This window comes from Chionomys nivalis, chromosome X (assembly GCF_950005125.1).
Source record: "Chionomys nivalis chromosome X, mChiNiv1.1, whole genome shotgun sequence".
Lineage (NCBI taxonomy): Eukaryota > Metazoa > Chordata > Mammalia > Rodentia > Cricetidae > Chionomys > Chionomys nivalis.
In genome coordinates this window covers 35,324,808-35,468,986 of record NC_080112.1, presented here as the reverse complement: position 1 = coordinate 35,468,986, position 144,179 = coordinate 35,324,808, and the positions used below count along the sequence as shown (strand labels likewise).

The 144,179-nt window shown below is 40.0% G+C and overlaps 1 protein-coding gene and 2 pseudogenes across 1 annotated transcript; 2 read left to right on the top strand and 1 right to left on the bottom strand.

Moving 5' to 3' along the window:
* The first annotated feature begins 4,192 nt into the window (after nucleotides 1-4,192).
* LOC130868329 (phosphoglycerate kinase 1-like) lies at nucleotides 4,193-5,490 on the top strand (annotated as a pseudogene).
* Nucleotides 5,491-68,730: 63,240 nt separating this feature from the next.
* Nucleotides 68,731-69,255, top strand: LOC130867896 (mortality factor 4-like protein 2). Its single transcript, XM_057760120.1, has one exon. The coding sequence runs from the start codon at nucleotides 68,743-68,745 to the stop codon at nucleotides 69,253-69,255; it is 513 nt and encodes a 170-aa protein (XP_057616103.1). The 5' UTR covers nucleotides 68,731-68,742.
* Nucleotides 69,256-78,514: 9,259 nt separating this feature from the next.
* On the bottom strand, nucleotides 78,515-138,145 carry LOC130868328 (protein SET-like; annotated as a pseudogene).
* Nucleotides 138,146-144,179: the final 6,034 nt, after the last annotated feature.

The following is a 144,179-nucleotide window of genomic DNA, read 5'->3' as shown; positions in this document are numbered from 1 at the left end:
CAGGAATATTTACATGAAATAAACACACAAGCAGTGGGAAAATGTCAACAGCAGTTCTTATGGAAGAAATGCAGTGATACATGAAAGAAATTACAGCCAGTAACTAACTCCATGGCCTTTTCTGGTGGGGCTCTCCATCAGAGAGCTATTCGTCTGGTGGTATGACCTGCTGAACACTAGTTGTCACCTGATGTATACTCCTATTTCACTCTCAGCAGCTATTAGGAGGAGAGAGATGGATAGGAAAAAGAGAAGTAGTCGAGTCTTATAAATTGGGGTCTGAAAGAGCAGAAAGGTTCAGTCATAAAGGTCAACAAGCAGCTAGAATAAGGGGTAATATAGGTCCTCAGAGAAATGTGAGATTTTCTAGAGTGTTAATACAAGCATGCTTAGGATTTTGGCTAGTATCTGAAGAAAAGGTAGAAACGGAAAAGAAGGATAGGTACTCTTTTTACTTATAATGCAGAAAAACGGACAAGCTTAAAAGTGAAGAGCTATAAGAAACTTCTCTAAACATTTTTTTTTTTTTTTGGTTTTTCGAGACAGGGTTTCTCTGTGGTTTTGGAGCCTGTCCTGGAACTAGCTCTTGTAGACCAGGCTGGTCTCGAACTCACAGAGATCCGCCTGCCTCTGCCTCCCAAGTGCTGGGATTATCTAAACATATTTTTAAAAGAAGGTTAGAAACTCTTTACCCAACTAGACCCTGCCCATCACTCTTCTGGATCTAACTGGATACAGAGCTAACAAAACAAGCCCACATGCCTAGCTAAATGACATTGAAAAACTACAAATATGAATGATTAAGACATTATCACCACATAAAAATATCACCAGTTTTATAAAAAATGTGTCAATGACAATTTTTTGCATGAAACACAGAACACAAAATTTAAAAGAATAATGATGAACCTCATCAAAGAACTTAAGGAGGTTAAAGAATATATGCGTGAGTGCATGCGCACGCACACACATGCACACACACACATGCTGTGGGACGATGGTTTGCACCCTGTCAATTGTATTTTAATAAAATGCTGATTGGTCAGTAGACAGGCAAGAAATATAGGCAAGATGACCAGGCAGGAAGTAGAGGCGGGGCAATGAGAATGTTGGGAAGAGGGAAGCACAATCAGTAGTTGTTATCCAGCCACAGAAGAAGCAAGATGTGACTGCCTCATCGAATAAGGTACTGAGCCATGTGTCTAACATGGACAAGAATAATGGGCTAATATAAGTTATCAGAGTTAACAAGAAGTCTGAGCTACTAGGTCAATAAGTTTATAACTAATGTAGACCTCTGTGTGATTCTTTGGGACTTAACAGCTGCAGGACCAGACAGAACAGAAAACCTCAGTCAACACACACACACATACACACACAGCAACAGTAGCTCAGTGAACACAGAAGGAATGAACTCAAAGAGGATAAATGCCAAATTGATGCTCAAGAAAACACAAACATAAGACTGATAAAAATTACTAAGACAACGAGAATTTCAAAATGGAATTTAATAAAGAAATAAAAACATTGAAGAGGACTCAAACTTAAATGAAGATGGAATTGAAAAATCCAATTACTCAACTAGACAAAATGAGAAAAACAATCTCCACTAAGTATACAGAACAAAGATAGCATGTAGAAAGCTACAAGAAAATAAACACAAATAACATATAAAGGAAAACCTATTAGAATAACAGCTGATTTCTCCCTGGAAACTTTGAAAGCCAGAAGATCCTGGAGCAATACTTCCCAAGACATAAAATACTACTATGAACAACCTAGACTAATCAACTCAGAAAAACTCTTCACCAGAAACTAAACTTAAAGAAAATACAGGAAGCGATATTTTGTGTTTGAGAGTGAAAGGAGTATAGTCACGAGACTGTGAAAATATATAAGCCATGATTACTGGAACACAAAATGCAACTGAGAACACATAATAAAAAGACCAAAACTCAACAACACAATGGCTGAAATGAGCACACACTTTTCAATAATAAATTTAACTATCAGTGCTCTCAATACCCCAATCAAAAGACACGAGCTGGCTGAATGGATCAAGAGACAAAATTCATCTATCTATTGTCTACAAGAAATACATTTTGGCTTTAAAGGTAACTCTATGTATCCTATATTAACATAACTCAATACAATTTAAAGTTAATGCAAGCAAATCTTTAGTAAGTAAACAAACTCATAGAGAATAAACAATTTAATGCTGAAAGATAAATGGTCAAAAAAGAAAGGAATAAAATTTATTAGAATTAAATGAAAATGAATACACAATACCAAAAAAACCTCTGGAATAGATTAAGGCAGTCCTGTAAGAGGAATTTATAGCTCTTAGTGTCTCCATTTTAGAAAATCAGAAGGAATACAAATAAATGATACTGATGGAATACTTATGGGTACTAATGAAATATTGATGGATACTGATGCATACTGATGGATACTGATTGAATACTGATGGATACTGATGAAATGATACCCAAATAAGGAGACTGAAGTAGTAATAAAAGACTCCCAACTAAACAAAAGTCCAGGGCTAAATGGATTCTCAGCTGAATTCTTCCAGGCTTTCAAAGAAGAAGATCTACAGCCAACTGTTATTAAAATACTATATATAATGGATGCCAATGATCTCCTTCTATTTAAAGACAAAAATCACATAATCCTCTCAATAGATGAAGAAAAAAGAACCTTTGACAAATCCAATACGTCTTCATGATAAAAGTCCTGGAGAAGGTAGGACTAGAGGGAACATAACTCTAAATAAGAATAATAAATAAACTACATCTAAGAAAACCACAGCCAACATCATCCTAAGGGGAGAAAAGTAAAAGTAATTTCACTTGAGAATAGACAGGATTATCCACTATCCCACTTCTTTTCTATATGGTGCACAAAGCACTAGCTGAAACAAAGCAAGAGAAGGAAATTAAAGTAATACAAATAGAAAATGAACAAGTCAAGCTAATGCTATTTGCAGACAACATGATTTTATATATAGGAGGTCCCAAAAATTCTGCTTGAAAACTTCTAATAAGGACAAATAATTTCAGTAATGGGTTAGGAACAGAATCAACTTGCAAAAAATCAGTAACTTTTCTATACACCAACAACAAATACACAGAAACCAAGGGAGTAAAAAAGGAACCAACACAGGGAAAAACCAGAGAGGAGAATAACAAGATATAAGTAATCTAAAGGGAATATGGGAAATATAAGGGGCACTTTAGGGAGAAGTAAAGGAGATAAATACAGGAGGAGAAATGAGGGTCCAATAACAGTAAGGATGTCTAAAAAAGTTATAAGGAATCATATTTTTTATCTATTTACTATCTAAAAATATCTGTCATGCATGTAAACTCTGTATAGGTAAGGATATAGAGTTTAAATGAAATTTCCCCATCTGGGATGACAAGCCCCCATCCTCCAAGAGCCATAAACAATCTAACAAAACACTAAACACCAGGCATGAGAAGTCCTCTTTTGACCCGTTGGTCAAAGTTGTCCAAGAGACTTCTGAAACATTGTGGACTGTTACTGTTGCTCTTTGTTTCCTTACAGAGAAAGAAAATAAATCCCTATTGCTGAAGATAACATAAACTTGGACACACGGACCCAGAGAACCAGAGCTGGAACTTTATTTAAAAGCCACCTCCATGAGGACCAGCTTTTATGGTATTGAAATATGCTATGCAAGCTTCCAAAGGAGGAAAGTAACCAATAATCCTACTCAGATATAAAGCCTATGAACCACAACAATGACCCGCATGGCAAGGAAGCATACCTTGGTGGTAACTAACAGCTCTCTAATTAGACTTAAGACCACCACAAGTGGGAAAAAAAAAAATCACACCTGATACTGGAATCTTTTTTTCCTATTTTTTTCTTTTCTTTTTTATTGATTTTTTTCTGAGCACTACATTTTTTTCTGCTCCCCTCCCTGTTTTTCCTTTCCCCTTCAACCCTCTCCCAAGGTCACCATGCTCCCAATTTACTTAGGAGATCTTGTCTTTTTCTATTTCCCATGTAGATTAGATCCATGTATGTCTCTATTAGGGTCCTCCTTGTTGTCTAGGTTCTCTGGGATTGTGATTTGTGGGCTGGTTTTCTTTGCTTTATGTTTAAAAACCACTTATGACCTCTTCCTCAGGACCGAGCCTCTTGATCCTACCACGTTGCCAAAATGTCGTTTTCTAACAAGCTGACTTTGGACAAGCTGGACGTGAAGGGGAAGTGGGTCGTGATGAGGGTGGACTTCAATGTTCCTATGAAGAGCAACCAGATAACAAATAACCGAAGGATCAAGGCTGCTGTCCCAAGCATCAAATTCTGCTTGGACAATGGAGCCAAGTCAGTTGTCCTTATGAGCCACTTGGGCCAACCTGATGGTGTTCCCATGCCTGACAAGTACTCCTTAGAGCCAGTTGCCGTGGAACTCAAGTCTCTGCTGGGCAAGGATGTTCTCTTCTTATAAAGGATTGTGTGGGCCCAGAAGTCGAGAATGCCTGTGCCAACCCAGCAGCTGGCACTGTCATCCTGCTGGAGAACCTCCGCTTTCATGTGGGGGAAGAAGGGAAGGGAAAGGATGCTTCTGGGAGCAAGATTAAAGCTGAACCAGCCAAAATTGATGCTTTCTGAGCCTCACTGTCCAAACTTGGGGATGTCTATGTTAATGATGCTTTTGGTACTGCACACGGAGCCCACAGCTCCATGGTGGGTGTGAATCTGCCACAGAAAGCTGGTGGATTTTTGATGAAGAAGGAGCTGAACTACTTTGCCAGAGCTTTGGAGAGTCCTGAACGACCCTTCCTGGAAATATTGGGAGGAGCTAAAGTTGCGGACAAGATCCAGCTGATCAATAATACGTTGGACAAAGTCAATGAGACGATCATCGGTGGTGGAATGGCTTTTACCTTCCTTAAGGTGCTCAACAACATGGAGATTGGAACTTCTCTATATGATGAAGAAGGAGCCAAGATTGTCAGAGATCTCATGGCTAAAGCTGAGAAAAATGGTGTGAAGATTACCTTGCCTGTTGACTTTGTCACTGCAGACAAATTTGATGAGAAAGCCAAGACTGGCCAAGCTACTGTGGCCTCTGGTATACCTGCTGGCTGAATGGGCCTGGACTGTGGTCCTAAGAGCAGCAAGAAATATGCTGAGGCTGTGGCTCGAGCCAAGCAGATTGTTTGGAATGGACGTGTCTTTGAATGGGAAGCTTCTGCCAGGGGAACCAAGTCCCTCATGGATGAGGTGGTAAAAGCCACTTCTAGGACTTGCATCACTATCATAGGCGGTGGAGACACTGCCACTTGCTGTGCCAAATGGAATACAAAGGATAAAGTAAGCCATATGAGCACTGGGGGTGGTGCCAGTCTAGAGCTCCTGGAAGGTAAAGTCCTTCCTGGGGTGGATGCTCTCAGCAATGTTCAGTATTTTCCTGCCTTTTGGTTCCTGTGCACAACTCCTAAGTCAACTTAGTGTGTTTTCCGCATCTCCATTTGGTGTTAGTGCAAGATTCAGCTAGTGATCGAGATGCAGCACCAGGAACCCTTAAACTGTTACACAGCATCTCAGCTCGTCCTTCCTTCATTGGGATTTGTTCACATTCTTCAAGATTCCATTTAAATTCCATAGTGACTAAAGCCATTGTGCATTCTAGAGTGCATCTATTTATATTCTGCCTGTAAAAGAAAGTGAGCTATAAAAGCTTAGTCCTCTTTGAGTAGCCTCTGGTTGGCTTTGTCACTGTTCATGACTCGGCATGGAAATAAGTTGAAATTCCAACTGTAGATTTGGAGAAGTTGATGATCTATTAATAAAGATGTCCTCTGGGGGGAAAAAAACACTTATGAGTGAGTACAAGTGATAATTGTCTTTCTGTTTCTGGGTTACCTCACTTAAAATGATGTTTTCTATCTCCATCTATTTGCCTGCAAATTTCAAGATGTTATTTTTCTCTGCTGTGTAGTACTCCATTGTGTAAATGTACCACATTTTCCTTATCCATTCTTCCGTAAAAGGGCATTTAGATTTCTTCCAGGTTCTGGCTATGACAAACAATGCTGCTATGAACATAGTTGAACACATGTCCTTGTGGCACGATTGAGCATTCTTTGTATATATACCCAAAAGTGGTATTACTGGGTCTTAAGGAAGGTTGTTTTCTAATTTTCTGAGAAATCACCACACTGACATCCAAAGTGGCTGTACCAGCTTTCATTCCCACCAGCAATGCAGGAGTATTCCCTTTACTCATAACCTCTCTAGCATAAGTTATAATCAAGTGTTTTTGATCTTGGCCATTCTTACAGGTGTAAGATGGAATCTCAGAATTGTTTTGATTTGCATTTCTCTGATGACTAAGGACCTAATACTGGAATCTTAGCCAACTACAGGGCTAAAGAAGCCGTGGACCTTGGGAGAGATCCTACAACTGCCACTTTGATAAATAATTGCAATCCCTAACTACATTCCAAACGTTTGTCCTTATATTCAAAGAGAAGTGTAGTTCTCACCCTTTATGAAGAAAACTTTTCTTTGCAACAGAGGGAGGTCATTGCAGAATACCACATTCAATCAAAATGCAGAGTTGTGGAAGCCAGTCCCAACTGACATGTCTGCAACACAACTCTTGTACCTAAGGCTCAGGGATCATTGTGGGAAAGGAAGCTGAAAGATTGTAAGAGACAGAGGAACAAGAAACTTGTAAAATTCTTCCCTAGAAATATCAGAGAAGTTACACCCATGAAGTTACAACAGTAAGTCTTCCTAAACAAGTCTGAACAAGGAAAATACAGTAGACATACTAACATGGACAGGGGAAAACTAAGGCACCATCAACCCTAGACAAACAACTATAAGGCAACCAAGAAGTGCAGAAAGCAGGAGAAATAGTGTCCTCTAGGGAAGAGCATACCAATTGCTTATCCTGTACCAAATTGTCATCCTTTAAAACTTATATATAAGTAATATTATATAAGCTAAGCATATTGTAGTTAAATATTCAAGTGTGTGTGTGTGTGTGTGTATGTGTGTGTGTGTACAAAAAGCAATTAAAGAAACTGGGGTCATGAATGTAAGATAGAACAAGTTGATGATGATACAATTTTTATTACCTCAAAAATCAAAAATATAAGAAATAAAAATACGTCAAAAATAAAAATAAATACAAATAAGTATAATATGCAGCAGAATAATACATGTGTGGATTTGACAGTCTTTATGACATGGAAAGATGTAGCACAAATAATAAAAACCCAGAGACAGATACCAGGGTTCAACCTGAAGATCAGAATAGCAAAGCAGTCAATCACTAGAGATACATTTTACCTCTACCAAATCTTCAGACCAAAGGGGCAAAATCTTGTCTCCACAAATCCTCAAACTCCACACTCCACTGAGTTCTTGTCTCTTCCCCTTTCTATTCATCTCTCTGCCTAGCCATATGACTCTTACCTCCACCTCCTTAGTGCTAGGAGGTGAGTCCTGGCATCAACTTTGTGTAAGCTCAGTTTCTTTTTGACAGATTCAAACTTGTGTAGCTCAGGGTGAACTTGAACTCAAAGACATCCATATGTTTTTGTCTCCCAAGTCCTGGGACTAAAGATACATACTGCCATTCCCTGGCCTGTATGGCTGACAAGTGTGACTGCTTTACACTGATTTCAGGAAAACTTTATAAGTTCTTTTGTCTATGTTTTTCTTTTATTGGTTAATGAATAAAGTTGTTTTGGTCAGTGGCTTAGCATAATAGAACTAGGCAGAAAAACTAAACTGAATGCTGAGAGAAAATAGGTAGAGTCAGAGAGAAGCCACATAGCTGCTGCCGGGTACAGACACACCAAAATCTTGCAAGTAAGCCACAGCCACATGATGCTGCACAGATTATTAGAAATAGATTAAATTAAGATATAAGAGTAAGCCAGAAATATGCTTAAGCTATTGGACAAACAATGTTGCAAATAATATAGTTTCTGTGTGATTATTTCATGGTTTAGGCAACTGGAAATGCACAAGTAGCTTTCCACCAGCAGAAGGAAGGGGAGAGGGGGAGAGAGAAGGGAGAATGGGATGATTGGGGAGAGCTTGGGGGAGTAGGATGGATGAGATGGGAGGAGGGTAGATATGGGAGCAGGGAAGAAGATATCTTAATTAAGGGACCCATTTAAGGGTTGGCAAGAGACTTGGCTCTAGAAGGGTTTCCAGGTGTCGAAGGAGATGTCCCCAGCTAGGTTCTTGGGCAGTAGAGGAGCTGTTGCCTGAACTGGCCTTGTCCTATAGCTACAGTGATGAATATCTTGCATATCACCATAGAACTTTCATCTGGCGATGGATGGAGATAGAGACAGAGACCCACATTGGAGCATTGGACTGAGCTCCCAAGGTCCAGAAGAAGAGCAGAAGGAGGTAGAACATGAGCAAGGAAGTCAGGGCCACAAGGGGTTTGTCCATCCACTGAAACGTTGGGGCTGATCTAATGGGAGCTCACCAAGGCCAGCTAGACTAGGACTGAATCAGCATATGATCAAACCAGACTTTCTGAATGTGGCTGACAATGGGGGCTGACTGAGAAGCCAATGATAATGGCACTGGGATTTGATTCTACTGCATGTACTGGCTTTTTGGGATTCTAGTCTGTTTGGATGCACACCTTCCTAGGCCTGGATGGAGTGGGGAGGGCCTTGGACTTCCCACAGGGCAAGGTACCCCCTTCTCTTAGGACTGGAGGGGGAGGGGGAAGGGGAAGTGGGGGGAGTGGAAGGGGAATGAGAGGAGGGGAGGAGGAAGAAATTTTGAAGGGTATTATTTATAAAGCAAGAAAAAAAGAAAATATAAAGTATAATTAAGAAATATAGTCTAATAGAGAGTCAACTATAATAATCAAGTTTGTAGTCATTTTAGTTAGGTTTTCTAGATATATATAGGTATATTTTAGTTAGATGATCTTTAAATTTCTCAAAGATCTATGAAATATGGCATTTAAAATGTTTTTAAGAACTTAGGCTTTTCATGACAATGGGACACATCTGCTACTGGAAGCACCAATAATTTCAACAGGAAGATAGATTCTGAAGAGGTTCTTTATGGAGTTTGATAGCCATTTGGGCAACAAACTGCTCTTGTTTGGACTGCATGATATTATGCTGTATGAAATGGATATGCAGGACCCACAGAAAAATGACTGCTGAACTTGTCTAAACATGGGATGGTCCTTTAGTGTTCCTGCTTCAAAAAAAGACTGTCAGACATTCTGCACGACACAGAAGAAAGTGACTGACAAACTGTCAATATAGGCAGAACTGTCTTTGAAATTTCCTGCTTCATGAAAAAGTCTACCAGATACTATGGGCCTGTAGGCTGAAAATGGATGCTCCAATGTTACAGAAGAACTTTGGGTGACTGTCCGGGCAGTGAGATGTCTCTGTCAATTCTGGAGTTTTGGAAGTTGCTTGCAATGTACTTCCTGTTAACTTAGGTAATAGATAGATAGATAGATAGATAGATAGATAGATAGATAGATAGATGATAGATAGATAGATAGATAGATAGGTAGATATAGTATTAGGTAATAATTATTAGGTAATTTATATATAATATAAATAGATAGATAGATAGATAGATAGATAGATAGATAGATGATAGATAGATAGATCCTTCTGAGTTCTTCAATGCAGTTGAACAAAAGACAGTTATAATTGTTTTCCCTAGTTATGATAAAAGATAAAGTAGATTTAATTGTTAAAACTGTAATTCTTCCTTGATACCTCTTTTGTTATATTTAATTTTGTTATATTAAAGTTAATACCTTCCTTTGTATTTAAACAGAAAGGGGAAACGGTGTGGGAAATCCTTCTGTCTGTTTTGCTTTTATTGGTTAATGAATAAAGCTGTTTTGACCAGTGGCTTGCAAAATAGAACTAGGTGTGAAAACTAAACTGAATGCTGGGAGAAAGAAAGTGGAGTCAGAGAGAAGTCATGTAGCTTCCACCACGGACAGATGTGCCAGAACCTTGCAGGTAGGTCACAGTCACATGGTAATACACAGATTAATAGAAATATGTTAAGATACAAAAGTAAGCCAGAAATACGCTTAAGCTATTGGCAACAGTATTGCAAATAATATAGTTTCTTTGTGATTATTTCATGGTCTGGGCAGCCAAGAATGCACAAGTGGTCTTCTGTAAACACAAATAATATGCCACTATATTTCCCCTTCTTTGTCTAAAATAAAAAGGCTATAACTAATATAAGAAAAACTACATACAATAAGGACAATAACTATATATTATATATAGGAAAAATATATCAATAATGTCTGATTTATTTGCATTTGACAAATTCAGAGAAAATACTCCATTATCTCCTATGAGTCCAAAGTCTTGTACCTAATTTTCTTTTTACCATGACTTGCTTTCTGCATCTGGTAAATAAGAAAAACTCAATAACTATCTAGTCTTCAACTCCCTCAGATACCCAAGAATAAAGTATTATTAACTGAGTAAGCAGGAAGTGCAAGTAAGCAAACTCCAAAAACTTTGAGAAATGACAGAAATAGCTGTCTTCCTGGACAGCCACCCAACGTTCCTCTGCAACATTGGGGCTTCTATCTTTGGACTACAAGCCTAGCATATCCAACAGACTTTTGTGAGAAGCAGGATATTCTGAAGACCATGTCTTGACAATATTTGGCAGTCACTTTTTTGTGTGTCCTGCTTGTCCAATTAGGATAGCATACTGTCAGTATTTTCTTGTCCAGTAGCTTACTTTTGCCACAAATAAAATAAACTCCATGTGGAGTTTCTCTGATGCCCATATGCGCATTATCTTTTCTGAAGTACATCAGTGCTGCCAGGAGCAGAAACGTCTCATTGTCATATATAAAAAAAAAAGGCTAGGCACCAGGAGAGACAGCAGAGGGCCTGCCTGCACCAAGCAAGGTAAGGCCTTTGTTTACAAACTACCCAACCTGCACGGAGATCTGATCTAGGCACCAGGAGAGACAGCAGCGGGGTGAGTTTGTGACCTGACTGGTGGAAGCAGCCCTGGACGGGGAACTCTGAAGTTCCTCATCCCCCACCCTATACTCCCTGGGCTCCCTGCAGGGGCTCTACACCCTGCATACTGCCTCTCTCTTCTTGTCCCACCCAGTTTGCATCCAGAACCCTTCTTCCTTCTGCCCCCTTTCCTCTTTGGGAACAAAACACCATCCAGCTCAGTCTGTCTGGCAATGGGGGCAAATCCTCAGGGCAAGTAGGCAGGCGAGACTTCCTTTGTTTCTCCAGCCTGCCTGCACCAAGCAAGGTAAGGCCTTTGTTTACGAACTACCCAACCTGCACGGAGATCTGATCTAGGCACCAGGAGAGACAGCAGCGGGCCTGCATGCACCAAGCAAGGTAAGGCCTTTGTTTACAAACTACCCAACCTGCACGGAGATCTGATCTAGGCACCAGGAGAGACAGCAGCGTGGTGAGTTTGTGACCTGAAAAGCGGCGGCGGAAGCAGCCCTGGACAGGGAACTCTGAAGTTCCTCATCCCCCACCCTATACTCCCTGGGCTCCCTGCAGGGGCTCTACACCCTGCATACTGCCACTCTCTTCTTGTCCCACCCAGTTTGCATCCAGAACCCTTCTTCCTTCTGCCCCCTTTCCTCTTTCGGCACATAACACCATCCAGCTCAGTCTGTCTGGCGCTGGGGGCAAATCCTCAGGGCAAGTAGGCAGGCGAGACTTCCTTTGTTTCTCCAGCCTGCCTGCACCAAGCAAGGTAAGGCCTTTGTTTACAAATTACCCAACCTGCACGGAGATCTGATCTAGGCACCAGGAGAGACAGCAGCCAGGTGAGTTTGTGACCTGACTGGCAGAAGCAGCCCTGGACAGGGAACTCTGAAGTTCCTCATCCCCCACCCTATACTCCCTGGGCTCCCTGCAGGGGCTCTACACCCTGCATACTGCCTCTCTCTTCTTGTCCCACCCAGCTTGCATCCAGAACCCTTCTTCCTTCTGCCCCCTTTCCTCTTTGGGCACATAACACCATCCAGCTCCGTCTGTCTGGCGCTGGGGGCAAATCCTCAGGGCAAGTAGGCAGGCGAGACTTCCTTTGGTTCACTGGCCTGCCTGCACCAAGCAAGGTAAGGCCTTTGTTTACGAACTACCCAACCTGCACGGAGATCTGATCTTGGCACCAGGAGAGCCATCAGTGGGAGAGCTAATCTGGTTACCAGGAGAGCCATCTTTGGGCACGGAGATCTGATATTGGTACCAGGAGAGACATCACTGGAGCACCAGGAGAGCTATCACTGCAGGGTGCCATCACTGGGAAAGTACATCAGTAGGCAAGGAGACCTGATCTGGTAAAAGAAGATCCATACGGGAGCATTCGGAGAAAGAGATGGGCAGGCGCCAATGCAAGAATTCACCCAACAATCTCAAAAACTATATGAAACCACCAGAACCCAGCGACCTCACAACAGGAGGACATGAACACCTTAATCATGAAGAAGTAGATAAAATTGACTTTATGAAAGTGATTGACGCCCTTAAACAGCATGTAAAAAATGCCCTTATAGAAATGGATGAGAAGTATAATAGAAAGTTTGAAGAATTGAGTAAATCAGTGAATGATACCCTAGGAAACCAAGGAAAAACAGTCAAACAGATAATGGAAACAGTTCAAGACTTAAAAACTGAAATGGAGGCAAAGAAGAAAACACAAACAGAAGGCCAGCTGGACAGGGAAAATCTAGGTAAACGAATAGAGACTACAGAAGCAAGCATAACCAACAGAATAAAAGAGATAGAAGAAAGAATCTCAGATTCTGAAGATACCATAGAGAAAATAAACACGCTGATCAAAGAAAACAGCAAGGCCAACAAATTCTCATCACAGAACATTCAGGAAATATGGGACACAATAAAAAGACCAAACCTAAGAATAATAGGAATAGAAGAAGGAGAAGAAGCGCAGCTCAACGGTCCAGAAAATATATTTAATAAAATTATAGAAGAAAACTTTCCCAACCTAAAGAAAGATATACCTATGAAGGTTCAAGAAGCATACAGAACACCGAATAGGCTGGATCAAAAAAAAAACATCCTCTCGCCATATAATAATCAAAACACAAAGCATACAGAATAAAGAAAGAATACTAAGAGCAGCAAAGGAAAAAGGCCAAGTTACTTATAAAGGTAAACCTATCAGACTTACACCTGACTTCTCTATGGAAACCATGAAAGCCAGAAGGTCCTGGATAGATGTACTGCAGAAACTAAGAGACCATGGATGCAAGCCCAGACTACTATACCCAGCCAAGCTCTCGTTCACTATAAATGGAGAAAACAAAATTTTCCAGGATAAAAGCAAATTTAAACAATACGTAGCCACAAATCCAGCCTTACAGAAAGTAATAGAAGGAAAATCACTAATCAAGGAGTCCAACAATGACCACAGTAACTCAGACATCTAGAGACCCTTTACCAGCACATCTCAAAGAAGGGAAACACACAAAATCTACTACTAAAAAATGACCGGAGTTAACAACCACTGGTCATTAATATCACTTAATGTCAATGGACTCAACTCATCTATAAAAAGGCACAGACTAAGAGATTGGATACGAAAACAGGATCCAACATTCTGCTGTTTACAAGAAACACACCTCAACCACAAAGACAGGCACCTACTCAGAGTAAAGGGCTGGGATAAGGCTTATCAAGTAAATGGACCTAGGAAACAAGCAGGTGTGGCCATACTAATTTCTAACAAAGTTGACTTCAAACTTAAATCAATCAGAAGAGATGGAGAGGGACATTTTCTACTCATAACAGGAACAATTCATCAGGATGAAGTCTCAATCCTGAATATCTATGCCCCTAATATAAAAGCACCCACGTACGTAAAAGAAACATTGTTAAAACTCAAGGCAGCCATCAAACCGCACACATTAATAGTAGGAGACTTTAATACTCCTCTCTCACCAATGGACAGGTCAATTAGACAGAAACCTAACAGAGAAATAAGAGAATTAATGGAGGTAATGAATCAAATGGACTTAACAGACATCTATAGAATATTCCACCCAAATAGGAAAGAATATACCTTCTTCTCTGCAGCTCATGGAACCTTCTCAAAAATCGACCACATACTCGGTAACAAAGCAAACATTCACAGTTACAAAAAAATATTAATAACCACCTGTATCTTATCAGATCACCATGGATTAAAGCTAGAATTCAGCAACAATGCTACCCCCAGAAAGCCTACAAACTCATGGAAAATGAATAGTCAACTACTGAACCATACCTGGATTAAGGAAGAAATAAAGAAAGAAATTAAAGTCTTCCTTGAAGACAATGAAAATAAAGAAACAACATACTCAAACCTATGGGACACTATGAAAGCAGTCCTGAGAGGAAAGTTCATAGCACTAACTGCCCACTTAAAGAAAACAGAGAAAGCACACATTGGAGACTTAACAGCCCACCTGAAATCTGTAGAAAAAAAGAAGCAGACTCACCTAGAAGGGGTAGAAGACTGGAAATAATCAAACTGAGGGCTGAAATCAACAAAATAGAGACACAGAAAACAATTGAAAGAATCAATAAATCAAAAAGCTGGTTCCTGGAGAAAATCAACAAGATTGATAAACCCCTATCCAAACTAATCAAACGGCAGAGAGAGAATTTGCAAATTAATAAGATCAGAAATGAAAAGGGAGACATAACCACAGACACAGAGGAAATTCAGAGAATCATTAGATCTTACTACAAAAGCCTGTATGCCACAAAACTGGAAAATGTAAAAGAAATGGACACTTTTTTAGATAAATACCATATACCAAAGTTAAACCAGGACCAGGTGAACAACCTAAATAGACCTGTTAGTTGTGAAGAATTAGAAGCGGTTATCAAAAACCTCCCTTCCAAAAAAAGTCCAGGACCAGATGGTTTCAATGCGGAATTCTACCAGAACTTCCAAGAAGACCTAATACCTATACTCCTTAAGGTATTTCACAATATAGAAACAGAAGAGTCATTGCCAAATTCCTTTTATGAAGCTACAGTACCTCTGATACCAAAACCACACAAAGACCCAACCAAGAAAGAAAATTACAGGCCAATCTCACTCATGAACATCGACGCAAAAATCCTCAACAAAATTCTGGCAAACTGAATCCAAGAACACATTAGAAAAATTATCCATTATGATCAAGTAGGCTTCATACCAGAGATGCAGGGCTGGTTTAACATACGCAAATCTATCAATGTAATCCATCATATAAATAAACTGAAAGAAAAAAACCATATGATCGTTTCATTAGACGCTGAAAAAGCATTTGACAAAATTCAACATCCCTTTATGATAAAAATCTTGGAGAGATTAGGGATACAAGGGTCATACCTAAATTTAATTAAAGCTATATACAGCAAGCCAACAGCTAATATCAAATTAAATGGAGAGAAACTTAAAGCCATCCCACTAAAATCAGGAACACGCCAAGGCTGTCCACTCTCTCCATACCTCTTCAATATAGTTCTCGAAGTTTTAGCAATAGCAATAAGACAACATAAGGGGATAAAGGGGATTCAAATTGGAAAGGAAGAAGTTAAACTTGCATTATTTGCAGATGATATGATAGTGTACATGAGCGACCCCAAAAACTCCACCAACGAACTCCTACAGCTGATAAACGCCTTTAGTAATGTGGCAGGATACAAGATCAACTCCAAAAAATCAGTCGCCCTCTTATACACAAAGGATATGGAAGCAGAGAGGGAAATAAGAGAATCATCACCTTTCACGATAGCCACAAAAAGCATAAAATATCTTGGGGTAACTCTAACCAAGGAAGTGAAAGATCTATTTGACAGGAACTTTAAGGCATTGAAGAAAGAAATTGAAGAGGATACCAGAAAATGGAAGGATCTCCCTTGCTCCTGGATTGGGAGGATCAACATAGTAAAAATGGCAATTCTACCAAGGGCAATTTATAGATTCATTGCAATCCCCATTAAAATCCCATCAAAATTCTTCACAGATCTTGAAAGGACAATACTCAGCTTTATATGGAGAAACAAAAAACCCAGATAGCCAAAACAATCTTATATAATAAAGGAACTTCTGGAGGCATTACCATCCCTGACTTCAAACTCTATTACAGAGCTACAGTAATGAAAACAGCGTGGTACTGGCATAAAAACAGAGCAGTCGACCAATGGAATCGTATAGAAGACCCGGATTTTAACCCACAAACCTATGAACAACTGATTTTCGATAAAGGAGCTAAAAGTATACAATGGAAGAAAGAAAGCATCTTCAACAAATGGTGCTGGCACAATTGGATGTCAACCTGTAGAAGAATGAAAATAGACCCATATCTATCACCATGCACAAAACTCAAGTCCAAATGGATCAAAGACCTCAATATCAATCTGAACACACTGAACCTGATAGAAGAGAAAATGGGAAGTACCCTACAACATATGGGCACAGGAGATCGCTTCCTATGTATAACCCCAGCAGCACAGACATTAAGGGCAACATTGAATAAATGGGACCTCCTGAAACTGAGAAGCTTCTGTAAAGCAAAGGACACTGTCATTAAGACAAAAAGGCAGCCTACTGACTGGGAGAAGATCTTCACCAACCCCGCTACAGACAAAGGTCTGATCTCCAAAATATATAAAGAACTCAAGAAACTAGACTTTAAAAGGATAATTAACCCAATTAAAAAATGGGGCACTGAACTGAACAGAGAATTCTCATCAGAAGAAGTTAAAATGGCCAAAAGATACTTAAGGTCATGCTCAACCTCCTTAGCGATCAGAGAAATGCAAATCAAAACAACTTTGAGATATCATCTTACACCTGTCAGAATGGCTAAAATCAAAAACACCAAGGATAGCCTTTGCTGGAGAGGTTGTGGAGAAAGGGGTACCCTCATCCATTGCTGGTGGGACTGCAAACTTGTGCAACCACTTTGGAAATCAGTGTGGCGGTTTCTCAGAAAAATTGGGATCAACCTACCCCTGGACCCAGCAATAGCACTCTTGGGAATATACCCAAGAGATGCCCTAGCATATGACAAAAGCATTTGTATAACTATGTTCATAGCAGCATTATTTGTAATAGCCAGAACCTGGAAGCAACCTAGATGCCCTTCAATAGAAGAATGGATGAAGAAAGTGTGGAATATATATACATTAGAGTACTACTCTGCGGTAAAAAACAATGACTTCTCGAATTTTGCATGCAAATGGATGGAAATAGAAAATACGATCCTGAGTGAGGTAACCCAGACCCAAAAAGAAGATCATGGGATGTACTCACTCATAATTGGTTTCTAGCCATGGATAGGGGCCACTGAGTCTATAATTTGTGATCCTAAAGAAGCTAAACAAGAGGGTAAACCCAAGGAAAAACATATAGATATCCTCCCAGCTATGGGAAATAGACAAGATTGATGGACAAAAATTGGGATTCTTGGGGGGTGGGGTGGGATGGGGATGAGGGGAGATGGGGAGAGAAAAGTGTGAAGGAGAGGATGAGGGGAACTGGGGGAATCGGGGTGATTGGGGGTAAAGGAAGGTTGGATGGGGGAGCAGGGAAACTCATACCTTAGTTAAGGGAGCCACCTAAGGGTTGGCAAGAGACTTGAACCTGGAATGGCTACCAGAAGCCCAGGGCAATGTCCCCAGTTAGTTCATTGGGGCACCTGAGAATAGGGAACCTGAAATGAACCTATCCTATAATCATACTGATGAATATCTTGCATATCGCCATAGAACCTTCATCTAGCGATGGATGGAGATAGAGACAGAGACCCACACTGGAGCACCGGACTGAGCTCCCAAGGTTATAATGAGGAGCAGAAGGAGAGAGAACATGAACAAGGAAGTCAGGACAATGAGGGGTGCACCCAACCACTGAGACAGTGGGGCCGATCTATTGGGAGCTCACCAAGGCCAGCTGGACTGCTACTGAAAAAAACATGGGATAAATCCGGACTCTCTGAATGTGGTGGACAATGAGAGCTGACGAGAGGCCAAGGAGAATGGCACAGGAACTTTCATCTGGCGATGGATCGAGAGAGAGAGAGAGACCCAATTTGGATCAACCGTCTGAGCTCTTAAGGTCCAAATGAGGAGCAGAAGGAGGGAGAACATGAGCAAGGAAATCAGGACCACGAGGCGTGCACCCACCCACTGTGACAGTGGAACTGATCTATTGGGAGCTCTCCAAGGCCAGCTGGACTGGGACTGAATAAGCATGGGTTGAAACCGGACTCTCTGAACAAGGCGGACAATGAAGGCTGATGAGAAGCCAAGGACAATGGCACTAGGTTTCGATCCTAATACATGAACTGGCTTTGTGGGAGCTTAGCCTGTTTGGATGCTCACCTTCCTGGACCTAGATAGAAGTGGGAGGACCTTGGTCTTCCTGTAGAGCAGGGAATTTGGACTGCTCTTCAGTATCGAGAGGGAGGGGGAGTGGACTAGGGGGAGGAGAAGTGGAGTGGGGATAGGGGGAGGGGAGCGGGGGGAGGGGGCAATATGTGGGAGGAGGGGGAGGGAAATGGGAAACGGGGAGCAGTTGGAAATTTTAAGTAAAAAAGAATAAAAAATATATATATATAAAAAAAGGAACCTATAATACTAAAACATCACAGACCACAGTCCTTTGCATGAATAGGAAACAGGATTCAAATCTAGCAGCTGGGGGAGAGAGAGAGAGAGAGAGAGAGAGAGAGAGAGAGAGAGAGAGAGAGAGAGAATGCTTTATGTTGGCATTTATTGTATAAGAAACCATGCCCAAGTAGGCTGGTATCTTAAAGGCTACTGGCTAAAGGAATACCTACAGCACATACCCTCCCTTTTTTCTTTCCAAAACAAGAACCTTGAACTTAATTTCCTTTGTTTAGATTTTTCTCCTGATCATGACCAATAATAATTTTAACCAATCTCCCTAAACAATGGTTAATATACATAAACCAATAAAAGATAAAAACTACCCACCTCTTGGGAATGTGGGCATTGTTTTCTTATTAGCCACACCTGTTGTCAATAACCCTGAGTGAGCAGAACTCTCTGATATAAATCTAGGTGGGACCTTTGTATGAGGCAGAAATACAATAACTTTGAAGGAATAAAGATAAGTTCCAACTCTCTGACTTTTGTCAATGTGGAAACAGGCTCACATTTTTGGGCCTCCACAGCTTAGTTGATCCTATAAGTCATCTTCTTTTGGTGTTCTTGACCCCCTCAGGCTCCTACATTCCTTCCTTCCCTTCTGCTATTGTTTGGCTATGGGTCTCTGCATCTTCTCCCATCAGCTGCCAAAGGAAGCCACTCTTATGATGGTTATGCTAGAATTTGGTCCACCAGTATCATTAAGAAGTATTTCATTCATTTTTTTCTAGTCATCTTTGAGCCATTCAGCTTCTGGTTCCTTTTTATCCAGTGTCAAGCATGGTCTCCCTCTCATGGTGTGGACTTCAAGACAGACCAGTCACTGGTTAGACAGTCTCACAAACTCTGAGCCACCATTGTCCCAGTACATCTTCCAGGCCAGACAAATTGTAGATTGAAGGTTTTATAGCTGGATTGGTGTACCAGTCCCTCCACGGAAAGCCTTGCCTGGTTACAGAAGATGGCCAATTGAGGTTCCATATTCTCCATTACCAGAAGTCCTCCCTAGGGTCACCCTCATAGATTCCAGGAAGTTTTCACTGCACTAGGTTTCCACATCACCTCCCTCAAATGTCCCCCAATTCCAGTAATCTCTCCCTGTATTCTCTACCTCTGTACCTCTCTCCCCAAACCTCATCCCTCCTGTTCCCTTCCCCACCTGCCCCCAGTCCACAAGCAAAATATATTGAAATTTTAATTTACTTTGTAACCTACAGTTTCACTGCATATCTATTATGGCTTCCAGCTTAGTGTTTTGCAGGATTTCTCAGTGGCACATGGTTTTAAACATCAGAGCCTAATAATTTTTTTATTTCCTAGATAATAGAATTTCTTAATATAGGGATCTAGACATCCATGAATAATAAATGAGGTAAATGGGCTGCCATCCCATGAAATTATATATAAAATTGAGCATGTGTCTACCATAATTTCATAGAAATAAAGATTTAAAACTATTAGACTCACAATGAGGTCTCTAATCTTTTAAAAACAAACAACCATAATTTTATAGGATAAATATTTTTTTAAGATCAACTTAATTTTATTGTCAAACAAACATAATGCGGTAGAGCTGGAGAGATGGTCCAGAGGTCTTTAAGAGCACTGGCTGCTCTTCCAGAGAACCTAGGCTTGGTTTCTATCACCCACAACCGGTGACTCAAAACCATCTGTAACTGCAGTTCCAGAAAATTAAATGCCCTGCTCTGGTCTTCTTGGGGACCATGCCCACTAGTGGTACACAAACATGTATCCAAGCAATACACTCATAAACATGAAATAAAAATAAATTTAAATAATTTTAAATGAGGCATACAAATTTTAAAACTCTGATTAAAACTCTCACAGGGTTTATTTTTTAATTGTTCAAAATGTTGTTTAAATAAAATCTAACAAAATAAGCAGAGAAAAATTATTTTTAAAATATTAAAATCCCAACTGAAACCAAGAATGATAGTGACAAGGGTCTGTAAATTCAGCACTTAAGAGGCTGAAGCAAAGGGATTAAAAGCTTGAGGCCAGTTTTAGCTACATAGCTAAATCCTGCATCAAAAAATTAAATAAATAAAACTAAGTAAAAGCCACACAAAGGACCAGTGAGATGACTCAGTGGGTAAAGGTGCTTGCTAATAAACCTGGCTACTTAAGTTCTATCTCTGGAATAAACATGGTAAAAGGATAGTACCAACTAAGAAAAGGTGTTCTTTGAACTACGCACTTGAGCCATAATATATACATACATGAGATTGTACATAGACAGACAGACAGACAGACAGACAGACAGACAGATAGATAGATAGATAGATCAAGCAATTAAAATACAAACCATAAAAAGAATAATCTTGTATTCTTAGTTATACATCTAGATATTTAACTACATTACAAAACTACAATAATTAAAGCAGAGTGACACACATTTACTACTCCAAATATAAAAATAACTGCCAGAGGCCATGAGAGAATATAGCAGGTGACAACTAGTAGTTAACAAGTTAACCTACCAGATGAATACTTCTCTGATGGAGAGGCCCACTTGGAAAAGACTGTGGGGTCACTGACTGTTATTGACTGTCTACAATTTTTCTCATGTGCCATTAAAACCTCTTATGGGTATTTTTCTCACTGCTTGCATGTTTGTCTCATGAAAACATTCTACTTACTGGGCACAATATAGCTGTGAATAGTCAGGAAGCTAAAGTGTATAATTCCTGCTTAAGTGTATAATTCTGATGATTAGTAATAATATTATATTTTAGGTACTTTTGCTTCTTTTATTTGTTTTTAGTGAGCTATATAGTTTTTTCTGCTCCCCTCTCTTCCTCCCCACTTTCATACCCTCTCCCATGATCCTGATGCTCCCAATTTACTCAGGAGATCTTGTCTTTTTCTACTTCCCATGTAGATTAGATCCATGTATGTCTCTCTTAGGGTCCTCATTGTTGTCTAGGTTCTCTGGAATTATGAATTGTAGGTTGGTTTTCTTTGATTTATGTCTAAAAGCCACTTATGAGTGAGTACATATGATATTTGTCTTTCTGTGGCTGGGTTAACTCACTCAATGTGATGTTTTCTAAATTCATATATTTGTCCACAAATTTCAAGATATTATTTTTTCAGCTCCATTCTGTAAATGGACCACATTTTCCTTATCCATTCTTTGGTCGAGGGGCATTTAGGTTGTTTCAAGGTTCTGGCTATGGCAAATAATGCAGCTATGAACATAGTTGGGCATCCTTTGGGTAGATAACCAAAAGTGGTATTGCTGGGTATTGAGGTAGGTTGTTCCCTAATTTCTGAGAAGTCACCATACTGGTTTCCAAAGAGGTTGTACCAGCTTGTACTCCCAACAGCAATGGAGCAGTGTTCCATTTAACCCACATTCTCTCCAGCATAAGCTGTAACTTATGTTTCTGATTTTGGCCATGCTAGCAGATGTAAGATGAAATTTCAGAGTTGTTTTGGTTTACATTTCTCTGATAGCTATGGATGTTGAACATTTCTTTAAGTGTCTTTCAGCCATTTTAGATTTATCTGTTGAGAGTTCTCTGTTTAGGTCTATATCCCATTTTTATTGGATTATTTCTTTAATAAACAATTTCTTGAGTTCTTTTTATATTTTGTAGATCAGTCCTCTGTCTCATGTGGGGTTGGTGAAGATCTTTTCCCATTTTGTATGCTGCCATTTTGTCTTGGTGACCATCACCTTTGCTTTACAGAAGCATCTTAGTTTCCCACATATTAATTATTTCTCTCAGTATCTGTGCTATTGGAGTTATATTTAAGAATTGGTCTCCTGTGTCAATGCATTCAAGTATACTTTCTAATTTCTCTTCTATGAGGTTCAGTGTGGTTGGTTTTATGTTGAGGTCTTTGATTCATTTGTACTTGAGTATTGTACATGGCAATAGATATTGATCTATTTTATTCTTTTATATTAATATCCAGTTATGCCAGAAGCATTTGTTGAAGATGCTTTCTTTTTACTATTTTATATTTTTTGCTTCTTTGTCAAAAAATCAGGTGTTCCTAGGTGTGTAGGGTAATATCCAGATCTTTATTTCCTCCATGTCTGTTGTTCTGCCCCCTTTTTCAGTTCTGATTTTGTTAATTTGTATATTCTCTCTCTGCCTTTTGGTTAGTTTGGATATAGGTTTGTCTCTTCTGTTGATTTTCACAAAGAACCAACTCTTTGTCTCATTGAGTCTTTGTATTATTTTCTTTGTTTCTATTTTGTTGATTTCAGCTTTCAATTTGATTATTTCCTGCCATCTAGTTCTCCTGGGTGAGTTTACTTCTTTTTGTTCTAGAGTTTTCAAATGATCTGTTTTTTATTGATATTTATTGAGCTCTATATTTTTCTCTGCCCCCCTCCCTGCCTCTCCCCTCCCCCCTCCAATCCTACCCCAAGGTCCCAGTGCTCTCAATTTATTCAGGAGATCTTGTCTTTTTCTACTTTCTACTTCCCATGTAGATTAGGGATTGTGGTTTGTAGGATGGCTTTCTTTGCTTTATGTTGAAAAACCACCTATGAGTGAATACATGTGATAATTGTCTTTCTGGGTCTGGGTTAACGCACTCAAAATAATGTTTTCTAGCTCCATCCATTCTCCTGCAAAATTCAAGATTTCATTATTTTTTTCTGCTGTGTAGTACTCCATTGTGTAAATGTACCACATTTTCCTTATCCATTCTTTGGTCAAGGGGCAGTTAGGTTGTTTTCAGGTTCTGGCTATGACAAACAAAGCTGCTATGAACATAGTTGAGCACATGTCCTTGTGCATGATTGAGCATCCTTTGTATATATACCCAAAAGTGAACTATAGGCTTGATATTACTGGGTCTTAAAGAAAGTTGTTTCCTATTCTGAGAAATCGCCACACTGACATCCAAAGGGGTTGCACCAGCTTGCATTCCCACCAGCAATGCAGAAGTGTTCTTTTTTCTCCACAACCTCTCCAGCATAAGTTCAGTGTTTTTGATCTTGGCCATTCTTACAGATATAAAATGGAATCTCAGAGTTGTTTTGATTTACATTTCTCTGATGACTAAGGATGTTGAACATTTTCTTAAGTGTCTTCCAGCCATCAAATGATCTGTTAACTCACTAGTGTGAGATTTTTCCAGCTTCTTTCCATAGGCATTTAGTGCTACAAACTTTCCTCTTAACACTTCTTTAATTGTGTCACATACATTTGGGTATGCTGTGTGGTCATTTTTGTTGAGTTTTATGAAGTATTTAATTTCTTCCTCTGTTTCTTCCTTGACACATTAATGATTCAGGTGAGCTTTATCTAATTTCCATGTGTTTGTGGGCTTTCTGGAATTAGTGTTGCTGTTGAATTCTAATTTTAAGCCATAAAGATACAATAAGATATTAATGTTATTACAATTTTATTTTGAATCTGTTGAAATTTGCTTTGTTACCTAGTATGTGGTCAATTTTTGAGATGATTTCATGAGGTGCTGAGAAGAAGGTATATTCTTTTTGCTTGGATAAAATGTTCTATAAATGTCTGTTAAGTCCATTAGAGTCATAACATCTCTTAGTTCCCTATTTTCTCTGTTAAGTTTCTGTCTGACAAACCTGTTCAGTGGTAAGAGTGGGGTGTTAATGTCTCCCACTATTAGTGTGTAGGGTTAAATGTGTGATTTAAGCTTTAGAAGTGTTTCTTTTGCAGGGAGAGGAGCAGAGAAAAATGTAGAGCTCAATAAAAATCAATTTAAAAAAGAAAAGAAGTGGTTTTTTTTTTTTTCATATGAGGATGCCCTTGTATTTGGGGCAGAGATGTTCAGTATTGAGATTTCCTTTTGATGGATTTTTCCTGTGCCTAAGATAAAATATTCCTCTTTGTCTCTTTTGATTAATTTTAGTTTGAAGCCTATTTTGTTAGATATTAGGATAGCTACACCCACTTGTTTCTTAGGTCCATTTGATTGGAAAATTATTTCCCAACTCTTTACTGTGAGGCAATGTCTGTCTTCGAGGTTGAGGTGTGTTTCTTGTATGCAACAGAAGGATGGATTCTGTTTTCATATCCAATCTGTTAGCCTATGTCTTTTTATAGGTGATTTGAATCCATTTATATTAAGATATATTAATGACCAATAATTACCAGCTAATATTATTTTAGTTTTCATTGTTTGTGATGTCATTGTGTGTGTGTGTTTCTTTTCTTTGGGATTTGATGCTGTGAGATCATCTGTTTTCTGTGTTTTTGTGGATGTAGCCAACTTCCTTGGGTTGGAGTTTTTCCCTTCTAGTACTTTGTGTAGGGTGAGTTTGTGGATAGGTATTGATTGAATCTGTTTTTTGTGGAATATATTATTTTGCCCATCTATGATGATTGAAAGTTTGACTGATTATGGTAGTCTGGGCTGGAATCTGTGGCTTCTTAATGTCTGCATAATTCTTGACCAGGACCTTCTTACTTTCATTGTTTCCATTGAGAAGTCAGGTGTAATTCTGATAGGTCTGTCTTTATATGTTACTTGGCCTTTTTCCTTTGCAGTTTTTTAATATTCTTTCTTCATTCTGTTTGTTTATTGTTTTTATTATTATGTGGCAAAGGGACTTTTTTTTTGATCCAGTCTATTTGGTGTTCTGTAAGCTTCTTGTATCTTCATAGGCATATGTTTCTTTAGGTTGGGAAAGTTGTCTTCTATAATTGTGTTAAATATATTTTTCTGTGCTTCTGAGTTAGACTTCTCCTTCTTCTATCCCTATTATTGTTGTTTGGTCTTTTTATGGTGTCCCATATTTCCTGGATATTTTTTGTTAAGCTTTTGTTAGATTTAATGTTTTCTTTGACTTATAGGTCTATTTCCTCTATCATATCTCCAGTGTTTGAGATTCTCTCTCCCATCTCTCTTATTCTCCTCTTTATGCTTGCATTTGAGGTTTCTGATCATTTTCTCGTAATTTCTCTTTCTATAATCTCCTCAGATTTTATTTTCTTTATTGTTTCCATTTCAGTTTTCAAGTCTTGAATTGTTTCTTTCATCTGTTTACTTTTTCTTGGTTTTCTTTAAGGGATTTGTTGATTTCTTCCAATTTTTAATTTGTGTTTTCCTCCATTTCTTTGAGGAAATTATTCATTTCCTTTTTAAGGGCCCCAAACATTCTCCTAAAGTTAATTTTCAGGTCATTTTTTTCTGTTTTATCTATATTGGGTTGTTCAAGTATTGCTTTGGAGGGGCCACTAGTTTTTATTGGTACCGTGATGTTCTTTGTCATGTTCCATGTATTCTTACCTTATCTACCCATCATTTCTTCTGATTGGTATATTTGGGACTGTGTGTACTTCTGGTGATCAATCTTCGAGGTGCCAGTGGATCCAAGGCTCAGATTGTTACTCTTCATGGTGCAGTCAGGGCCAAGGTTTAGTCACCCTGTTGGTCACTCTGTATTCTTGGAGGTCACTCAGTGCTCCCAGTGGTTGCTCTGTGATACTGGGGGTCTTTTGGACTTGCACCCACAAATATTGGTTGGTTGGGGCTGTTTCTGTTGTGGTTGTTGCCTTGGGCCTGCTCTGGCAAGGGTTACTGCCTCAGGCCTGATATGGTGGAGGTCACTGATTCAGGCCTGTGTGCTTAAATGTTCCTGGCCTAGGTGCACTCCCACGGAGGTACCTGGCTTGGGCTGCTCTCACAGAGATCCCTGGCTTGGGCCCAATCCTGCAGAGGTCTCTGGTTCTTGTCTACTCCCTCAGAGGTTCCAGACTTGTGCCTGACCCACAGAGGTCTCAGGCTCTCGCCTACTCCCTCAGCAGTTGCTCCTTTGTACCTGCTCCTGTGGAGTTCACACCCTAAGGCCTGCTCTGGCAGAGGTCGCTGTTTCAGGCCTGTTTCTGTAGATGTTACTGGATGGGGTGACTCCCACAGAGGTTTCTGGCTTAGGCTTCATTAAGTCTTTACTTGACTGTATTTTTGTTAGGTTCCTCTAAACTCTCTTCCCTTGACTTCTGGACTTCGTTGATGCCTTTGCATTGCACAATTTTAACAAGAATCCCATAAGTTAGTGTGCTAGTTACTTTTGTATCACCATAACAAAAATGTTTGACGGCAACAACTTAAAGAGCAGGGAGGTTCTATTTTGGCTCAGAGTTTTAGAATATGTCAATCATTACTTGAAAATAATGGTAGGGGGTGAATTTGTGACCTGACCGGCGGCGGCGGAAGCAGCCCTGGACAGGGAACTCTGAAGTTCCTCATCCCCCACCCTATACTCCCTGGGCTCCCTGCAGGGGCTCTACACCCTGCATACGGCCTCTCTCTTCTTGTCCCACTCAGCTTGCATCCAGAACCCTTCTTCCTTCTGCCCCCTTTCCTCTTTGGGCACATAACACCATCCAGCTCAGTCTGTCTGGCGCTGGGAGCAAATCCTCAGGGCAAGTAGGCAGGCGAGACTTCCTTTGTTTCTCCAGCCTGCCTGCACCAAGCAAGGTAAGGCCTTTGTTTACAAACTACCCAACCTGCATGGAGATCTGATCTAGGCACCAGGAGAGACAGCAGCCAGGTGAGTTTGTGACCTGACTGGCGGAAGCAGCCCTGGACAGGGAACTCTGAAGTTCCTCATCCCCCACCCTATACTCCCTGGGCTCCCTGCAGGGGCTCTACACCCTGCATACTGCCTCTCTCTTCTTGTCCCACCCAGCTTGCATCCAGAACCCTTCGTCCTTCTGCCCCCTTTCCTCTTTGGGCACATAACACCATCCAGCTCAGTCTGTCTGGGGCTGGGGGCAAATCCTCAGGGCAAGTAGGCAGGCGAGACTTCCTTCATTTCTCCAGCCTGCCCGCACCAAGCAGGGTAAGGCCTTTCTTTACAAACTACCCAACCTGCACGGAGATCTGATCTAGGCACCAGGAGAGACAGCAGCGGGGTGAGTTTGTGACCTGACCGGCGGAAGCAGCCCTGGACAGGGAACTCTGAAGTTCCTCATCCCCCACCCTATACTCCCTGGGCTCCCTGCAGGGGCTCTACACCCTGCATACTGCCTCTCTCTTCTTGTCCCACCCAGCTTGCATCCAGAACCCTTCTTCCTTCTGCCCCCTTTCCTCTTTGGGCACATAACACCATCCAGCTCAGTCTGTCTGGCGCTGGGGGCAAATCATCAGGGCAAGTAGGCAGGCGAGACTTCCTTCATTTCTCCAGCCTGCCTGCACAAAGCAGGGTAAGGCCTTTGTTTACAAACTACCCAACCTGCACGGAGATCTGATCTAGGCACCAGGAGAGACAGCAGCCAGGTGAGTTTGTGACCTGACCGGCGGAAGCAGCCCTGGACAGGGAACTCTGAAGTTCCTCATCCCCCACCCTATACTCCCTGGGCTCCCTGCAGGGGCTCTACACCCTGCATACTGCCTCTCTCTTCTTGTCCCACCCAGCTTGCATCCAGAACCCTTCTTCCTTCTGCCCCCTTTCCTCTTTGGGCACATAACACCATCCAGCTCAGTCTGTCTGGCGCTGGGGGCAAATCCTCAGGGCAAGTAGGCAGGCGAGACTTCCTTCGTTTCTCCAGCCTGCCCGCACCAAGCAGGGTAAGGCCTTTGTTTACAAACTACCCAACCTGCAGGGAGATCTGATCTAGGGACCAGGAGAGACAGCAGCGGGGTGAGTTTGTGATCTGACCGGCGGAAGAAGCCCTGGACAGGGAACTCTGAAGTTCCTCATCCCCCACCCTATACTCCCTGGGCTCCTTGCAGGGGCTCTACACCCTGCATACTGCCTCTCTCTTCTTGTCCCACCCAGCTTGCATCCAGAAACCTTCTTACTTCTGCCCCTTTCCTCTTTGGGCACATAACACCATCCAGCTCAGTCTGTCTGGCGCTGGGGGCAAATCCTCAGGGCAAGTAGGCAGGCGAGACTTCCTTTGGTTCACTGGCCTGCCTGCACCAAGCAAGGTAAGGCCTTTGTTTACGAACTACCCAACCTGCACGGAGATCTGATCTTGGCACCAGGAGAGCCATCAGTGGGAGAGCTAATCTGGGTACCAGGAGAGCCATCTTTGGGCACGGAGATCTGATATTGGTACCAGGAGAGATATCACTGGAGCACCAGGAGAGCTATCACTGCAGGGTGCCATCACTGGGAAAGTATATCAGTAGGCAAGGAGACCTGATCCGGTAAAAGAAGATGCATAGGGGAGCATTCGGAGAAAGAGATGGGCAGGCGCCAATGCAAGAATTCACCCAACAATCTCAAAAACTATATGAAACCACCAGAACCCAGCGACCTCACAACAGGAGGACATGAACACCTTAATCATGAAGAAGTAGATAAAATCGACTTTATGAAAGTGATTGATGCCCTTAAACAGCATGTAAAAAATGCCCTTATAGAAATGGATGAGAAGTATAACAGAAAGTTTGAAGAATTGAGTAAATCAGTGAATGATTCCCTAGGAAAACAAGAAAAACAATCAAACACATAATGGAAACAGTTCAAGACTTAAAAACTGAAATGGAGGCAAAGAAGAAAACACAAACAGAAGGCCAGCTGGACAGGGAAAATCTAGGTAAACGAATAGAGACTACAGAAGCAAGCATAACCAACAGAATACAAGAGATAGAAGAAAGAATCTCAGATTCTGAAGATACCATAGAGAAAATAAACACGCTGATCAAAGAAAACAGCAAGGCCAACAAATTCTCATCACAAAACATTCAGGAAATATGGGACACAATAAAAAGACCAAACCTAAGAATAATAGGAATAGAAGAAGGAGAAGAAGCGCAGCTCAACGGTCCAGAAAATATATTTAATAAAATTATAGAAGAAAACTTTCCCAACCTAAAGAAAGATATACCTATGAAGGTTCAAGAAGCATACAGAACACCAAATAGGCTGGATCAAAAAAAAACATCCTCTCGCCATATAATAATCAAAACACAAAGCATACAGAATAAAGAAAGAATACTAAGAGCGGCAAAGGAAAAAGGCCAAGTTACTTATAAAGGTAAACCTATCAGAATTACACCTGACTTCTCTATGGAAACCATGAAAGCCAGAAGGTCCTGGATAGATGTACTGCAGAAACTACGAGACCATGGATGCAAGCCCAGACTACTATACCCAGCCAAGCTCTCGTTCACTATAAATGGAGAAAACAAAATTTTCCAGGATAAAAACAAATTTAAACAATACGTAGCCACAAATCCAGCCTTACAGAAAGTAATAGAAGGAGAATCATTAATCAAGGAGTCCAACAATGACCACAGTAACTCAGACATCTAGAGACCCTTTACCAGCACATCTCAAAGAAGGGAAACACACAAAATCTACTACTAAAAAAAATGACCGGAGTTAACAACCACTGGTCATTAATATCACTTAATGTCAATGGACTCAACTCACCTATAAAAAGGCACAGACTAAGAGATTGGATACGAAAACAGGATCCAACATTCTGCTGTTTACAAGAAACACACCTCAACCACAAAGACAGGCACCTACTCAGAGTAAAGGGCTGGGATAAGGCTTATCAAGTAAATGGACCTAGGAAACAAGCAGGTGTGGCCATACTAATTTCTAACAAAGTTGACTTCAAACTTAAATCAATCAGAAGAGATGGAGAGGGACATTTTCTACTCATAACAGGAACAATTCATCAGGATGAAATCTCAATCCTGAATATCTATGCCCCTAATATAAAAGCACCCACGTACGTAAAAGAAACATTGTTAAAACTCAAGACAGCCATCAAACCGCACACATTAATAGTAGGAGACTTTAATACTCCTCTCTCACCAATGGACAGGTCAATTAGACAGAAACCTAACAGAGAAATAAGAGAATTAATGGAGGTAATGAATCAAATGGACTTAACAGACATCTATAGAATATTCCACCCAAATAGGAAAGAATATACCTTCTTCTCTGCAGCTCATGGAACCTTCTCAAAAATCGACCACATACTCGGTAACAAAGCAAACATTCACAGTTACAAAAAAATATTAATAACCACCTGTATCTTATCAGATCACCATGGATTAAAGCTAGAATTCAGCAACAATGCTACCCCCAGAAAGCCTACAAACTCATGGAAAATGAATAGTCAACTACTGAACCATACCTGGATTAAGGAAGAAATAAAGAAAGAAATTAAAGTCTTCCTTGAAGACAATGAAAATAAAGAAACAACATACTCAAACCTATGGGACACTATGAAAGCAGTCCTGAGAGGAAAGTTCATAGCACTAACTGCCCACTTAAAGAAAACAGAGAAAGCACACATTGGAGACTTAACAGCCCACCTGAAATCTGTAGAAAAAAAGAAGCAGACTCACCTAGAAGGGGTAGAAGACTGGAAATAATCAAACTGAGGGCTGAAATCAACAAAATAGAGACACAGAAAACAATTGAAAGAATCAATAAATCAAAAAGCTGGTTCCTGGAGAAAATCAACAAGATTGATAAACCCCTATCCAAACTAATCAAACGGCAGAGAGAGAATTTGCAAATTAATAAGATCAGAAATGAAAAGGGAGACATAACCACAGACACAGAGGAAATTCAGAGAATCATTAGATCTTACTACAAAAGCCTGTATGCCACAAAACTGGAAAATGTAAAAGAAATGGACACTTTTTTAGATAAATACCATATACCAAAGTTAAACCAGGACCAGGTGAACAACCTAAATAGACCTGTTAGTCGTGAAGAATTAGAAGCGGTTATCAAAAACATCCCTTCCAAAAAAAGTCCAGGACCAGATGGTTTCAATGCGGAATTCTACCAGAACTTCCAAGAAGACCTAATACCTATACTCCTTAAGGTATTTCACAATATAGAAACAGAAGAGTCATTGCCAAATTCCTTTTATGAAGCTACAGTACCTCTGATACCAAAACCACACAAAGACCCAACCAAGAAAGAAAATTACAGGCCCATCTCACTCATGAATATCGATGCAAAAATCCTCAACAAAATTCTGGCAAACCGAATCCAAGAACACATTAGAAAAATGATCCATTATGATCAAGTAGGCTTCATACCAGAGATGCAGGGCTGGTTTAACATACGCAAATCTATCAATGTAATCCATCATATAAATAAACTGAAAGAAAAAAACCATATGATCATTTCATTAGACGCTGAAAAAGCATTTGACAAAATTCAACATCCCTTTATGATAAAAATCTTGGAGAGATTAGGGATACAAGGGTCATACCTAAATTTAATTAAAGCTATATACAGCAAGCCGACAGCTAATATCAAATTTAATGGAGAGAAACTTAAAGCCATCCCACTAAAATCAGGAACACGCCAAGGCTGTCCACTCTCTCCATACCTCTTCAATATAGTTCTCGAAGTTTTAGCAATAGCAATAAGACAACATAAGGGGATAAAGGGGATTCAAATTGGAAAGGAAGAAGTTAAACTTGCATTATTTGCAGATGATATGATAGTGTACATGAGCGACCCCAAAAACTCCACCAAAGAACTCCTACAGCTGATAAACGCCTTTAGTAATGTGGCAGGATACAAGATCAACTCCAAAAACTCAGTCGCCCTCTTATACACAAAGGATATGGAAGCAGAGGGGGAAATAAGAGAATCATCACCTTTCACGATAGCCACAAAAAGCATAAAATATCTTGGGGTAACTCTAACCAAGGAAGTGAAAGATCTATTTGACAAGAACTTTAAGGCATTGAAGAAAGAAATTGAAGAGGATACCAGAAAATGGAAGGATCTCCCTTGCTCCTGGATTGGGAGGATCAACATAGTAAAAATGGCAATTCTACCAAGGGCAATTTATAGATTCAATGCAATCCCCATTAAAATCCCATCAAAATTCTTCACAGATCTTGAAAGGACAATAATCAACTTTATATGGAGAAACAAAAAACCCAGGATAGCCAAAACAATCTTATATAATAAAGGAACTTCTGGAGGCATTACCATCCCTGACTTCAAACTCTATTACAGAGCTACAGTAATGAAAACAGCGTGGTACTGGCATAAAAACAGAGCAGTCGACCAATGGAATCGTATAGAAGACCCGGATTTTAACCCACAAACCTATGAACAACTAATTTTCGATAAAGGAGCTAAAAGTATACAATGGAAGAAAGAAAGCATCTTCAACAAATGGTGCTGGCACAATTGGATGTCAACCTGTAGAAGAATGAAAATAGACCCATATCTATCACCATGCACAAAACTCAAGTCCAAATGGATCAAAGACCTCAATATCAATCTGAACACACTGAACCTGATAGAAGAGAAAATGGGAAGTACCCTACAACATATGGGCACAGGAGATCACTTCCTATGTATAACCCCAGCAGCACAGACATTAAGGGCAACATTGAATAAATGGGACCTCCTGAAACTGAGAAGCTTCTGTAAAGCAAAGGACACTGTCATTAAGACAAAAAGGCAGCCTACTGACTGGGAGAAGATCTTCACCAACCCCGCTACAGACAAAGGTCTGATCTCCAAAATATATAAAGAACTCAAGAAACTAGACTTTAAAAGGATAATTAACCCAATTAAAAAATGGGGCACTGAACTGAACAGAGAATTCTCATCAGAAGAAGTTAAAATGGCCAAAAGATACTTAAGGTCATGCTCAACCTCCTTAGCGATCAGAGAAATGCAAATCAAAACAACTTTGAGATATCATCTTACACCTGTCAGAATGGCTAAAATCAAAAACACCAAGGATAGCCTTTGCTGGAGAGGTTGTGGAGAAAGGGGTACCCTCATCCATTGCTGGTGGGACTGCAAACTTGTGCAACCACTTTGGAAATCAGTGTGGCGGTTTCTCAGAAAAATTGGGATCAACCTACCCCTGGACCCAGCAATAGCACTCTTGGGAATATACCCAAGAGATGCCCTAGCATATGACAAAAGCATTTGTCCAACTATGTTCATAGCAGCATTATTTGTAATAGCCAGAACCTGGAAGCAACCTAGATGCCCTTCAATAGAAGAATGGATGAAGAAAGTGTGGAATATATATACATTAGAGTACTACTCTGCGGTAAAAAACAATGACTTCTCGAATTTTGCATGCAAATGGATGGAAATAGAAAATACGATCCTGAGTGAGGTAACCCAGACCCAAAAAGAAGATCATGGGATGTACTCACTCATAATTGGTTTCTAGCCATGGATAGGGGCCACTGAGTCTATAATTTGTGATCCTAAAGAAGCTAAACAAGAGGGTAAACCCAAGGAAAAACATATAGATATCCTCCCAGCTATGGGAAATAGTCAAGATTGATGGGCAAAAAATGGGAATCTTTGGGGGTGGGGTGGGATGGGGATGAGGGGAGATGGGGAGAGAAAAGTGTGAAGGAGAGAATGAGGGGAACTGGGGGAATCGGGGTGATTGGGGGTAAAGGAAGGTTGGATGGGGGAGCAGGGAAACTCATACCTTAGTTAAGGGAGCCACCTAAGGGTTGGCAAGAGATTTGAACCTGGAATGGCTACCAGAAGCCCAGGGCAATGTCCCCAGTTAATTCATTGGGGCACCTGAGGGTAGGGAACCTGAAATGAACCTATCCTATAATCATACTGATGAATATCTTGCATATCGCCATAGAACCTTCATCTAGCGATGGATGGAGATAGAGACAGAGACCCACACTGGAGCACCGGACTGAGCTCCCAAGGTTATAATGAGGAGCAGAAGGAGAGAGAACATGAACAAGGAAGTCAGGACCATGAGGGGTGCACCCAACCACTGAGACAGGGGGGCCGATCTATTGGGAGCTCACCAAGGCCAGCTGGACTGCTACTGAAAAAAACATAAGATAAAACCGGACTCTCTTAATGTGGTGGACAATGAGAGCTGACGAGAGGCCAAGGAGAATGGCACAGGAACTTTCATCTGGCGATGGATCGAGAGAGAGACAGAGACCCAATTTGGATCAACCGTCTGAGCTCTTAAGGTCCAAATGAGGAGCAGAAGGAGGGAGAACATGAGCAAGGAAATCAGGACCACGAGGGGTGCACCCACCCACTGTGACAGTGGAACTGATCTATTGGGAGCTCTCCAAGGCCAGCTGGACTGGGACTGAATAAGCATGGGTTGAAACTGGACTCTCTGAACAAGGCGGACAATGAAGGCTGATGAGAAGCCAAGGACAATGGCACTAGGTTTCGATCCTAATACATGAACTGGCTTTGTGGGAGCGTAGCCTGTTTGGATGCTCACCTTCCTGGACCTAGATAGAAGTGGGAGGACCTTGGTCTTCATGTAGAGCAGGGAATTTGGACTGCTCTTCAGTATCGAGAGGGAGGGGGAGTGGACTAGGGGGAGGAGAAGTGGAGTGGGGATAGGGGGAGGGGAGCGGGGGGAGGGGGCAATATGTGGGAAGAGGGGGAGGGAAATGGGAAACGGGGAGCAGTTGGAAATTTTAAGTAAATAAGAATAAAAAAAAAATCATGGTAAACTGTGCTTTAGAGATAGCGTGGCTGGTAAAAGCACTTGCTATACCAGTATGTGAACCTGAGTTCTCATCCTCAGAATCCATGTAAAAGCTGAATGTTTAGCACAAGTATTTATAATCCCAGCACGCCTATTTGAAGAACAGAGGCAGAGATAGAAAGATCCCTGAAAAATGGGGGGCTATCAAACCTGATGGATATAGAAAGACCAGCAACAAATAGAGCCTGTTTCAAACAAGGTAGAATATAGAAAGAACTCCCAAAATTGTCCCCTGATTGTCATATTCATGTTGTGACACACATGTGCTCACATTCACATACACATATCACACACACTACCAACACCACCACAAAAGAACATATATAGTAGAACAACTTAGTCCATGCATAAGGGGTTTTCAATTTGATATATTCTAGGTAGGCTTCTGGACATGACTATGAGGAATTAGCTTTATTTTGTTAATTGAGGTGTGTGAAGCCCCCACTGTGGGTGGCCTCATTTCCTACCTTGTATAAATGGAGAAAAGGAACTGGGCAGCAGCATGCATTCAACAATTTCTGTGTCTTTATTGTGGATACAATATACTTATCTGCTTCTGTCTAGCTCCCTGCTGCTATGATTTTCCCACCATGATGGACTATAAACTCAAACTGAGTCAAAATAAACCTCCTTTTCAATATATTGCTTTATATTTGGAATTCATTAGAATGACTTACAGGCTGTGGTTCAGCTAATTGAACAATGGCTATGTATGAAAGTAAAGTCCAAGAAACCATTAGTTGTTTAGTGCATGAGTCTGGATGTCTCAGCTGCTCTTCAGTGTCTGCTGGAATCCAGAAAAAGTAGGCTCTAATGCCAGTGAAGGAGTGGACTTGCCAGCGGGAGTGAGGGCAAACAGGCAAGGAGAGCAAGCTTCCTTCTTCCATGTCCTTAATTAGGCTTCCAACAGAAGGTGTGGCCCAGATTAGATCTAGATTAAAGATATGTATTAAAGCTGTGTCTTTCTACCCCAAAAATCCAAATTAGAAATAAATTTTCCTACTTCAAATTAAGTAGAAATCCCTTGTAGGTATGTGATGGAGAAAGATGGGCATCGAAGAGGATCCTTATGGAGTTTGATAGCCATTTGGGCAAGAAACTGTTCTTGCCTGGACTGTTGCATAAACTGGACACAAAGAACCCACAGAGAGAGGACTGCTGAACTTGCCTAAAGGTGAGATGATCTTTTGGGGTTCCTGATTCATGAAAGAGTCTGTGAGACATTCTGCAGGACACAGCAGAAAGTGACTGAAGTGCCTTTGAAATTTCCTGCTTCATGGAAATGTCTGCTGGAAACTATGGGCCTGTAGGCCGAAGATGGATGCCCCAACGGTACAGAGGAATTTTAGGTGACTTTCCAGGCAGCGAGATGTCTCTGTCATTTCTAGAGTTTGGAAGTTGCCTACTTTTCATTTACTTAGGTAATATTATATTCTTCTGGAGTCTTTTAATGGAGCTGAAGAATAGATAGATAGTTATAGTTTTCCTTAGTTATGATAAAGATAAAATAGATGTAAATATTGTAACTGTAATTCTTGCTTGATAACTGTTTTGTTATATGTAATTTTACTATGTTAAAGTTAAAGCCTTTCCTTTTTGTTTAAACAGAAAAAGGGGAAATGATGGAGGAAGGTCATTGGCTAATAAAGAAACTGCCTTGGACCATTTGATAGGCCAGCCTTTAGGTGGGTGGAGTAAACAGAACAGAATGCTGGGAGGAAGAGGAAGTGAGCTCATACGCCTTAGCTCTGCTCTCTGAGGCAGATGCGATGAAGCTCCGACCCAGGATGGACGTAGGCTAGAATCTTCCCGGTAAGCAAACCTCGGTGCTACACACATTAATAGAAAAGGGCCAGGCAGTGTTTAGTTGGATACAGTTTGTGTGTTGTTATTTCAGGGCATAAGCTAGCCAGGCGGCTGGGAGCAGGGCGACAGTAATGCAACCCACAGCTCCTTCAACAGGTATGCTCTTACATTCCTAGGTTTTAGTTAATTCCAGATATAGTCAAACTGACAACCAAGAATAGTCATCATGCCTATAACACCCAATTTTCTCTTTCTTTTTCTTTTATTTATTTATTTATTTATTATGTGTACAATATTCTGTCTGTGTGTATGCCTGCTGGCCAGAAGAGGGCACCAGACCTCATTACAGATGGTTGTAAGCCACCGTGTGGTTGCTGGGAATTGAACTCAGGACCTTTGGAAGAGCAGACAATGCTCTTAACCACTGAGCCATCTCTCCAGCCCTTTCTCTTTCTTTTAAGTCCCCTTTAAACTATTAACAATTTTTTACACAGTGCTTTTATTAACTGATATGAAACATTTTTAAATAATGTGTTCTCTGTATGACCCCTCCTACAGACTTCAGGGTTAGGAGATACTTTGAAATGACCAAAACCACATTTCTGTCATTTTGTATGATTTATTTATGTGAAATACCATCCTCAGCATTGCAAATTATAAAATATTGAACAACCCTGAAAACTAAAGGTACTATAAAATAGTCACCCCAAATTCCTCTATCTAAAAATGAAAAAGCACAGCCCTCTCATTAACATGAAAGCTTGCATTAATCTTTAACAAATTGTAAAATTATATGTGAATCAAATAATTGTTTTAAAACAAATTTCTTTATGACTATCAGTAAATGTTTCTTTGTGTATATATTTTATATATCTACATGCCTGTGGAGGTTGCAAAAATCACATACTCACAAAAAAGTATCCACCTTTTGGGGGAATAAAAATGCCTCTGGGTAGAGATGTTAGTGTTATAATGAGCAAAGTGTACTCCACGTTCCTAGAGGAATGGTTTGCTTGTAAGTGCCTTACCTAAAACAGCAGCAGCAATGACAGCAATACAAACAACTCTGAAGGGGCACAGCCAATTATTTAGTGGAGACAGCAGCCTTTTTATGGCCTACAAGCCTAGGTGATGGCTTATAAAAGCACACTGCCACTGAGATACATCAGCACCTCATATTCTTCAGTTTCTGGAAGACCCCAAGTGCATAAGCCTCAAAATTCCTATTACCAGGATCCCCAAAGCCACCCCAGTGTAATTTTAAATTGGGTTTTATCATTCTGTTTGTTAAATATGACTTCTCTGTCTTACTCGCCCTTGTATCTAGTAGTATCAGAGTTGCTTCAGGTAATATTCGGAACCCAGCTAAGAGAAAGCTAAATTGGGAATATAATTTATCTCTACTGACATATCTGTTTCCTGTCACTTTTGTCAAGAAAAGCAAATCTGGACTTACCAAGATGGAATTTTTGTAGGAAGGAATTATTGCTGCTATTTGGAGAAGGGTTATATTGCAGTAGGGAAAAATCTTAAGGGTTAAACAAAAAAAAGCACTCACATCCATGGGAAAGAGTAAATAAGGCTGAAAAAGAAATGTGCATTGGGAAATAGCATGAAGCATGCTTTGAATTGATCATAAATCAATGAGTATTTTACCCTGATGTGAGCTTATTCTTTTTTATTAGAATTTAAAAAAAAATACCAGTCCAAATTCCCACTCCCTCCACACACCCTCCCACCTAATTCCCCTTTAATCCTAAGAGAGGGTAAGGCACTTTGTTTTGTGGAAAGTCCAAGGCCCTCTCTACTACATCTAGGCTGAGCAAGGTATACATCCAAAGAGAATAGGATCTTAAAATGCCAGTCCATGCAGTAGAAATAAATCCCAGTGCCACTGCCAGTGGGCCCTCAGTCTGCCCCAGCCATACAGCTGTCAACCACATTCAGAAGTACTAGTTTGGTCCTATGCTTGTTCCTTCCCAGTCCAGCTGGAGTTGGTGAGCTCCCAATATCTCAGATAAACTGTTTCAATGGGTGAACCCATCATGATCTTTACCTCTTTGTTCATATTCTCATTCCTTCTACTCTTCAACTAGACCTTGGGGAGCTCAGCCCAGTGCTTCACTGTGGATCTCTGCAGTTGCTGGATGAAGGTTCTATGGTGACAATTAAAATAGTCATCAATCTGATTACAGGGGAAGGTCAGTTCAGGCACCCTCCCCACTATTGTTTTAGACCTTATCTAGGGTCAACCTTGTGGATTCCTGCAATTTTTTTTTCTAGAGCCAGGCTTCTTGCTAACCCCATAATGGCTCCCTCAATCAAGATATCTCTTTCCTTGCTCTCACATCTATCCTTCCTCCATCTCAACTATCCCATTCTTTCAAGTTCTCCTCAACTCTCCCCCTTTCCCCTTCCTTCTACTCCCACTCCCATGCTCCCAATTTTCATGAGGGACTATCTACTGTGAGCAAAAGTTCACAGGGCCCAAGGAAGAAGAGATGCTCAACTCAAAATTTAAAAACTTCACCCTCACAATTGATCACTGGGGTGAAGAAATTCAGCTAATCATCAAGGAATCAAATAATGAAATTTGGAATGGTCTATGTCTGTGTTGGTCTGAGTCCCATCCAAGTCACAGAAGGAAGGGTAGTCCTTTGTGGCAAATCATTTCCCCTGAAGGAAAAAGACCATAACATTTCTTAATTATAATTGTTCTATAAGATGTTCTATAAAATTTAACATTGCTATTTCCAAACATTCATACTCCTTTCAGTATCTACATTAGACTGATTTCAGGACCCTCTACAGATAGCAGAATCCAAAATCTGATGGTGCTCAAGTCCCTGCTATTATAACACATTCATGGATACAAATATGGGAGGGGGAACTTTAGTTATCTGTAGCTCTCTTGCACTAAAGAATAACCCAAGTACTAATTATTCTACCCATAGTACTGACCCATGAGATGTCAGAAAACAAATTTCAGGTCCACCATTTGTATGGTGGAGACAATTTATTAGATAAAAGCCATGAATAGATTCCCTGATTATGTAACCCAATCAGCAAAGAAGAGAAGCAGTTGAATGAGGATGTTTGAAGTGCTTTTGAAGGACTCTTCATAGAAGGCATAGAGAGATGGCTTAGTGGGTTGCATGACCACAAGTATTGGAATTTGAATGCTAAAACCCATATAACAATCCAGGACTCACACAAATACCTGTAACTTCAGCTCAGAGGGATTTGATGCCTTCTTCTGTACTCCATGCACATATAAGTCTGCACACCCATACACACATATATGCATACACGGACACAGATACACACACACATATAAATAAATAAATAAATAAATAAATAAATAAATAAATAAAATCTAAAAAATATATTTTTAAAATGAAATTTGATAGGAATTTTCTCAATATCTACGACTCTTAAAGTTTTCTGCATTACTTGAAATGGTAAATCTAAAAATACTTCTAAGTGGTCAATAGCAAAAGGTTTAATTTTGATGACTTGGACCAGAAGGTTAGTTATTTCTTATTGTTTATATTGGAACTATATCATAAGATCACCATGGTATGAAGAAACAACCAAAAAGCATTGCAGCAGATTTTTAGAACAATAATGGCCACAGCATCAGGCCTCCTTGTTTGCATCTATCTTAACAAGGTGATTTTGGTTCTGAAGAAAGTGGCTTCCATTTCCCCATATCGTCAATGACTTTGGGAGTTGTTTTCTTAAGAGAAATATGATGGATATGTTGCTGCTGTAGATCTTGATAGGATATTTCTCTCAAGGTATAGAACAAGTTAAGTGGTTTGAAGTAATTTGGAGAAAGACATTCAGCATACAAATTAGGACCAAGGCCTAATTGTACATGGATGAGGCTATTCAAGCTGCCATCCCACCTCAACTGAATAAGTCTGCTTAGGTGAGATTCTCAAGAAAGACTCCAAGCTGAGTTAGGATCATAAATATTCCTACAAGGGCCATGGATTGAAGATTTATTCACCAGGCTATGGTACTATTAGCAGATGAACACTTAGAGACATAACCACGTAAAAAGATGCTAGATCTGAGTTCCTTGCTCGTGCTCTCTCTCCTTCTGCTCCTCCTTTGGATCGTGAGACTTCAGTCCAGTGCTCCAATGTTGGTCTCTGTCTCTGTCTTCTTTCATCGCCTGATGAAGGTTAATATTCAGGAGGATGCTTATATGTTTTTCTTTGGGTTCACCTTCTTATTTAGCTTCTCTAGAATCACGAATTATAGTCTCAATGTCCTTTATTTATGGCTAGAAACCAAATATGAGTGAGTACATCCCATGTTCCTCTTTTTGGGTCTGGCTTAACTCACTCAGGATAGTGTTTTCAATTTCCATCCATTTGTATGCAAAATTCAAGAAGTCATTGTTTTTTACTGCTGAGTAGTACTCTAATATGTATATATTCCATACTTTCTTCATCCATTCTTCCATTGAAGGGCATCTAGGTTGTTTCCAGGTTCTGGCTATTACAAACAATGCTGCTATGAACATAGTTGAGCATATACTTCTGTTGTATGTTAGGGCATCTCTTGGGTATATTCCCAATAGTGGTATTGCTGGGTCGAGAGGTAGGTTGAACCCGACTTTCCTGAGAAACCGCCACACTGCTTTCCAAAGTGGTTGCACAAGTTTGCATTCCCACCAGCAATGGATGAGTGTACCCCTTTCTCCACAACCTCTCCAGCAGAGGCTATCATTGACCGCGAGGGGTGCACCCACACACTGAGGCAATGGGGATGTTCTATCGGGAACTCACCAAGGCCAGCTGGCCGGGGTCTGAAAAAGCATGGGACAAAACCGGTCTCGCTGAACATAATGGACAATGAGGACTACTGAGAACTGAAGAACAATGGCAATGGGTTCTTGATCCTATTGCACGTAATGGCTTTGTGGGAGCCTAGGTAGTTTGGATGCTCACCTTAATAGACCTGGATGGAGGTGGGTGGTCCTTGGACCTCCCACAGGGCAGGGAAACCTGCTTGCTCTTTGGGCTGAGGAGGGAGGAAGACTTGATTGGGGGAGGGGGGGAATGGGAGGTGGTGGCGGGGAAGAGGCAGAAATCTTTAATAATTAAATAAACTAATTAATTAATAAAAATATAAAAAAATAAAAATAAATTAAAAAAATAAAAAATAAATAAAAAAATAAAAAGAATTTATCAACCTGCAAAAAAAAAAAAAAAAAGATGCTAGATCTTTGGGGAGGGTGGTATTGAAGGGGATTTTTGAAACCCTAGCATTTCCCTTGTTCTCTCTTTAGGCTTCCCACGTCTCTTGGAGGTAAATGGCTTTAACTACACCATTCACTACCCACTACTATGTTCATTGTTCAGTTTATATGCTACTGAAATCTCTTTAACTGTCAGACAAAATAATTGTTCTTTTTTTAGGTCAATTATATTTTGAACATTTTTCATTTTGTCATAGTAAAAAAAATCTGGTGAACACATAATTCAATTATAGAATTCTGAGAGAAAACAAATCATTGTTTTAAGCCATGCATTCTTAGACTTGTTTACTTCCTAGAAATAGACACCTGATAGAAAGTCATGTAATTACTAACAGACCTTGACTTTCCCTACTCAGAACAACTCCTACGTTTCATGTCTTATTAAAACCTTTTATTAGTTGCCTTTTTCTTTTCTGTAACAAAATCAATGTGAGAACGAAGGATCTATTTTATCTCATAGTTTGAGGGTACAGTTTATAGTAGCAGAGATATGGTGGCAGGACCATGAGGTACCAGGTCACATTATCAAAAATGTGTAGTCCAGTATGAGTAAGATGTAGAAGGAATGCAACTATCATTTCTGATAAAGGAAGGCAAGCTTTTCTGTGATATTCATGACTTGATAAACACACAGTACTTTGGGGCATAAGCCATGCGGGCGGCCGGGTGCCGGGGACGCAGCCCCGCCGCTTGTATTACAACAAGAGAGGAGATGGAGAACAGACTGGAGCCAGGAGTGGTTATGTGTAATTGAAAACACAAGTGGGTTTGATGAATGCTGGCTTCATCAGGATGATGTCAAAAAGCCTGCAGTCTGGAAACATTCCTTGGTTTCTCTTTCCACAGTCCTTAGAGAGACAATGGAAGTCTTTATGATATATGATTACAGGGAACCCCTTTTAGTTTTCCTTAGTAGAGGAAGCATGGAGAAATGGTTATGCAAATTTCACAGTAATTATTAGGGATTTGTGAGAACTGATGAGGTATATTATGTGTAGACAGGGTTTGACTCATGTACTCCAGGCTCCTTAGGCAGGTCTAGTCTATAAACAAGGAAATCAAGGCCCATGGTAACACATTGCATTAGTGTTTTGAGGTTACAGTCTAACACAGCAGAGTAGATGTATCACTTGGGGTGGGGCAACCTGCACTTACTTATTTTTGGCCTTTTGACCAGTTGTATATATCTGTAGTAGTCATCATATGTGAAAAACTGAAGCTTCTTTGGTGGATGGATGAGAGTTACACTTTTCCTGAATATAAGAATAGGTATTTAAAACCCGTTTGTTTTTATTTTATGAGTGTGAGTATATTGCCTACAGGAATTTCTCTGCACCACTTTTGTTGCTGGTCCTCCTGGATGCCAGAAAAGGGAACTGGATTTTCTGAAGCTGGAGTTACAGATGGTTGTGAGCTGCCATGTGGATGCTGGGAATTGAACCCAGGTCCTCTTGAAGAGCAACCAGTGCTCTTAATCACTGAGCATCTTTCTATTCCCAAGGATGTGTATTAAGAATACAGTTAGAAGCTGTACTGATTTAGTAAAATGTCAGTAGTCGATTTTCATCTCAGGTCTCTGACACCTCCAACCTTGGGTAGTTGGTTAGGTTTATAATTCCAGACATTAGTTTTCAACTATCAAGTGGACCTTAGATCCAATTGAACAACTGTTAACGATCCCTAAGATACAAGTGCCACTATTGCAACATCGGGGAAATCTTGTCAGGCTTTTCATTATTGTTTTACAGGCTTTACAGCTAGATAGGTCATTAGATTTACTTTGTCCCTTGTCAGCTTGTATAGCATGTTCTGATACTATCCTGTGTCCAAAATGTAAGGTGTCTTCAGCAGTTAGGGAACATCCGAGAGGAAAGCAATAGCACATATTGTTTTGGAAGTCTCTCAGATTCCTCTGACCAACAATTTAGAGGAAGGTTGCCTATACCTGTCCCTGGGATATTTGTTAGACAGTTCCTGGGGATGGGGGGTATTATCACCCTGTGTGGTGGTATAATTTCAGGTAAGATATCTCTTTCTGTGTGTGTGTGTGTCTTACAGACATAAATATAGATTCAAATATAGTTCTAAACATAAATCCATGTACTTATGCACATATACACATATATAAATATGTAATTTTAAGTAAATCTAGAAGATAACATTTTCCTATGGTCTTTTAAAATATCCTTAATGTTTTATTTTTTTAATTTCCTTCCCCCCTCCCTTGACTTGTGTTACTTTCTCTTTGTCCTCCACAATTAAGTCTTCCTTTCCCTCTCTACTCCTGTTCATAGCACTGTGTCCTATTATCCCCGTCCCCTAGATTCCTCCTTCTCCCTCCCACAGTCTCTTCTTACTCTCCTGGCTTCTGCTGTTAGTATAGATTATGTACTCAAATCTAGAGTTTAGATCTACAATCTAAAATAAAAAAAAAGTGCTGTTTCTCTTTCTTGGTCTGAATACCTCATTCATTATAATTTCTAGTTCCATCCATTCACCTTAAATTTTTATGATTTCATTTTTCTTCATGGCTGAATAATGTTGCATTGTATATATGTTCCTCATTTCCATTTTCCATTCATCAGTTTATGGACATCTAGGCTGCTTCCATTTCTTGATTATTGTGAATACAGCAGAAATGAATACAGTTGAGCAAGTATATGTAGAGTAGGATACCAAATTCTTAGAACATTTGCCAAGTAGTGATAGCTGGGTCATATGGTAGCATTATTCTTAGCTTTTTGATAATTCTCCATACTGATCTCCATAGTTACTGCACCAGTCTGCAATGCCACCAACAGTGAATGAGGATTCCCTTTTCCCATAACTTTACTAGCATTTGTTGAAGATTGTTTTGTTGATCTTAGACATTCTGATTCTGATGAGATCTCAAAATTGTTTTAGTTTGCACTTCTCTGATTGCTAAGGATGACTGGCATTTTTAAAGATATATATTAGCCACTTTTCTTTCTCCTTTAAGAATTTTCTGGTCAGATCCCTGGCCTGCTTTTTAATTAGGCTACTTATTTTCTGAGTTCCACATATATTCTAGGATATTAATCCTCTGTCAGATGTCTAGCTGGCAAAGATCTTCTCCACACCTCTATGGCTTTCCTCTTCACTAGACTAATTGTTCCCTTAGCTGGACAGAAGCTTTTTGGTTTTACAAGGTCCTTCTTGTCAGTTGTTGGCCTTAATTCTTGGGCAAATGGAGTCCTCTTTAGAAAGTTCTTCCTTAGATCTACATCTTGTAGGGTACAGTCTGAGTTTTCTTCTAATCCTTTTAGCGTGTCAGGTTTTACACTGAGGTCTAAATATGAATCTAATTTCATTCTTCTCCATGTAGACATCCAGTTTTCCAAGCACCATTTGTTGAAGATGCTGCCTTTCCTCCAGCATGTATTTTTGGCATCTTTGTCCAATGAGATGGATGTGGTTATGTAGTCATGTTTAGGTCTTGAGTTTTGTTCCACTGACCTACATGATTGTTTTTGTGCCCATACCATGATGATTTGAATATGAAAGTTCTGTTATGTAGCTTGAAACTTCATATAGTAATCATATTCCATGCTTTAAAATATACACAGCCCTCTGTTCACAGGGTAGAAAACTTTTGTGTTGACCTACTAAAGGTCAACAAGCCCTGGAATGATAATGTTAAATTTCTAATTCAGTTTTCATTTTAAGGTTTACTTTTAGAGTTATTTCCCCTTCCTTTTACACAGCATTTCAAATGGGGCTGAGTTGGAGCAGAGGAAAACTCAGTGCAGGTCAGAGCAACAGATAAAATTTTAAACCAAATTCCATGAGTGGTGTGGAAGAATTGTCTGTATTCTGTCAATCATGTTTTAAATAAATGCTGAATGGCCAGGCAGGAAATATAGGCGGGAAAACCAGACAGGAAATAGAAATGATGCAATGAGAACAGGAGAATTCTGGGAAGGAGGAAGTTGATTCCTCCCACTCCTGCCCAGACCACTGAAATAGCAGGATGTGATCTCCCCCACTGAAAAAGGTACTGAGCCACATGACTAACATAGATCAGAAAAATGGGTTAATCAAGATGTGAGAGTTAACCAGTGAGAGGCTAGAGCTAATGGGCCAATCAGCTTATAATTTATGGAGATTTATGTGTGATTTTCTTTGGGGCTAAACAGTTGTGGGGTACTGGGCCGGACAAAAACCCCAACAACAAGCAGTCCCCTGCTCGTGTTACACATGAGCTTTTTTGATGCAGTTTTTCCAAGGCTATCTTAAGTGTATGGCTGGTATTCCATTCAGCCAGATCACCAGACTCCATGGTGAACCTAACTTCCATGTACCTGGGAAATCTCACTATCTTTGAAGTAAAGATGGATTTATAGTCACTTTAGATTGAGCCAGGCAACCCAAATTTTGGTGATTTCCACTTAAAATCTCCTGTTTTTGTCTGTTCTGCAAGGGAAAGCTTCTATCCACCCCAGTATAGAAGAATCCACAAAAATAAGTGATATTTAAACCCTCCTATGGTAGCTGTAAGACTGAAAAAAGCCACTTACCAGTCATATATATTGTCAGATGTTCTAACCTTTATTGCCCCTTCTGATGGAGGAGGGATATATTTAGTCTCCTTTGGACAATATTTTAGGACTCAGCTGTTATTTTCTGTAAACTGAAGTTTTATTAGTCTAAGAAGCTGGTGGTGTGGAATTTCTTTTCCATGATCACTGGAACTATGGGGTAACTTAAATAACTCTTCAGATCACCTTTTATGGCAGGCAGACTTTCCTTTGTCTGTCTGGAGTGGCATGGACTTCCTGGGAGAAGGGGCAGGGCTTTCTGCTGCAGGCCAGCAAAAGTTATGGTTGTAAGAAGTTATACATCAAAGATTCCTATGATAACAGGCAATAAAATGGTTGGCTCAAGGTTCTGGAAAGGCTTTAGAGTCAGAAGGGGCATCTCACAACTGAGCTTAGGACAATAACATTCAGATGCTTGTTAGCCAATGATATCCTTTTAAACTAAACCTGGTATGGGCTTCAGATTGTCAGTGGCTTCCTCATAGTGTTAGTAGACTCCTTTATAATAAGGGAATTAAATATAACACACATAAAAATGAAAGCTTTAAAACCGTTAAGGGACCAAACATGGCTCAAAAGGCAAAGTCTTCAGTCAGCAAGACTGATGACTTTAAATTCATTCCCTCAGACCCATTTGGTTGAAGGTCATATTTTCCTCTGACCTCAACAGCCAGGCCATAGAATGTGCCTTTTCGCATGATAAACAAATGTAATAAGAAAACATTGGAAACCATGTCATAGGTCAGATATTCAAGAAATTATTTTATTCCTTCATGTTCAGATACTTCTCTTATGTTATATTGCCTTTTGGACTAAGTGTCCTGTCTGTGAGTTAATGTAACAAATGTGGCTCTAATAGTGAGTAAACTCAATATTCTTTTTTAGTTTTATCTAAGGCAACTCAGGTCTCCTTAGTGGAAATCTGGATTGTACTACAGAGAGACAAAAGGGGAGCCACTTGACTCCTCGCTTTATGTAAGAAGTACTGTAAGAAATCAAGTTGGTCCCCTGCTTTCCTTTTGAAGATGGTTCAGGTATCCCCTCCTTTAAAGTCTCTCCTGTTTGCAGAATTCACATTGATTTGAGAAGTGACTAAGGTAACACCATTTTGTCCTGACTCCATTTTTGCATTTAGACAGTTGTCAGACAGCCACCTCTAGCAGTCACATCTGCCTTGCCAAGACATTTGATATTTCCATGGATTTCACCATGGTCTAGATATGATAACTAAGATAACTAATGTTTATGCAAACTTAATGTAAGCTGAAATAATTAAAGAAGATATAAAAAATACATAATTTTCATGCTGTACCTAAAATAATTACTATGTCCTTCCAGAAGCAAAAGTTGCAAAGTTACTCTAGCCTTTGTCTAACTTTGATGCAAACTGTGGTGTTTCCTTTAAAAAATCCTGTTCCCCATGAGCACCAAGTAATCTTGAGGCATTAACCTCCTGTTGGTTGCTGGCTAATAAAGGATTCATACACTTATAACTGGATTAATCAGTGTGGTTTTCTCTATCTTTTTCATATCATTTATTACATTTAGACACAGATTTAATAGTGGCTGATGGAGCCCATGTTGGAATATGGAGCACTTACTACTGATGGCTTCCTCCTTCCTTCTGGGTGACTTGGGTGGGACTGTAGATTAAGTTTTAATAGGGCAGTTTGAATTTGTAGTGATGAGGAGAGCAGGCCTGCTTTTTGTCCAGCCCGGCTCTCTCACAACACACAAATTGTACTCATTTAAACACTGCCTGGCCCATTAGTTTTAGCCTCTTATTGGCTAATTCTTACATACTGCTTATGGTGGCTTACCGGGAAAGATTCTAGCCTATGTCCGTCTTGGGTAGGAGAATCATGGCGACTGCCCCACTGCCTTCTTCCTCCCAGCATTCTGTTCTGTCTACTCCACCCACCTATGTTCTGACCTATCAGGCCAAGCAGTTTCTTTAATAATTAACCAATGAAAGCAACAGATAGACAGGTGACCCTCCTCCATTATTTCCCCTTTTTCTGTTTAAACAAAAAAGAAAGGCTTTAACTTTAACATAGCAAAATTACATATAACAAAACAGTTATCAAGCAAGAATTACAGTTACAACATTTATATCTATTTTATCATTATCATAACAATGGAAAACTATAACTGTAGCTAACTATTCTTCAACTCCATCAAAGACTCCAGAAGGATATAATATTACTTAAGCAAACAAGAAATAAGCAACTTCCAAACTCTAGAAATGACAGAGACATCTCTCTGCCTGGAAAATCATCCAAAGTTCCTCTGTACCATTGGGGCATCCATCTTCAGCCTACAGGCCCATAGTATCCAGCAGACATTTCCATGAAACAGGAAATTCCAAAGACAATTCAGTCACTTTCTGCTGTGTCCTGCAGAATGTCTCGCAGACTCTTTCATGAATCAGGAACCCTGAAAGACCATCTCACCTTTAGGGCAAGTTTAGCAGTTCTCTCTCTGCAAGTTCTTTGTTTCCAGTTTATACATCAGTCCAGGCAAGAACAATTTCTTGCCCAAATGGCTAACCAACTCCATAAGGAGCCTCTTCAATGCCCATCTTCCTCTTGAAGTAAATTGGTGCTTCCAGGAGCAGACTGGTCTCATTGTCGTCAACAGACCTAAGTTATTAAAGCATTAAATGCCATATTCTGTAGTCTTTGAAAAATATGAAGAATGCCTATCTAACTGAAATATATCTCTATATATCTAGAAAAATCTAACTAACATGACTACAAGCTTTACTATTATCAATGAGTATCAATTAACAACCTATATTTCCTAATTATACATTACATTTTTAAATGAACTACACAATCACAATACCTTAATCAATATCAGAAATATATATACATATAACAAAATTGACCTTAAATTTATATCATTGAAGCAAAATTTATATCAATGTAAATTATTCATATCTATATCATACCCCCTTTAAATGTAAAATAACATTTATAAACAATATTTGGGAATATGGGCGCAGTTATTTCTCTCCAAACTGCTTCATGCTGAATGGGGGTGCTGTTAATCAGATCTTTCATGGTGTAACCTGTGTGCCAGGTTTCTCTCAGTCAGCAGTTGAGTGAAGTAATTTTTTGAAGGTGTTCACAGCAACCATTCAGGAGAACATGGTTTATCATATCACATTGGGATAGAAGCAATCCACAGGGTCTCATCCTCTGTGAAAACAAAAGGAGAACCTCTCCAAAGCATTCATTTAAACATATCCTTAGATCCAAATTCTGAAGTCAAGGTATTTTCAAAATATCTATCTTGGATAAGTTCAGCAGCATTTATAAGCAAATATCTTTTAGCAGCTGTTGCTCCTTCCTCAGCATTCAAACAATTCAAAGAGAGCATAATAGCATACAGTATCAAGATTCTCTGTGTATTTTCCATCTTTGTGAGGCTTTATTTTAACCTCTATTTCTTTTACTTTTATTTTTTTAGACAGGTTCTCTGTATATCTTTGTCCTGGAATAACTCTGTAGACCAGGCTGTCCTTGAGCTCACAGAGATCCTTATGTCTCTGCCTCCCAGGCATTGGGATTAAAGGTGTGTCCTACCACACCTTGAAGTCACAGAGGTCAATCTACCTTTACCCCTTGAAGTCACAGAGGTCAATCTACCTCTGCCTCCCAAGTGTTGGGATTAAAGGTGCGTACCACCACACCCAACTACTCTCTTTCTTTCTTTACTTTAAGAACTTTGACTTTTTTTAAGCCTGCATATAGTTTTAAACACACTGTAAACCATTTAGAGTTTTTTTTTTTTGAATCTCTCTTTACCATATATCTCTCTTTTTCTGACTACACGAGTCTTTAAAGAGAGGGTTAAAGCCATGGCTTTGATGGTTGGATCCAGCCCATTCATTAGCTTTCCAGCTTCATGGCTGAGGTACTGGCTGTAGCCATTTTTATTGCCACAACTCTATGGCGTTTCAAGGTCCCTGCCAGCAAGCAAGCTGCAGCATTTTGCTCACAGACCACAGTCAGTCAGACTGCCTGCCTGAAAGAGTCAGAGTTTGCCCTGGCAGGACGGCACAGAAAGCAGGCATTTTAAAATGGTGCAGCTTTTTTCCTGCTATGACTGAAAACCGAAAAGCATGCGTTCAGCTTTTCGTCAACACCGTTTAAGTGTTTTGTGGCAGGACCTCTTAAAAGAGCTGCAGGGTTTTGCAGCTAAAACTGAGTCAAGAAGCCTCCCTGATGAGAGTGCTTGCCAGCCTCTAGCAAGCAGAGCAGACCCAAGAAATTGCTTCTACAAAGAAAACATGCTTTACTCTATTCTTTCCCAGGCTTTCTATGGATTCAGTTATCCACGTCTGGGCGCCATTTGTAGTGATGAGGAGAGCAGGCCTGCTTTTCATCCCACCTGGCTCCCGCATGGTTAGCTTTACACCTGAAATAACAACACACAAATTGTATTCATTTAAACAATACCTGGCCCATTAGTTTTAGCCTCTTATTGGCTAATTCTTACATATTGCTTATGGTGGCTTACCGGGAAAGATTCTAGCCTATGTCCGTCTTGGGTAGGAGAATCACGGTGATTGCCCCACTGCCTTCTTCCTCCCAGCATTCTGTTCTATCTACTCCACCCATCTACGTTCTGACCTATCAGGCCAAGCAGTTTTTTTAATAATTAACCAATGAAAGCAACAGATAAACAAATGACCCTCCTCCATCATGAATTCTCACATTTTTTCCTCTTAGTCATACATTTGCTGTCAAAACCCCCAAAGACAGTCTTTATCAGTCAAGCAATGTTCATTTTTGAAACCACAGCTTATTCCAGGAGACCTGTTTGGATATCAGGAATACCCTAAGATATGAAATACCTTCCTAGGAATACCTAGTTAGCATCTTTCATAAAGGTCTTTGATTTAATCAAATCTATATTTATGTTATTTCTATCCTCTCTTTTGTCGACATTCTACTTTAGGAGAAAAACTTATTTTATCTCACAGAAATTTTTATTCAAAAATTCAGTGTCTTTATTTTTAACCAAAAATATGTTTTTTTAAGATTTTATTTACTTATTGTTTGTCTGTTTGTTTAGACAGGGTCTCACTATGTAGCTTTGGCTGTCCAGGAACTCACTTGAAAACTGAGTCAGTGCTCCATTCCTGGTCAGAAGCCATCATTTTCAGAAAGCTATTCTTCAGCATCCTTATCACAATAATTTGTTTGTTTTCGAGACAGAGTTTTTCTGTGTAACAGCCTTAACTGTCCTGGAACTAGCCCTGTAGACCAGGCTGGCCTCAAACGCACAGAGATCTACCTCCCTCTTCCTCCTGAGTGCTGGGATTAATGGTGTACACTACCGCTACCAGACTTCTTATCATGATTTTTAAGAGTTCTCTTTAGGAAACACAGACTGCAAATACACAGAGAAGACCAAGAGGTGAGTGATCACCCACCTGGTGAGATACCCTACTCTCTAGGCCCTCCTTAATGGGGCAGAACCCCAGGCACCTTGCCCACCTGTCACAGCTTCTCTAGCCAGCCAGCAGGCCAATTTCTTGCAGTTAGCCTGCTCAAACACCCCATCTCATCAGTCAGACCCTGTAAGCTATAAGCCCTACTCCACTCCCAAACCCTGCTATTCACTGTGACCTCAGAGAAACTCCGAAACACAGGCTGCAAATACACATAGAGGACCAAGAAGTTGCAACTATACAGAGAGGACCAAGGGAGGAACCCTGGAGCACAGGCTGCAACTACACAGAGAGGACCAAGAAAGGAACTCTGAAGCACAGGCTGTGACTGCACAGAGTGGACCAAGAGAGTGAACCAAGTGAACAGAACAAGAGACTAGACCAAGAGAGCGGGCCAAGAGAGACCTGAGTGACTCCTGAGGTACAGACAATGACGGTACAGAGCAGACAAAAAAACAGTTCCAAAGACACAGACAGCCACTGCAAGGATTGAACCAAGAGGTAAAGACAGAGATTCATAGGTGCCTATGCAAGAATTCATTCAACAACCTAAAAAGCAACATGGTAACACCAGAACCCAGTGGTCATACAACAGCAAGACTTGATCATCCTAACCCAGAAGAAGCAGAATAAAAAGATTTTAAACATAACTTTATGAGGACGATGGAGACCTTTAAAGAGGAAATGAAAAATTCTCTCAAAGAAACCCAATAAAGCAACAACAACAAAAACAATCAAACAGGTGAAGCAAACAGTTCAAGACTTGAAGACTTAAATAGAGGCAATAAAGAAAGAACACTGAGGGAATTCTGGATATGGAAAATCTGGGTAAATGAACAGGAACTACATAGGCAAGCATAACCTACAGAATACAAGAGCTAGAAGAGAAAATCTCAGGTATTGAAGATACTATAGAAAAAATAGAATCAGTAGTCAAAGAAAATGTTAAATCCAACAAATTAATTTTTTCAATGTATTATTAACTTTTATTAATGTTTTCAATTTGTATATCATTTACAATGTACAACCACTCTGGAAGTCAGTATGGTGATTTCTCAGAAAATTGGGAATCAATCTACCTCAGGACCCAGCAATACCACTCTTGGGCACATACCCAAAGGATGCTCAATCTTACTACAGGACACTTGTTAAACTATGTTCATAGTGGTAATATTTGTGGTAGCCAGAAGCTGGAAACAACCTAGATGTCCCTCAACAGAAGACTGAATAAAGAAAATATAGTACATTCACACAACGGAGTAAGTACTACTCAGCGGTAGTACTCAAAACCAATGACATCTTGAAATTTGCATGCAAATGGATGGAACTAGAAAAAAACATCCTGAGTGAGTTAATCCAGACCCAGAAATATGAACATGGTATGTACTCATTCATAAGTAGCTGCAAAGCAAAGATAACAGACCCTAGAGAGGCTAAGTAACAAAGAGAACCCTAAGAGTGACATAAATAGAGAGCCCTGGGAAGGGGAAATAGACAAGATCTCCTGAGAAATTTTGGGCATGGGGGTAGGGGAAGAAGGGAAGTCAAAAGGGGAAGAGAAGGGAAAAAGTGGAGGGTGGGGAGAACTTGAGGGAAAGGGATAGTCATGATGGAGAAATGACAGAGATGGTGAGCAAGGAAAGAGATACCTTGATTGAGGGAGCCATTGTGGGATTAGCAAGAAACCTGGCCCTAGAGAAATTCCCTGGAATCCACAAGTATAACCCCAGCTAAGACCCTAAGCAATAGAGAGGGTGTCTGAACTGGCCTTGCCCTGTAGTCAGATTGATGTCTATCTTAAATGTCACCAAAAAATGTTCATCCAGCAACTGATGGAAAGAGAGGCAGAGACCCACAGCAGAGCACTGGGCTGAGCTCCCAAAGTACAGTTGAAGAGTGGGAGGAGTAGGAATATGAGCAAAGAGGTCAAGACTATGATGGGGACACCCACTGAAACAGTTTCCTTAAGCTAATGGGAGCTCACCAACTCCAGCTAGACAGGGAAGGAACCAGCATATGTCCAAACTAGTCCCCCTGAATGTGGGTGACAGCTGCATGGCCGGGGCAGACTGAGGGGCCACTGGCAGCGGGTCCAGGATTTATCCCTACTGCTTGCACTGGCTTTTTGGGAACCCATTGCCTTTGGATGGATACCTTGCTCAGCGTAGATATAGTAGGGAGGGCCTTGGACCTTCCCTAAAGCAATGTACTTTACCTTCTCTGAGGAGTGGGTGGGGGTGTGGTAGGGGGGAAGCTAGAGGGGATGGGAAGAGGGGAGGGATTGGGAACTGGGATTGATACATAAAATGAAAAAAGATAGTTTATTTTCTTTTTTTTAATGCAAATTTTGCAAATTGTCTTAGTCAGGGTTTTTTTTTTATTCTTTTTTAATTAATATTTCCACCTGCTCCCCGTTTCCCATTTTCCTCCCTTCCTCCCAAATATTGCCCCCTCCCCCCACTCCCCTCCCCCTATCCCTACTCCTTTTCTCCTCCCCCCACACCATTCCCCCTCCCTCTCGATACTGAAGAGCAGTCCAAATTCTCTGCCCTGCGGGAAGGTCTTCTATCTACGTCCAGGAAGGTGAGCGTCTAAACAGGCTAAGCTCCCACAAAGCCAGTTCATGTATTAGGATCAAAACCTAGTGCCATTGTCCTTGGCTTCTCATCAGCCTTCATTGTCCACCATGCTCAGAGAGTCCAGTTTCAACCCATGCTTATTCAGTCCCAGACGAGCTGGCCTTGGTGGGCTCCCAATAAATCAGTTCCACTGTCACAGTGGGTGGGTGCATCCCTCGTGGTCCTGATTTCCTTGCTCATGTTCTCCCTCCTTCTGCTCCTCATTTGGACTTTAAGAGCTCAGACCGTTGCTCCAAATTGAGTCTCTGTCTCTACCTCAATCCATCGCCAGATGAAGGTTCTAAGGTGATATGTAAGATATTCATCAGTATAGGATAGGGTCATTTCAGGTTTCCTCTCCTCAGTTGCCCAAGGTACCATCTGGGGACATCTCCCTGGACACCTGCGAACCCCTCTAGAGTCAAGTCTCTTGCCAACCCTAAGATGGCTCCCTTAGTTAGGATATATACTTCGCTGCTCCCGTATCCACCCTTCCTACATCCCAACCATCCCAATCCCCCGAGCTCCTCCCATCCTCCCCTTCTCATGTTTCTCATCCCATTTCCCCTTTGCCCCATGCCACCTCACCCGCAAGTTCCCAGTTTTTGCCCTGCAATCTTGTCTACTTCCCCTCTCCAGGCGGATGACTCTACGATTTTCTTTGGGTTCACTTTCTTATTTAGCTTCTCTAGGATCACAAATTATATGCTCAATGTCCTTTATTTATGGCTAGAAACTGATTATGAGTGAGTACATCCCATGCTCCTCTTTTTGGGTCTGGGATACCTCACTCAGGATAGTGTTTTCTATTTCCATCCATTTGTACGCAAAATTCGAGAAGTCATTGTTTTTTACCGCTGAGTAGTACTCTAGTATGTATATATTCCACACTTTCTTCATCCATTCCTCCATTGAAGGGCATCTAGGTTGTTTCCAGGTTTTGGCTATTACAAACAATGCTGCTATGAACATAGTTGAACAGATACTTTTGTCATTTGATGGGGCATCTCTTGGGTATATTCCCAATAGTGGTATTACTGGATCTTGGGGTAGGTTGATCCCAAATTTCCTGAGAAATCGCCACACTGATTTCCAAAGTGGTTGCACAAGTTTGCATTCCCACCAGCAATGAATGAGTGTGCCCCTTTCTCCACAACCTCTCCAGCAAAGGCTATCATTGGTGTTTTTGATTTTAGCCATTCTGACAGGTGTAAGATGGTATCTCAAAGTTGTTTTAATTTGCATTTCCCTTATCGCTAAGGAGGTTGAGCATGACCTTAAGTGTCTTTTGGCCATTTGAATTTCTTCTGTTGAGAATTCTCTGTTCAGTTCAGTGCCCCATTTTTTATTGGGTTAATTAGCATTTTAAAGTCTAGTTTCTTGAGTTCTTTATATATTTTGGAGATCAGACCTTTGTCTGTTGCAGGGTTGGTGAAGATCTTCTCCCAGTCAGTGGGTTGCCTTTTTGTCTTAGTGACAGTGTCCTTTGCTTTACAGAAGCTACTCAGTTTCAGGAGGTCCCATTTATTCAATAAAGACCTCAATATTAGTCTGAACACACTGAACCTGATAGAAGAAAAAGTGGGAAGTACTCTACAACATATGGGTACAGGAGATCACTTCCTACGTTTATCCCCAGCAGCACAGACATTAAGGACAACATTGAATAAATGGGACCTCCTGAAACTGAGTAGCTTCTGTAAAGCAAAGGACACTGTCACTATTTTCTTTTTTAAAAAAATTAAAAAAGAAGATAAAAAAGATCTCTTTAATGGTTTCCTGTTGAGGTTGTTCCTTTTGGGGGGATGAGATTAGGGGAAAGAGGTTGTCACAGAAGCTTTCTATGTTTCTTACTCTCAACTGTGAGTATGCAGTCATGGATAGCACTGCCAAAGAAGCTTCCTTGTTTTTTACTGTCATTGGGAGCAGGGACCATGGACATCCACACAGCCTCTGGTGTTAGCACATGCCATGGTTCTCAGCATGGTCTCCAGTTGCAGTACAGACTACTGTCATCAACATAGCCCTCTGTCATAGCATAGCCCTCGGTGGCAGCACTGGCCACAGACAACAGTGTGGTTTCCAGTAGCACCCTCCCATGGACATCAACATGGCTTTTGGCTGCAGCATTAATCACAGACATCCACATGACCTTATATAGTGACATGGAGTATGAATTTCAACATGATTTTCTGCAGTAGTAGCCCAGACTATGGCCATCACAGGCTCATGTGGCAGCATGGACCATAGTACTCAACATGGTTTCTGATGGCAACATAGACCATGAACATTAATATTGCCCTTGGCTGCAGCATGGTCCATGGACACCCTCATGGCCTTAGGGGCCAGCAAAGGTCACTGACCTCAACATGACTTCCTGCAGCAACATAGGCCATGGATACCAACATGGCCCATCTATCATCTTTATATAGCTGGTTAAGGACTTTTTCTGGTGCTTCAATTATATTGGAGTAATCAGTTCCTGCTGTGGTAGGATAGCAGGACTTTTGTGGCTGCCCTGGCTGTTATTGATTGTGTTCTTATGCTAGTGTCTAGGCAGCTGGGTTTGGGGTAATTATAGTTCTAGGTGTTGATTTTTGATTTGTCCTGTTTAAGTCTGAATTGTATTCCTTGGTTTCCGTTTCTTTGGTGGATTTTCAGAGACAGTTACCTGTTTTACTGGCAGGCTTGACTGGTGTGTTTATGGGAATGCTTGCTGGTGTTAGAGGCTGGGGAACAGGAGGTCAGGGGGAGATGATCTGTGGACTCCAGAGGAGGCTTTGGCACAGGGAGGGGAACCTGCCCTTAGTGTTCTGTTGCAGTGCTAGGAGTGACCCTGAGAGTTGGATCTGGGGTGATAGAGAGAGTAGGAGAGGTTCTCACACAGCCTACCTGGTCTTCTGGCTTGTAGTTGAGCAGTGGGTGTCTGCCCAGTTTGGAGGCTGGGGCACAGCAGTGAGGCAGTAAGGGAAGGACAGAGGGAGATCGTCTGTGGGATCCACAGGAAGGGTGCACAGTGGGGAGGGGAGGTGCAACTGGTGTCCTGTGTCAGCTTTAAGAGCAGCCCTGAGAAATGGGTCTAGAATAAGAGAGAGTGTGGGTGGTCCATGGGCACCCTTCGTGGTCTGGGAGCAAGTGTTTCCCCCTGGTTGAGCAGGCATCTGCCAGACATACTTCTCTAAATTCACTCAATTTGACATTCAGAGGTACCTTAGTCATTGTTCTATGGCTGTGAAAAGACACCATGACCAAGGCAACTCCTATAAAAGAAAGTATTTAATCATTGCCTTCTTTATAATTTCAGAGATTTAGTCCATTATCATCATGTCAGGGAGCATGGTGGCACACAGGCAGGCATGGTGTTGAAGAAGGAGCTGATAGCTAATGTACTGATCCCAGGAATCAGGCAGAGAGACAGATATTTTGCCTGGCATAGGCTTTTGAAATCTCAAAGCCCACTCCCCAGAAACACACCTTCTTCAACAAGGACACACAAAGTCACATACCCTACTCTTTCCCAAATCATCTACTACCTGATGACTAAGCATGGAGGAAGGTCATTGGTTAATAAAGAAACTACCTTGGCCCATTTAATAGGCCAGCCCTTAGGTGGGTGGAGTAAACAGAACAGAATGCTGGGAGGAAGAGGAAGTAAGGTAAGACACCTCAGACAGACGCCATTTCCACTCCTCTCTGGGGCAGATGCGATGAAGCTCTGACCCAGGATGGACGTAGGCTAGAATCTTCCTGGTAAGTGCACCTTGTGGTGCTACACACATTAATAGAAATGGGCCAAGCAGTGTTTAAATGAATATAATTTGTGTGTTGTTCTTTCGGGTAAAGCTAGCCGGTGGCTGGGAGCTGGGCGGCAGGAACGTTGCCCGAAGCTCCCTCAACAGAATGGCGCCCAGACTTGGATAACTACATCCACAAAAAGCCTGAGAATGCTTGGGAAAGAATAGAGTAAAGCATGTTTTCTTTGTAGAAGCAATTTCTCGGGTCTGCTCTGCTTGCTACAGGTAAGCAAGCACTCTCATCTAAGAGAGGCTTCCTGACTCAGCTTTAGCTGCAAAATCCTGCAGCTCTTAAGAGGTCCTGCCACAAACACTTAAATGGTGTTGATAAAAGCCGACTGAATGCTTGTTTGTTTTCAGCCATAGCAGGAAAAAAGTTGTGTTGTTTTAAAATGTCAGTTTTCTGGGCCGTCCTGTCAGGGCAAACTCTGACTCAGACTCAAGCAGGTAGTCTGACTGAATGTGGTTTGTGAGCAGAATGCTACAGTTTGCTTGCTGGTAGGGACCTTAAAACACCATAGAGTTATGGCAATAAACATGGCTACAACCAGTACCTTTGCCATGAGGCTGGAAAGCTAAGGAATGGGCTGGATCTAGCTGCCAAAGCCATGGCTTTAATCCTACCCATATTGCTCAGTAATTTAAAGGCTCGTGTGGTCAGAAAAAGAGAGATATACAGTAAAGAGAGATTCAAAGACAAAGAAAACCTTTAAATGATTTACAGTGTGTTAAAAATATATGCAGGCTAAAAGTTAAAGTTCTTAAAGTAAAAAACAAAAAAGGAAGAAAGAGAGTAGTTGGGTGTGGTAGTACACACCTTTAATCCCAAACACTTGGGTGACAGAGGGAGATTGACCTCTGTAACTTCAAGGTGTGGTAGCACATGCCTTTAATCCCAATGCCTGAGAGGCAGAGACAGAAGGATCTCTGAGAGTTCAAGGACAGCCTGGTCTACAGAGTTATTCCAGGACAAAGATATACAAAGAACCTGTCTCAAAAAATAAAATTAAAAATAAACGAAATAGAGTTAAAATAAAGCTGCACAGAGATGGAAAATACACAGAGAATCTTTTTTTTTTTTGAGACAGGGTTTCTCTGTAGCTTTGCAGCCTGTCCTGGAACTCCCTTTGTAGACCAGGCTGGCCTCGAACTCACAGAGATCCGCCTGCCTCTGCCTCCCAAGTGCTGGGATTAAAGGCGTGCACCACCACCGCCCGGCTACACAGAGAATCTTGATACTGTATGCTATTATGTTCTCTTTGAATAGTTTGAATGCTGAGGAAAGAACAACAGATGCTAAAAGATATTTGTTTATAAATGCTGCTGAACTAATCCAACATAGGCATTTTGAAAACACCTTGATTTTAAAATTTGGATCTAAGGACATGATGCTTTGGAAAGGAGTTTCTTCTTTTGTTTTCACAGAGGATGAGACCCTGTGAATTGCTTCTATCCCAATATGGTATGATAGACTACACCCTCCTGAAAGGTTGCTGTGAACACCTTCAAAAAATTACTTCGCTCAACTGCCAACTGAGATGAACCTAACTTACAGGTTACACCATAAAAGACCTAATTAACAGCACCTCTATACAGCAGGAAGCAGTTTGGAGAGAAATAACTACTTCCATATTCCCAAATATTGTTTATAAATGTTCTTTTATATTTAAAGGTGGATATGATATAGGTATGAATAATTTGCATTGATATGGATTTTGCTTTAGTGATTTAAATTTAAGGTCAATTTTATTATATGTATATGTGTTTCTGATCTTGATTAAGGTATTGTGATTGTGTAGTTCGTTTAAAAATGTAATTTATATAGGTTGTTAATGGATAATCATTAATAGTAGTCAAGTTTGTAGTCATGTTAGTTAGATTTTCTAGATGTACATAGATATATTTTAGATAGGCATTCTTTATATCTTTTGAAGACTACATAATATGACATTTAATGTTTTAATAACTTAGGACTTTTCATGACAATGAGACACTCTGCCCCTGGCAGCACCAATCTACTTCAAGAGGATTATTGGCATCGAAGAGGCACCTTATGGAGTTTGATAGCCATTTGGGCAAGAAACTGCTCTTGCCTGGACTGTTGCATAAACTGGACACAGAGAACCCTCAGAGAGAGGATTACTGAAATTGCCTAAAGGTGAGATGACCTTTTGGGGTTCCTGATTCATGAAGGAGTCTGTGAGACATTCTACAGGACACAGCAGAAAGTGACTGAACTGCCTTTGAAATTTCCTGCTTCATGGAAATGTCTCTGGATACTATGGGCCTGTAGGCTGAAGATGGATGCCCCAACGGTACAGAGAAACTTTGGGTGACTGTCCAGGCAGCGAGATGTCTCCGTCATTTCTAGAGTTTGGAAGTTGCTTATTTCTTGTTTGCTTAGGTAATATTGTATCTTTCTGGAGTCTTTGATGGAGTTGAAAAATAAAGTTATAGTTTTCCTTAGTTATGATAAAAGATAAGGTAGATATAAGTATTGTAACTGTAATTCTTACTTGATAACTGTTTTGTTATATGTAATTTTGCTATGTTAAAATTAAAGCCTTCCTTTTTTTGTTTAAACAGAAAAAGGGGAAATGATGGAGGAAGGTCATTGGTTAATTAATAAAGAAACTGCTTGGCCCTGATAGGTTAGAACATAGGTGGGTGGAGTAAACAGAACAGAATGCTGGGTGGAAGAAGAAGTGAGGTAAGACGCCTGAGAGAGAAGCCATGCCCCTCTGAAGCAAGCTGCCAGGTCAGACATGCTGAATCTTTCCCGGTAAGACTGGTGCTACACAGATTATTAGAGATGGGTTGATCGGGATATGAGAATTAGCCAGTAAGGGCTAGAGCTAATGAGCCAAGCAGTGTTTAAATGAATACAATTTGTGTGTTGTTATTTCGAGTAAAGTTAGCTGGTGGCTGGGAGCCGGGCGGCAGGAACGCAGCCCGCAGCTCCCTCAACAGTATGTAAAGTGAAACAAATTTTTATTAGATGTAATATGATAAGTTGAAATTTGAAAAAATGGGCCTATTACCTTAAATTACCATGTTTTGTACTTGTTAACATCAAATATATATATATATATATACATATATATATATATATATTCCAACAAATATATTCCAGTAAATACCAGGCTGATCAAGAGACAATTTAGTTCAAAGTTGTAGTCCCGAAAAGAAATTATTTTTCAATTTCCAATTTAAAAAATATAGTCCCAGAAACAATGACTGCCTTGTCTAGAGAGAATCATTAGCTTTACAATGTTTTCTAAAATTAATCTTATTAACAGATTATTTAAAAAATTCTCTAAAACATTTTCATGCCAACACTTAAGCAACAGATGAAAGCAGTCAGTCATGTCAAATCTATAATCAATAATGTAACATTGACTGAGCTGAGAAGAAGGCTAATATCAACTCTTGACTCCTCCTGCCAGTGGACAAGTCTCTAGGTCGCAACATGCTGACAGCAGTAAGCATGTTTTTTAATATCATTTTATTTAAAATAGATCAGTTGTTTAGAGGTATAATTTATAAAGCAAGGCAACCAAATTAAATGAGCTTTCAGCTTCTGCTATTTCTTAGATACACCAACAAAAACCACTGCCAAGGCCCTTCTACTTCTTGTAGGCTTCAAGGTGAGAGCACAGGTATTGGCCCTGGAGAGCTCTATCTGGGTAGAGACTAGATTGTGTTTCCAAAGCACCAGATGAGTCCAGGTTGAAGAGGACCTCCTTCATTTAAGTCATCTTCTCCTAAAGAATCTAAAGGCATGGGATTTGACTGAATAGAATCAATTTGTTGACCCTACATATAGAAAACCAGCTGTCAATGATACCTCTTAGCTATTCTGGGTAACGTTCCAAAGTTGTGGTTTTGATGGCAGACATCTGGCATCTCTGTTAACAAGGGAACATTGGTGGAGTATAGATCATGGAATTAGCTTTTACTAAGAGAAAGACTCAAATGCAAGGGTATCAGGCATTTCCAATTGAACTAGCATGCAGGTCCCATACCAGTCAGGCGATAGGCTTAGGTACAAGGTTCTGTTGTTCACAGCATCCTCTTATGTCCTTTAGGGAGACATTGAGGGCAGAGCAATTGTCATTTGCCTCTCTGTTGTTTGAGATATTTAGGATGTGGGTGTAGACTCTGAGACAGTTCACTGGGTAAGAGAATCTATCTACCCTGTTGTGTGTGACATGAGGGATAATTTACTTTTAAGATGAAGATATTTTTGTTTTCTTTTTCTGAATTAGCATACTTGACAGGGGCTGGTCAGGTCTACACAGCCACAGGTAGAAGCAGCAGACTTCTGGCAGGTCTTACTTCATCCTTATCCTGAAATGAGGCTAGCATGCAACTTACTGTGATGGGGTGGTGCTCCATCCAAGGGAACTTGTGCTCCATCTAAGGGAACTGCTTGAGCCAATAGGTTTGCTGCAATGCAAGTGTATTGAAATTTAACTCATTTTATTTAAGTATTCAAACTGTTATAATCAATTTTTATATACAGGATTTTTAGTATCATTTTACATTAAACAAATTTTAAGTTTACTTTAAACTTGTTTTGCTTTACTGTCTTTAGACTTAATATTGAAAACATATACAAAGTATAGTGTGATGGGAAATAAAAATTGTTCTCTCTCTTCAAGCTTGTCCCTGTAATGAATTACATCTGTAGTACGCATGACTGACCAATAAATTGTGTATCTTACTTATCTTTAACAGTTTATAATAAATAAGTATCCTACCATAGCATCAGTATTTTATAATTTTTCCATGATAAGTTTGAGCTTAAACATATATTTCTTATATTAAGAACCTTTAGTATTAAAAGAAACTTAAACCATAAATTTAGCTCACAGAGAGACTGGAAACCTCATTTTCCTGATACTTTTATGATGTACTTTTACAAATGCCAGTTTTTTTATATGACTCAATTTTAAAACAAGCCATCTTGGAAGCCTGACATTGCCTCCTTAGTCTAGTAAATGGCAGATACAATGCAGAGGGCTCAGTGGGTATTGTCTAAGCTGTGGTCACTTTAACCATGTTTCCCATCATTATGGAAATGGAATAAATCCATTTTATGTACTGTTTTGCTATTCTATACTTTATCAATTTCCATTCAAATTTCCATTATTTTATACTTTTTGTTTGTTTTAGGTGTATTTATTCCTTTATCCCAGTGTTATGAGATAAATTGCCAGGTTACTGAGCTAATATCCTTTTTTAAAAATGTGTGTGTTTGTGTCTGTGTGTGTATGTATGAGTGTGTGTGTATGTTTAATTGAGGAGCCCAGAAGGGATCACATACCTTGAAGCTAGAGTTGCAGATGGTTGTGACTCCTGAATGTGGCTTGCAGGACCCAAACTGGGTCATTTGCAAGAACAGCAAGGGCTTGTAACTGCCGCACCATCTCTCCAGCCCCATTTTTTTGGTTCATAAGCAGGCACTCATAGTTTAAAATTTTCCCTAAGCATTAATTTAGTAATTTCTTATATATATTCATATATTTTGTTTTCATTTGCATTTGTTATTTCCAACATATTTTCTCTGTAGTTGAACTTTCAATTCTCCTGCCTCAGCAGTTCAAGTGGCTGTGATTGTAGGCCCTCACCACCATTTATGGTGTTTTCAATATATATTCTAATTTCCCTTTTTAGTTTCTTCTTTTACACATTGTTATACTATTTAGTTTAGACAGATTTTTATTTTCATATATTTCCTTGCTATTGACTTCTAACTTCATTCCATTGTGGTTAAAGTGTGTACTTAATTCTACACTTTTCTTTGCTTTTTCTTCTTGCCAGTGTATGATCTAACATGGAAAACATTCTACATTCACCTGAGAGGAATGTCTGTTCTGCTACTGTTGGGTGGATTGTATGTAGACATATTTCTAGGACTATTTGCTTCTTAGTGTTGTTCAAGTCTTTTATCTCACAGTTAACAACTTTCTAGTGTCCTAACCATTACTGAAAGTAGTTACTGAAATCTCCAATTAATATTTAGAATTGTCTAGTATAGCTCTGTGAGGTTTTGCTTCATGTATTTTTTTTCTGTTCTTAGGCAATTGTAATAGCTTCCTATTACAATCAACCCTTTCATTGTTAGAAAGCATTCTTTAGCCTGTAATGTTTTTGTTTTAAAGTGTATTTTGTCAGATATTTACATTGCCATTCTAGCTTTCTTAGGCTTGCAATTTGTTTTCGCTATGGAAGTACATTTTATTTCCAGTGATATAGTAGTATTTCACAGCCAGAAGATAATAATCTATATAAACTTTCAACTACAGATGGACCAATAGGTTATTTATAGTCTTATAAACTATAAACAGGCCGGGCATTGGTGGCGCACGCCTTTAATCCCAGCACTCGGGAGGCAGAGACAGGTGGATCTCTGTGAGTTCAAGGCCAGCCTGGTCTACAAGAGCTAGTTCCAGGACAGGTTCCAAAGCTACAGAGAAACCCTGTCTCGAAAAAACCAAAAAATAAATAAATAAATAAATAAATAAATAAATAAATAAACTATAAACATTCTTGTACAAATGTGGAAGCATTTTTGTAAGTCAAATTACTGTATCAAAGTACATTTACATTTTAAAATTAGATATAATGGTTCCAAATTATCCAACAGAATGATTATATGTATTTAAATTCCCAACAATAATGTGTAGTAAGTTCCCACACTCTAGCCAACATTGCATGGTATCAGTAATTTTTTTATTGATTTTTATTGAGCTCCGCATTATTCTCTACTTGTTCTATTCCCTGTTAGGCTTGCAATTTATATCTTGTATCTTTTTTCAGCTTTTTGTTAAACTTTCAGTCTATCTGTTTATTTTTTGAGATACACAGTTTAATAGATTAATATATCATCTTTACATTCTCAGGATGAATGGAAATGAACTCGTTGCCATATTCAGAAGTGTACCAAATCTGGAGGCAATCTAAAAAGAGAGAAAGGAAAGAGACCTATTCTTCCTCAGTGACGATAGGCTGGAGGTGACACCCTTTTCTTTTTCTCCCTCTGGGCTGCAGGGCCCTTAAGTTTAGAGCTTCTCCACACCCTTGCACACAGGACTGAAGAGAAGGGACCAAGTGATTTAGGCATAGAAAGAGTCAGAGGAAGGAAGTCACATTGATCAAGAAAGATGAGCAAGGCATGCAGGCCTTTAATGCCAGCACTGGAGAGACATTATTAGCTTGGGAATCTTTGTGTGCTAAAGGACTACCTGGTCTTTAAAAAACGCCCCTTCCCTTGCCCCACATGTCATCACTATGACATTAGAGTGGTGGTCCAATCATTTGGCCATGGAACATACTATAATTTACATAAGACTACCTATTGGCCAAGGGCGTAAACCCGCCCCCAAGATGACGTTTGTTTACAGATAGTTTCCACAGAAACCTCAGTTTCTGCTGGCGGTTAGACAAGCAGAGTGCCGCTCCTCTACCGTCCTTAAAAAAGAGCTAAATTTGGTAAACAGTCGGGAGATTTGATCCTGGTTGTAAAACTAATTCAGACAACAGATTTCTGGGTTGTGTGCCCAGTCCGTTTTCCCAGATAATACTAGAAAACCTGGAAATTCGTTAGTATTACTTAAATGAGTTCCAGGAAGAAAGGACCTCATGTTTGTGACCAACATTTTGGGGAAGGAGATGACTTCAGGAAGCAGATACCAAGTTACAGGGAGGTCAGAAAAGTGAGAAATCGCCCCTCAGAACAAAAGTCAGCTAAGCCGAGGAATCGTCTACCAGCTCTTCCAGGAAGACCACAGGGTTGCCCTGCCACAATAGGTGGCTAAGTGGAGAGAGGTGGCTCCCATGGGAAAATCCAAAGAACAGAGAAAAATCCCTCCACCGAGAAGTATCACATTGCTGATAAAACTCCCACTGCTGAGAAGAACTGCACTACAGTTAAGAGCACCTTGGCTGAGAAACTTTTGTTAGCTGAGAAACATCGTGCTACAGAGAAGAGTTCCTCTGCCAGGAAACACCATTCTCTTGGAAAACATCATACTATAGGGAAATTTTCCTCTGCCGGAAATCACCCCTCTGACAGGGGCCTCTCTGGGAAGAAGCTTCACTTCTCTGAGAAAAGACATTCATCTGAGAAGCATCTCTCTCTTGAGAAAGATCTTCCTACACAGAGAGGTCGCCTTATCAAGAAAAGCCGTCTTACAGAAAAACTTCACTCTACAGAGGAATGTGGTTTGGCTGAGAGAGGCCGCCCTATCATGAGAGGTCGACCTGCAAAGAAAGGACTTTCTACTAAGAAGAGTGCATCTACTGAGAAAGGTTACTTTGATGGGAGAGTTCGCTATACTGAGAACCATCACCCTGAAGAGAAAGAACCCTCAGTCAAGAAATTTATTTCTGCAGAGAGCGATCACCAGCTAGAGAGAGGCCATTCTGTGAAGAGGGAACTCTCCACAGAGAAAAAAGGTCACCCCTTGGGGAGAGTTCGGCCAGCTGAAAAAAATCACCTGGCAGGGAAGGGTCACTCACCAGAGAAGACTAACGGTGCAGTGAGAGGTCGCCTCTTCAAAAGCTGCCCTGCAGAGGAGAGTCATTTATCCAAAAATGATAACTCTGCAAAGAGAGGACCCTCTCCTGGAAAAGATCACCACACAAGGAGGCTTCGCCTCAGAAAAAGTTATCCTGCAGAGGAGGATTACTCATTTGAGTGGGGTAACTCTGAGGAGAGAGAACCCTCTGCACGTGAAGATCGCCCTGCATGTAGTGGTCGCTCAATCAAAAGCCTCCCTGCAAAGGAGAGTACTTCATCTGAGAAGGTTAACTCTGTAAAGAGAGGACCATCTCCTGGGAAAGATCGCCGCACAAGGAGGCTTCACCTCAGAAAAAGGTACCCTGAAGAAGAGGGCTACTCATTTGAGTGGGGTACCTCTGAGGAGAGAAGACCCTCTGCACATGAAAATCGCCCTGCAAGGAGAGGTCACCTCATCAAACGCTGCCCTGCAGAGGACAGTCATTCATCTAAGAAGGATAACTCTTCAAAGAGAGGACCCTCTTCTGGAAAAGATCACCCCACAGGGAGAGGTAAGCCTCTGAAGAAAAGCCGCCTTGCAGAGGAGGGTCTGTCAGTTGACAGGGCTAACTTGGCTGCAAGAGGACCCTTTGTAGGTGAAGATCGCCCTACAGGGAGAGGTCAGCCTCTGAAGAAAAGCCACCCTGCAGAGGAGGGTCGCTCAGATGAAAGGGGTAACTCTGCAGCAGGAAGACCCTTTGCAGGTGAAGATCGCCCTGCAGGGAGTGGTCAGCCCATCAAAACCTACTGGGCCAAAGAGGGTCATTCATCTGAGAGTGGTATCTCTGCAAAGAGAGAACCCTCTCCCGGAAAAGAGGGTCATACAGATGAGAGGACCAACTATGCAGAGAGAGGATTCTTTGCAGCAAAAGATTGCCCCACAGAAAGTGGTCAGGCTCCAAAGAAAATCTGCCCTGCAGAGGAGGGTCACTCAATTGAAAGGGGTAACTCTGCAGGGAGAGGACCCTCTGCAAGGAAGGATGGCCCCACAGGGAGACATAGGGCTCCAAAGAAAAGCCAACATACAGAGAAACATCTATCTGCCCTGGGAAGCTGCCCTCCCCAAACAAGTCATCCTGCAGAGAAAAGTCTATCTTCCCAGAGAGTCTGCTCTACAGAGAAAGTGCTCGCAGGGGAGAGAGGTCACTTTGTTGAGAAAGGATGTCCTGCAGAGAGAGAACTCTCTGGTGAGAAAGGTAACATGGAAAAGAAAGTCATCTGTTTTGAGAAAGTTCATTCTGAGGAGAAAGATCAGTCTTCCCAAAGCAGCTACACTGCTGAGAAAGTTAACAAAGTAGAGAGTGGGTACCCTGTGGCGAAAGGTCATCACTCCATGGAAAAAAAGCTTTCCTGTGGAGAAACCCTCTTCTTCAGGATGCGCGCCTAACATGCCAGTGCCAAGGAACATGCAGAATATTCAAGAAAACAGAGTTGGCAGTGGTACCAGCATAGTACCACAGATTCCTCACCAGAATGTGGCTGGGACTGTCACCACTGGTCGATCTGGGCAGGCAGGGAAGGTGAGAATGGGAGTTGAATTGAAGTTGCCTGAAGAACTTAAGCCATGTCTTGTTGAGGACTGGGAACTGATAAACAAGCATAAGCAGTTATTCCAACTCCCTGCTGAGAAGAATGTAGATACTATTCTTGTGGAGTATGTCACTTTTGTGAAATCACAGGGAAATGCTGATAATAGAGAATATTCTGTTGATGAACTTGTGTATAGAATAAGAGAGTACTTCAACAGGATGCTGGGCACCCAGCTGCTCTGCAAGTTTGAAAAGCCCCAGTTTGCCGAAATCCACCTGGCTTATCCTCATATTCCAATTTCTCAGGTTTATGGGGCTCCACACCTCCTACGATTATTTACTCAAATTGGGACTGTATTGACCCATTTGCTCTTTAGTAGGCATAGTCCTATGCAAGTGTCTAGGTATCTGCATGATTTCCTTAAATATCTAGCTGAGAATTCCACTTCTCTATTTAGTGCCAGCAATTACAAAGTGGCTTCTGCTGAGTATTGTTGCAAAGCCCTGTGAGGGTCAGCTGACCACTCCCTGTTATGACCTGGATCAGTGAGCATTTGTGTCTTTGCTGTTTTTATTACAGTTGTTCTTGAAAATTGTCAAAATATAACAGGGCTTAATATTTTAGTCTGCTTATTGTTGTGAACAGAAATAAAAATATTAAATGCTTTATCACTATTTCAATAACAAATAAATGTTCACTAAAAGAATTTGTGTTGCTTATTTGACAACACTGCTTGAATGTTGGTGTTTCTATTCTTACACATTATGAGTTTCTGTAATGGCATGAACGAATGCAGACAGATTGTAAAAATATATACAGCTTTAATGGGGAAATAGACTTACAGAACCACCATTCCTGCAGAGACCAGGAAAGCAGAAGCAAGCACTGCGAGCACACTCGCCAGATTTATAAGTAAACATTAGCCCGAGGTGAACACGCCCCCTAAGGGGTGGGACTTATCCCTACATTTCCCCCTTTTGTCTAAATAAGACAGAACTAAACCAAATACAACTATATACAATAATAACAAATAATAAATATAACAAAACAATATTGAGAACAAAAGTTTTGCTAAACATTCTATCTCAAGGAGTCTAAATAACGTAGAGAGTAACTACAATTATATAATCTTCAACTCCATCAAAGATCTGAGAAGAGAATAAATATTACTTAACAAACAAGATATATCCAAAATGTGCAACAATTGACAGAGACAACTGACTACCTGGGCAATCACCCAAAGTCTCGTTTGCAATGTTGAGTCAACCAACTTTGGCTAAGGCCTAACATAACTGACATACCATTATTAAAGGCAAGGAACTTTTCAAAACTATCTTACCCTGTCTTGGCAGGATATGACAGTCCTGTTTTATCCATTGATGCACGCTCTGTATCTCTGTCAGTGTTTGAGGTATGGGCATTTCTTGGCCCAAAGGCCAGTTCTGCCAAAAAGAAAGGCTCCAGGTGGAGTGTCTTTGGTGCTCAACATTCTCTTGGGAATAGAGCGGTGTTGCCAGGAGCAATTGTGTCTCACTATCACAAAACTATGAGTTAGATTAAAGGCCATTTTCTACAGCTCTTTAAAGAGGTTGAAGATTATCTATCTATACTGAGTATAATCTCTATATATCTAAAGAACCTGATTAGTCTAATTATAAATGACAAACTTAGATGACTATTTAATCTACATAATTCTCAATATCTATCTAACTTAAAGACTAAGACAATAAACAACTGTGTCACAAATGAGGATAATGACCTCCAAATATAAACACTGTACAAATATACATTGCTATATGGTAAATATATATCAATACACAAACATTATATAAGTATCTTAATCAGAAGAGAAAATCTTAGTTTTAGTTTTTCTCTAGTAAACTCAAACCAAGACACTCTCCATCTCTCATGCCCCCTACTTTATTTCTCCTAGCTTTGGTTTTAATTTGCAGAAAATGTACTCCTATCCCTTACTATAGACATACAGCCAACCACAGTAATCTCAGCCTGTTCCCCTGCAATGCAGTCTGATTTAGCTCAATTCTAGGTGATAAGACATAAACTCAGAATTTTCAGAAATAGTGCTTTGGTACCCCTCAAAAAAAGTAGAAATCAGAGATGTACATTACTTTTCCACTGGAAATTAACACATTTTGGTAGAATACCCAGAAGCACAGTCACTCATGTGTGACTGTGGAAGCCAGCCTAGAGGGAAAACTGACTCCTAGCAGTATGATTCTGAGCAGATGCCTAATAGCCAAGACTGTTTCAATAAATTATAGCACTTATTGTACATCCTTGTAAGAATCTCTTTTAGGAAAAGTATTTAATGACATAGAAAATTATTTCTGTGAGTTTTAAGTGGAAATCAGATGTGGTATGAATAAACTGTAACCATAGTAAAGTTAATACTCGGAAATGTTAACAGCTATATTATTTGTTTCTATTGTATATGCTAGAAAAAGATTCATTGTGCTGAGTATCATGGTACTCACCTGTCATTCCAGCAGTCGGGAAGCTGAGGCAGGAGGCTTAACACCTAAATGTAGGCTGCATAGTAAGATTCTTTCTCAAAAAAAATGGGGGGGGGTTCTGCTGTTTTTTTGCAACAATTGTATCTGAGGACTCTCTAGACTGTTGCTCAGGTAAAGGTACTTGCCCTCAAGCCTGACAACCTGAGAATTGAAAAAGGTTAAATCTTCCCCCTTGGAGTTTCCCTTAGAGGCAATGAGGTGGGACATAAGCTATTACTGGGGGGGGGGGTGTCCAGCCCCAACATAAAACATTTCTCATACAGAGTGGAGGCATGGGAATGAAGACACAAGTCACATGACAGTATCGGGAGGGAGTTCAGTGATCATTTAAATCCTGAAATCACCCACGTTTATTTTTCAAACTGCTTTATTTATCCATGCAAACTGAGAGGGAAATTAACAAAAACTTTATTAGCATTTTTTCCTAGGTAGCAGGGGGGATAACTTAGGTCATGTCTTGCTTGTGCCTATTTTGTCACATAGACTGAAAACACCTCTTCCCTAGGTGACCTCCTGATTTACAATAGAAGGAGCAAAACAACATTAGCATATCCTTGCACCTGTTGAGGTGATACTGCATTTGCTTTGCTTCAAAAGAGCCAGGTGATCCCCTCCTGTGTAGAAGGTGCAAATTATGCCTTGTAAATTGTTCAGATTCTCTGACTGCCAGACAATGTTAAATATGGACCTGCATAATTCGGCCCTCACATATTACAATGAGAGAAGTATTTTCAAATATTAAAGAGTAAGAGTGACATTACTGAGAAATAATCAAAGCCCAACTAGAAACTCTACAGCCACTGAAAGAATTCCATGGCCGGGCGGTGGTGGCGCACGCCTTTAATCCCAGCACTTGGGAGGCAGAGGCAGGCGGATCTCTGTGAGTTCGAGACCAGCCTGGTCTACAAGAGCTAGTTCCAGGACAGGATCCAAAACCACAGAGAAACCCTGTCTCGAAAAACCAAAAAAAAAAAAAAAAAAAAAAAAAAAAAAAAAAAAAAAAAAAAGAATTCCATGTTGGAGAGAGGTAGCCAGACCTCCAATTGGCTATTCAATCAAGTCCCAGATACAGCCAAACACTGGACTGGATCCTGAAGTGCTAAGAATTGGAGACATTAACTAACTATACCCTTTAATGCAAATATCCATACTTTCGTTTAAAAGTATTTTTACTACATTGTTTATTTATTTGCTCTGAGTGTGGTTGCTATGGATGTCAGAAGAAAATTTACAGGAGTTTGTTGTCACCTTTCACCATGTGAGTTCTGGGGATTAAACTGTTGACAGACTGCAGCAAACACTTTTACTCACTGAAACACCTTTTACATCACCAAACCCCACATTCTTTATTGAAAGATCAGAGTTCTTGCACCTTGGTGACTACTGTAATACTAAATAATATGCAGAAACCCATCATAGATTCCCCAGACTCATTGTCCCACCCACTGTCAGTCACTTCCATGGCCCCAAACAGCACCAGCACTGTGTAGAGGCAAACAAGGAATTTTAGGTAGATCTCCCCAGATCCATTCTCCTCCTTGCCTGCCTATCAGTACTCTAATGACCATGTTCTCCAGTACCAGCACATTGTGAACTTTGACTCAGAACTCTGGGTAGGCTCCCCCAGAAACAAAGCACCACCCCACCTATCAAGACACCATATGGTGGTAAAAACACAAGCAACATTAATAACCAAGATAATTTGTCTCTTCTAGAAATCAGCACCTCCATTGTACTAGTCTCTGAGAAAAGTAATTTATCTAATGCACAGGACAATGACTTCAAAGCATCAATTATAAATACATTCAAAGAACTCAGAACCACAGGCTGCAACTGCACAAAGCAGAGCAAGAGCTGAGTGATCAGTCAGACAGATAGGCATCCCACTCTCTAGACCCTCAGTACTGGGGCAAAATGCCAGGCCCCTCCCCCACCTGCCTCAGTTTCACTAGCCAGTTAGCAGGCAAATTTCCTGCAGGTAGGCTGTTTCAACATCCACCCCCATTGATCAGACCCTATAAGCTACTAGGTCCACTCCATCCCCAAAACTACCCATTCCCTGCACAGGCTGCAACTGCACAGAGAAAAACTAGAGAGTAGGCCAAGAGGGACCTCAGCAGCTCACTGACACAAACAGTGACTGCACAGAGTAGACTAAAGCAGCTTCCTTAGACACAGACAGCAGCTTCAGTTATTGGACCAAGAGGCAAAAACACTGCCAGCATGAATTGGAGGAAGAGATGGGTAGATGTCAATGCAAAAATTAATTAAACAACCTAAAAGGCAACATGGTAACTCTAGCACCCAGTGGTCATACAACAGGAAGATCTGATCATCCTAACTTAGAAGAAGCAGAAGAAAATAATCTTAAATATAACTTTATGAAGATGATAAAGACCCTTAAAGAGAAAATGAAAAATTCCCTTAAACAAATGGAGGAAAAGAAAAAGATAAATCAGAATAAATCAATAAATCTCTTAAAGAAACACAAGAAAATAAAAAAAAAGTAATCAAACAGGTAAAGGAAACAGCTCAAGACTTGAAAACTGAAATAGAGTCAATAAAGAAAACACAAACCAAGGGAAATCAAGAAATGGAAAATCTGATAAATAAACAGAAACTATCAATGCAAGCATAACCAACAGAATACAATACATAAAAGAAAGAATGTCAAATGTTGAAGATACTATAAAGGAAATAGATTCATCAGTCAAGGAAAATGATAAATTCAAAAAATTCTTAACACAAATCATCCAGGAAATGTGGGACACCATGAAAAGACTAAACCTAAGAATAATAGGTATAGAAGAAGGAGAAGAACTCCAATTCAAAGGCACATAAAATATAGTCAACAAAATCATAGAGGAAAATTTTCCAAACATAAAGAAGGATATGCATATAAAGGTACAAGAAGCTTACAGAACACCAAATAGATTGGACCAAATAAAAAAATCCCCTTGCCATATATTAATCAAAACAAAAAACATACAAAATAAAGAAATAATATTAAGAGCTGCAAAGGAAAAAGGCCAAGTAACATATAAAGGCTGACCGATCAGAATTACCCCTGACTTCTGACTTCTCAATGGAAACCATGAAAGCCAGAAAGTCCTGGACAGATGTGTTGCAGACAATAAGAGACCACAGATGCCAGCCCAGAATAATGTACCCAGCAAAGCTTTCAATCACCATCAATAGAGAAAAAAAGATATTCCATGACAAACTAAAGTTTAAACAATAGATATAGTCTTATAGAAAGTACTAGAAAGAAAACTCCAACCCAAGAAATCTAACTGCCCCCCCCAAAAAACCACAGGCAACAGAAACCATCACACCAGCAAACTCCAAAGAAGGGAAACACACAAACACTACCACCAAAAGATAACAAGAATTAACAATCACTGCCATTAATATGTCTTAGTATCAATGGACTCAATTCGCCTATAAAAAGACACAGGCAAACACAATGGATACAAAAGCAGGATCCATCCTTCTCCTGTACATAAGAAACACACCTCAACCTCAAAGACAGACATTACTTGAATAATGGAATGGGAAAAACTTTTCAAATCAAATTGAACCAAGAAACAAACAGGTGTAGCTATTCTAATATTTAACAAAATAGACTTCAAGCTAAAATCAATCAGATGGCTCAGTGGTTAAGAGCATTGCCTGCTCTTCCAAAGGTCCTGAGTTCAATTCCCGGCAACCACATGGTGGCTCACAACCATCTATAATGAGGTCTGGTGACCTCTTCTGGCCATACACACAGACAGAATACTGTATACATAATAAATAATAAATAAATTTTTTTTTCAAAAAAAGAAAAGATGGAGAAGGACACTTTATACACATTACAGGAAATGTCAATCAAGATGAAGTCTCAGTACTAAACATTTAAGCCCCAAATACAAGGGAACCCACTTATGTAAAAGAAACATTACTAAAGCTTAAGTCACACATCAAACCTCACACACTCATAGTAGGAGACTTCAACACCCCACTTTCACCAATGGACAGATCAACCAGACAGAAACTTAACAGAGAAATGAGATATAACAGATGTTTTAGTAGGAGCTGCGGGCAGCATTCCTGCCTGGCCCCTGGCCGCCTGGCTAGCTTATGCCCCGAAATAACAACACACAAATTTTATTCTTTTAAACACTGCCTGGCCCATTATATCTAGCCTCTTCTAGGCTAATTCTCATGCATTAATTTAGCCCATTTCTAATAATCTGCGTAGCACCACTAGGTGCGCTTACCGGGAAAGATTCAGCATGTCTGACCTGGCGGCTTGCTTCATCACGTCTGGCTCTGAGAGGAGCTGCCCTGCATCTGAGCTCACTTCCTCTTCCTCCCAGCATTCTTTTCTGTTTTCTCCACCCACCTATGTTCTAACCTATGAGGCCAAGCAGTTTTTTTATTAATTAACCAATGACCTTCCTCCATCATTTTCCCTTTTTCTGTTTGAACAAAAAGGAAAGGCTTTAACTTTAACATAGTAAAATTACATATAACAAAATAGTTATCAAGTAAAAATTACAGTTACAATATTTACATCTATTTTATCTTTTATCATAACAAAGGAAAACAGCTATAACTATCTATCTATTCTTCAGCTCCATCAAAGACTCCAGAAGGATATAATATTACCTAAGTAAATGAGAAGTAAGCAACTTACAAAACTCTAGAAATCATAGAGACATCTCGCTGCCTTGACAGTCACCCAAAGTTCCTCTGTACCATTGGGGCATCCATCTTCGGCCTACAGGCCCATAGTATCCAGAGACATTTCCATGAAGCAGGAAATTTCAAAGGCAGTTCAGTCACTATCTGCTGTGTCCTGCAGAATGTCTAGCAGACTCTTTCATGAATCAGGAACCCCGAAAGATCATCTCACCTTTAGGCAAGTTCAGTAGTCCTCTCTCTGTGTGGGTTCTCTGTGTCCAGTTTATACAATAGTCCAGGCAAGAGCAGTTTCTTGACCAAATGGCTATCAAACTCCATAAGGTGCCTCTTCGATGCCCATCTTCTTTATTCTTGAAGTAGATTGGTGCTGCCAGGAGCAGACGTGTCTCATTGTCATGAAAAACCCTAAGTTATTAAAACATTTAAAATGCCATATTCTCTAACCTTTGATAGATATGATGAATGCCTATCTGAAATATATCCATGCACATCTAGAAAGTCTAACTAACATGACTACAAACTTGACTATTATAGATGATTATCTATTAACAACCTATATATATTACATTTTTAAATGAACTAACTACACAATCACAATACCTTAATCAAGATCAAAAATACATACATACATATATATACATATAACAAAATTGACCTTAAATTTATATCAACAAAGCAAAACTTATACCAATGTAAATTATCCATATCTATATCATATCCCCCTTTAAATGTAAAAGGACGTTTATAAACAATATTTGGGAACATGGGCGCAGTTTTTTCTCGCTAAACTGCTTCCTGCTGAATGGGGGTGTTGTTATTCAGATCTTTCATGGTGTAACCTGTGTGCCAGGGTCACCTCAGTCGGAAGTTGAGTGAAGTAATTTTCTTTCTTTTTTTTTTTTTTAATCTTTATGTTCCTTTATTGGAGCAAGATTCCTGAAGTATACAGTGATGTATTTACTAAATAGAGTCCTGTGCAGAAATTACACACTATCCATCTAGACAGATTTGGTTACACTTTGCCTATTGATGGAGTAGTTCCATTTATAAAGTTTTATACATCAAAAAGCTTTGAATTTGACCAGGCTGTCCATTAATCATCTCTGAAAAGTGGCATTTAATTTTAGCTCTATTTTACAGCATTAAAAAGCTTATGTATCAGGTAGCTTTCCAAAACATTATTCTCTGCACAATGGCATTGAGCAGACAAAACTTCTTTATCCACCCAGATTCACAGAGTCTGAGAGCTTTGCTACATACCTGGGACAGTGCACTCCCAACCACCCCAAAGACTGCTGACTCTGAAAGCCCATTTCCTTGGTCAGTTCAAATTGCCAATGAAGACCCGCCAGCAGCTATGCTTCGTACAGATAGCATTAGAGCAACAGGTCTGTGACATGGTGGGAGCAGGTGCTGCCATAATATCCAGGTAACTAAAGGCTCGTTTAAAAAATGCCAAATTGAGATAAAAATCATGGGTACAAGTCCATTGCAGCAAACTGTACCCACATCACCCAGTTACGGAGACATTAAGACATGATTCACATCCCTTTAACTCAATCTGCATAGCCCTGAGGTCATCCTGCAAAGTGCATATCAAAAAAATATGAAGTTAGGGAGAAAAAGTTTGACATGATGTCATTATGCAGGTCAAACTTGGAAGGTCATGTTGAGCATCTGTTCTGATAGAAAAGCATCCGGTCTTTTGTGTACACATTGGTTTTATTGTAACAAAGCAACTTGTACACTTCAACATTTAAAATGAGCATCTTTTCCTTCCAATGAAAACCAAAAAACTAAAAATAAAAAAAAAAGTTAAAAATAAAGTTACAACAGAGAATGTGAACTCCAAATAAACACCTACAGGTTCTGCTGATTCTCCCATTGAGTGGTAGGGCTCAAGTCATCATTAGGAGAGAATTTTATTTTAAAAGTGTCATCTTAAACTGCAAGGATGTCTGTTAAACATCACAATTAAACATGCCAAAGGAGAAGCCATGTTGTCACAATGCCCATTTACCCATCCAGACACTTCAAACCCACCCTTGCTGACCTTCTAAACCCCCTTTTTTTTCTTTTTTTTTCTTTTTATTAAACAAGAAAAAGTAGACAGATACATGTTGGTAAATGTTAACTGTCTGTATTCACATAGACACAGTGTAATCACAGAGAAAGGAAAAAAGCTAGAATTCTATGCACTACTACACAGGGGTCTAGCACCCCCCAGCCTCCAGCAGAGCCAAGGGGGCTGGAGAACTTTTCTTTTTTCCCACAGAGCACGCTGGTGGTGGTGTTGAATCCACAGTTTAAGACAAGAAAAGATAAAAGTGAATGTAGAACAGAGTAGTGGAGATTCTTTTCCCATTGTATTTTGCTCAAGACATTTCCCCCAAAATAAGTTGAGAACCATGGTATTGAGACCTCAGATACAGGGTGACTGAGCACAAGAGGGATTGGGGACAGGAGGGAAATGACTGCAACTTGCTCCCAGGGACTGGATAAATTTAAAAAATAAAAAGAAAATAAAAAAGAGAGTCGGAATCCATCAGTCTTCTGTGCTAGTCAGCCTCACCTCATCCTCCTCTCCTTCTTCTCTTTCATCATCATCTTCATCTTCTTCACATTCATCTCCTTCTTCATCAATATCTTTCAAGCCTTCTTCTTCATCAACATCATCTTCATCTTCTGCCTCTACCTCTTCATCGTCCATATCAGGAACCAAATAGTACTACAAGGGGTTTGGCCAAATGTCATCTTTGATGACTTCTCCTAACTCATCTGCACCTGCATCAGAGTGGTCAGTAAACCAGGTAAAGAAGCTCTCTGGCTCTTCGTGTTGTCTCTTCTTGCTGGCCTTATTCTGTGTTTGACTCGAGCATTTTGTCAAATCCTTTCCAGATTTCCATTTGATTTCAGTGGACTTTGAGGATGGGTCACCACTCTCATTCAGATGAAATTTTTTGGAGAGAACTTTATTTTTGAAGTAGGGATTTTCATCAAAATAAAAATCTATTCTGTAACCCGATTTAATGTCTTCAAATTCTGTTACTTCAACTCTGGTTAAATAATGCAGAGCCTCTTCATCTTCCTCCCCAAGCAGTGCAGACACTTGTGGATGGTTGACAAATGTGGTTACCCAAAAATTTGGGATTTTAGCAATCAATTCTGACCTCTTCTGAAAAAATGGTTGGCGGGGTTTTTATATTTTTGTTCTACTTTTAGTATTTCCTCACTTGATTGTTCATTAAGTCTGTCTATTTCATTTTGTACTTCGTCAATGTTAAACAAAAAGGAAAGGCTTTCACTTTAACATAGCAAAATTGCATATAACAAAACAGTTATCAAGTAAGAATTACAGTTACAATATTTACATCTATTTTATCTTTATCATAACTAAGGAAAACTATAACTATCTATCTATTCTTCAACTCCATCAAAGACTCCAGAAGGATATAATATTACCTAAGTAAATGAGAAGCAAGCAACTTACAAAACTCTAGAAATCACAGAGACATATCGCTGCCTGAACAGTCACCCAAAGTTCCTCTGTACCGTTGGGGCATCCATCTTCGGCCTACAGGTCCATAGTATCCAGAGACATTTCCATGAAGCAGGAAATTTCAAAGGCAGATCAGTCACTATCTGCTGTGTCCTGCAGAATGTCTCGCAGACTCATTCATGAACCAGGAACCCGGAAAGATCATCTCACCTTTAGGCAAGTTCAACAGTCCTCTCTCTGCGGGTTCTTTGTGTCCAATTTATGCAACAGTCCAGGCAAGAGCAGTTTCTTGCCCAAATGGCTATCAAACTCCTTAAGTAGCCTCTTCGATGCCCATCTTCCTCTTGAAGTAGATTGGTGCTGCCAGGAGCAGAGTGTCTCATTGTCATGAAAAGTCCTAAGTTATTAAAACATTAAATAGCATATTCCGTAGTCTTTGAAAGATATGAAGAATGTCTATCTAAAATATATCTATGTACATCTAGAAAATCTAACATGACTACAAACTTGACTATTATAGATAACTATTCATTAACAACTTATATACATAACATTTTTACATGAGCTACACAATCACAATACCTTAATCAATATCAGAAGTACATATACATATGACAAAATTGACCTTAAATTTAAATCACTAAAGCAAAATCCATATCAATGCAAATTATTCATATCTATATCATATCTCCCTTTAAATGTAAAAGAACATTTATAAACAGTATTTGGGAATATGGGCCCAGTTATTTCTCTCCAAACTGCTTCCTGCTGAATGGGGGCGCTGTTATTCAGGTCTTTTATGGGATAACCTGTCTGCTAGGTTCATCTCAGTCGGCAGTTGAGCAAAGTAATTTTCTGAAGGTGTTCACAGCAATCTTTCAGGAGGGTGTGGTCTATCATACCATATTGGAGTAGAAGAAATCCACAGGGTCTCATCCTCTGTGAAAACAAAAAAAGAAACTCCTTTCCAAAGCATCATGTCTTTAGATACAAATTTTAAAGTCAAGGTATTTTCAAAATATCTATGTTGGATTAGTCCAGCAACATTTATAAACATATATCTTTTAGCAGTTGTTGCTCTTTTCTCAGTATTCAAACAATTCAAAGAGAGCATAATAGCATACAGTATCAAGATTCTCTGTGTATTTCCCATCTTTGTGTGACTTTATTTTAGCCTCTATTTCATTTATTTCTACTTTTATTTTATATTCTCTGTATATCTGTCCTGGAATAACTCTGTAGATCAGGCTGTCCTTGAACTCTCAGAGATCCCTCAGTCTCTGCCTACCAGGCATTGGGGATAAAAGGCGTGTGCTACCACACCTTGACGTCACAGAGGTCAATCTCCCTCTGCCTCCCAAAGGTTGGGATTAAAGGTGTGTACTACCACACCCAACAACTCTCTTCCTTTTTTGTTACTTTTAAGAACTTTAACTTTTAGCTTGCATATATTTTTTAAACACACTGTAAATCATTTAGAAATTTTCTTTGTCTTTGAATCTCTCTTTACTGTATATCTCTTTTTCTGACCACACGAGCCTTTAAATTACTGAGCAATATGGGTAGGATTAAAGCCGTGGCTTTGGCAGCTAGATCCAGCCTATTCCTTAGCTTTCTGCCATCTCAGCCTTGTGGCTGAAGTACCGGCCAGAGCCCTGTTTATCGCCACAACTCTACAATGTTTCAAGGTCCTTGCCAGCAAGCAAGCTGCAGCAGTATTAAGCAACACTCAAGAGCTCCATAGTCAGGACTGCCTGCTTGAAAGTCAGAGTTTGCCCTGGCCGGACAGCCCAGAAAACCGGCATTTTAAATCAGCGCAGCTTTTTTTCTGCTACGGCTGAAAACAGACAGGCATGTGTTCAGCTTTTCATCAACACCATTCAAGTGTTTCATGGCAGAACCTCTTAAAAGAGCTGCAAGGTTTGCAGCTAAAGCTGAGTCAGGAAGCATCTCTTAGATGAGAGCGCTTGCTTGCCTCTAGCAGGCAGAGCAGACCCGAGAAATTGCTGCTACCAAGAAAATATGCTTTACTCTATTCTTTCCCAAGCTTTCTCAGGCTTTCTGTGGATGCAGTTGTCCACATGTTGGGGGCCATTCTGTAGTAGAAGCTGCGGGCAGCATTCCCGTCCGGCTCCTGGCCGCCTGGCTAACTCATGCCCCGAAATAAAAACACACAAATTGTATTCTTTTAAACACTGCCTGGCCCATTTTATCTAGCCTCTTCTAGGCTAATTCTCACGTGTTAATTTAGCCCATTTCTAATAATCTGCGTAGCACCACTAGGTGCGCTTACCAGGAAAGATTCAGCATGTCTGACCTGGCGGCTTGCTTCATTGCATCTGACTCTGAGAGGAGCTGCCCTGCATCTGAGCTCACTTCCTCTTCCTCCCAGCATTCTGTTCTGTTTTCTTCACCCACCTATGTTCTAACCTATGAGGCCAAGCAGTTTTTTTTTATTAATTAACCAATGACCTTCCTCCATCAAGATGTCATGCCTCACATGGACTTAACAGAAAGCTATAGAGCATTTCACCCAAGCACAAATGAATATAGCTTCTTCTAAGCACCTAATGGAACCTTTTCTAAAACTGACCACATGCCCTTAAACAAAGCAAACCTCAACAGATAAACAAAATTGGAGTAACCCCCTGTATCATATCAGATCACCATGGCTTAAAGTTAGAAATCAACAACAACACTAATTACAGACAGCACACAAACACATGAAAATAAAACAGTGCTCTATTGAACCATCCCTGGGTCAAGGAAAAAATAAAGAAATTAAAGACTTCCTAGAATTCAACAAAAATGAAGGCACAACTTACCCAAACCTATGGGACACTAAGAGAGCAGTGTTAGCAGGAAATTTCATAGCACTAAGTGCCTACAAAAAGAAAGTGGAGAAACCTCACACTAGTTTAACCTGAAAGCTCTAAAACAAAAAGAAGCAGACTCACCCAGGAGAAGTGGAAGACAGCAAAAAATCAAATCAATAAAAGAGAAGCAAAAAAAAAAACCCACTGGCTGGGCGGTGGTGGCGCACGCCTTTAATCCCAGCACTTGGGAGGCAGAGGCAGGCGGATCTCTGTGAGTTCGAGACCAGCCTGGTCTACAAGACCTAGTTCCAGGACAGGCTCCAAAACCACAGAGAAACCCTGTCTCAAAAAAAAAACAAAAACAAAAACAAAAAAAACCCACAAAGAATCAATGAAACAAAGAGTTGGTTCTTTGAGAAAACCAAAACAAACCCTTATATAAACTAATCAAAATGCAGAGAGAGAGAACATCCAAATTAACAGAATCAGAAATGAAAAGTGGGACATTATAACAGACACTGAGGAAATTCAGAGAATAATTAGTTCATACTACAAAAACCCGTACTCCATAAAATTGGAAAGTGTAAAAGAAATGAAAAATTTTCTGAGTAGGTACCACATATCAAACTTAAATCAAGATCAGGTGAATAAATTAAATAGACCTATAACCTACAAAGAAATAGAAGCTGTTATCAAAGCCTACCAACCAAAAAAAAAAAAGCCCAGCTCAGAATAGTTTCATTGCAGAATTCTATCAGAACTTCAAAGAAGAACTAATACCTATGCTCCTTAAATTGTTCTACATAATAGAAACAGAAGGGACATTGCCAAACACCTTTTATGAGGCTACAGTTACCCTAATACCAAAACCACATAGAGACTCAAACAAGAAAGAGAATTACAGACCAATCTCACTCATAAACATTGATGCAAAAATATTCATTAAAAGACTGGCAAATTAAATCCAAGAATGCATCAAAAAAATTTGTCACGATCAAGTCAGCTTGATACCAGAGATGCAAGGATGATTTGACATATGAAAATCTATCAATGTAATCCATTATATAAATAAACTGTAAGAAAAAAATCATATGATCATCTCATTAGATGCTTAAAAAGCATTTCATAAAATCCAACACGCCCTTAATGATAAAGGTCTTGGAAAGATCAGGGATACAAGAACAATATCTAAACATAATGAAAGCAATATACAGCAAGCCAACAGCCAACATCATATTAAATGGAGAGAAACTCAAATAGTAAATAAGAAACAATAAAAGGTTATCCACTCTTTACATCTCTTCAATATAGTTCTTGAAGTTCTAGCTAAAGCAATAAAACAACAAAAGGAGATCAAGGGTATCCAAACTGGAAAGAAAGAAGTCAAACTTTGCTATTTGCAGATGATAAGATAGTATACATAAGTGACCCCAAGGATTCTACCAGGGAACTCCTACAGCTGATAAACACATTCAGCAATGTGGCAGGATACAAGATCAATGCAAAAACAATCAGTAGCCCTCCTATATACAAATGATAAAGATCTGGGAAAGAAATCAGAGAAACATTACTTTTGACAATAACCACAAATAACAAAATATCTTGGGGTAACACTAATCAAACAAGTAAAAGTTCTATTCAACAAAAACTTTAATTCTTCCAAGAAAGAATTTGAAGGAGATATCAAAAAATGGATCAATGTTGTATTAAGAGCAGCGGGGCTGCGTCTCCGGTACCCGGCCGCCCGCATGGCTTATGCCCCAAAATAATTACACGGAAACTGTATTCTTTTAGTCACTGCCTGGCCCATTAATTCCAGCCTCTTATTGGCTAGCTCTTACATATTGATCTAACCCATTTCTAATATTCTGGGTAGTCCCACGAGCTGGCTTACCAGGAAAGATCTTAACCTGCATCTATCTGGAGTGGGAGAATCATGGCGACTCATGACTCAGCTTCTTTCTCCCAGCATTTACTTCTGTTTACTCCACCCACCTAAGGGTTGGCCTATTAAATGGGCCTGGGCAGTTTCTTTATTAATTAACCAATGAAAGCAACAGATTAATACAAGACCCACCTCCATCAGATCAACATAATAAAAAGGCAATTCTACCAAAAGCAATCTACAGATTCAATGCAATCCCCATCAAAATCCCATCACAATTCTTCACAAACCTCCAAAGTATAATACTCAACTTCATATGGAAAAGCAAAATGCCAAGGATAGCCAAAACAATCCTGTGCACTAATAACTTCTGGAGGCATCACAATTCCTAACTTCAAGCTCTACTACAGAGCTACAGTGCTGAAAATAGCCCGATATTGTCATAAAAACAGACAGGGGAACCAATGGAACTAAATTGAAGACACAGATATCAATCCACACACCTATGAACACTTGATTTTTGGCAAAGAATCTAAAATTATACAATAAAAAAGAAAGCATCTTCAACAAATGATGCTGGCATAACTGTATGCCAGCTTGTAGAAGAATGCAAAGAGATTTTTATCTATCGCCATGCACAACACTAAAGTCCAAATGCTCAAAGACCTCAGTACAAAACCAACAATAGTGAAGCTCATAGAAGAGGAAGTGGGAAGTACACTTGAATGCATTGGTACAGAAGACCACTTCCTAAATATAAGTAGCACAGACACTGAGAAAAACAATTAATAAGTGGGACCTCCTGAAACTGAGAAACTTCTGTAAAGCAAAGGACACAGTCTACAAGACAAAACGGCAGCCTGCAAAATAAGAAAAGATCTTCACCAACCCCATATTAGACAGAGGGCTGATCTCCAAAATATACAAAGAATTCAAAAAATTGGTCATCAAAAGAATAAATGATTCAATAAAAAAGGGGTACAGACCTAAACAGAGACCTTTCAACAGAGGAATCTAAAATGGCCTAAAGGCACTTAAGGAAATACATACTCAACATCTTTACCCATCAGAGAAATGCAAAACAATACAACTGTGGGATTCCATCTTTTTTTCTCTTTATTTTATTCTTTTTAAATTAAGATTCCGCCTCCTCCCCGTTTCCCATTTCCCTCCCCCTCCTCCCGCACATTGCCCCCTCCCCACACTCCCCTCCCCCTCTCCCCATTCCACTCCTCCTGCCCCCACTCCATTCCCCCTCCCTCTCAAGACTGAAGAACAGTCCAAATTCCCTGCCCTGCGGGAAGACCGAGGTCCTCCCACTTCTATCTAGGTCCAGGAAGGTGAGCATCCAAACAGGCTAGGCTCCCATAAAGCCAGTTCATGTATTAGGATCGAAACCTAGTGCCATTTTCCTTGGCTTCTCATCAGCCATCATTGTCTGCCATGCTCAGAGAGTCCAGTTTCAACCCATGCTTATTCAATCCCAGTCCAGCTGGCCTTGGTGGGCTCCCAATAGATCAGTTCCACTGTCACAGTGGGTGGGTGTATCCCTCGCAGTCCTGATTTCCTTGCTCATGTTCTCCCTCCTTCTGCTCTTCATTTGGAACTTAAGAGCTCAGTCCATTGCTCCAATTTGGGTCTCTGTCTCTATCTCGATCCATCGCCAGATGAAGGTTCTAAGGTGATATGCAAGATATTCATCAGTATGGCTATAGGATAGGGTCATTTCAGGTTTCCTCTCCTCAGTTGCCCAAGGTACTAGCTGGGGACATCTCCCTGGACACCTGCGAGCCCCTCTAAAGTCAAGTCTCTTGCCAACCCTAAGATGGCTCCCTTAATTAGGATATATATTTCTCTGCTCCTGTATCCACCCTTCCTTTATCCTAAGCATCCCATTCCTCCAAGCTCCCCCCATCCTCCCCTTCTCACATTTCTCACCCCATTTACCCTTAGCCCCATGCCACTTCATCCCGAAGTTCCCAGTTTTTGCCCGGCAATCTTGTCTACTTCCCCTATCTAGGCAAATGACTATGTGTTTTTCTTTGGGTTCACCTTCTTATTTAGCTTCTCTAGAATCACAAATTATATGCTCAATGGCCTTTACTCATGGCTAGAAACCAATTATGAGTGAGTACATCCCACGTTCATCTTTTTGGGTCTGGGATACCTCACTCAGGATAGTGTTTTCTATTTCCATCCATTTGCATGCAAAATTCACGATGTCATTGTTTTTTTACTGCTGAGTAGTACTCTAATGTATATATATTCCACACTTTCTTCATCCATCCTTCCATTGAAGGGCATCTAGGTTGTTTCCAGGTTCTGGCTATTACAAACAATGCTGCTATGAACATAGTTGAACAAAAATACTTTTGTCATATGATAGGGCATCTCTTGGGTATATTCCCAAGAGTGGTATTACTGGATCTTGGGGTAGGTTGATCCCAAATTTTCTGAAAAATCGCCACACTGATTTTCAAAGTGGTTGCACAAGTTTGCATTCCCACCAGCAATGAATGAGTGTGCCCCTTACTTACTCCACAACCTCTCCAGCAAAGGCTATCATTGGTGTTTTTGATTTTAGCCATTCTGACAGGTGTAAGATGGTATATTAAAGTTGTCTTGATTTGCATTTCCCTGATCGCTAAGGAAGTTGAGCATGACCTTAAGTGTCTTTTGGCCATTTGAATTTCTTTTCTTGAGAATTCTCTGTTCAGTTCAGTGCCCCATTTTTTAATTGGGTTAATTAGCATTTTAAAGTCTAGTTTCTTGAGTTCTTTATATATTTTGAATATCAGACCTTTGTCTGTTGCAGGGTTGGTGAAGATCTTCTCCCAGTCAGTGGGTTGCCTTTTTGTCTTAGTGACAGTGTCCTTTGCTTTACAGAAGCTTCTCAGTCTCAGGAGGTCCCATTTATTCAATGTTGTCCTTAATGTCTGTGCTGCTGGGGATATACATAGGAAGTGATCTCCTGTACCCATATGTTGTAGAGTACTTCCCACTTTTTCTTCTATCAGGTTCAGTGTGGTCAGACTGATATTGAGGTCCTTAATCCATTTGGACTTGAGTTTTGTGCATGGCGATAGATATGGATCTATTTTCATTCTTCTATAGGTTGACAACCAGTTCTGCCAGCACCATTTGTTGAAGATGCTTTCTTTCTTCCATTGAATACTTTTAGCTCCTTTATCAAAAATCAGGTGTTCATAGGTTTGTGGGTTAAAATCAGAGTCTTCTACTCGATTCCATTGATTGACTTCTCTGTTTTTATGCCAATACCAAGCTGTTTTCAATACTGAAGCTCTGTAATAGAGTTTGAAGTCAGGGATGGTAATGCCTCCAGACGATCCTTTATTGTATAAGATTGTTTTGGCTATCCTGGGTTTTTTGTTTCTCCATATAAAGTTGATTAATGTCCTCTCAAGATCTGTGAAGAATTTTGATGGGATTTTAATGGGGATTGCATTGAATCTATAAATTGCCCTTGGTAGAATTGCCATTTTTACTATGTTGATCCTCCCAATCCAAGAGCAAGGGAGATCCTTCCATTTTCTGGTATCCTCTTCAATTTCTTTCTTCAAAGACTTAAAGTTCTTGTCAAATAGATCTTTCACTTCCTTGGTTAGAGTTACCCCAAGATATTTTATGCTATTTGTGGCTATCGTGAAGGGTGATACTTCTCTGATTTCCCTCTCTGCTTTCTTATCCTTTGTGTATAGGAGGGCAACTGATTTTTTGGAATTGATCTTGTATCTTGCAACGCTACTAAAGGTGTTTATCAGATGTAGGAGTTCTTTGCTGGAGGTTTTGGGGTCGCTTATGTACACTATAATATCATCTGCAAATAATGACTTCTTCCTTTCCAATTTGAATCCCTTTGATACCCTTATGTTGTCTAATTGCTATTGCTAGAACTTCAAGCACTATATTGAAGAGGTATGGAGAGAGTGGACAGCCTTGTAGTGTTCCTGATTTCGATGGGATGGTTTTGAGTTTCTCTCCATTTAATTTGATGTTAGCTGTCAGCTTGCTATAAATAGCCTTTATTATAATTAGGTATGACCCTTGTATCCCTAATCTTTCTAAGACCTTTATCATAAAGGGATGTTGAATTTTGTCAAATGCTTTTTCAGCATCTAATGAAATGATCATATGGTTTATTTCTTTCAGTTTATTTATATGATGGATTACATTGATAGATTTTCATATGTTGAACCAGCCCTGCATCGCTGGGATGAAGCCTACTTGATCATAATGGGTAATTTTTCTAATGTGTTCTTGGATTCGGTTTGCCAGTATTTTATTGAGTATTTTCGCATCAATATTCATGAGTGAGATTGGCCTGTAGTTCTCTTTCTTGGTTGAGTCTTTGTGTGGTTTTGGTATCAGAGTAACTTCAGCTTCATAAAAGGAATTTGGCAATGACTTCTCTGTTTCTATACTGTGAAATACATTAAGGAGTATAGGTATTAGGTCTTCTTGGAAGTTCTGGTAGAATTCAGCATTGAAGCTGGCTGGACCTGGGCTTATTTTGGTAGGGAGGTTTTTTATAACAACTTCTAATTCTTCGCGACTAATAGGTCTATTTAGATTGTTCACCTGGTCCTGGTTTAACTTTGGTATATGGTACTTATCTAAAAAATGTCCATTCCTTCTACATTTTCCAATTTTGTGGCATGCAGGCTTTTGTAGTAAGATCTAATGATTCTCTGAATTTCCTCTGGGTCTGTGGTTATGTCTCCCCTTTCATTTCTGATCTTTTTAATTTGTGTATTCTCTCTCCGCCATTTGATTAGTTTGGATAGGGGTTTATCAATCTTGTTGATTTCTCCAAAAACCAGCTTTTTGTTTCATTGTTTCTTTATATTGTTTTCTATGTTTCTATTTTGTTGATTTCAGCCCTCAGTTTGATTATTTCCAGTCTTCTACTGCTCCTAGGTTTGTCTGCTTCTTTTTTTTCTAGAGTTTTCAGGTGGGCTGTTAAGTCTCCAATGTGTGCTTTCTCCATTTTCTTTAAGTGGGCACTTAATGCTATGAACTTTCCTCTTAGCACTGCTTTCATCGTGTCCCATAGGTTTGAGTATGTTGAGTCTTTGTTTTCGTTGAATTCAAGAAAGACTTTAATCTCTTTGTTTATTTCTTCCTTGATCCAGGTGTGGTTCAGTAGCTGACTGTCCAGTTTCCATGAGTTCATAGGCTTTCTGGGGGTAGCATTGTTGTTGAATTCTAACTTTATTCCATGGTGATCCGATAAGACACAGGTGGTTACTAATATTATTTTTGTAACTGTGTAAGTTTGCGTTGTTACCTAGTATGTGGTCAATTTTCGAGAAGGTTCCATGGGCTGCAGAGAAGAAGGTATATTCTTTCCTATTTGGGTGGTGTGTTCTATAGATGTCTGTTAAGTCCATTTGATTCATTACCTCCCTTAATCCTCTTATTTATCTGTTAGGTTTCTGTCTGATTGACCTGTCCATTGGTGAGAGAGGAGTGTTGAAATCTCCTACTATTAGTGTCTGTAGTTTGATGACTGCCTTGAGTTTTAGTAATGTTTCTTTTACATAAGTGGGTGCTTTTACATTAGGGGCATATATATTCAGGATTGAGACTTCATCCTGATGAATTGTTCCTGTTATGAGTAGAAAATGTCCCTCTCCATCTCTTCTGATTGATTTTAGTTTGAAGTCAACTTTGTTGGAAATTAGTATTGCCACACCTGCTTGTTTCTCAGGTCCATTTGCTTGATAAACCTTTTCCTAGCCCTTTACTCTGAGTAGATGGCTGTCTTTGTGGTTGAGGTGTGTTTCTTGTAAACAGCCGAATGTTGGATCCTGTTTTTGTATCCAATCTCTTAGCCTGTGCCTCTTTATAGGTGAGTTGAGTCCATTGATGTTAAGTGATATTAATGACCAGTGGTTGTTAACTCTGGTCATTTTTTCTTTTTTTGGTAGTAGAGTTTGTGTGTTTCCCTTCTTCGAGTTGTGTTGGTGAAGGGTCATTAGATGTCTGAGTTATTGTGGGCATTGTTGGACTCCTTGGGTTGTGATTTTCCTTCTATTACTTTCTGTAAGCCTGGATTTGTGGCTACGTATTGTTTAAATTTGTTTTTATCCTGGAAAATTTTGTTTTCTCTATTTATAGTGAATGAAAGCTTGGCTGGGAATAGTAGTATGGGCTTGCATCCATGGTCTCTTAGTGTCTGCAGTACATCTATCCAGGATCTTCTGGCTTTCATGGTTTCCATAGAGAAGTCAGGTGTAAGTCTGATAGGTTTACCTTTATAAGTAACTTGGCCTTTTTCCTTTGCAGCTCTTAATATTCTTTCTTTATTCTGTATGTTTTGTGTTTTGATTATTATATGGCGAGGAGATCGTTTTTTTTTTTTTTCTGATCCAGTCTATTCAGTGTTCTGTATGCTTCTTGAACCTTCAAAGGAATATATTTCTTAAGGTTGGGAAAGTTTTCTTCTATAATTTTATTAAACATATTTTCTGGACCGTTGAGCTATACTTCGTCTCCTTCTTCTATCCCTATTCTTCTTAGTTTCTTTCTTTTCATTGTGTCCCAGATTTCCTGAATGTTTTGCGATGAGAATTTGTTGGTTTTGCTGTTTTCTTTGATCAGTGTGTTTATTTTCTCTATGGTATCTTCATTGTCTGAGATTCTTTCTTCTATCTCTTGTAATCTGTTGGTAGTACTTGTCTCTGTAGTTCCTATTGTTTACCCAGATTTTCCATCTCCATCCTTCCCTCGGTTTGTGTTTTCTTCATTACTTCCATTTCATTCTTCAAGTCTTGAACCATTTCCCTTACCTGTTTGATTGATTTTTTTGTTTCTCTTGGTTTTCTTGTGTATCTTTAGAGATTTATTCATTTTCTCTACCTTTTTGTTTGTAATCTCTAATTGTTTATGGCAGTTTTTCACCTCTTGTTTAAGGTCCTCTATTACTTTCATATAATTCACTTTTGAGTCGAATTCTTCTAATTCTTCTGGAGTAGGGTGTACAATTCTTCTTAATTTGGGATTCTGGATTCTGGTGATGTCATGTTGCCTTTCAGGTTGCTGGAGGAATTCTTGCATTGGTGCCTGCCCATCTCTTCCTTCAAATGGAGCCAGGAGAGGCCTGGTGTCTTGGTCCAGTCTTTGATGTAACTGACTCTCTGGGTGTATCTCCTCAGTGTAGGAACAGGAACTATTTTCTTCCAGATGGACTCCTCAGCACCAAAACACGGACGCCTGGTAGACCAATGACCCGTGGACAAAAGGCCGAATGTAGGGGGCAGGGCGGGGTCGAGTAGAACACAGGAGACCCTGCAGCACAAGCTGAAGGTGCCCGCGTTCTCTTTCGGGGGTCCTTGAGGCCTGCCCAGTAGCCAGGCAATCACCACTCTGGGTGGGTAGCCTTCTTGTAAAAGCAGGAAACTGTTCCTGAGCAAAGAACTTTGCAGACAAAGTAGGCTTGGGGGGAGGTCATGTGTAGAAAAGAAAGCCCTGCAGCAGGAGCTGGGGGAGGGGGGTTTGTCCTGTCTTCTGGGACACTCCGCCCCTGGATAGCACACTCTCACCCGTCCAGATGGAACTTTTCAGCACCTAAACAGGGATGCCTGGTAGCCCAATGAGCTGGGGACAAAAGGAAGAACATGGCTGGCAGGGTGGGGTCCGGTAGAGCACAGGAGATCCTGCAGCCCAAGCTGAAAGTACCAGTGCTCCCTTGCGGGGGACCTTGAGGCCTGTCCGGTAGGCAGGCACTCACCGCTCTGGGTGGGTAGATTTAGTGTAGGAGCTAAAAAATTGTTCTTGAGCAAAGGACTTGGCAGACAGCAGGGCAGGCTTCGGGGGTGGGGGGTGGGGGTGCTGGGTCGTGTGTGAGAAAAAGGGCCCTGCAGCAGGAGCTGGGGGAGGGGGGTTTGTGCTCTCTTCCGGGAAAGTCTGCCCCTGGATAGCACACACTCATCCGTCCAGATGGAACTCTTCAGCACCTAAACAGGGATGTCTGTCTGAGATTCCATCTTATATCTGTAAGAATGGTCAACAACATGATGACAACAGATGACAACTTATGCTGGAGAGGATGTGGGGTAAATGGTACACTCCTCTATTTCTGGTGGAAGTGAAAACTGGTACACCTACTTTGTCTATCAGTACGGAGATTTCTCAGAAAATTAGGAAACAACCTACCTCAAGACCCAGCAATATCACTTTTGGCTATATACCCAAAGGATGCTCAGTCATACCCCAAGGACATGTGCTACAGTGCTGAAAATAGCCTGATATTGTCATAAAAACAGACAAGGGAACCAATGGAACTAAATTGATGACCCAGATATCAATCCACACGCCTATGAACACTTGACTTTTGACAAAGAAGCTAAAATTATACAATAAAAAAGAAAGCATCTTTAACAAATGATGCTGTCATAACTGGACATTCATAGCAGCATTATTTGCCATAGCCAGAACCTGGAAACATTCTAAATGCCCTTGACTAAGGAATGGATAAGGAAAATATGGTTCATTTACAGAATGGAGTACTACACTGCTGAAAATATAATGACATTTTGAAATTTGCGGGCAAATGGATGGATCTAGAAAACATCATATTGAGTGATGTAACTCAGACCCAGAAAGATAAATATCATATATACTCACTCATAAGTGGCTTTTAGACATAAAGCAAAGAGAAACCAGCCTACAATTCACAATTTCATAGAACCTAGACAACAAAGATGATCCTAAGAGAGACATACATGGATCTAATCTACATGGGAAGTAGAAAAAGACAAGATCTCCCAAGTTCTCCTAAGTAAATTGGGAGCATGGGGACCTTGGGAGAGGGTAGAAGGGGAGGGGAGAGGACGGGAGAGGAACTGAGAATAATATATAGCTCAATAAAAACAATTTTAAAAAAAGAAACAAACCTCAACTTCAAAGGCAGATATTACCTCAGAGTAAAAGGTTGGGAAAAGATTTTCTAATCAAATGGACCTAAGAAGTAAGCAGGTATAGCTATCTTAAAATCTAAGAAAATAGACTCCAAACTAAATTAATCTAATGAGATAGAAAAGAACATTTCATACTCATCAAAAGAAAAATCCATCAAGATGAAATCTCAATTCTGAACATTTATCTTCCAAATACAAGGACACCCACATTTGTAAAAGAAATATTACTAAAACTTAAATCATATGTCAAACCCTACACAATAATAGTGGGAGACTTTAAAACCCCACTCTCACCAATGGACAAGTCTTCCAGACAGAATCTTAACAGAAAAATAAGGAAACTAACAGACATTATCATAACACATATCATAAAAAAAATATATACTTTCTTCTCAGCACTTCATGGAACCTTCTCTAAAATTGACCACATATTTGGTCACAAAGAAAATCTGGAAATCTCAACAGATTTTTAAAAAGCATTGTCATAACCCCTTGTTTCTTACCAGATAACCATGGGTTAAAGTTAACAATAACAAAAACAACAGAAAATCTTCAAACTCATGGAAACTAGACAACTTTCAACCTAATTACCACTGTGTCAAGGAAAAAATAAAGGAAGAAATTAAAAATTCTCTAGAATTCAATGAATATGAGTGCACAACAAACCCAACTTATGGGACACAATAAAAGCATTGCTAAGGAGAAAGTCCATAGAACTAAGTACCTTCAAAAAATGTATAGAGATCTCATACTAGTTATCTAATGGAACATATGAAAACTCTAGAACAAAAAGAAGCAAAATAACTAGGACGAATAGATGGCATGAAAAAACTCAGGGACAAAATCAATAAATTTGAAACAAAGAGAACAGAATATAAAGAATCAATGAAATAAAGTATTTGTTCTTTGAGAAAATCAAGATAGACAAACCCTTATCCAAACTAAATAAAAGGCAGAGAAAGAATATCCAAATTAACAAAATCAGAAATGAACAAAAGGATATAACAACAGATACTGAGGAAATCCAAGCAATCATTGCATCAGACTACAAAAAAAACAACAAAAAAAAAACAAAAAAAAAAAAAACTGTACTTCACAAAACTGGAAAATCTAAAAAAAAAAGACAATTATCTCAATAGATAGCACTTACCAAAGTTAAAGTTAAATAAGTTAAACAATTTAAATAAACCTATAACTCCTAAGGAAGTAAAAACAGTCATCAAAAGTCTCACAAGCAAAAAAAAAAAAAAAAAAAAAAAAAAAAAAAGCCCAGAGTCAGATGGTTTATTTTATTTTATTTATTTATTTATTTATTTATTAAAGATTTCTGCCTCATCCCCTCCACCGCCTCTCATTTCCCTCCCCCTCCCCCGATCAAGTCCCCTGAGATGGTTTTAGTGCAATATTCTACCCAACTTTCAAAGAAGAGCTAATACCAATGCTTCTCAAACTATTCCATAAAGCAGAAACAAAAGGAAGATTGCCAAATTCATTTTATGATGCCACAGTTACCTTGATTCCCAAACCACACAAACTCAACAAAGAAAGAGAATTACAGATCAATTTCCCTCATGAATATTGATACAAAAATACTCAATAAAATACTTGAAAAATGAATCCATGAACACATCAAAAAGATCACCCACATGATCAAGTTGGATTCATCACACAGATGCAGGGATGGTTCAGCATATGAAATATGTCAATGCAACCCACATTAAAATGGACAGAAAGAAAAAACCACGTGATTATCTCATTAGATGCTGAAAATGCCTTTGACAAATTCAAACACTCCTACATGATACAGGTCTTAGAGAGATACATGATACAAGGAACATAGCTAAACATAATAAAAGCAATATACAGCAAGCTGATAGCATCATATTAAATATATAGAAACTCAAAAAAAATCGGAGACAAGATAAGGCTATCCACTCTCATATATCTGTTCGATATAGTACCTGACTTTTTTTTACAATGGTGCAGTAATTTATTACTGACAAAATATTTTAAAGAGGAACAGTTCACTTTATTTACAGTTTTAGGGAATACACCTGTGATGGCCAAAGAATATGCTAGAAGGGACACAGGGCAGCTTTTAGCATTGCATTTATTGTCAGAAAAGTCAACTATGAAGGGTACTGCTCAGAATACATTCTTCTTTTAATTTAGCCTTCCCAGCCCACAGGATGGTACTGCCAATGTTAAAGATGAGGTCTTCTATCTTTTTTTTTTCTACTTAAAATTTTTTTATTCTTTTTTAATTAAAATTTCCACCTGCTCCCCGTTTCCCATTTCCCTCCCCTCCTCCCAAATATTGCCCCCTCCCCCCACTTCCCTCCCCCTATCCCCACTCCTCTTCTCCTCCCCCCACTCCATTCCCCCTCCCTCTCGAAACTGAAGAGCAGTCCAAATTCCCTGCCCTGCAGGAAGACCAAGGTCCTTCTATCTACGTCCAGAAAGGTGAGCGTCCAAAGAGGCTAAGCTCCCACAAAGCCAGTTCATGTATTAGGATCGAAACCTAGTGCCATTGTTCTTGGCTTCTCATCAGTCTTCATTGACCGCCATGCTCAGAGAGTCCGGAATCAACCCATGCTTATTCAGTTCCAGACCAGCTGGCCTTGGTGGGCTCCCAATAAATCAGTTCCACTGTCACAGTGTGTGGGTGCATCCCTCGTGGTCCTGATTTTTTGCTCATGTTCTCCCTCCTTCTGCTCCTCATTTGGACCTTAAGAGCTCAGACCGTTGCTCCAGATTGAGACTCTGTCTCTACCTCGATCCATCGCCAGATGAAGGTTCTAAGGTGATATGCAAGATATTCATCAGTTTAATGGTCTCAATTCACCAATAAAAAGGCACAGGCTAAGAGATTGGATACGAAAACAGGATCCAACAGTCTGCTGTTTGCAAGAAACTCATCTCAACCACAAAGACAGGCATCTACTCAGAGTAAAGGGTTGGGAAAAGGTTTTTCAAGCAAATGGTCCTAAGAAAAAAGCAGGTGTGGCCATACTAATTTCTAACAAAACTGACTTCAAACTAAAATCAATCAGAAGAGATCGAAAGGGACACTTTATACTCATAACAGGAACGATTCAGCAGGATGAAGTCTCAATCCTGAATATCTATGCCCCTAATATAAAAGCACCCACTTATGTAAAAGAAATATTGCTAAAACTCAAGGCAGACATCAAATCACACACACTAGTAGTAGGAGACTTCAACACACCTCTCTCACCAATGGACAGGTCAATCAGACAGAAAACTAATAGAGAATTAAGAGAATTGTTGGAGGTAATGAATCAAATGGACTTAACAGACATCTATAGAACACTACACCCAAATAGGAAAGAATACACCTTCTTCTCTGCAGCTCATGGAACCTTCTCGAAAATTGACCACATACTTGGAAACAAAGGAAACCTCCACAGATACAAAAAAATATCAGTGTCCACCTGTGTCTTATCAGATCACCACGGATTAAAGTTAGAAGCCACCAACAAAGCTACCCCCAGAAAGCTGACAAACTCATGGAAACTGAACAGTCAACTACTGAACCACACCTGGGTCAAGGAAGAAATTAAGAAAGAAATTAAAGTCTTCCTTGAATTTAATGAAAACAAAGAGACAACATACTCAAACCTATGGGACACGATGAAAGCAGTGCTAAGAGGAAAGTTCATAGCACTAAGTGCCCACTTAAAGAAAACGGAGAAAGCATACATTGGGGACTTAACAGCACACCTGAAAGCTCTAGAAAAAAAAGAAGCAGACGCGCAACAGGAGGAGTAGAAGACTGGAAATAATCAAACTGAGGGCAGAAATCAACAAAATAGAAACACAGAAAACAGTCCAAAGAATCAATGAAACAAAAAGTTGGTTCTTGGAGAAAATCAACAAGATTGACAAACCCCTATCCAAACTAATTAAACGACAGAGAGAGAACACGCAAATAAATAAGATCAGAAATGAAAAGGGGGACATAACCACAGACACAGAGGAAATTCAGAGAATCATTAGATCTTACTACAAAAGCCTGTATGCCACAAAACTGGAAAATGCAAAAGAAATGGACACTTTTTTAGATAAGTACCATATACCAAACCTAAACCAAGACCAGGTGAACGATCTTAATAGACCTGTTAGTCGCGAAGAATTAGAAACAGTTATCAAAAATCTCCCTTCCAAAATAAGCCCAGGGCCAGATGGTTTCAATGCAGAATTCTACCAGAACTTCCAAGAAGAGCTAATACCTATACTTCTTAATGTATTTCACAATATAGAAACAGAAGAGTCATTGCCAAATTCCTTTTATGAAGCTACAGTTACCCTGATACCAAAACCACACAAAGACCCAACCAAGAAAGAGAATTACAGGCCTATCTCACTCATGAACATCGACGCAAAAATTCTCAATAAAATACTGGCAAACCGAATCCAAGAACACATTAGAAAAGTTATCCATTATGATCAAGTAGGCTTCATTCCAGAGATGCAGGGCTGGTTCAACATACGCAAATCTATCAATGTAATCAACCATATAAATAAACTGAAAGAAAAAAACCATATGATCATTTCATTAGATGCTGAAAAAGCATTCGACAAAATTCAACACTCCTTTATGATAAAGGTCTTGGAGAGATTAGGGATACAAGGGTCATACCTAAATATAATAAAAGCTATTTACAGCAAGCCGACAGCTAACATTAAATTAAACGGAGAAAAACTCAAAGCCATCCCACTAAAATCAGGAACACGACAAGGATGTCCACTCTCTCCATACCTCTTCAATATAGTGCTTGAAGTTCTAGCAATAGCAATAAGACAACATAAGGGGATCAAGGGGATCCGTATTGGAAAGGAAGAAGTTAAGCTTTCATTATTTGCAGATGATATGATAGTATACATAACCGACCACAAAAACTCTACCAAAGAACTCCTACAGCTGATAAACACCTTTGGTAATGTGGCAGGATACAAAATCAACTCCAAAAAATCAGTTGCCTTCCTATACACTAAGGATAAGGAAGCAGAGAGGGAAATCAGAGAAGCATCACCTTTCACGATAGCCACAAATAGCATAAAATACCTTGGGGTAACTCTGACCAAGGAAGTGAAAGATCTATTTGGCAAGAACTTTAAGTCTTTGAAGAAAGAAATTGAAGAGGACACCAGAAAATGGAAGGACCTCCCTTGCTCTTGGATTGGGAGGATCAACATAGTAAAAATGGCAATTCTACCAAAAGCAATCTATAGATTCATCAAAATCCCATCAAAATTCTTCACAGATCTGGAGAAGACAATAATCAACTTTATATGGAAAAACAAAAAACCCAGGATAGCCAAAACAATCTTATACAATAAAGGATTGTCTGGAGGCATTACCATCCCTGACTTCAAACTCTATTACAGAGCTACAGTACTGAAAACGGCTTGGTACTGGCATAAAAACAGAGAAGTCGACCAATGGAATAGAATAGAAGACCCTGACTTTAGCCCACAAACCTATGAACACCTGATTTTCGATAAAGGAGATAAAAGTATACAATGGAAAAAAGAGAGCATCTTCAACAAACTGTGCTGGCAAAACTGGAAGTCAATCTGTAGAAGAATGAAAATAGATCCATATATATCACCATGCACAAAACTCAAGTCCAAATGGATTAAAGACCTCAATATCAGTCCAAACACACTGAATCTGATAGAAGAGAAAGTGGGAAGTACTCTACAACACATGGGCACAGGAGAACACTTCCTACGTACAACCCCAGCAGCACAAACACTAAGGACATCATTGAATAAATGGGACCTCCTGAGACTGAGAAGCTTCTGTAAAGCAAAGGACACTGTCACTAAGACAGAAAGGCAACCCACTGACTGGGAGAAGATCTTCACCAACCCCGCAACTGACAAAGGTCTGATATCCAAAATATACAAAGAACTCAAGAAATTAGACCGTAAAAGGTTAATCAATCCAATTATAAAATGGGGCACTGAGCTGAACAGAGACTTTTCAACAGAAGAAGTTCAAATGGCCAAAAGTCACTTAAGATCATGCTCAACTTCCTTAGCAATCAGGGAAATGCAAATCAAGACAACATTAAGATACCATCTTACACCGGTCAGAATGGCTAAAATCAAAAACACCAATGATAGCCTCTGCTGGAGAGGTTGTGGAGAAAGGGGCACTCTCATCCATTGCTGGTGGGAATGCAAACTTGTGCAACCACTTTGGAAAGCAGTGTGGCGGTTTCTCAGGAAAGTCGGGTTCAACCTACCTCTTGACCCAGCAATACCACTATTGGGAATATACCCAAGAGATGCCCAAACATACAACAAAAGTATATGCTCAACTATGTTCATAGCAGCATTGTTTGTAATTGCCAGAACCTGGAAACAACCTAGATGTCCTTCAATGGAAGAATGGATGAAGAAAATATGGAATATATACATATTAGAGTACTACTCAGCAGTAAAAAACAATGACTTCTTGAATTTTGCATACAAATGGACGGAAATAGAAAACACTATCCTGAGTGAGGTAAGCCAGACCCAAAAAGAGGAACATGGGATGTACTCACTCATATTTGGTTTCTAGCCATAAATAAAGGACATTGAGACTATAAATCGTGACTCTAGAGAAGCTAAATAAGAAGGTGAACCTAAAGAAAAACATATAAGCATCCCCCTGAATATTAACCTTCATCAGGCGATGAAAGAAGACAGAGACAGAGACCAACATTGGAGCACTGGACTGAAGTCTCACGATCCAAAGGAGGAGCAGAAGGAGAGTGAGCACGAGCAAGGAACTCAGGACTGCGAGGGGTGCACCCACACACTGAGGCAATGGGGATGTTCTTTCGGGAACTCACCAAGGCCAGCTGGCCGGGGACTGAAAAAGCATGGGACAAAACCGGTCTCGCTGAACATAATGGACAATGAGGACTACTGAGAACTGAAGAACAATGGCAATGGGTTCTTGATCCTATTGCATGTAATGGCTTTGTGGGAGCCCAGGTAGTTTGGATGCTCACCTTAATAGACCTGGATGGAGGTGGGTGGTCCTTGGACCTCCCACAGGGCAGAGAAACCTGCTTGCTCTTTGGGCTGAGGGGGAAGGAAGAATTGATTGGGGGAGGGGGAGGGAATGGGAGGTGGTGGCGGGGAAGAGGCAGAAATCTTTAATAATTAAATTAATTAATTAATAAAAAAAATCAGCAAGAAAAAAAAAGAAAAAAAAAGAAAAGAAATGAAAAAAAAAAGATATTCATCAGTATAGGATAGGGTCATTTCAGGTTCCCTCTCCTTAGTTGCCCAAGGTACCAGCTGGGGACATGTTCCTGGACACCTGCGAACCCCTCAAGAGTCAACCCTAAGATGGCTCCCTTAGATAGGATATATACTTCGCTGCTCCCGTATCCATCCTTCCTATATCCCAACCATCCCAATCCCCCGAGCTCCTCCCATCCTCCCCTTCTCATATTTCTCATCCCATTTCCCCTTTGCCCCATGCCACCTCACCCGCAAGTTCCCAGTTTTTGCACTGCAATCTTGTCTACTTCCCCCTCTCCATGCGGATGACTATATGATTTTCTTTGGGTTCACTTTCTTATTTAACTTCTATAGGATCACACATTATATGCTTAATGTCTTTTATTTATGGCTAGAAACCGGTTATGAGTGAGTACATCCCATGTTCCTCTTTTTGGGTCTGGGATACCTCACTCAGGATAGTGTTTTCTATTTCCATCCATTTGCACGCAAAAATCGAGAAGTCATTGTTTTTTACTGCTGAGTAGTACTCTAATATGTATATATTCCACACTTTCTTCATCCATTCCTCCATTGAAGGGCATCTAGGTTGTTTCCAGGTTTTGGCTATTACAAACAATGCTGCTATGAACATAGTTGAACAGATACTTTTGTCATTTGATGTGGCATCTCTTGGGTATATTCCCAATAGTGGTATTACTGGATCTTGGGGTAGGTTGATCCCAAATTTCCTGAGAAATCACCACACTGATTTCCAAAGTGGTTGCACAAGTTTGCATTCCCACCAGCAATGAATGAGTGTGCCTCTTTCTCCACAACCTCTCCAGCAAAGGCTATCATTGGTGTTTTTGATTTTAGCCATTCTGACAGGTGTAAGATGGTATCTCAAAGTTGTTTTAATTTGCATTTCCCTTATCGCTAAGGAGGTTGAGCATGACCTTAAGTGTCTTTTGGCCATTTGAATTTCTTCTGTTGAGAATTCTCTTTTCAGATCAGTGCCCCATTTTTTTATTGGGTTCATTAGCATTTTAAAGTTTAGTTTCTTGAGTTCTTTATATATTTTGGTGATCAGACCTTTGTCTGTTGCAGGGTTGGTGAAGATCTTCTCCCAGTCAGTGGGTTGCCTTTTTGTCTTAGTGACAGTTTCCTTTGCTTTACAGAAGCTACTCAGTTTCAGTAGGTCCCATTTATTCAATGTTGTCCTTAATGTCTGTGCTGCTGGGGATAAACGTAGGAAGTGATCTCCTGTACCCATATGTTGTAGAGTACTTCCAACTTTTTCTTCTATCAGGTTCAGTGTGTTCAGACTAATATTGAGGTCCTTAATCCATTTGGACTTGAGTTTTGTGCATGGTGATAGATATGGATCTATTTTCATTCTTCTACACGTTGACAACCAGTTCTGCCAGCACCATTTGTTGAAGATGCTCTCTTTTTTCCATTGAATACTTTTAGCTCCTTTATCAAAAATTAGGTGTTCATAAGTTTGTGGGTTAAAATCAGGGTCTTCTACTCGGTTCCATTGATCGACTTCTCTGTTTTTATGCCAATACCAAGCTGTTTTCAATACTGAGGCTCTGTAATAGAGTTTGAGGTCAGGGATGGTAATGCCTCCAGACGATCCTTTATTATATAAGATTGTTTTGGCTATCCTGGGTTTTTTGTTTCTCCATATAAAGTTGATTATTGTCCTCTCAAGATCTGTGAAGAATTTTGATGGGATTTTAATAGGGATTGCATTGAATCTATAAATTGCCCTTGGTAGAATTGCCATTTTTACTATGTTGATCTTCCCTATCCAAGAGCAAGGGAGATCCTTCCATTTTCTGGTATCCTCCTCAATTTCTTTCTTCATTGACTTAAAGTTCTTGTCAAATCCTTTACTTCCTTGGTTAGGGTTACCCCAAGATATTTTATGCTATTTGTGGCTATCGTGAAGGGTGATGCTTCTCTGATTTCCATCTCTGCTTCCTTATCCTTTGTGTATAGGAGGGCAACTGATTTTTTGGAATTGATCTTGTATCCTGCAACGCTACTAAAGGTGTTTATCAGCTGAAGGAGTTCTTTGCTGGAGTTTTTGGGGTCGCTTATGTACACTATCATATCGTCTGCAAATAATGAAAGTTTAACTTCTTCCTTTCCGATTTGAATCCCTTTGATCCCCTTATGTTGTCTTATTGCTATTGCTAGAATTTCAAGCACTATATTAAAGAGGTATGGAGAGAGTGGACAACCTTGTCGTGTTCCTGATTTTAGTGGAATAGCTTTGAGTTTCTCTCCATTTAATTTGATGTTAGCTGACGGCTTGCTGTAAATAGCTTTTATTATAGTTAGGAACGACCCTTGTATTCCTAATCTCTCTAAGACCTTTATCATAAAGGGATGTTGAATTTTGTCAAATGCTTTTTCAGCATCTAATGAAATGATCATATGGTTTTTTACTTTCAGTTTATTTATATGATGGATTACATTGATAGATTTTCATATGTTGAACCAGCCCTGCATCTCTGGAATGAAGCCTACTTGATCATAATGGATAATTTTTCTAATGTGTTCTTGGATTTGGTTTGCCAGTATTTTATTGAGTATTTTTGCGTCGATGTTCATGAGTGAGATTGGCCTGTAGTTCTCTTTCTTGGTTGAGTCTTTGTGTGGTTTTGTTATCAGAGTAACTTCAGCTTCATAAAAGGAATTTGGCAATGACTTCTCTGTTTCTATACTGTGAAATACATTAAGGAGTATTGGTATTAGGTCTTCTTGGAAGTTCTGGTAGAATTCTGCATTGAAGCCGTCTGGACCTGGGCTTTTTTTGGTGGGGAGGTTTTTTATAACAACTTCTAATTCTTCGCGACTAACAGGTCTATTTAGATTGTTCACCTGGTCCTGGTTTAACTTTGGTATATGGTACTTATCTAAAAAAGTGTCCATTTCTATAACATTTTCCAATTTTGTGGCATACAGGTTTTTGTAGTAAGATCTAATGATTCTCTGAATTTCCTCTGAGTCTGTGGTTATGTCTCCCTTTTCGTTTCTGATTTTGTTAATTTGCGTATTCTCTCTCCGCCGTTTGATTAGTTTGGATAGGAGTTTATCAATCTTATTGATTTTCTCCATGAACCAGCTTTTTGTTTCATTGATTCTTTGGATTGTTTTCTGTGTTTCTATTTTGTTGATTTCAGCCCTCAATTTGATTATTTCCAGTCTTCTACTTCTCCTAGGTGAGTCTGCTTCTTTTTTTTCTAAAGCTTTCAGGTGGGCTATTAAGTCTCCAATGTGTGCTTTCTCCGTTTTCTTTAAGTGGGCACTTAATGCTATGAACTTTCCTCTTAGCACTGCTTTCATAGTGTCCCATAGGTTTGCGTATGTTGAGTCTTCGTTTTCATTGAATTCAAAAAAGACTTTAATTTCTTTCTTTATTTCTTCCTTGATCCAGGTGAGGTTCAGTAGTTGACTGTCCAGTTTCCATGAGTTCATAGGCTTTCTGGGGATAGCATTGTTGTTGAATTCTAACTTTAATCCATGGTGATCTGATAAGACACAGGTGGTAACCGATATTTTTTTGTAACTGTGTAAGTTTGCTTTGTTACCGAGTATGTGGTCTATTTTCGAGAAGGTTCCATGAGCTGCAGAGAAGAAGGTATATTCTTTCCTATTTGGGTGGAATGCTCTATAGATGTCTGTTAAGTCCATTTGATTCATTACCTCCCTTAATCCTCTTATTTCTCTGTTAGTTTTCTGTCTGATAGACCTGTCCATTGCTGAGAGAGGAGTGTTGAAATATCCTACTATTAGTGTGTGTGGTTTGATGACTGCCTTGAGTTTTAGTAACGTTTCTTTTACATAAGTGGGTGCTTTTATATTAGGGGCATATATATTCAGGATTGAAATTTCATCCTGGTGAATTGTTCCTGTTATGAGTAAAAAATGTCCATCTCCATCTCTTTTGATTGATTTTAGTTTGAAGTCAACTTTCTTAGAAATTAGTATGGCCACACCTGCTTGTTTCTTAGGTCCGTTTGCTTGATAAACCTTTTCCCAGCCCTTTACTCTGAGTAGATGTCTGTCTTTGTGGTTGAGGTGTGTTTCTTGTAAGCAGCAGAATGTTGGATCCTGTTTTCGTATCCAATCTCTTAGCCTGTGCCTCTTTATAGGTGAGTTGAGTCCATTGATATTAAGTGATATTAATGACCAGTGGTTGTTAATTCCGGTCATTTTTCCTTTCTTTCTTTCTTTCCTTTGGTAGTAGAGTTTGTGTGTTTCCCTTCTTCAAGTTGTGCTGGTGAAGGGTCATTAGATGTCTGAGTTATTGTGGGCATTGTTGGACTCCTTGGTTTGTGATTTTCCTTCAATTACTTTCTGAAGGGTTGGATTTGTGGCTACGTATTGTTTAAATTTGTTTTTATCCTGGAAAACTTTGTTTTCTCCATTTATAGTGAACGAAAGCTTGGCTGGGTATAGTAGTCTGGGCTTGCATCCATGGTCTCGTAGTTTCTGCAGTATATCTATCCAGGACCTTCTGGCTTTCATGGTTTCCATAGAGAAATCAGGTGTAAGTCTGATAGGTTTACCTTTATAGGTAACTTGACCTTTTTCCTTTGCAGCTCTTAATATTCTTTCTTTATTCTGTATGTTTTGTGTTTTGATTATTATATGACGAGGAGATTTTTTTTTTTGATCCAGTCGATTTGGTGTTCTGTATGCTTCTTGGACCTTCAAAGGAATATCTTTCTTAAGGTTGGGAAAGTTTTCTTCTATAATTTTATTAAATATATTTTCTGGACCATTGAGCTGTACTTCTTCTCCTTCTTCTATTCCTATTATTCTTAGGTTTGGTCTTTTTATTGTGTCCCAGATTTCCTGAATGTTTTGTGATGAGAATTTGTTGGTTATGCTGTTTTCTTTGATGAGATTGTTTATTTTCTCTATGGTATCTTCAGTGTCTGAGATTCTTTCTTCTATCTCTTGTAATCTGTTGGTGGTACTTGTCTCTGTAGTTCCTGTTCGTTTATTCAAATTTTCCATCTCCATCCTTCCCTCGGTTTGTGTTTTCTTTATTACTTCCACTTCATTCTTCAAGTCTTGAACCGTTTCCCTTACCTGTTTGATTACTTTTTCTTGTTTCTCTTGGTTTTCTTGGGTATCTTTGAGATATTTATTCATTTCCTCTACCTTTTTGTTTGTAATCTCTAATTGGTTGTGGCAGTTTTTCACCTCCTGTTTAAGGTCCTCTATTATTTTCATAAAATTCACTTTTGAGTCGAATTCTTCTAATTCTTCTGGATTAGGGTGTAGACTTCTCATTTCGGTATTCCTGGATCCTGGTGATGTCACGTTGCCTTTCAAGTTGTTGGGGGAATTCTTGCATTGGCGCCTGCCCATCTTTTCCTTCAAATGGAGCCAGGAGAGGCCTGATGTCTTGGACCAGTCTTTGCTGTGACTAACTCTCTAGGTGTATCTCCTCAGTGTAGGGGCAGGAACTGTTCCCTTCCAGATGAACTCCTCAACACCAAAACATGGATGCGTGGTATTCCAATGACCCGCATAAAGAAGGCCGAATGCAAGGGGTCGGGCGGGGTCCAGTAGAACACAGGCGACACTGCAGTACAAGCTGGAGGTGCCTGCGCTCCCTTTCGGGGGTTGCTGAGGCCTGCCCGCTAGGCAGGCACTCACCGCTCTGGTTGGGTAGCCTTAGTGTAGGGGCGTTTGTGCTCTCTACTGGGACCGTCCGCCCCAGGATAGTACACACTCACCCGTCCCGATGATGCTTCTTGGCACCTACACAGGAACTCCTGGATGCCCCAATGAGCCAGGGACTAAGGGAAGTAGGGCGCAGGCAGAGCAGATCCAGCAGATCACAGCAGAGACTGCAGCCCCAGCAGCAGGGGCCCGCTTTCCCTGGCGGGGACCTTGAGGCCTGCCCTCTAGTCAGGGACTCACTGCTCTGGGTTGGTAGCCTTAGTGAAATGGCAGGAAACTGTTCCACAGCTAAGGACCTTGCAGACAAGGCAGGCTTGGGGGTGGGGGTGGGGGCGGGTGTGTAGGAGAGAAAGCCCTGCAGCAGGAGCTGGGGGAGGGGCGTTTGTGCTCTCTACCGGGACAGTCCGCCCCAGGATAGCACACACTCACCCGTCCCGATGAAACTTCTCGGCACCTACACAGGAACTCCTGGATGCCCCAATGACTCAGGGACTAAGGGAAGTAGGGCGCAGGCAGAGCAGGTCCAGCAGATCACAGCAGAGACTGCAGCCCCAGCAGCAGGGGCCCGCTTTCCCTGGCGGGGACCTTAAGGCCTGCCCTCTAGTCAGGGACTCACTGCTCTGGGTTGGTAGCCTTAGTGAAAATGAGGTCTTCTATCTTTAATTTACTTAATCTTGAAAATTCTTCACAGAACACCCAAAACTTTGTTTTAATCCTAACCACTATGAATTTGACAATCAAAATTAACCATCAAACACGACATGAGAATGCTAATGTCTAATATATTTCAAACTCTATTTGGCAAACACTATTCTATGTTTGTGCTCCTCTCTCCCCCTCTCTTCTCCACTTCTCCTTCCCAGTCTGTCTCCCTCCTTCTTTCCTCTCTTCTCTCTATTTCTGTTTTGTACTTTTTGTTTTAAATTTTCCAATTAGCATTTATTACACATACATGGCTGTAATAAAGTAAACTTTCACTTTATGTTTGATCTACATAATTTTGTTTGTTAAAAAAATGTTTAGTATACTCCCCAAAGACAAGAATTCACATGGAAGTACAGATAGAGTAAGCAAGTTGTCATTTCCTTGGGTGATGAAGTAAAAGCAGAAAGGAAGGACACCCTCTGGAGTGAGAGGGTAGGACTTATGGGGAATAGTAGAGGGTTGCCTGTGTCTGTACTGTCTGTGCCCCTTTCTAGGTGTGCTATAAAAAAAAAGATGCATTGAATAAATAAAAAAGTGAAAAGATAAAACAAAAGTACCTGATGTTTTAACTAGAGGAATAGGACAACTAAAGGAGATCAAAGGGATACAAATTAGAAAAGAATTCAAAGTATCATTGTTTACAGATAATATGATAGTATACATAAGTGGCTCTAACAACTCTACCAGGGAATTCCTACAGTTGATTAACACCTTCAGTAAAGTGGCTGGGTATAAAATAAACTCAAAAAACAATAAATAAATGGGTTGAGAAAGAAATTTGGAGAACAACAACCTTCACAAAGGCAACAAATAATATAAAATATCTTAGGTTAACTCCAACCAAATTAGGAAAGACCTGCATGGCAATAAATTTCAGTCTTCTGAGACAGCAACTGAAGAAGCTATCAGAAGATGGAAAGATGTTCCATCCTCATGGATTGGCAGAATTAAAAGTAAAAATGGTCATCTTACCAAAAGCAATCTACAGATTCAATACAGTTCCCATCAATATTCCAACACAATTCTTTTTAGAACTTGAAAGAACGATACCCAACTTCATATGGAAAAAAACACAATGATAACTTAAACAATCCTGTACAATTAAAGAACTTCTGGAGGTATGAACATCCTTGATTTCAAGCTGTTCTACAGAGCAACAGTGATAAAAGCTACATGATATTGGCATAAAAACAGACAGATTAATAAATGGAATTGAATCAAAGTCCCAAAAGTAAATCCACTTACCTATGGACATTTGATTTTTTATACAGAAGCCAAAATTATACAATGGGAAAAAAGCATTTTCAACAAATGGTGCTAGTCTAACTCGATTTCAGCATGTAGAAAAATGCAAATAGATCCATCCATACCTATCACCCTTCATAAAACTCCAAGTGGATCAAAGACCTCAACATAAAACCAGATACCCTGAACCTGACAGAAGAGAAATTTTGGAATAGCCTGGAATGCATTGGCACAGGGGACAATTTCCTGAACATAACATGAATTGTGTGGGCACTAAGATCAACAGTTAATAAATGGAACCTCACAAAAGTAAAAAGCTTCTGTAAGGCAAAGGACATTGTCTAAAGGACAAAAGAACATCTCACAGAATGGAAAAGATCTTCAACAAACTCATATCTGACAGAAGGCTAATATCCAAAATATATACAGAACTCAAGAACCTGAACATCAAAAAATTTCAACTAAAAAATAGGATACAAATCTAAACAGAGAATACTTGACATAAGAAACTAAAATGGCTGAAAATCACTTAAAAATTGTCAACATCCTTAGCCATCAGGGAAATGCAAATCAAAATGACACTGAGATTCCATCTTATACCTGTTTAAATGGCTAAAATAAAAAACACAGTGACAGCTCATGCTGGAGAGAATGTGGAGCAAGGAGAACATGCCTCTACTGCTGATGGGAATGTAAACTCGTACAGCTATTTTGCAAATCAATATGGCAGCTTCTCAGAAAACTGGGGATTGAACTACCTCAAGACCCACTTATAACATTCCTGGGCATATACCCAAAAGATGCCCTACCATACTACAAGGACACCTTCTCACCCATGTTCATAGCTGCTTTACTCATAGTAGCCAGAACCTGGAAACAACCCAAATTTCCCTCAACTAAGGAATGGATAAAGAAAATGTGGTACATTTACTCAACAAAGTATTACACAACCATTAAAATCAATGATATCATAAAATTTGCAGACAAATGGATTGAACAAGAAAAGATCATCCTGAGTGAGGTAACCCAGAACCAGAAAGACAAACACCATATATATTAGCTGTAAATTAAAGGATCACCATGCTACAATCCATTGACCCAAAGAAGCTAAGTAACAAGAAGGGCTCAAATGGGGGTACATGAATCTCACTGTGAAGGGGCAATAAAACATACATCACAAGTAATGGGTGAAGGGGTCTGGATAGGAAGTGAGCATGGCAACAGGAGGGATCAGATTGGAGAGGATAAAAAGAGACAGCATGGGGAAAGACAGCTAGAATCAGGGATATCTCTGGGATGAGCTAGAAACCTAGAGCAATGGAAACACTTAGGAATCTATGAAAGCCACCCTACTTAAGACTCCTAGTATCACTAAGGGATACATAGTCTTAACTGCCCAACCCAGCTACATAACCTTTGACCTATAATTTGTCCTGCTTACAAGATATGCTGAGGTATATATAGGTAGAGTAGAAATTATGGGAATGACCAACCAATGATGCATTCATATTGAGACCCATACTGTGAGAGATAACCCACCACTGGCACAGACCAGAGACCTAGGATAGAACCAAACATGACTGGCAAAAAAGTCAATTAAATGATTACTAATGATATTCTGTTATAGTCTTATATTGGTGCCTAGTTCAGCTGTCATCAGAGAGACTTCATGCAGAAACTAATGGGAAAAAAATGGAGGGACCCATAATGAAATGTTAGGTAGACCTCAGGGAATCCTGTGAAAGAGGGAAAAAAGGATTGGGGAGCTAGAGGGTCAAGGGCACAGGAAAATCCACAGAATCAACTAACCTGGGCTCAAAGGGATTCACAGAGACTGAATCAACAAGCAGGTAGCCTACATGGGTCTGAGTTAGGCCCTCCGCACATCTGTCACAGTTGTGCAGCTTAGTCATCTTGTGGGACTTTGAACAATGGGAACCGGGTGATTTATGACTTTGTTACCTGCATTGGGGACCCTTTCCTCACACTGGAAACAAGCCTTCATAAGAAAGGAGGTGCCTAGTCTTCCTACAACTTGATATACCACAGCTAGTTAATATACATGTGAGACCTGCCATTTTCTGAAGAGCAAGGAAGAGGAGTAAATAGAGGAGGAGGAGGAAGAGGAGGAGGAGGAGGAGAGGAAGGAGGAGGAGGAGGAGGAGGAGGAGGAGGAGGAGGAGGAGGAGGAGAAGAAGAAGAAGAAGAAGAAGAAGAAGAAGAAGAAGAAGAAGAAGAAGAAGAAGAAGAAGAAGAAGAGGGGAGGGGGGAGGAGGAGGCTTGGGAAAAAGAGACTGGGAGTGAAGAAAGGAGGAAGGAGAAACTGTGAACAAGTCAGAAAAAAAATTAATTGATTTTTATAAACAAAACAGGATCCATCTTTTTGATGCATACAAGCAACACACCTCTTCATCAACAAATTATAGATACTACTTAGAGTAAAGGTTATAAAATGGTATCATAAGCAAGAGACACACAGGAACAGCTGGCTATTCTAAATCCAGACAAAATACATCTCAAACCAGAGCTAGTCAGGCGGCAGGCAGGCCCGGGCGGCGGAGGCACCGGCAGGCAGGCAAGTCTGGGCTGCGGAGGCACTGGTGCGCAGGCAGGCCCAGGTGGCGGAGGCACCCGCAGGCAGGCCTAGGCAGCGGAAGCACAGGCGCACAGGCAGGCCGGGGCGGCGGAGGCACCAGCAGGCAGGCCTAGGCGGCAAAGGCACCGGCAGGCAGGCATGTCCAGACGGCGGAGGCACTGGATGCGGGATAGTGCAGGCAAGAAACAGTGAAGCCCGCACTGAGAGCAGTTTGCCCCGCCACAATTAAATCAAACCCAATAGATAGTATTGATAAGAGGAAATGGGCAGACTCCAAGGCAAGAATTCACCCAACAATCTGAAAAACAACATGAAAACACCAGAACCCAATGATCTTACAACACAAGGACTTGAACACCCTAACACAAGAGAAGAGGAAAAAACTGACTTTTTAAAAGCAATACAGTCCCTTAAACATCATGGAAAAAAAATGCCCTCATAGAAATGGATGAGAAGTACAACAAAAAGTTTGAAGAAATGAGTAAATACGTAAATGATACCCTGGGAAGCCAAGAAAAAATTATCAAACAGGTAATGGAAACAGTCCAAGAATTGAAAACTGAAATGGAAGCAAAGAAGAAAACACAAACTGAGGACCAGTTGGATATGGCAAATATAGGTCAACAAGCAGAGACTACAGAAACAAGCATAATCAATAGAATACAAGAGATAGAAGAAAGAATCTCAGATTCTGAAGACACCATAGAGAAAATAAACGGACTGATCAAAGAAAACACCAAAACCAACAAATTCTCATCACAAAACATTCAGGAAATATGGGACACAATAAAAAGACCAAACCTAAGAATAATAGGGATAGAAGAAGGAGAAGAGGCACAGCTCAAAGGTCCAGAAAATATTTTTAACAAAATTATGGAAGAAAACTTTCCCAACATAAAGAAAGATATTCCTTTGAATATTCAAAGAAGCATACAGAACCCCAAACAGACTGGATCAAAAAAAAAGTCCCCTCGCCATATAATAATCAAAACACAAAATATACAGATTAAAGAAAGAATATTAAGAGCTGCAAAGGAAAAAGGCCAAGTAACTTATAAAGGTAAACCGATCAGACTTACACCTGACTTCTCTATGGAAACCATGAAAGCCAGAAGGTCCTGGATAGAGGTACTACAGAAATTAAGAGACCATGGATGCAAACCCAAACTACTATACCGAGCCAAGCTATTGTTCACTATCAATGGAGAAAACAAGACATTCCAGGATAAGAACAAATTTAAACAATACGTTGCCACAAATCCAGCCCTACAGAAAGTAATAGAAGGAAAATCACAACCCAAGGAATCCAACATTGCCAACACTGCCTACAATAACCCAGGCATCTAGCGACTCTTCAACAGCACAACTCAAAGAAGGGAGACACACAAACTCTTCTACCAAAAGCAATAAGAATAACTGGAGTAAGCAACCACTGGTCATTAATATCACTTAATATTAATGGTCTCAATTCACCTATAAATGGCACAGGCTAAGATATTGGATATGAAAACAGGATCCAAAAGTCTGCTGTTTGCAAGAAACACATCTCAACCACAAAGACAGGCATCTACTCAGAGTAAAGGGTTGGGAAAAGGTTTTTCAAGCAAATGGTCCTAAGAAAAAAGCAGGTGTGGCCATACTAATTTCTAACAAAACTGACTTCAAACTAAAATCAATCAGAAGAGATCGAGAGGGACACTTTATACTCATAACAGGAACAATTCAGCAGGATGAAGTCTCAATCCTGAATATCTATGCCCCTAATATAAAAGCACCCACTTATGTAAAAGAAATATTGCTAAAACTCAAGGCAGACATCAAATCACACACACTAGTAGTAGGAGACTTCAACACACCTCTCTCACCAATGGACAGGTCAATCAGACAGAAAACTAATAGAGAATTAAGAGAATTGTTGGAGGTAATGAATCAAATGGACTTAACAGACATCTATAGAACACTCCACCCAAATAGGAAAGAATATACCTTCTTCTCTGCAGTTCATGGAACCTTCTTGAAAACTGACCACATACTTGGAAACAAAGGAAACCTCCACAGACACAAAAAAATATCAGTGTCCACCTGTGTCTTATCAGATCACCACGGATTAAAGTTAGAAGGCAACAACAATGCTACCCCCAGAAAGCTGACAAACTCATGGAAACTGAACAGTCAACTACTGAACCACACCTGGATCAAGGAAGAAATTAAGAAAGAAATTAAAGTCTTCCTTGAATTTAATGAAAACAAAGGGACAACATATTCAAACCTATGGGACACAATTAAAGCAGTGCTAAGAGGAAAGTTCATAGCACTAAGTGCCCACTTAAAGAAAATGGAGAAAGCATACATTGAGGACTTAACAGCACACCTGAAAGCTCTAGAAAAAAAGAAGCAGATGCTCCCAGGAGGAATAGAAGACTGGAAATAATCAAACTGAGGGCAGAAATCAACAAAATAGAAACACAGAAAACAGTCCAAAGAATCAATGAAACAAAAAGTTGGTTCTTGGAGAAAATCAACAAGATTGACAAACCCCTATCCAAACTAGTTAAAAGACAGAGAGAGATCATGCAAATAAATAAGATCAGAAATGAAAAGGGGGATATAACCACATACACAGAGGAAATTCAGAGAATTATTAGATCTTACTACCAAAGCCTGTATGCCACAAAACTGGAAAATGCAAAAGAAATGGACACTTTTTTAGATAAGTACCATATACCAAACATAAACCAAGACCAGTTGAACGATCTAAATAGAGCTGTTAGTCGCGAAGAATTAGAAACAGTTATCAAAAATCTCCCTTCAAAAAAAAGCCCAGGACCAGATGGTTTCAATGCAGAATTCTACCAGAACTTCCAAGAAGAGCTAATAGCTATACTCCTTAATGTATTCCACAATATAGAAACAGAAGAGTCATTGCCAAATTCCTTTTATGAAGCTACAGTTACCCTGATATCAAAACCACACAAAGACCCAACCAAGAAAGAGAATTACAGGCCTATCTCACTCATGAACATCGACGCAAAAATTCTCAATAAAATACTGGCAAACCGAATCCAAGAACACATTAGAAAAGTTATCCATTATGATCAAGTAGGCTTCATTCCAGAGATGCAGGGCTGGTTCAACATACGCAAATCTATCAATGTAATCAACCATATAAATAAACTGAAAGAAAAAAACCATATGATCATTTCATTAGATGCTGAAAAAGCATTCGACAAAATTCAACACCCCTTTATGATAAAGGTCTTGGAGAGATTAGGGATACAAGGGTCATACCTAAATATAATAAAAGCTATTTACAGCAAGCCAACAGCTAACATTAAATTAAACGGAGAAAAACTCAAAGCCATCCCACTAAAATCAGGAACACGACAAGGATGTCCACTCTCTCCATACCTCTTCAATATAGTGCTTGAAGTTCTAGCAATAGCAATAAGACAACATAAGAGGATCAAGGGGATCCATATTGGAAAGGAAGAAGTTAAGCTTTCATTATTTGCAGATGATATGATAGTATACATAAGCGACCCCAAAAACTCTACCAAAGAACTCCTACAGCTGATAAACACCTTTGGTAATGTGGCAGGTTACAAAATCAACTCCAAAAAATCAGTTGCCTTCCTATACACTAAAAATAAGGAAGCAGAGAAGGAAATCAGAGAAGCATCACCTTTCACGATAGCCACAAATGGCATAAAATATCTTGGGGTAACTCTGACCAAGGAAGTGAAAGATCTATTTGGCAAGAACTTTAAGTCTTTGAAGAAAGAAATTGAAGAGGACACCAGAAAATGGAAGGACCTCCCTTGCTCTTGGATTGGGAGGATCAACATAGTAAAAATGACAATTCTACCAAAAGCAATCTATAGATTCAATGCAATCCCCATCAAAATCCCATCAAAATTCTTCACAGATCTTGAGAAGACAATACTTTATATGGAAAAACAAAAAACCCAGGATAGCCAAAACAATCTTATACAATAAAGGATCATCTGGAGGCATTACCATCCCTGACTTCAAACTCTATTACAGAGCTACCGTATTGAAAACAGCTTGGTATTGGCATAAAAACAGAGAAGTCGACCAATGGAATCGAATAGAAGACCCTGACTTTAGCCCACAAACCTATGAACACCTGATTTTCGATAAAGGAGCTAAAAGTATACAATGGAAAAAGGAGAGCATCTTCAACAAATTGTGCTGGCAAAACTGGATGTCAATCTGTAGAAGAATGAAAATAGATCCATATCTATCACCATGCACAAAACTCAAGTCCAAATGGATTAAAGACCTCAATATCAGTCCAAACACACTGAACCTGATAGAAGAGAAAGTGGGAAGTACTCTACAACACATGGGCACAGGAGAACACTTCCTATGTATAACCCCAGCAGCAAAAACACTAAGGACATCATTGAATAAATGGTACCTACTGAGACTGAGAAGCTTCTGTAAAGCAAAGGACACTGTCACTAAGACAGAAAGGCAACCCACTGACTGGGAGAAGATCTTCACCAACCCTGCAACTGACAAAGGTCTGATATCCAAAATATATAAAGAAATCAAGAAATTAGACCGTAAAAGGTTAATCAATCCAATTATAAAATGGGGCACTGAGCTGAACAGAGACTTTTCAACAGAAGAAGTTCAAATGGCCAAAAGACATTTAAGATCATGCTCAACTTCCTTAGCAATCAGGGAAATGCAAATCAAGACAACATTAAGATACCATCTTACACCTGTCAGAATGGCTAAAATCAAAAACACCAATGATAGCCTCTGCTGGAGAGGTTGTGGAGAAAGGGGCACTCTCATCCATTGCTGGTGGGAATGCAAACTTGTGCAACCACTTTGGAAAGCAGTGTGGCGGTTTCTCAGGAAAGTCGGGTTCAACCTACCTCTCGACCCAGCAATACCACTATTGGGAATATACACAAGAGATGCCCTAACATACAACAAAAGTATATGCTCAACTATGTTCATAGCAGCATTGTTTGTAATAGCCAGAACCTGGAAACAACCTAGATGCCCTTCAATGGAAGAATGGATGAAGAAAGTATGGAATATATACATATTAGAGTACGACTCAGCAGTAAAAAACAGTGACTTCTTGAATTTTGCATACAAATGGATGGAAATAGAAAACACTATCCTGAGTGAGTTAAGCCAGACCCAAAAAGAGGAACATGGGGTGTACTCACTCATATTTGGTTTCTTGCCATAAATAAAGGACATTGAGACTATAATTCGTGATTCTAGAGAAGCTAAATAAGAAGGTGAACCCAAAGAAAAACATAAGCATCCTCCTGAATATTAACCTTCATCAGGCAATGAAAGAAGACAGAGACAGAGACCAACATTGGAGCAGTCGACTGAAGTCTCACGATCCAAAGGAGGAGCAGAAGGAGAGAGAGCACGAGCAAGGAACTCAGGACCACGAGTGGTGCACCCACACACTGAGGCAATGGGGATGTTCTATCGGGAACTCACCAAGGCCAGCTGGCCGGGTCTGAAAAAGCATGGGACAAACCCGGTCTCGCTGAACATAACGGACAATGAGGACTACTGAGAACTAAAGAACAATGACAATGGGTTCTTGATCCTATTGCACGTAATGGCTTTGTGGGAGCCCAGGTAGTTTGGATGCTTACCTTAATAGACATGGATGGAAGTGGGTGGTCCTTGGACCTCCCACAGGGCAGGGAAACCTGCTTGCTCTTTGGGCTGAGGAGGGAGGAAGACTTGATTGGGGGAGGGGGAGGGAATGGGAGGTGGTGGCGGGGAAGAGGCAGAAATCTTTAATAATTAAATAAATTAATTAATAAAAAAATTTAAAAAAATAAAAGGGAAAAAATACAGAGCTAGTCAGAAGAGATAGGCAAGAACATTTCATAGTCATTAAAGGGAAAATCAAGAAACTATTACAATATAAGCATTTATGTACCAAACACAGGGACACCAATTTCATAAAAGAAGTACTATTGTATCTAAAATCACAGATTGACTCCAGAACAGTGAAAGTGGGCAGGTTCAACATTCTCTTTTTAATAATAGACAGGTCACTTGGAAAGAACAAGATGAGAAATTCTGGAGCTAAATGGTGTAATAAATTAAATGCACCAAACAGACAGTTACAAAAAACTATATGTATATGTGCTTTTCAGCAGCACATGGAACTCTCCCACAAATTGACCACATATTAGAAGATAAAGTAAGTCTGAACAAATTTAGGAAAACTGAAATTGCGTCCTGCATGCTATCTAATAGTAAAAGTATAAAGTCAGATGTCAACAATAGAAATGACAGAAAATACACAAACTCATAGGGGCAAAACAACACATTAATGAAAAAGAATTGGATCAATGGAGAAATAAATAAGAACACTTTTTAAATGCCTAGACTTGAATGAAAATGAAAACACTCATATCAAAATTTATGAGACACAACAAAGGAAGTTCAAAGAGAAAAGTTATATATAGCACTAAGTGTCTACATCAAAAAAAATGGAGATCGCCACTGAAATCAAGAACAAGACAAGATTGTCCACTCTCTTCATATCTATTCAATATAGTTCTTGAGGTCCTAGCTAGAGCAACAAGACAACAAAAAAGATATCAAGTGGATAAAAATAGGAAGTGAAGAAATCAAGCTCTCATTATTTGCTGATGATATGATAGTTTGCATAAACGACCCCAAAAATTCTACCAAGGAACTTCTACAACTCATAAACACTTTCAGTAATGTAGCAGGATACAAGATCAACTCAAAAAATCAGTAGCCTTCATGTACACAGATGATAAACGGGCTGTGGAAGAAATCAGAGAATCATAATAGCCACAAATAGTATAAAATATCTTGGGGTAACTCTAACCAAACAAGTGGAAGACTTATATGACAAGAATGTTAAATCTTTGAAGAAAGAAATTGAAGAAGGCACCAGAAAGTGGAAGGATCTCCCATGCACTTGGATACATAGAATTAACATAGTAAAAATGGCAATCTTACCAAAAGCAATCTACAGATTCAATGTAATCCCTGCATTGCTGGTGAGAGTGCAAATTGGTACAGCCCCTTTGAATATCTGTATGACCATTTCTCAGAAAATTAGGAAACAACCTTCCTCAAGACCTAGCAATACCACTTTTGGGTATATATCCAAAGGATGCTCAACCGTTCCACGAGGTCATGTGCCTAGCTCTGTTCATAGTAGCATTGTTTGTCACAGCCAGAACCTGGAAACAACCAAAGAATGGATAAGGAAAATGTGGTACATTTACACAATGGAGTACTACACAGCATAAAAAAATAATGACACCTTGAAATTTGCAGGCAAATTGATGGAGCTAGAAAACATCATATTGAGTAAGGTAACCCAGACCCAGAAAGACAATTATCATATGTAATCACTCATAAATTATTTTTAAACATAAAGCAAAGAAAACCAGCCTATAAATCACAATTCCAGAGAACATAGACAACAATGAAGACTCTAAGAGAAACATACATGGATCTAATCTATATGGGAAGTAGAAAAAGACAAAATCTCCTGAGTCAATTGGGAGCACAGAGACCTTGGGAGAGGGTTGAAGGGGAGGAGAGAGGCAAGGAAGGGAGCAGAGAAAAATGTAGACCTCAAAAAAATCAATAAAAAATGGAAATCTCTCATATATAAATAAATTAATGTTACATCTCAAGTCTTTCAAAAATAAGAACAAATAATACTCAAGAAGAGTAGATTGGAAGAAATAATAAAAGTCACACTGAAACTAACAAAATAGAAACAAACAAACAAAAAACCAGAAAGAAGTAATGAAATAGAATAGGTTCTTTAAAAATACTAACAAGATTGACAAACCTTTAGCCAAATTAACCAAAAGAAAGAAAAAATATCCAAATTGATAAAGTCAGAGAAGAAAAAGTAAATATTATAACAAATACTGAGGAAATTCAGAGAATCATAAGTGTAACATGAGAACCTGCTTGTTGGGGTTTCTGTCCTGCCCTGTACCCCACAGCTGGCAAGCCCCAAAGAAAATCACACAGAGGACTCCATAAGATTATAAAGGTGATTGGCCCAATAGCTCAGGCTACTTATTTGTTCTTATAGCTCATATTAACCCATTGTTCTTATCTATGCTAGCCACATGGTTTGGTATCTTTCTCAGCAGGGCAGCTCACATCTGGGCAGGAGTAGGAGGAATCAACTTCCTCCTTCCTAGAATTCTCCTGCTCTCATTGTATCATTTCTATTTCCTGTCTGGTTTTCCCACCTATACTTCCTTCCTGGCCAATCAGTGTTTATTTAAAGCATGGTTGACAGATTACAGACAATTTTCCCGCACCACATAAGGATATACTTTAAAACTCTATACTTCAGTCCTCTTTTAACTTTTTGATATGTGTGTTTCATTTTTAATACCCATAGGGCTATGAAACTAATAAGAAGCCATGAGAGAAAAAGGAATCTTTCAAGTAGAGGAATATAGAATTCAGTGATATGAAGGGGGAAAGGGATTAATGGAATAATAAGTGCTAATTTGGGTGCAGGATTGTTGTGTGGAGCGGCAGTGGGGCTGTGTCCCACCACCCAGCCGCCCATATGGCTAGCTTTACCCGAAATAATTACATGGAAACTGTATTCTTTTAAACACTGCCTGGCCCATTAGTTCCAGCCTCTTATTGGCTAGCTCTTACATATTGATCTAACCCATTTCTAATATTCTGTGTAGCACCACAAGCTGGTTTACCAGGGAAGATCTTAACCTGTGTCTGTCTGGGTGGGAGAATCATGGCGACTCACTGACTCAGCTTCTTTCTCCCAGCATTCTGTTCTGTCTACTCCACCCACCTAAGGGTTGGCCTATCAAATGGGCCTAGGCAGTTTCTTTATTAATTAACCAATGAAAGCAACAGATTAGAAAGAGATCACTCCCACATCACAGGATGGGAGGGCAAGGTAGAGGAAGGAATATTGGAAGGATAATAAACACTAAAGCTTTTTGAAAAAACAATATGGAAACATACTACTGTAGAAGTTTCCTAAAATATATACATATTCATATATAAAAAGAACTTTAATGAAACTACCCTACAATGGGAGAGTAATACATCACATGTTTACAAATAAAATGTAAGTACCATGAATGAGTCACTTTTTGTGAATTGTTAACCAATGGATTCCCATAGACTCCTAAACATTAAAAGCTATTGTCAATATTCTGGTTACTATCCACAACTTGGCATTAGGACCCTATTGTTGGAGACACCATATACTTGAGTCACAGAGCATAGCAAAATCAAACTGGTATTCATTTGGAAGATTCATCCCTACTAACAAGCTTTCACAGTGCTGGAAGGTACTATTTGCATGCTGGAAGAGAAAAATAACCCTCACTCTCACCAAGAAGTGAACTCTATGAGCTATAATAATAACTGACCTGATAAGATATACCCATTAATGCTATAGTGGCATGAATGTTATGGGAATAATCATTCACTTTCTGACTGACTCAAAGGTCTGTTTCATGATATAGAACCTATACCTGGCACTGTGAATGGGGCCAAAAGCTTATGGCTAGATAGATTCTAGGCCCTAGGGAAGAACCTACTACTATTATTCTGCTAAATGGACATAGTGCCAAAATAACTCCTAATGATTATTGCTATACCTATGAAACAATGAGTGCATCTCTTAACTCTCATCAGGGAAACCTCTACTTGGAGCAGATGGAAATTAACACAGAGACCCCCCCCCCAATTAACGAACATACAGAAAATAGGAGACTGTGGAGTTCTCTGCCCTAAATAAGATTATATATATATATCACTCTTCCCCTTAAAAGCTCAGGGAATTTCATGGAAGAGGGGACAGAAAGATTGTAAGAGCCAAAAATAGGTGGTATCTTCAAGGAATCAGTATTTTCTGGACACAACAAAGCAGCAGTAGCACATATGAGCTCATAAATATTGTGAGAGTATACACAAGATTTGAGCAAGTTCAAGCCATATAAAATTCCAGTATGGTATGGGTTTGAGGGGGCAAAATGGGCACTAAATTACACCACTAACTGGGGAGCAATTGGTACTTGATAGCCTCTGGAAGAGAGAAAGTTAGCTTTCACTAATAGTGTAACCCCTGTTAAGTCAACCATACTTCAGGGCAGGCCCTACTTCTATGAACAGTTAGGCAACAAAAACTGGATTCAATGGGGAAAGAAAAAGGAGGAGGGGGATGAGGAGGAGAGCAATGAGAAGGGGGAGGAGAGGGATAAGAATGTACAAAAAAGAAAGGAATAAAGAGAGTGAAGAAAGGAACGGAAGAGGGGAGAGGGAGGAAGGGAAGGAGGGAGGGAAAAGAAAGGGAGGGAGACAGAAATAGAGAAAGCACAAAGTTGGGCAGATAAGGAGGTGAGGGTAGAGAAGGCAAATATAGGAGGAGTTGAGGGTTGTGATGATCAAAACATGTTGTATAAAAATTTCAAAGAGTAAAGGCAAGCTACCTCCACAAACCCACACCAAACCCTGTAATTTACAAGTCCCACTCTGCACACAAACCCACCCATCCCCCAAATCTTCAGCTGCTCTCTGGGACTTGGACTACACAGAGCAGACCAAAAGGTGAGTGACCAGCCCCCCAGATAGAAAGCCCAGTCTCTAGGCGCTAGGCCCCAGGGCAAAACCCCGAACCTCCACCACCCACCTCAGCTGCACTAGCCTGACAGCGGGCATCCCTTCTCCAAGCAGGCTACTCCAACACCCCCACATTGGATTCTATCACCTACAAGTCCCATTCTTTCCCCAAACCTACCCATCCTAAGACCTCAGTGGCTCCCTGAGACACAGACAGTGACTGAACAGAAAGGACCAAGAGCACTTCCCTGAGACACAAACTGTAACTGCAGTTATTGGCCCAAGAGGGGATCCCTGACACACAGACACTGACTTGTAGGTTTGAAGAGGCAAAGCAACTGCCTGCACCAATTGGAGACAGAAAGGAAGAAAGAGGGAGGGATCAATGTAAGAATACGTTCAACAACCTAAAGAACAATATGGCAACACCAGAATCTAGTGGTCCTACAATAAAAAGATCTGAACATCCTAAATCAGAGGAAGCAAAAGAAAACTACCTTAAATATAACTTTATGTTTAAAGATGATAAAGACACTAAAAGTGGAAATAAAAAATTCTCTTAAGGAAGTGGAGGAAAATAACAAACAGGAAATTGAAAAAAAATCAATAAATCTCTTAAAGTAAGCCAAGAAAAACAATCAAACAGGTGAAGAAAACAGTTCAAACAGTTCAAGGCTTGAAAACTGAAATAGAGGCATTAAGAAAAAACATAAAGTGATGGAATTCTCAAAATAGAAAAACTGGGTAAATGAACAGGAACTATAGATGCAAGCATAACCAACAGAATACAAGGGATGGAGGGAAGAAAGAACCTCAGGAGTTGAAGATACAGTAAAGGAAATAAATTTATTGGTCAAAGAAAATAATAAATCCAGCAAATTTTTAGCACAAAACATACAGGAAATCTGGGGGACCAGGAAAAGACCAAACCTAAGACTAATAGGAATAGAAGAAGAAGTTCAGCTCAAATGGTGCAGGACAATTCTATATTCTGTCAATTATATTTTAAATAAATGCTGATTGGCTGGTAACCAGGCAGGAAGTATAGGCGGGAAAACCAGACAGGAAGTAGAGGTGGGGCAATGAGAACAGGAGTTTTCTGGGAAAAAGGAAGCTCTTCCTTCAGTCCTGTTCAGACATTGAAGAAGCAGGCTTTGACCTGCCCCACTGAAAAAGGTACTGATTCATGTGGCTAACATAGATAAGAATAATGGGTTAACATAAGTTATAAGAGTTAACAAGAAGCCTGAGCTAATGGGCCAATCAGTTTATAACTTATTGAAACCTCTGTGATTTTCTTTGGGGCTTACGGGCTGTGGGAACTGGGCAGGACAGAAACCTCAGCAAGCAGGCCCCCATGTTACACTCAAAGGCACAGAAAATATTTTCAACAAAATCAGAGAGGAAAACTTTATCAACCTAAAGAACAATACGCCTATGAAAGTATAAACACCAAATAGAACAGACCAAAAAATGTCCCCTTGCCATATAATAATCAAAACACTAAACTACAGAATTAAAAAAAGAATATTAAGATATGGAAAGGAAAAAAGCCAAGTAACATATAAAAGCAAACCATGAAAGTCAAAAGGTACTGGTCATTTTTGCTACAGATGCTAAGAGATCACGGATGCTAGCCTAGACTACTATACCCAGCAAAGCTTTCAATCATCATAGATGGAGAAAGCAACATATTCCACAACAATACCTATCCAAAAATACGGATTTAAACAATACTTATCCAAAAATAAAGCCTTACAGAAAATACTAGAAGGAAAACTCCAATCCAAGGAAGTTAGTTGCATCGATAAAAACATAGGCAACAAATAACCTCCCACCAGCAAATGATAAAGGGAAACACACAAACACTACCACCAAAAATAACAGTAATGATTAATCACTCGTCATTAATATCTCTTAATATCAATGGGCTCAATCCACCGATAAAATGATACAGACTAACAGAACGGATATGTAAATAGGATTCATTCTTCTGCTGTATACAAGAAACACACGTCAACCTCAAAGACTGGCATTACTTCAGAGTAAAGGGATGGGAAAAAAATTTCTGATCAAAGGAACCTAAAAAAAAAAGCAGGTGTACCTTTGTAACAAAATAGATTTCAAACACCAGGTGATGGTGGCACAGGCCTTGAATTCAGGCACTCAGAAGGCATAGGCAGGCAGAATTCTGTGAGTTCAAGACCAGTCTGGTCTATAGAGTGAGTTCCAGGAGAGGCTCCAAAGTACACAGGGAAAGTCTGTCTTGAAATACCAAAAAAAAAAAAAAGGCTTCAAACTAAAATCAAACAACAAACGAGGTGGAGAAGGACACTTCATATTCATCACAAAACTCGTTAACATGAAGCCTCAATTTTGAACATCTATGCTCCAAATACAAGAAAGCCCACATATGTAAAAGAAACATTATTAAACCTTAAATTGCACATCAAACCCCACACACTAATAGAAGGAGACTTCAACACCCCACTCTCACCAATGGACCAGTCTGCCAGAAAGAAAATTAACAGAGAAATAAGATAATTTACAGATGTCATGACTCAAATAGACTTAACAGAAATCTACAAATCATTTCACCCAAACACAAAAGAATATACCTTCTGCTCAGCACCTAACGGCACCCTCTCTAAAATTGACCACATACTCAGTTATGAAACGAGCCTCAACAGATACAAAAAAAAAAAAAAAAATGGAATAACCCCCTGTGTTGTTTCAGATCACCATGGCTTAAAGTTAGAATTTAACAATAACTAATTACAGAAAGCCTACAAACTCATGGAAATTGAACAATGCTCAACTGAATCACCCATAGGTCAAGGAAGAAAATAAAGAAAGAAATTAAAAACTTCCTAGAATTCAATGAAAATGAATGCACAACGTACCCAAACCTACGGGACACTGAAAGCAGTGCTAAGTGGAAAGTTTGTAGCACTACATGCCTACATAAAAATAAAAAAAAAAAATGGAGAAATCTCATACCACACCTGAAATCTCAGCACACCTGAAAGTTCTAGAACAAAAATAAGCAGACTCACCCAGTAGGAGTAGATTACAGGAAATAATCAAATTGAGGGCCAAAATCAATAAAATAAGAACAAAGAAAATAATTAAAAAAATCACTGAAACAAAGAGTTGGTTCTCTGAGAAAATTGACAAGCTAGTCAAAACCTTATCCAAACCAACCAAAAGGCAGAGAGAATATTCAAATTAACAATATCAGAAATGAAAAGGGGGACATAAAAACAGACACTGAGGAAATCCACAGAATCATTAGGTGGCTAAGGGGCGCAGGGGCTCTTTGATAAATAATTTGATAGCATCTGCGAATGGTTGGAGGATCCAACTTTGAAAACCTGTACTCTACAAAAGTAGAGTCATACTTTGAAAACCTGTACTCTACAAAATTGGAAAATCTGAAAGAAATGGACAATTTTCTGGATAGGTACAACATACCAAAACTAAGTCAAGAGCAGAGAAACAATTTAAACAGACCTATAACCACTAAGAAAATAGAGCAGTCATCAAAAGTCTCCCTACTAAAAAGCCCAGGGCTGGATGGTTTCAGCAAGAAATTCTACCAAGATTTCAAAGAAGCGCTAATACCTGCAGTCCTCAAATGGATCCACAAAGTAGAAACAGAAGCAATATTGCCAAACTCTTTTTACAAAACTCTTTTGACAGTTACCCAGATACCCAAACCACACGAAGACTCAACTAAGAAAGAGAATTACAAATCAATCTCCCTCATGGACATTGATGTAAAAATACTCAATAAAATACTGGCAAACTAAATGCAAGAACACATTAAAAAATGATCCACCATGCCACCATGAACAAGTGGGCTTCATCCAAGATGGTTCAACATACAAAAATCAGAGAAAAAAACATAATCATCTCATTAAATGCTGAAAAGAACTTTTACAAAATCCATCACCCCTTCATTACAAAGGTCTTGGAGAGATTAAGGATAGAAGGAACATATCTAAATATAATAAAAGCAATATACAGGAAGCCGACAGCCAACATCAAATTAAATGGGGATAAAAGCGATTCCACTAAAATGAGGCTGTTCACTCTTTCCATATCTATTCAACATAGAACTCAAAGGTCCAGCTAGAGCAATAAGACAACAAAAGGAGATAAAGGGGATACAATTTCAAAAGGAAGAGTCAAAGTTTCGTTACTTGCAGATGACATGGTAGTATATATATAATAGTATATATAAGTGATTGCAAAAATTCTACCAGAAAAATCCTACAGCTGATAAACACCTTCAGTAGTGTGGCAGAATACAAGATCAACTGAAAAAAAATCAGGAGCCCTCTTATATACAGATGATAAAAGGTCTGAGAAAGAAATCAGAGAAACATCACCATTACAATAGTCACAAACAACATAAAATATCTTGGAGTAACTCTAACCAAACAAACAAAAGACCTGTTTGACAAGAACTTTAAACCTTTGAAGAAAGAAATTGAAGAAGATATCAGAAAATGGAGAAACCTTCCACGCTCTTGGATAGGTAGGAACAATATAGTAAAAATGACAATCTTACCTAAAGCAATTGACAGATTTAATGCAATCCTCATCAATATCCCAACAATTCTTCACAAAACTCGAAAGAACAATACTCAACTTCATATGGAAAAACAAAAAACCCAGGATAAACAGAGCAATCCTGTATAAGAAAGGAACATCTGGAGGCATCATCATCCCTGAGTTAAAGTTTTACTATAGACCTACAGTAATGAAAACAGCTTAGTATTGGCATAAAAACAGGCAGGTTGACCAATGGAATCTAATTGCAGACACTGATTATAATCCACACACCTATGAACACCTAATTTTAGACAAATACGCTAAAATTATACAGTGTAAAAAAGAATGTATCTTCAACAAATGGTTCTGGCATAACTGGATAGCAACATGTAGAAAATGCAAATAGATCCATATCTATCCCCATGCACAAAACTCAAGTGCAATGGATCAAAGACCTCTCCTAAATTCAGCCACACTGAACTTCACAGAAGAGAAAGTGGAAAGTAGCCTTTAATGCATGGGCACAGGAGATCACTTCCTAAATATAACACCAGTAGCACAGACTCTGAGAGCAACAATTAATAAATGTACCTTCTGAAACTGAGAAGCTTCTGTAAGGCAAAGGACATAGTCAATAAAAACAAAACAGCAGCCTAAAGAGTGGGAAAAGATCTTCACTAACCACACATCAGACAGAGGACTGATCTCCAAAATATATAAAGAACTTGAGAAACTAGACATCAAAATACAAAATAATATAATTTTTAAAAATGGGGTACAGATCTAAGCAGAGAATTCTCAACAGAAGAATTGTCAGTGGCCAAAAGACACTTAAGGAATTGCTCAACTTCCTTATCTATCAGGGAAATGCAGATCAAAACAACTCTGAGACACCACCAGTCAGAATGACTAAGATAAAAATACCAATAATAGCTTGTGCTGGAGAGGATGCAGAGTAAGGGCAACACTCCTCCATTGCTGGTAGGAGTACACACTTGTACAGCCACTTTGAAAATCAGTATGGCGGTTTCTCAGAAAATTGGGAATCAATCTACCTCAAGACTCAGCAATATCACTCTTGGGCACATACCCAAAGGATGCACACTCATAATATTTGCTCAACTATGTTCACAGCAGCATTATCTGTAATACCCAGAACCTGAAAGCAGCCTAGATACCCCTCAAACAAAGAATGAATAAAGAAAATTGGTACATTTACCCAAAGGAGTACTACTCAGCAATGGGGGGGGGACACAATGACATCTTAAAATTTGCATGCAAATGGAAGGAATTAGGAAAAAAAAAAAACATCCTGAGTAAGGTAACCCAGACCCAGAAATACAAACACAGAATGAACTCATTCATAAGTGGATAATAGATGTAAAGCTAAGGATAACCAGCCTATCGTCCATGACCCCAGAGAAGCTAGGTAACAAAGAGAACCCATGGATCCCCCTGGGGAGGGAAAATAGACAAGAACTCCTAAAAGAATTGGGATCATTGGGGGATGGGGAGAAGGGAAGGAGGAAGGGAAGAGTGAGGACAGAAGGGAGAGGGAGGAGAGCATGAAGGAATGGAATGGCCAAGGTGGGGGAAGAATAGAGAGGGCTATCAAGGGCAGAGATATCTTGATTGAGGGAGTCATTATGTAGTTAGCAAGAAACCTGACACTAGGGAAATTCCCAGGAATCCACAAGGATGACTAAGCTAAGACTTTAAGCAATAGTGGAGAGGGTACCCGAACTGGCCTTCCCCTGTAATCGGGTTGATGTCTACCTTAACTGTCATAGAACCTTCATCCACCAACTGGTGGTGGCAGATGCAGATATCCATAGCTAGCTCTGGATCAAGCACCCAGAGTACAGTCGAAGAGAGAAAGGAGCGATAATATGAAAGAAGTGTTAAGGCCATGCTGGAGATAACCACAGAGACAGCTGACCCCAGCTAGTGGGAGCTCATTGACTCCAGACTGACGGCGAGGGAAACTGCTTAGGCCCAAACTAGGCCCTCTGAATGTAGGTGACAGTTGTTTGGCTAGGGTAGTCTGTAGGACTACTGGCAATGGAACTAGCCTTTATCCCTAGTTCTTTAATTGGCTTTTTGGGAGCCCATTCTCTTTGGAAGGATGCCTTGATCAACCTAGATATAGGTAAGAGGACCATGACTTTGTTCACTCCCCATAGGAATCAACTACCCTCTTTGAGGAACAGTTAGGGGGTGGGGTGGGTGGAAGTTGGGGGAAGTGGGAGGAGGGGGCCAGAGGAAGTGGGATTGGTATGTAAAATGAGAAAAGATTGTTAAAAAAAATTTAAATTCAAGGAATAAAAATATCATTTTAAAATTTTAAAAACACTACAAGTACCCAGAGACTAAAGACTTTCAGACATGCTTTGTTATTGTTGTTGTTGTTGGTAGTGGTGGTGGTGTGTGTGTGTTTGAGGTGGTCTCTAGAAAATCTAGACTGTATTCTTGAATGGAGTACTTTGAAGCTTTTATTTTTTGTTTTTTAAAGATATTTATGACATTCTTTTTTATTGCTTTATAAATAATGCCATTCAAAATTTCCACCTCCTCCTTTCCTCCCATTTCCCTGCCACTGCCCTTACTCAACCTTCCCCCTCCCCCTCATGTCCTAAGAGAAAGCAGGGTACCCTGCCCTGAGGGAAGTCCAAGGCCCTCACCCCTCCATCCAGGCCTAGGAAGGTGTGCATCCAAACAGACTAGGATCCCAAAAAGCCAGTACATGCAGTAGAATCAAATCCCAGTGCCATTATCATTGGCTTCTCAGTCAGCCCTCGTTGGCAGCCACATTCAGAAAGTTCGGTTTGATCACATGCTCATTCAGTCCCAGTCCAGCTCCGCCGCGTCTGCCTCCAGTTTTTTCTTCAAAGACTTAAAGTTCTTTTTGCAAAGGCCTTTCATTCACTTGGCCAGGGTTACGTCAAGATATTTTATATTATTTGTGGCTATTGTGAAGGTTGTTGCTTCATTGATTTCTTTCTCATTCCATTTATCATTTGTATATAGAAGTGCAACTGTTTCTTGTTTTGTTTAGTTTTTTTGTATCCAGCCACTTCACTGAAAGTGTTTATCCCTTGTAGGATTTTTATGGTCACTTATGTATATTATCATATCATCTGCAAATAGTGATAATTTGACTTCTTCCTTTCAAATGTGTATACCTTTAATTTTTTTGGTTTTCTTATTTCTGTAGCTAAAAATTATGTACTATATTAAATTAATATGGAGAGAGTGGGTAGTCATGTATTGCCCCTAATTTTAGTGAAATTACAATTTCTTTCCACTTAATTTTATATTGGCTATAGGCTTGTTGTATATTACCTTTATTATGTTTAGGTATGTCCCTTGTATCTCTCCAAGAGTTTTATCATGAAGGGTGTTGGATTTTGTCAAAGACTTTTTTTTCAGCATCTAATGAGATGATCATGTGGGTCTTTTTTTTCTTTCAGGTTGTTTATATGATAGATTACATTGATAGTTTTTTGTATGTTGAACTGTTCTTGCACCTCTGGAATTAAGCCTACATCATCGTGAATGATCTTTTTGATATGCTCTTTAATTTGGTTTGTGGGGTATTTTATTGATTATTTTTGCACAAATGTTCATGAGGAAAATTGGTCTGTAATTCTCTTTTTTTGTTGAATCAGTGTGGTTTGTGTATCAGGGTAACTGTGGCTTCATAAAATGAATTTGACAATCTTCCTTTTGTTTTTGTTTTGTGGAAAGGTTTGAGAAATGTTGGTATTAGCTTTTCTTTGAAAGTCTAGTAGAATTTTGAACTAAAGCCATCTGTCCTTGGACTTTTATTTGTTGAGAGACTTTTAATGACTACTTCTATTTCCTTAGGAGTTATAGGTCTTTTTAAATTGTTTATCTTTTCTTCATTTAACTTTGGTAAGTGGTATCTATTGAGAAAATTGTCCATTTCTTTTAGATTTTTCAGTTGAAGAGTACAAGTTTTTGAAGTCTGACCTAATGATTCTTTGGATTCCTTTGGCATCTTTTGTTAAATTCTCCTGTTCATTTCTGAGTTTATTAATTTGGATATTTTCTTTTATTTAGTTTGGATAAGGGTTTGTCTATCTTGTTGATTTTCTCTAAGAGCAAGCTCTTTATTTCATTTTTTTAATGTGTTCTCTTTGTTTCTATTTTACTGATTTCAGCCCTGGGTTTGATTATTTTCTGCCTTCTATTCCTCTGGGTGTGTTTCCTTCTTTTTGTTCCAGAGTTTTCAGGTTTGCTCTTAAGCCACTAATAGGAGATCTCTCTAAATTTTTTATGAAAGAACTTAGTGCTATGGACTTTCCTCTTAGTAATGCTTTCATTGTGTCCCATAGTTTGGGTATGTTGTATGTTCATTTTCATTGAATTCTAGGAAGTCTTTAATTTCTTTCTTTATTTCTTCCTTGACCCAATAGTGATTTAGTAGAGTTGTTCAGTTTTTGTAGGCTTTCTGTATTGTTGAAATCTAACTTTAATTCATGGTGGTCAAATAAGGTACAAAGGTTTATTTCATTTTTTTTAATCTGTTGAGACTTGTATATGGTCAGTTTTGGAGAATGTTTCACGAGGTACTGAAAAGGTATATTCTTTTGTATTTGAGTGAAATGTTATGTGGATATTGTTAGATTTATTTGAATCATAAAACCTGTTAGTTCCACTATTTTTCTGTTCAGTTTTTGTCTGAATGACCTATCCATGGGTGAGAGTGGGGTATTGAAGTTTCCCACAATTAATATGTGAGATTCAATGTGTGATTTACACTTTAGTAATATTTTTATTCTTTCTGTTTTTATTTATTTATTATAAAACCATCTTTTCTCATTTTACATACCAATCCCAGTTCCCACTCCTTCCCCTCTTCCTGCTCCCTTCACCTTCCCCCACCACACCCCTCATCCACTCCTCAGAGAGGATAAGGCTTCCCATGGGAAGTCACCAAAATATAGTGTTGTGGGATTCCCTCTGTATGCTGTGAATATTTTATTACCATTAGTTATTAATAGCTTATTAAACAATGGTAATAAAACATATTCATAGTATCCAGAGGAATATACCACATCACTCTAGTATATTGCTTTGAAGCAGGACCAAGGCACTCCCCACTATATCTAGGCTGAGCAAGGTATCCCTCCAAAAAAATGGGTTCCAAAAAGCCAGTACAAGCAGTAGGGATAAATCCTGGTCTCATTGTCAGTGGCCCCACAGTCTACCCCAGCCATACAGCTGTCACCCACATTCAGAGGGCCTAGTTTGGTCCTATGATGGCTTCCCTGTCAGGAGCCATTTTCCCAAAAAGTATAGCAGGGACCATTGTCCTGGGGATGTTTGCAGGGAGCCCCACACCCCAACTGTATTCAGAACTGTTTGTTGGCAGAGCCCACCCCACATCCAACTATCTTGAGAGCTATCTGTTAGTGGAACCTGCCCCACCCAACTATCTAGAGAACTGTTTGTGGTTGGAATCACAAAAGGAACGATTCTGCTTGCATAGAGAACACTAGGTGTGTTGACTCGTGACCTCCTGACCGAGGACTCATGACCTTGTGACCAACTCGTGACCAAGTGTCGACTCGTGACCATTGCAGCAAGATTCCTCCCTGTCCTTGCCATGCCCCTGCCCCCATCCCAAGCCATATTCCTCATCCAAGGGCTATATAAGCTGCTGCCATTACGCTAATAAACAGAGACCTTGACAAGAACTCTGCTCGGTCTCCTTCCTCTTTTCCGCCCATGTCTTTTTCAGATAGCGTCTCTTTAGGACCCTGGAATAACTGACCCGCTAGGCGGATTACAGTCACTAGGCAGGATACACTCCCCTACTTTCAGGTCAGAGATAGTGGTCTCCCAATAGCTCAAATAAGCTGTTTCGGTGATTCCATCAGTTGCTGGATGGAGGTTCTATGGTGACATTTAAGATAGTTATCAAGAGCTGGAGAGATAGCTCAGTGGTTAAGAGCACTGTCTGCCCTTCCAAAGCTCAAAAGTTCGATTCCTGGCAACCACATAATGGCAAAATCATTGGGCTGGAGAGATGGCTCAGTGGTTAAGAGCATTGCCTGCTCTGCCAAAGGTCCTGAGTTCAATTCCCAGCAACCACATGGTGGCTCACAACCATCTGTAATGAGATCTGGTTCCCTCTTCTGGCCTGCAGACATACAGACAGAATATTGTATACATAATAAATAAATAAATAAATAAATAAATAAATAAATAAATAAATATTTTTAAAAAAAAAAGATAGTTATCAATCTGACTACAGTGCAAGGCCAGTTCAGGTAACCTCTCCACTATTGCTTAGCATCTTAGCTGAGGTCATCCTTGTGGATTCTTGGAAATTTCTCTAGTGCCAGGTTTCTTGCTAACTACATAATGGCACCCTCAATCAAAATATCTCTGCCCTTGCTAACCCTCTCTATCCTTCCCCCATCTTGACCATCCCATTCCCTCACGTTTTCCTTCCCCTCTTCATTTCCTCTGTTCCTTCCCTTCCAACATCCCTTCTTCCCCCATCCCTACACTCCCAACTTTCTTAGCATATCTTGTCTATTTCCCCTTACCAGGGATATATATATATATATGTATATATATTACTCTTATATCTATATATGTTACTTATATCTATATATGTAACTCTGTGTTACCTAGCTTCTCTGGGGTAATGAACTATAGGCTCAATATCATTTGCTTTACATCTAATTTCCACTTATTAGTGAGTACATACCATGTTCATCCTTCTGGGTCTGGGTTACTTCACTCAGAATGTTTTTTTTTTCTAGTTCCATCCATTTGCAAGCAAGTTTCAAGATGTCATTGTTTTTTACCCCTAAGTAGTACTCCATGGGGTAAATGTACCACATTTTCTTTATCCATTATTTGGTTGAGGGCCATCTAGGTTGTTTCCAGGTTCTGACTATTATGAATAATGTTGCTATGAACACAGTTTAGCTAATGTACTTATAGTATGATTGAACATCCTTTGGGTATATACCCAAGAGTGGTATTGCTGGATCCTGAGGTAGGCTGATTCCCAATTTCCTGAGAAAACATCATACTGATTTCCAAAATGGTTGTACAAGTTTTCACTGCTACTAATAGTGGAGGAGTTTTCCCCTTACTCTGTATCCTCTCCAGCATAAGCTATCATTGGTGCTTTTGAACTTATTCATTCTGACTGGTGTAAGATGGTATCTCAGTCATTTTGATTTGCATTTCCCTGATGGCAAAGGATGATGAACATTTCCTTAAGTGTCTTTCAACCATTTGAAATTCTTCTGTTGAGAATTCTCTGTTTAGCTTTGTGCCCCATTTTTAATTGGATTTTTTGGTATTCTGATGTCTAGTTTCTTGAGTTCTTTATATATTTTGAAGATCAGCTCTGCCTGATGTGGGGTTGGTGAAGATCCTTTCCCATTCAGTTAACTGCTGTTTTGTCTTATTGACTGTGTCCTTTGCTTTACAGAAGTTTCTCAGATTCAGGAGGTACAGTTTATTGTTGCTCTCAGTGTCTGTGCTACTGGGGTTATATTTAGGAAGTGGTCTCATGTGCCCATGTGTTCAAGACTACTTCCCACTTTCTTTTCTATGAGATTCAGTGTGGCTGACTTTATGTTAAAGTCTTTGATCCATTTAGACTTAAGTGTTATGCATGGGGATAGATATGGATCTATTTGCATTCTTCTACATGCTGATATCCAGTTATGCCAGCATCATTTGTTGAAGATACTCTCCTTTTCCATTGTATAATTTTAGCATCTTTGTCTAAAATTAGGTGTTCATAAGTGTGTGATTAATATCAGAGTCTTCAGTTCGATTCCATTGGCTGACCTGTCTGTTTTTCTGCCATTACCAAAGTATTTTCATTATTCTAGCTCTATAATAGAGCTTAATGTCAGAGATGGTGATGTCTCAGAAATTTCCTTTATTGTACAGGATTGTTTTAGTTATCCTGGATTTGTTTGTTGTTTGGTTGTTTGTTTTTCTATATGAGGTTGAGTACTGAGTCTGTGAAAAATTGTGTTGGTATTTTGATGGGGATTTCATTGAATCTGTAGGTTGCTTTTGGTAGTGCTGTCATTTTTATTATGTTGATCCTACCTATCCAAGAGCATGGGAGATCTTTTCACTTTCTGAAAACGCCTTCTATTTCTTATATAGTATCTTCAATGCTATTATTATGCCTGTGGGCATACCTTGCCTCACAAATTATTATTGTAATATTCATGGTTTCTAATCTCTCCATAATGGCCTTCCTTCCACAATGTGTATATTAACTATCTCGATATTTTAAAATATTATGTCACACACAATAAATATCTACAATTATTTGTCAATTAAAATGAATGAATTTTAAATACAATAGATTAGGAAGTTGCCAAGCATAAAACATTGTCTTTTTTAAATGAAAAAAAAATAAGCTTGTAACTAAGTGAAGAGAAATAAGGTGTTCAAGAACTTGAAGACAGCATCAGAAAGAGATCGATTCACTTTGAAAACTGAGGGAAAAAAGACAGGGTGATACAGATTTTAACCCAGTTCCTAGCAAAACTCTGTAATGTCTTTGGAGATACAGACAAGAATGTTCTAAAATGTATTTGGAAAGCCAGGTAAACTAGAGCAGCTGACAGACTTTTGGAAAAGAACAAAGTAGAAAGAATCATTTTACAGAGTTTCAATATTTATCACATTATTATTGCAATTATCATCAGTGTGGTATCAGCAGATAAATAAACACATGACTCAATAGAACACAGACCCAGGCACAGTCACTCACAAGTACAGACAATTAAATTTTTACAAAGGTTCAAAAGCAGTGTCAATCACTAAAGGACTTGTTCAACAGATGGTGCTAGAATAACTGGACATCCACTAGCATAAATACAAATCTTGTCCTATGGGGGGAAATTAACTCAAAATGCATTATAGATTTAAATACAAAACATAAAACTATGAAACATTAAAAGTCACGAGATAAATTCTTTCGAACACAGGACTCCATAGAATTCTGTTTCTTTTTTGGCATTTATTTGTATTCACATATGCTTGAAGCACCATCATAGGTGGTGAGAGATCAGAGAAAAACTTGCAGAAGTTCTCATTCTCCTTCCACCATCTTGTTTCTGAGGGTCAGGTTCAGGTTTGACAAGAAGCATCCTTACGCACTGAGCCATCTTTCTGGCCCTAACCATAGCAGAATTCTTACATTTAACAAACAAAACATGTAACTGAAGGGCCATGAGACTGGAGACACTCTAGCACTTTAAATTCCTACATGAAGCCGGGCAGTGGTGGCGCACGCCTTTAATCCCAGGACTCGGGAGGCAGAGGCAGGTCTACAAGAGCTAGTTCCCGGACAGGCTCCAAAACCACAGAGAAACCCTGTCTCGAAAAACAAAAACAAAAACAAAAACAAACAAACAAAAAATTCCTACATGAACAAAAAAAGCCTAATATAAGTAGTCAATTGAAATCAGAAACTGTAGCAATCAAAAGCTGGCTATAGGGGCCACACTGTTGTAATCCCAGAATTTGAACTCTGTAGCAGAAAGACTGTGGGTTCCAGACCAGCCCTGGTGAGACCCTATTTCAAAAAAGAAGGGCAAGAGGAGGAGAAGGGGGAAAGGAGGGAGAGAGGAAAGGAGGGAAGAAGGAATGGTAGAAATCATAGCTAATAATTAACCTCTAGGTAATGTTAAGTCTAGAGCGTAACCCAGCCCCTGGCATCCATCCCAGCCCCCCCCCCCCCCGCCCCCCGACCTGGGAGTAGATTGGTCTGGACTCCAAATCCCAGCATGCTAGGTCAGAACCACTCCCACGGGGTATTTAAGTGGGCTCCCAGAAGAGAAACACATGGTTCTGGGTTTGCATGTACTCCCTGCTTTCCTGTCTCCCTACCGTACACTTGGCCACCAGAGAGCGCCGTACTTAATAAAACGATGATTTGACCTAATTGGATTTCCTTACACTGGCAGAGCTTCCCCTTTTTAGGATTTTTTCTTAACATATGGAGGTTTCCCACTGAGAGGTCTTAGTTTTTCCTGTGGGGCCCAGACCCCAGGGCCCGGGGTCAAGGGCCATGCTGGAAAACAGGCCTTCTTGCACGGGCGCTCCGCCAGGCAAGTTCGGCTTCACTTGGTGAGTTTCCCTTTTAAACTGGATGCAGATAGGGTTTTGGGGTGACCCATTTGCTTTTTCAGGCTTTTGTTGGAGTCACGGCCATACCTAAAGCCTGACACACACACACACACACACACACACACACGGCAGAGGCCGGGTTTCCTACGGAGATGAGATTTGGGTGCCAGATGATGTTCCCAGACAATTCCCCATGTACCCCATACATAACTACTGACTCAGTGCCACCTTTCAGGTGGGTGCGCTGCAACTGGCTCATGTCAGAGGCATGCATTTAAAGTAGGTTTCTTGCGGTTCCTAGCCGATTTCAAATGCCCTTAAGTGGGCATTTAAAACCCTTTTTAAATTGCAAAGGCAAATTATGCTCCAAAAGCCAGTGTTTTGTTTTTTTTTTTAAAGTATGGTGCTCACATTTTCCTCCCCACATCGTGTCTCACCCCTACTTCGATCTCTCGGTGTGTTCATTCGCTGACAACTCTTTATCCTGCCTCCACTTCCTTCTCTATGTTCATTCGAAATCAGATCTTTGCACTGTACACACTTCTGCCCCTCTGTAGCCACCGCTGTGTGCCCCCAAAAAACAATGGATTTCACATTAGCATCTTGTCCTGTCCCCACTTCCATTCCAAAGCGGCCAATTCCAACACTGCTGCTGTACACCTAACAACAGAGACACGGCATGGCCAGTTCGCAGAGTGGCACTTGCCCATCAGTTACAGAGACACGGTGCGGCTGGTTCGTAGAGTGGCACTTGAGCTGTTTCCCTAATGTAATGGTTGTTCTGTCTCTGTCTCCTGCCCGCCTGCCGTGTGTCTCCCTGCCTGGGACCAGCTACTGCTCAGGGACCAGCAGCCATCTCTGCCTGAGAGTGGCTGCTCCCAGAGCCCGCTGCCTGCCGCCACATGGCCTGCCACCACCACTTGGGTCACCGCTCTGGGACCATCTCTACCTGGGACTGGCTGCTCCCAAGGCCCACTGTCTGCCACCACATGGCCCGCTACCACCATTTGGGACCTATAGCATTTCTGCTTCCTACTGCCTCTAGGGATCTTGCAGCATTTTTTTAAAAATTATAAAATTGGTGTAGTGACTCAGATAGGCTCTCCCACTCCAGTCCTCTCCAGAGATTGGGATCCTGAACCAGGTTTTTTCGTACTCCCACCATTGGCTTCCATTGGTAAGTTTCCCCCATTCTGCTATGGTTGCTTCCCTCAGCTTAAATTGTGTTTGAAATAACCCGGGGACAATCTACCTGTGACTGAGGGCCCAGGGTCCCTCAGATCCTTCTTTCTCTTTTTTCCATTTCTTTTCTTTTCTTTTTTTTCCTCACCGTAAAAGGCCGCTTAGAGCGGCCTCTGGCCTCTCTGGCTTCTGAGTCACCCCGACCAGATCCAGCCAGGCCATAGCACCCTTCCCGGAGTCAGAGGACGCCCGGCTCATGGGTCCTGGGTGTTTGTGCCAATTTACACCCCACCTATATGGGGAGACGTCCCCGTTATAGGCCTTGTGGTGTTGCTGTTTCATGAGTTTTCACAATTTCAGCTGTGGATAGCAGCCATCCATGTCTGTCCCCCCGCTTTTTTCAATTCCAGCCGTAGCATGGTCCAGTTTTTTCAATCCCAGCCTTTTGCTCCCCACTGTGGCTTGAGGCATGGTGCAGTTTTTTCAATCCCAGCCCTTTGCTCCCTGCCGTGGCTTGTGGCATGGCGACTTGTGGCATGGCAGTTCAGTGACAGGGCGAATCACGCTTCTAAGTCTCTCTTATTATTAAGCTTAAAATCCCTGCAGCTTAAAATTTGTGGCTTTTCCATCTCTTATTGAGCTTAAAACCCCTACAGCTCAAAAATTATGGCTTTTTTTATACAACATGTGACTGCTGCCATTTTGACTGAGGTCATGTGACCTTACCACCATCTTAACTGGGGTCAAGTGACTTCACCACCATCTTAATTGAGTGGCTTTTCCATACAACATCTGGCTGCTACCATTTTGACTGAGGTCATGTGACCTTACCACCATCTTAACTGAGGTCAAGTGACTTCACCACCATCTTAACTGAGTGGCTTTTCCATACAACATGTGGCTGTCGCCATTTTGATTGGGGTCAGGTGACTTTGTTGCCATCTTGGCTGAGGGCCAAGCCAGGTGACCAAGTTCCGCCATCTTTACTGAGGTATTACCTGCCTCGTTCCCCAGTGTTAACTTTATTGCATGGGTGACCTTACTGCCATCTTAACTGAGAGCCAGGTCAGGTGACCAAGTTCTCCCATCTTTACTGAAGTATACCCTGCCTTGTGCCCCAGTTTCCACTAAGTTCCTCTTTGTTGACTATGTTACATGTGTTTTGCGCAGTGACATGCCTTTGGTAGGACCCACCAAAAGCATCCACTTTGCTCAATTCCTGTTCACTCTCTCTGTGTGTGATCATACATGTAACTTAAATGCACCTACGCTTAATGTTATAATTGTTCATTACATCTCATTTCAGACTACAAAAACAATAAGTCTCATGTCTTAAACTGGTATGTACTTTTAATTCTCTCACAAAAATGCCTTATATTTAATCCAACCCTTATTTAAAATATATTAAGCTGCCGGGCGTTGGTGGCGCACGCCTTTAATCCCAGCACTCGGGAGGCAGAGGCAGGCGAATCTCTGTGAGTTCAAGTCCAGCCTGGTCTACAAGAGCAAGTTCCAAGACAGGCTCCAAAACCACCGAGAAGCCCTGTCTCGAAAAACCAAAAAAAAATATATATATATATATATATATATATATATATATATATATATATTAAGCTGTTCTCTACTATTGTCAGTTCTGTCATTAACCTTATATTACAAGCAGTTTTTTTTCTTTCTGTCTTTTTACGAGTGTAAATCTTACCTGTTAAGTTGAGAGCCAGTAGAGTCAAGCTTGGACCCAGCTCTCCAGGCAGATTCTATACTGTAGTTATACCTGATAAATAGTCCTCAACTGCTCAGAGATCTGGGGAATGTAATATTTAAATATTTAATTATTAAAAACTTTTCATAACAAAAGAGACAGGTTGGCTCCTAGCAGCACTCTACTTCCTCCAAAGAAGACAGAAGACAAAGGGGCACAGAACAACGCCCATCTGCAGTTCACTTCAACTGCCGAGCGCTGACCATTGGGCAAACTGCTTTTCATCTAAACTAAAGATCTCCAGACATGGACAAAATCTCTGGAATCAACAGCCTAGCTGCTCAGGTCAAGGTAGGCCTGCCTTCCTACAGATTTCTTAGCCCACATGATCTTCTGGAGCCTGGCAGGCCCTGGGCTAAACAGCAAAAGGCAAATGCGACCTTCAGTGACCATGGAGGACGCTGGCTCTGGGTGCCAACCAAGTAAGTTTTCTGTCATTTTTTGAATCAGTAACTCAAGTAAAATCTTATCCTTCTCAAAGATCTCTGATACAGTTTGATAGCTGAGAGGTTTTGCCAGTTTAAAAAACAACCTCACCAAACAAATTTTAGATCAAATTTCTCTCTCATGAGAAATTATGCTTTTCATAATCCAAAAAATACTTTTCATTGTACAAAAATATGTCACAGTCATTATACAATATATGTGTCTAAAACCTCTGTTTTCACAAACCCAAAAAATTCTTGTGAGTTCCAGAGAGCCAAATTAAAGGATCCACCTTAAACAGGTCAGATACATCCCCCTGAATTTCCTGGTCCTAAAAATTTTTTTCCTTAATTTAACTTTGTCCTCTGTTCTGCCAATACCTTAACCAGGTATAAGAGACACCAGACATTTCCATGCCACAAACACCAGACAGGAGCAAAGAGACCAGCTATGCCAGGACGTGGCCAGCACCAAGCCTTCTCAGGTTCTCCCCAAAGACAACACCCACAAATAAGTAGGAAACTGTCTTGAGAATCCACCGCCCCAATTCCTTTGACCTGTGGTGCCTAACCGCCAGCCTTTTATTATAAAAAAAGAGATGGGAATGTAATTGTTGTTCTGTCTCTTTAAGAGACAAGTCACGCCCACTCCCTCCCCCATCTGCTGAGGCAGGCTGATCTTCAGCTTCCGGCTTGAGCTCGCTCTTTTTTCCATCTTCCTCTCAGAGAGGCAGCTTCGCTTCTGCCTATCTCCCCACTTCTTCCCCCCTTTTCTGTCTCTTTCTCCTCTTCTCTCTCTCTCTCTCTCTCTCTCTCTCTCTCTCTCTCTCTCTCTCCCTTCACCCTTCTCCCTCCATAACCCCCTGAATAAATATTCAACCTCACTCTGCATGTCGTGTCTATCCATGTCTCTGTCTCCTGCCCGCCCACCATGTGTCTCCCTGCCTGGGACCAGCCACTGCTCGGGGACCAGCAGCCATCTCTGCCTGAGACTGGCTGCTCCCAGAGCCCGCTGCCTGCCACCACATGGCTCGCCACAACCGCTCAGGCCATGACTCTGGGACTAGCAGCCCTCTCTGCCTGGGACTGGCTGCTCTCAGGGCCTGCTGTCTGCCACCACATGGTCTGCTACCACCATTTGGGACCTACAGCATTTCTGCTGCCTACTGCTGCCGGGGATCTTGCAGCATTTTAAAATATATATATAAAACCTGGTCTCTGCCGTCCATGCTCAGACTGCTCCTGCCCTGCTCTTCCCTGCTGACAATAAATCCGCTTTTGCCCCCATCCTTCCACTCTAAAACTCTTACAAAAATGTTTTGTCTTTATGTTTCTGTTCTCTCTTGCAATGCCTAGTCAGCTGACACAAGTTCCCTAAGACTGTCTATCTGTTTCTCTGTTAGCATAATGTGCTCACTGTGTTTATTTAAGTGTGTAACTGTGTTTTTGTGATGTGAATTTGAGTTTTGTGTTTATGTATGCTTCCAGATTACAACAGCTTTAAAAATTTAGTTTATATGCCCAGCTTAAAGTACCAGGTAATAATAGTTCGTTCTCAAGTACCTTTATAGTTCTGAGATCATGGCATTTTAACAAGAGCTTCTAACAGAGACAGCCAGCTTCTGCAGTACCCTGTGTCCTCCAAAAAGACAAAAGACCTGCCGTCTCCAGGCTTGCTCTGATTTGCAAAGCCACCAACACAGAAGCCAAAAAGGCCTTTTACCCAGGAAATTGATCTGCTCTTCTTGCCAAGACAGGTAAAGTAAATTCTTCCCACTCACAGGAAAAATCTATGGGCCTCTCACACTCAACAGCTAATGACAAATACTGCTTCTAAGCCTGATGTTCTCCAAGGACAAGGAAAGGGCTTGAGATTGCCTACTGGCCAAAAGCTATCACCATTTTTGCTCATCTATTCCTCCTAGATCTGTCTAAGGCATTTGACATTTTAAGGTACTGTTCTTTAACAGGCTTCATAGTTCAGGATTAACAGGTTTTCTATCCTGTATCAATAATCAGGTCTGGTAAAATCCAAGGCTTTTAACTTTTAACCCCAGCCAGTTTTAAGCATATTTTACAGGTTCCTCTTGTTGCCTAAGTCAAGACCAACCTTCAAAATGCTCCCAGGACAACACCAAAAGCACCTGTACCACCAGTTCCTGGGACTTCATTGGTACCAGCTCTTCTGGATCACAGACACCTGCCAACTAAAATCTGGTTTCATTTGCTATTGTATCTCATTCCATGGCTAGTCCAATAATAACATTTTTTTTCTCCTAGACACCTGCCTTCTTACCTCCCTTAAGAAACAAATGCCTGGTGTTTCCGGGATGACAGTGATCAGAATGCTATACCACCCAGCTGAAGATGGACCCACCAATACCCAGCTCTCCCCTCCCCACCCATGTCACCCTATGCCTGCAGGAAGTAACCAGACTTGAGTCTGTGCCCCCTCTTTTCCAAAGAATGCCTATCACTTCAACTTCCTGTCACCCCTATATCCAAAGAGTCTGGAATGTTAAGTCTGTAGTGTAACCCCAGCCCCTGGCATCCATTCCATCCCCCCCTGACCTGGAAATATATTTGTCTGGACTCCAAATCCCAGCATGCCAGGTCCTGACAGGGTATTTAAGTGGGCTCCCAGAGGAGAAACACATGGTTCTGGGTTTGCATGTGCTCCCCGCTTTCCTGTTTCCCCACCATGCGCTCGGCCACCTGAGAGCACCATACTTAATAAAATGATGGGCATTTTAATTTGGTTTGATTTGATCTAATTGGATTTTCTTGTGCTGGTGGAGCTGCCCCTTCTTAGGATTTTTTCTTAACGGGGAATATACCACCTGAGAGAAAATATTCACAAGCCACCTAGCAGAGAGCTTCCCACCAGTGTGACAAATACATGAGAAAACCAACTTATAAAGAAAAAGAGGTTTATTTCTGTGCACCATTTTGGGGTTTTCAGTGGTTGAAAGGCTCAACTGGAGTTTGTTGTGAGGCAGTACATCACAGCAGGGAGCACTCAGTAGAAGAATATCTCATAGTGTTGATGCAAAGAAAAAGTAACGAAGAGACCCATGGGCCTACAGTCTCTGTTATGAGCCAGCCTAGAAGGATCGCCTACTGGCCCCACCTCTTAAAGTTTCTAAAACCTTCCTACAGCATCACAGACTGGAGGACAAGACTTTAACACATCTGTCTGTAGAGGACATTCTAGGTCTAAACTATAGAATCACATAGCCACCAAAGACTTAAGATGTAGGACATATTTTTGAAATCTCAAAAATTAATAATAGGAACAGGGAAATAACTTAGTGGGTAGCAGCACTTGACACACAAGAATAACAACCTGAATACAGATCTCTGGATCCCATGTAAAAGTTGGACACCATGGTACATGTTTGTAATCCCAGTACTCCTACAGCGAGTGGGAGGTAGAGACATGAGAATCCCCTAAACCTTGGAAGCCAGTGAATCTGCAATAGGAAGCATGGGAGAATCAAGAGGGATTGTGCCTCAACAAAATGGAAAAAGAGGACCAATTCCCACAAGCTGTCCTCTGACCTCCACAAACAGAATATGGCACAGAACATGTAACATTGTATGTACACATACACAGAAATAAATTAATACATTTCTTAAATCAGCAATAAATAACAAACATGATCAAACTCTTCACCAAGAACACAAAGACAGCTAATAAGTATATGCTTAACCCCTAGAGAGCTGTCCTTAGTCTCTCTTCTCATTAATGTTTAACCAAACCCCTCACTTCCCTAACACCATCCCCATTGCCTCCCACCTTCCTTTTTCCTCCCCCAGCCCTGTCTTCCTATGCACAGTATCCTAGCAAGGTACTCCCAACCCTTGTGCAAAGTCAGGCAACCTGATTTGGTCCTCACAGTTTATTCCCATCTACTTCATGCTGTGAGACTCATCTTAGTATCCAGGGGAAGTCAATCCTAAACACTTAAATTGTCCCAAGTCAAGTAAAAGCTGAGAAGTGGGGCAAGGTAGTAAAGAAAAGAGGGGCTTTCAGCCCTACAAAGAGAACTGAACACCGCTGTGTACAGCAGGGTTCCTTCCGCTGCTGCCCTCATCAAGCTATAGAGGCCACCAGTTTCTTTCCACTCTCTTGTTCTCAGATCAGCAAGAAATGGACTAATCTGTGGTTTTCTATTCCTTAAGCAGCAAAAAGCTTTCAAATCAGTGTTAAATGTGCTGCCTAATGGCCAGCAAGCAAACCTCTAGCTATCTCACTATGGAATTTGCTGAAAGTCAGGGAGTATGACTGGTTAAGTGCAGAACAGATTAGCAGCTTCAGAGAGGGGGAAGTTAGTGTGGGGTGGTGGTGGTGCATGTGTGTGTTAAATTCTGTATATGTATGTGTTATGGGGTTTGTGTTGTGGGGTGTTTCTATATGTGGTATAAGGTGTGTATGAGAGAGAGAAAAAAGAGAGAGATGGGGATGTGTATATATGTGTGTTAAGAAGGATGGAGATAGGGGTGCAGTGTATGTTAAACTCTGTGTGCGTGTGTTACGGGGTTTTGTTGTGGAATATATGTACTATGAGATGTGTGTGTGTTCGATGTGGGGTGGTATGTGCATGAGGGTTGGGAAGAGGAGTGTGGTGTGTGTGTATCTGTATGTTACGGAGTGTTTGTTATTTGTGTGTGTTGTGTAGTATATGCATATGTGATGTGAAGTGTGTGTGAGATGTGGGGTGGTGTGCATGTGTGTGTTTGCAGGGGTTGTAGGATAGAGATTTTGGATAGGATGCATGTGTTTGTATGTGTACTAGACTCTGTGTATGTCTTGTGGCGTTCATTT

Excerpts from the sequence above, each read along its gene's own strand:
- LOC130867896 (XM_057760120.1), top strand. The coding sequence starts at position 68,743 with ATGGGAGTTGAATTGAAGTTGCCTGAAGAACTTAAGCCATGTCTTGTT.